At 41.2% G+C, this 144,179-nt stretch overlaps 3 protein-coding genes across 11 annotated transcripts; 1 reads left to right on the forward strand and 2 right to left on the reverse strand.

Annotated features, from left to right (window-relative positions):
* Positions 1–4,006: 4,006 nt before the first annotated feature.
* RNF144A (ring finger protein 144A) lies at positions 4,007–72,408 on the reverse strand. 9 transcript variants are annotated; one of them, XM_075049186.1, is made up of 11 exons: positions 72,277–72,395; positions 59,470–59,577; positions 55,465–55,554; positions 35,985–36,071; positions 33,461–33,606; positions 16,856–16,960; positions 16,577–16,637; positions 15,263–15,470; positions 13,259–13,406; positions 11,843–11,932; positions 4,007–8,764 (listed from the first exon to the last, which is right to left on the reverse strand). In XM_075049186.1, the coding sequence occupies exons 5-11, from the start codon at positions 33,593–33,595 to the stop codon at positions 8,633–8,635; spliced, it is 879 nt and encodes a 292-aa protein (XP_074905287.1). In that variant the 5' UTR covers positions 33,596–33,606; positions 35,985–36,071; positions 55,465–55,554; positions 59,470–59,577; positions 72,277–72,395; the 3' UTR covers positions 4,007–8,632. The 9 variants fall into 9 exon arrangements, with proteins under 9 accessions (XP_074905287.1, XP_074905288.1, XP_074905290.1 ...); XM_075049187.1 differs by having other exon boundaries at positions 35,932–36,071; XM_075049189.1 differs by lacking the exon at positions 59,470–59,577 and having other exon boundaries at positions 72,277–72,408.
* Positions 72,409–73,449: 1,041 nt separating this feature from the next.
* On the reverse strand, positions 73,450–82,360 carry RSAD2 (radical S-adenosyl methionine domain containing 2). The gene is made up of 6 exons (XM_075049196.1): positions 82,006–82,360; positions 81,646–81,807; positions 80,951–81,180; positions 79,501–79,650; positions 77,684–77,716; positions 73,450–77,135 (listed from the first exon to the last, which is right to left on the reverse strand). Exons 1-6 carry the CDS (start codon positions 82,358–82,360, stop codon positions 76,971–76,973), a joined length of 1,095 nt encoding a protein of 364 aa, XP_074905297.1. The 3' UTR covers positions 73,450–76,970.
* A 5,520-nt stretch (positions 82,361–87,880) lies between these two features.
* On the forward strand, positions 87,881–93,286 carry CMPK2 (cytidine/uridine monophosphate kinase 2). Its single transcript, XM_075049197.1, has 5 exons — positions 87,881–88,105; positions 88,236–88,350; positions 89,135–89,336; positions 90,501–90,734; positions 92,476–93,286. Exons 1-5 carry the CDS (start codon positions 88,007–88,009, stop codon positions 92,594–92,596), a joined length of 771 nt encoding a protein of 256 aa, XP_074905298.1. The 5' UTR covers positions 87,881–88,006; the 3' UTR covers positions 92,597–93,286.
* Positions 93,287–144,179: the final 50,893 nt, after the last annotated feature.

The following is a 144,179-nucleotide window of genomic DNA, read 5'->3' on the forward strand; positions in this document are numbered from 1 at the left end:
ACCTCTGGTTTGTTCCTCTCATTTTACATTTGCAGACTGAAGCAACTCTATGCATATATCAATTTTCTGAAAGTTCAAATACTCAGGCTTTTTCACTTTCAGAAAATGTTTATATACTCTCAGAGAACAGGAGCAATAATGTATGTTAAAGACTAGAACAGCCCCAGCAGTGTGCAGGCCCATCATAACATCGTTATTTTTAGCCATGATATCATTACAATTAACTCTGTGGAGGTTTTGAAACACAGACTTTAAAAGCTTGGGATAGAAATCTTGTTCATACGAATTCCTCAAAGAAAGCCCGTCCTTCTTGCCTGCACTGGCGTTCAGAGACTGCACCCTGCTGGCTCCCAGCTGCACCGCTTACAGCAAGGGCTTAAAATGCCCTTTCCCTGGGCTTTTCTAATGCATCAAGAAAAGGTTATCCATATTCCGACTCGGCTATCCCTCACTCAACCTATAGCCATCACAGAAGTTACGTGAGACTTCAACAAAATGAGTACACTAATAATCACTGAGGCGTGAAAATAAAGAAATGCTGCATTATGCTTGTCTGCCAAGGCAATTTTAAAATGGAATTCTGTACAATCTCATGCATTTCTCCTGTGGCTAATCCCACAAAATGACAGTGTCGTTCTCAAAATATAATGACACCTCAGGATTTTGAGGCAGCTCAAGCATTTCTGCCACCCACCAAAACCCAAAACATCATCTCAAGGGAGCAAAGAGAAAAAATAAAGTGTGTGCTTGTTTGTAATCATTCTCAAGAATAAAACACAGCAGTATAGATTCTCAGGAATGGCTGAGCCCGCAGACTTTTATTTAGACTGGTATGAGCAGGTCAGGCCTACAGAACCTGCTAAATTAGCACATTATGTTCACTCTCCTTTAATGATATATAACTTTTTTCTCTTATAGTCCACAGCAAAATCAGTCTCTCTTATTCTGTCACACAAACCAGATCATGACAATTGAAGCAAATCACTAGCAGAGAAAACCCTGTCAGAAAAACACAGTTCTCTGTCACAGGTGCTCTCTTATGTAGCAAGATGAGCTCATTGCTCACCTAAAATGAAAATCCAAACTCACTAAATAGTAATGGAAAGACTAATCTTTTTTAATGGGCTCTCAGCATCCAATTCATAGCATACATGGGGTCCCACTTACTCAAGTTTATAGGCATTTGTTTTTACTTTTCCAGCTATTTGGGTAAAAAAAGGGCAGTGTTTTGAAGGAGGAAGTGATTTAATTCTATTCCTAATACACTTTATCTCATGTAAAGCTATGAAAAAATACTCCAGAACCTTTATCGGTCTATTTAATATGGGCAATCTGCATTGCACCAGGATCAGATTTCTTGCTCTACAAAATTACACGGTAGAATTTTGTCTTCCTATAGACATATATAAGCTACACTGACTAGAAGCCACATTTGACATCTAAGGACATGCTGTGCATAAAAATAAAGTTCCACACATCAGCTAGACACACATATTTACATTCAGATTTTAGAAAATGGCATTGAGTTAGGACACCTAGAATTTACTTCCAGAGGCTCTCTTCTTTGGGACCTAGGTTTAAATTTAGCATTTATATACTGATTATAGTGTTCATTTTTGGCTTTAAAAAAAAAAAAGTGACCAAGGAACACCAGGAATAAATTACCGGTTAGCACATACAGCTTGACACTGTTCTCTCCTGTGCACGCACCACAAAAGAACTGGACTATTTAGTCTTTCAAGTGCATTTCTATTGCTTGCATATGTAAGTTGGTTTGCATGATTTACAGCATCTAAACATTTTGCATATGTGCAACATATGTGTTAAGTTATAGTCATCACACACACACACACACATTCATGTGGAAACACCATATGGGAGCAGAGTAACCTGGTTCTAATTTGCACCAACAAGTTCTGTCCTGGTATCTGAAAGCAGTCCTTGTGATAAGGCACTCTATGACTGTTTTACTCAGTTTTAGCCATGTAAAAGTTACGTGCCTGGACAAAGACAATTACCTAGACTTCTGCCATCAAAGTGGGTGGGGAAAAAACCCACACCAGAAAAGCATCTTGAGAGGCTAAGCTAATTAAGTTGTCTAGACAACTATCTTAGTAAGCAGCATAGGATGGGAAGGGAAATGTCCCAAAGACCCAGGAGATGTGTCTCTGCACTCTCTACCATCAGTTAAGGCCAGACACCTGAATGTTAAGACAAACCTCATACTTGAGTGGTGTCAGATTCAAGGCTGAATCTTGGTTCTGAGAGTGCGGATTCTGGGTAGCAAAGGCTTCCTGGTACAAAACAGTCTTTTCTCTCTTATTTTCAAAAATCAACAAAAGTTCCATCAGTTTCTGTATATCATGCATAAAATAAAACTCTTGGTATAGGTGCACTGCTAATGGGCAAGTACCCACAGCACAAAACGTCCTATGAGAAACATCCTAGATGATCTCCAAGGGAAAAGAGAAAAAAAAAGAAAAAAAAAGATTCTTTGAGGATGTTGTGCATGCACTGTGCTTACAGGTTGGCAGTGGCAGTCTCTGGCACCCCCCATACATATCTGTGTACATCATTCAATTTCTATAGTCACATCTGTATCAGTACCATTACAACTAGCAGAATGTCAGAACTAGCACAATGTTTTTGTGCTGTGGGGTTCAGTTGTCTCAATCATTCCGTTCTTACAGGCCAGTTACTGGCATGATTTTGATCTGAACTCTCTCATCCAATGCTCAGGTACAGTTCAGAAGTTATTCTGGGGCTGGGGCCCCTCCTAGCAGAACTTTTTACTATGGATGTGGGTCACCTCTGGTGACTGCATGATCTTGGACACTGTTTACTAGAACATACATGGGCTAGAAGTTTGCCATTTAAAAATTCAACATAAATGCTCTAATTTTAGACGGTTGAGACCCTGAAGTCTATTACTCCACTTAAGAATTTCTGCAGTGCTTGATTCTCTGACTACAGACTTGTGCAGAAACCCAGTCACACAGCTGAAGGCATGGGTAAGAAAATCCTTCTATGGCAACATAAGCTGAACCTGGCAGAGAGACTGAGGAAATGCCCAGGCGCTAAACATTACTAAACTACATGATAATTGCAAGTGACTGAGAAATAATCCTCCTCTCTGAAGGAAAACTGCAAAGCAAAACATATCCTAATTGGAAGCAACAGACTGTGGGAGCAGAGGAAGAAAGCAGAAAGATTGCTTTGTTAATAATACCTGCTCCTAAAATAGGTCAAAACCCCTTGTGGCATTTATAGACTATTTTCTGCCCAATTAATTGAACAAAATATCTAAACTGATCTTTCCCTTATGGAGAAAAATCATTATGCTCCATGAAAATGAAAGAAGGAGTGACCGAGTAGCAGCTATTATGTGGGCTTGATTTTTTTTAAATTGTCAGGTACAAAGCACATACATGCATATCAGTTATGCACACCGTTTTTTTGAAGATGTCGTACCTGCGCTCTTTTTATGGGTATAGATTGTATCCTAACAAGTGAGAAAGAAACGATGGGGACTGAAGGAAAGACTGCATCTTCAACTGCAGTTCAGGCAAAATGCAAAGGGCCTGTTGATGGACTCAGGATCACGAGAGTCAACTCCCACTGTCAAAGAGAGTTAAGTATGCTCTGTTGTTCAGGACACTGGACTTTGCCTTTAAAAGTTTCACCTCCGAGGGAAATACAAACTAGCCACAGCCACCTCCACCAGACCTAAACCTGTGGTGCAAGAACATACAGGCATCTCAGAGCAATCCTCAGAGCAGCACATTCACCTGGCTAGAGCGTACATCAGTGGACTGCAACAGGAGCTGGACCAAAGACCCAACTATGGGTCAAATGAGCTCTAAAGATACCCAGATTCACTCTTTCAGCTAAGCTGGGAGGCGATGAGTCAGAAACCACAGTTACACCAAGAAGTGAGGCAGGAGGTCTCTTTAGTGAACGTATAGCACTGAAAAGTCCCTATGAAGAATCACAGGAGACACATTCATTTAAAATATCTATTGAAATTACAAATTAAACTCTTCAATATGATTCAAAGTACAAAACACAACATTAAAAGGCATTCAACAGCTCTTTTATACATCACAGTGTTAGTGGCACAAAATGTACTTACATTTCAAATACATCAACAGAACTATTTTTACACTGGTCAAATACATTATTTATACATATGCATGACTCCTTCATGCTTATCCCTATACAGGTTTAAAATACATCCATGATAAAATTATCAAGAAAGGTTCAGTTATGTACCACGTACCTGTACCTAATGTTCCTGGAATTCTTATAAGAGAGGTACACAAATCAAAGCAATAATGAAGACCGCAGGGCTCTAAACACAAACAGCATGCCTTACTTAGTATAAGTGCATTAGCAATTAAGCACTGATGCAGGCTTTTTTGATGTCTTTTATATCACTGTCATCAACAACAGTATTCTACCTGTTTTCCTCAGGATTTTAGCTTATGTATGTGAAACGTACAAACTTTGGTTTTAAAAAAGCAAACCTGCACAAAGCTTTATGGCATGCTGCACCTCACTGGGATGGAAACGGCCTGTATTAAATATGTTTATTCCTATACAGTAAAAGGCCTACAGATGAAATGCACGAAACTTACATTTTTATTTTCCTGCCCACAACAATTTTAAATGAAAAGCACTTCATCTTCTTCTGATCCATGACTGTTTTATCCTGTCAGGTCCATAAACAAGAGAGCTTTTTTTGATTGTGTTTCCTGCATGTCAGGAGATCAGCTGTAAGCTGAGAGTTGATCCAGTCAGCTCTTATTTGGGATTTTGCCTAATTCATAAACTGGAATATTTGAGGAAAGATCATGCTGCTTGGTATGTGGGGGAAAGCATCCCAAATTCTTGGCATGCTAAAGTCAGTAGTAGGAGGTTTCAGGATGAATGCCAACATGAATAAAATTGAAATATTAACATAAAACTACAGTAAGCATATATATATAAGCTTTCATCACAGAATCTTGAATACCCTCAAAACCAATGAATTTGCCCTCACAGCCCTCCTGTGAGGTAGGTAAACATTGGTCATCCATTTAAAAGATGGTTAAATTGAGATAAAAGGAGATAAGTGACTTGTCCAATGTCACATGGGGAAACCCCAGTGCTACCAGCACTGAAGTCGGTGCAGGCTGTGCTACTAATCTCTCTCAGGACTGACTTCAGCCCAACTAATGAATGGCAAGTCTAGGGAGATGCAAAGCCTCTGGAGTCTGGACTCCACACTCGCTCACTAGACATGACACCACCCCAACAGAACACGCAAATGATGTACTGTTACAAACTCCATTAAAAAAAGCATTTGAGACAATGCAAAAAACCTAAATAATAGCATAACCATAAAAACCCAACAGAAATCATGCAGTGAATCTTATTTTTCTGGTGAAAAACCTAAAAAGCCAAAGCTGTTGTAACAGAATTTCATCTGAAAAGTAGCAGAGACAAACATTCACTTTTCCATGGCAGGGGGTTTAAATGTCAGAGTTTAAAATAATGTATTTACAATTCAATTTCAGGGTATTATATGTCACACTATCAACATAAGTTGTAACATAAAAATGCCCTGAACTCAATACATCACCACCAGAAGTTGCTACTTTGGAAACAAATCAGCATTAAAAAATTTAAAAAAAAACAAAACCAAAAAAATCCCCTAGAAGAATACAGATGGAATGACATTTAGCAAGCCTGATAAAATTAGGTATTTGGTAAATATATGTAGGCATATAATCTCTCCCAAAAGCCAGGATGTGAAATGAGATATGTCATAAAAATCTCCAGTAGCAATTCAAGTATGTTGAGATCAGAGACAGAGATATACTGACAGAAGTACAGTTTTCTCATTATATATAATGTTACCTGTGAGCATTGATCATAAACTATTATTTTAAAAGTGTCTGTATTTGTAAAAGACAACTTCTTTCATTTTTCTTTTAAATCTGATAATGCATTAATTTTGACTTTGATTATTAACTGGCCACACAGTACCATGGAAAACTAAAGTTTTGCCACATAAAGACTGTCTCTAAGAAAGGCACAGAGAAAATACACCTCATACCAGGACACTCTAGCACTGTTACCAGGCCACTGCACCTCTGCTGTTTACTATCATCCCAGTAGTAGAATCGGTTATTAGAGCCACTGCCACATACAGCAAAATGCCTTAGTGCTCCCAATTAGAAAATTAACAGCTCACGAAAACTTTATGTCCCGTTGTCCAGTTTTGGGTTTTTTTCTCCAGTTAAACAGAATTGCAGGGCCAAGTATGGAAGGCCATAGTTAAAGCTTACCTGCAGGAAGCTGTTCTTCGCAGAAGGGTTTCCATTACTTCTGCACGCTGAAGCTATGACTCAGGACAGCCCAGGTGCTTGGCTTAGGGTAGGTACCTCTGGGGAGATGGACTGAGCTGCTGCCAGAGCCGGAGTGAGATAACCACTTCGCTGTCCGCTGAACTCAGCAGTGCTTCACACACCCCTCGGGGGCTCGCAAACAGCGACCGAATGCACTACCCAGACTTCCCTACAGATATTTTTGAACAACTAAGCAATTTTGAGTAACAAAGGCAGCTAAAATTCTAAAAATACTCTGATAACAAAAGATCTGAACTGTGCATTGCCATAAACAATCTGAAGATGTCACAAGGAGTTCAGACTTGCTGGAAACCAACTATCCTTTTTCTTCATGTTACAATGGCTGAATTCATTAAAATCAAGCCAAATAAGCAAACTGCAGATAACCTCCAGCTCCCAGAACTAAAATCTGTGGTTAGACACAGTTTGAATTTGCATACCATTAAACTTGGAAGAAGAGGGAGGAGAAGAAATTCAAGAGTAGTTCTATAAAAAGACAGTGGCCCTTTTCAAAATTGTACCCTACAGTCTTTTTATTTACAGATAGACGGTATAAAACAAAAGATAATAAAGAAAGGAGTCATTTCCTTATGCTTGATCTATGAAAACGTATTCCCAGCCTGTGACAGCAGCCAGAAGCAGTTGCATTTAAGGGTCTTAATACATTTTCAGTGCAAAGTTATCCTGGCTTCAATATATTCATCCATCTCAGTATGTAGATAATGCACAGAAATAAATGATGATGAAAAAAACCGCAGTCAAACTTCAGTCCATGAGCCATTCAGAAGAATGTTTTCCTTCAGTACTACACACAGACATACACATTGTTTCAGGTGCTTCATATTTCATGGCAAGAAGTTATTAGTCAAATTCTTGTAGGCTTTAAAATCAGAGCAAAATAGTTTTCATCAAAATATTTCTAAAGAGAAACTACAATGATTAATAGTATGTTGACTAGCACACTTTACTGGGAACACAGCACTGTGAATTCTGCAAAACTATCAAATCAAGTGATTATTTTTTAAATAAAAACTTGTTTCGTCACAGTATTGTTATTATCAGCATATACCATACATCATATGATATTAACTCTAAAAATGGGCTAAGTAGTTTAAATGTAAAGTACAACTTCCACAAATATCCCAGGCATTTTTATTATTAACTACAGTGAAAACCCTGATGTATTTTTATACTTAAAAGGAAAGATTCATTGATAACCCAAGAGTCAGCTAAATAGTAAAGTTAGTCCTGTTTTTTTTAATAATTGCCCTAAGGACAGAAGCAATGTAACTTGAACTTCCAAAATATTTCAATAGCGCAGCTATTTACACATTTGGTTTAAATAGGATTATATATATATATCTATATAAAAAGATTAAGATACCTGGATTAGAAGTTACATAGCCCTGTAAGTGTAGCAGAACCCTAAACAATAGCAAAAAATAAAAATTCAGAAGAACACTAGTGGTCCAGCAGTAATCAATACCATTGATGCATTTTTAAAAGAACCTTGATTAGATAGCAGGTTTGTGTTACCACTCAACCTTACAGCTCCATCAAGTCATTTTTAAAACGTAGCTTTCAATCAACAAATTTCTTATAAGATTTCAGAAAATTCCTGGAAGGCAACAGGACCAACTTTGTCCCTGTAACCCTCCCCAAATTTCAAGAAAGGCATAGGATGGCCTGTATGCACCTTATTGATTTTGTTATACTTGGAAAAATAGGTATTAAAAAGGACATTGTGATGGCTTTAACAAAAACAGATGTGTAATAAACAAGGTAAAGTCACACTAAGTTGACTATCTGATTTAAATGATAGGCAACTGAAATATATACAGGAATAAGACACCAAATTTGGAAGTGAACAGATAGGCAGAAGTTTAGATTTGTATGCATTTTCAGCTTGTTTTGCTGATGGCATTCAGTACAGTTCCCAGTCCACCAGCAGGGCAGCAGAAACTTTTTGCATTATTTTTAGCAGTATCACCTCTTCATTTCAGATAGCTACCCAGGTCTGTGGTCTCCCTTTAGCACCAGACTTGCCTTCCATTACCCTCCTTGTCTATTATCAATTGAGCAATGCAACAGTAGTAACCACAGTTCCTGAAACCAAGACTGTGTGTCAATGAAAAGCAGAATGGGGCAAGTAAGGCTACAGCAATGTAAGTGCAAGAGGGAAACATCAACAGCGACAATAAAATCAAAACACATGTTGTGATGAGTCTAGTCTTCTCAGTCTAGGTAGGTAGTGGGTCATCGTCTCCTTTATTACATTTGCACTTGCAGCACAGAACAAATGGTGTAGCAAGTAGAAGGAAAGGGGAGGCCACCAAAAGTAGAAGACCAAAACCTGCAAAAATTCCTACCACCTGCAAGAGAAAAGGAATAGCATTTTGTTAGGGACAGCAATTGCCTAGATTCTGCTGACACCAGTGCATCATCAAAGTCCTTCAAAAGGATGTCGGCAAATACCATTGACCTTACCAGAGCCAGGACTCACCCTCAAAGCGTATGCTACAGTCAGCTCCTGCGATCAGTAAACGTGAGTGAAATCGGAGAGTAAACACTCATGTTTCATTGCTCCAGTCAGAACCGTGCCACACAACTCAGTACCACCACACAAAGTGATGCAGGTGGTTATTTGCCTTTTTGAGTTTTGCTATATCTCAAACGACTAATGAAGCAACTGACTAGATACTTTTTTCTTGACCAAATCTAAATATTAAATATCAGGATCAAGACTACAAGACACTTAGAGACTCCCACTTTCAGGTGCTCCCCTTTTTGCTGGAGAAGGCTCCAAAAAGAATCTGTGAAGGTTTTGGTGTTCACTGAGAATCTGGGAAGACTCCCACAAACTTTCCACCAGCAGGATCACAAGCTTGGGAATCTCAGCCACAGATTACAAACACTGTGGACTATAGGAGGACTTTGCATATGCAATGGCTTTTTGCAGTCAGACCTGAGCTCATCCTGCTGGTTCAGGGGACACGAACTTATCTAAAAGCATTTTTTTAATTGACGTTTATTGATCACCCTCTTCCCAGCATGGGCAGAGGGCAACAGACCTACCCATCCTGTCACTGTGCCAAACCCTATGAGTTTCTACAGAGTTTAAATTTGGAAAATTACTGAAAAAAACATTCAAGTGGAAGTTCATTGCCTGAGGAAGTTTCTTTCCCATTTGCCATAGGCAACAGTTAAAAGTAATGCTGCAACAATATGCCTGCAAATTATTTGAGAAAATAATTTAGATTTATTCACACGAGAGTGTCTGTGAATAATTTTGAATAATTAGGGCAGAATTGGAATGCTAATCTGCTAGCAAAACCTCACAACAGAAGGCAAAATGAAATTAGAGTGCAGTACTCATTAAGAATTCTTCTAGCCAGGGCTAGAAATGCCACTTCAATTTGCTGGCAAATATTTAATTAGTCATGGTATAGATAGGATGATTTACTAGCACTTTTGTCAGCCACAGACAATTTCTCGTTCCAATTTTGCAATTCCAGTATCCAGGGGTTTTCGAAGGGGGCGCTGAGAGGCAAGGCTGGTTGCAGGAGATGGCGCTGTGGGACAGCAGTCACCCCCCTCAGGCTGCCTCCTACCACACCACATTCTTTCAGTCTTGGTTTTTGGCTGTCCAGGGATAAGGAGCTCAAACTTCCTTGCCCTAACAATTTTATTTCTTGCCAAGAGCAATTCATTTTCAGCTTCAGAGGTGTGCACATTTCATTGCTCATTCTTTTTTTGGAGGTGCTGACAACCTGACACAACTTCCATTTACTAATCTTTGCATTTATTTGCTACAGATATAAACCAAAGCTAAAGTCTCACATCCTTTAAAAAATGTGAGCCGCAACTATTGCCATACCGCTCTTTGGAGACAGCATGCCCTTGCCTAGCTCTTTGCAGCCCAGGCTAAGAATGCACTGGTCAGACAGAGCCAAGCGGGAAGTTAGCAATTCAGTAGACCAGATTGACTACTAGTAATTTTTATGAGGTATCTATTTACACCTTCCTTTCAGCCTCAATATGTCATCAAAGAATTCATTAATTTTCATTTTGTCTGTTGTGGGGGGGTTTTTTGTTTATTTTGGTTTTTTTGTGTGTGTGTTTTTGTTTGTTTGTTTGTTTTTTCAACAAAACTGCCTGCTGAGTATTACTTACTCATTTTCTACTTGGTTCTGTTGCTTCTGAAGAAGTGGCTGCCCTACTCAACATCAAGCCATTCCCTCTGCTCAAAACAAATATTTTTTTTAAATCCACAAACAACAAACCAATGGCTCGCCTCAATTTGCCTTGCATAAATACTCAAAGAAACTTAACATAAGGAAACAATTGCAATGTTGATTTGGCTTTAGTGGGTTTAGCAGAAGTATATCCCGACCAGTAAAGAATTATCACTTTCTTTCTCGACAATGACCAGAATATCAAACATACTTGCACTAACTGCCGTGGTTAAGAACAGATTCTAAATACCAGATTAATCACCTCATATTACAGTATATCAAGAAAGCTTACAGACCCACACACTTCCTAAGACACTATTGGCTAAGCCAAGCAAAACCCAGTCCATAGCTCAGGCACCCACGGGAATATGCGGAGGGAGAGGGGTGCAATCCTTCTCTTTATTTCCATTTAGCAATTTGTCCAGACTTGGGGTTTATTCTCTAGACTTGGGGTTTATGGTCAAATGGAAAGAAACCTGTACTTCAAGAAAAGCACTTCATCTCAAGCTAAGGTAGCTTTTTACTGGCACACAGTTAATTTAGGAAGAGATGACTCAGATACTCAGATGTCCCTGTTACCTCTAAAGTGACCTTAAAGGCAGTAGATTGGACCAAGTCACACATTGGAATTTACACTTCATGCATCAAAGTAGTGCAGAGAGCTCTTTCATTACCAGCATTCACGTTGGGTCCAGCAACACTGGATCTAGGTTACAAGAGGTACCCCCACACTCCTTGTAATTGTCAATTTGAATATGTGTTTGAAACTACGGATAAGCTCATGGGGTTACTTTCTATGCAACCTACATGAATGAATCAACTGGAGTCCACAGCAAGATACTGAGCATACTCAGGTTTATTCCTTTCCAGTTCTGGATCTGGAGCTAAAGATCCCTTGCAGGATGAGCTTCCCTGTTAGTAGTATGGATGGTGGCAACCTAGTTCATCCTCCAAGTTTACTGAGAGAATATCTGGATTGGCACTTAACTGGCTCTGCAAATGTACCCTTTCTAGTTCTCAGGGGCTTTTGGCCAAGGAGCATCCTCTCTGGGAGAGGTAACTTCCTTCCCAAGCTACTGTCCTCTTCAATCTGCTATGAAAATCAGTTACCATTTGTCACAGAACTTCACCCTAAGGTGTTAAAATGAGTAAGGTAAAGGAAGGCACTATGACAGTAGTAGACCTGTACAGTGCTTTTAAAGATCTGAGCTTTACCTGTGTTCTGTGCCAGATAACAGAAGCTCTGGAGTGTCCCAGCTTGTTTCGACAAGGTCCTTTGTCATAATGTATAAGGAGAAAATCATCCTACAAAAAATTAAATGAAAAGGTAGGCAATAACCAGAAGTACAAACTGTTCTTCAAGTTATAAAATACTATCTCCGGAGAACTTATAACCAGGAATTGTACAGGAAGATAAAAGCTTAGTGAAGTGGATATGGCCAGGTCCAACCTTTCCAAAGTGCTTTGTTTACAGTTAAGCATCTTCACAAACAGGTTTGTTCAGCAAGTGTTAGATATCTATAATGAATACTTCTCCCAAAGGCTCTCGAGCTGCATATTTAAATGCTAGGATGGAATTTACAAGAGGATCCAAGAAGATAAGCTGACCATTGCATGTATTTTACACACATACAGAAAGAGCAAAGTAAAACGAATACTTGTACTGCAGACTTCCCAAAGTTGGTTCCTTTTACTAGTTGAAGAATAAAAGCACAACACAGATTTTTAAGAAATGATGTCCCTATCTGCCCTGCCATCCTTTCACAAGCCAGCCAAGATAGCAGGCCTAGTACCGAGGGAATACTGCTTTTTAACTGAGCTCGTGAGAAGCCTGTGACTTAAGGACTGTTAGTAAAGAATTCAAATGGGCCAACCACAGGATTTGAATAGTCAGAGTAACTTTTGGGAACCTAAAACATTTCCTTTGCTATTGTTAACAATGCTATAAAGTAAAACAGATGACATGGAAACAGATGTTGTGTATTGTATATACTCTGATCCTTGGGCACGATAACAGGCTGATTTAAAGAAAACATAAACATATGACAGCAGCAGCTTGAAGACAGACAAATTCCTGGTGTTAGGAGAACACTGTATTCTTTTTCATATGTCAGATCTATTTCTTGTCCCACAGAATACAATGAATGGTAAACAAATCTGACTGCTAGTCTCCTGCATGGTGACACACCAATTCTAGAGTTATTATACTTCCACAGACTCAGAACATTGCTATACTCATCCTGTAACTCCTTTAAGAAGGGGAACGCGGAAAAGTCAGTACTAAATGAAGAATTACTAAAAAAAAAAAAAAAAAAAAAAAAAGGCAGCACTGCCCCTCCTCCAGGTAAGTTGCCACGTAAAGATTGCAAACAGAATATTTTCATAAGATTTTACTTTTTAATACTTATTTACTGCCTCACATAGGCAAAATGTTAAGATCACACAGGTCAGATAAGTAAAACAGAGCATACAAATCCTGTCAAATTACCAGCGTCAGCTCTGGTGGGTTGCAGTCCACCAAGTTGGGCAGAAGCTAGTGAGCTACTTATTTAACTGATTAATGTGACAGCTGGATGGCAAAGCAATGAACTTCTAAGCTTCTGAGAACCAGACTGCATGGCATGTACTTACATCAAGAGATTCCAGACAGTACCAGCAAAAGGCATGTTTGCAGTTCTTACACATCATTTGGGCACAACCTTCATCTCGTTCAATGTAAACTTTACACTTTGGACAGCGTTTGATTGGAGCATCATCTTCTTCCATTTTAAAAACTGAACTGTGGGAGAGAGTGAGGAATTAGTAAGATGTGTGGCCATGTCCGTTTAGAGAAGAACATCTAAGAACTGTGCTAAGAAGGTAAGCCTATTTTTTCATTTTAAAAAAATAAAAAGAGAAATTACTAGAGAACCAGATATTCAACTGGGTTTTATTATTCAGATATTTTGGCTACACTCTATTTTTCAAACATATCTCTAGAAAAATTGTTTAATGACTACAGTGTGTAAAGGTCAGGACACTTTCTTTACCACATATTTTACCAACTGTTTTTGTTATCTAGTGATACTAACAGATACTATGCAGTTTTCTCCTGCAATATATCAGATGAGCAGCAGCTAGTTCACACCTAAATACTTTGCACGTCTAGGTTATTTTCCTTTTTCCTCCCTTCTTCTTTCTCAGAAAAGGAAGCAATCCCTTGATGGCACAACAAGCCCAGACCATATTCCTTCGGACTGGGGCACCAGGGACAGAGTGCTTGTCTCTGCCCTCCTTGGGGATCCTCCCTAGGAATTTCCCTCCAAATCAGGAACCATGAGGTTTTTGGGGCATGCTGTTCTTTCAGAGTTGATCTCTTTGTCTCTAACACGGTCCTAACGAGTCACTGTTCATGAGTTAGCATCAGCACTGCCTTTTCTTGTCTTGCATGACTGTGCAAAACCATAGGATGTCCCCTCATATAGTGGGCACAACACAGAGGAATGTGGAAACTCTGGAAGAGCATTTATTTCTCTTGAGTAGCTGTCTACCATACACAGGTTTTATGCACACTAACAACTAAAATGTACCTTAACAAATGACACTTCCTGCAGCCACTGCCAGTGGGAGATACAAGAACGACTGATGGGGAATCAACAGTTTGCTGGAAAACAGGACTGACCCTTGATTGATTGATTGATTGATTTGCCCAACGGCAGGATAAAAGGACACACACTCATTAGTAACACTAGGGGCAACTGTATTGCAGAAAAATGCTTTGAATCCATAAACTGTATAGGAAACTCCAAATGCATGGTAGCACAGACTGCTACTGGCACATTATGCTCCAAAACAATGAAAAAACACACCTCAAGGGAGTAAAAAATGAAGCATGAAATAAAAACTAAAAGCGACCAAAACACTAAGGAAAATAGATAAAGGTTTTTACCTTGCTATGAAATTTAGTGAGCTTCAGTTCTGCTCAAGCACACACAAAAATCATGTGCAAAAGTTACTATATTTGACCAGGAACTCATCATGACAACATCCTAGCTAGTCATCTGTTACAGCAAAGCTTGAAAGAAGACAAGTTAGGAATAGCTAACTCCAAGGCTGGCCAGGGCTTTAATGATACCTTGAATTGTTATGCAATCTTTCAAAAAGCCCAAACATTAAGTGGAACACATGCACAACGGTCTTTCTTATTCACTGGCTGCAGTATGCCACTGGAAACAGCTTGAAACAGAACTTATTGGCCAAATGTGCAGCAGTTACAGTGATTGACAGGGTATCCTAAAAATCACTGGCATGATGTTACCAACCCTCACGCTGTCCAGAATAGCAGCAGCAACAAGATCTTCTCTGAAGAGAAGCTCATGAGCTGCTTGGACATCGTATTTTTCCCACTGGGGCAAAAGGGTTGCTGATGGAGGCTCAAGCAGCTCCTTTGTGCTTTGCTGGGAATGGTGGCAAGGAGTGAGGTTGCCAAGAGCAATCCAGTTTTGGAATACAGCATTAAAAGAACAGGAGTGACTACGTGAAGGAAATAGGTTTAAAACAAAATATCAGGAAAATGTCTCTTTACTATTCACACTCCAGTTTGTTCAAAGATTGAGCATTTTGTTTCTCAATACTTGATCTTTTGCAATACTTTACCTTGTTTCTCCTGGAAGAAAAGAGATTGGCATGTTCTCTTGACAGCCTTGACCTGGATGCCAATTAGATTTGCAAGCAGAGCAGAACTCAATGTCGCAGGCTTTGCACTGGACCAGCTGGGGGTCCTGTGGGCTTGATTCCTGGAGCTGGCAAACAGCCTGGCAAGTAGAGGATGGACACCAAGTCCGACATGGATCCAAAAGCACTTCTGCAAAGGGAAATAAAAGAACAAAATTCAAAGGCGGTTACAAGACCAGCCTTCTACAACAATGTATTCCAGCTGAGGTTGACTGGCAGGGCATTTGAAGACACACATTTTCAAAAGAAGCCTTTTAATTTATGCTACACACTTAGACATAAATCTGGCCTGCTTTGCAAAGAGACACCAAACTAAAGTGAGTTTCCTGAGTTTGAATTAACTGCCCAGTTTCATTCACTGAACTAAACGTGTTCTGAGAATGAGATGTTTTATTTTTCTTCAGTTGTACTTGAAGTTAGATAAACCATATATAGTATGCAGGTATAACCCATCAGAAAATGTTTTTACAGTGCCCAGCAGGACTCTCTTTCAAGTTTGCCTCTGCCCTAATGTAACCACATGATTAACAATAGCTTAAGACTGTTATATATTTTCATCCCTTTCTTGGAGGCTGCTTACTGGTAAGTTATTTCATGTTTCAAAGCCCACTGAAGTCCATAAAAACCTACCAATGACTTCAGTGGTTTCTAGGCTGAGTCCTGCCCTAAGCAAAACACTACTGTAAGCTCTCTATGGCCACACAGTTCAACATCCCCATAGGCACCCAGTCAGCTTATATCCTCATAAAAATTAACAAGGTTCATGTTATCGTTACACACAGAACTACCTAGTAATTCTGCACCAGATATCGTCATGGGAGATAATGTTGGCTCCATAAAAGGGGTCAGTCTACCTCCCCAGTCCCTAGAACACTGGTAGTACTCTACTCAAACAGCAAAGCTCGAAATAGAAGTCACTCCCTCCCTTAGTTATAGAGCAATATAATACATAGCAATTTTCTTTCCTTAGTTTATTCCCAGAATGCTGCAATTCTGGGAATCACACAGGCAAGAACAGAAACAATGTTTCTCTTTTTTTTGTTTTGGTTTTTTTTTGTTTGTTTGTTTGTTTGTTTTTTGGGTTTTTTTGTTTTGGTTTTTTTTTTGGTGAGGACCAAACAATTAATGCACAAGGCTATTGCATGAACATGTGCAGAGCCAGATTCTGATTTACGGGATCGCTCTGGAGTGATATCATTCCCACAGCCTTCCAATGGGTAGTGTTACATGTGTTACCTCTTTCAAACTGTAGCTTCTTATACCTTTGCATGATTTCTGATGCAACCATGCACTCAATCTGTTGAAGGAAGGAAAAGGAAAAGACAAATTTCCAATTAGGAACAGCAATAATCTAAGGCATTTTCAACAAATTAAGACAAAATATTTGACCTTTAGAGAATTATTAAAAAAGTATGTTGGCAACAATAGCAGCTGTAACATACAGAGCAAGCCACATTTAAACATCCTGGAAAGAAAAGGAAAAAAAACCCCCAACTATTTGCAGTAAAAGCGTACCTCATTTTCTTGCAGATGACCTCGCTTTGGGCAGGCAGCATCAGGGCAGCTGATAGCTGTTTCTAGACCTTCTTTGATCAAAAGTTCCACGTACTGTTTTAGGCACTGTAAGAGAGCCAAAGACTGAGTTAACTATCCCACCAAGAACAAACCACTTAGTATTTTAACAGCTTTACTCTGAAAATCTGAAGAACTCAAACTTCTCTGAAAAAACAGACACTACCATGACCCTTCTACAGCCATGGGCCATGCTCCCAGCTTTTGCCACAGTTATACTTTTAAACAGAAAATAGCAGGTTCATTTTCCCATCAAATAACTCTTCCTCAATTTAAAATACGCAGCAAATTAAAAAATAACACTAATGGGGAAAAGGACAAATCAAACAGGGAGTTAGGAAGGGGGAAAAAAATAATAAACCACCACTAAGATAAAATTAGATTAACCACACTCCAAACATCTTTATATGACTGGAAACCACAACACAGCTTAGTAAGCAGTAACAACCCATAGACAGACATCTGTCAAGCACACCAGAGAGCAAAAGGGAGTGGTGTATCTTGCCTTCTATTTCTAGAAAATAACTATTCGAACTTCATGGTTAAAGACATATCTTTTCCACAGAAAGGAAAAATGTGAGAATTAGGACTCCCAGAAGAACTACAGTTTCCATGGGGACCAAATAATAAATATTGGTAATACTAATACTTTTCTCCCCTAGCAACTGCAGCATTTTACACAAGTCATAACTGAAAACGTAGCATCTAACCAAAACAGAGAAGAAAAGTGGATATTTTAGACTAAGGGCAAATTAAGACCAAACTTTGTTGTTCTTGAAGAGCAACCACCCCCCTCCAGCTCCATGCTTCCCACATCAGGGTGAGAGCTACTGCATAGGTGTCTGCTGGGGAGGCAAGGAGAGCGATGGAGGGGGAGAGAGAGATCCTTCTCTCCAACTTCTACCAGCCTGACGCTACACAGAAAGAGTAAATGAGGGTCTGCTGCTTTCCAGTGTATGGGTCCTGCTTGCGAGCTCAGCTGGCAGTAGCAAACTGGAGACAATTACAGAAAGTAGGCCCCTAACTCTCCATTACCAGATATGTGAATAAGGAGTGAGGCTAGACCAAAAGCAGAGTGCAATGAAGATACAAAACAAGCTCAGCATACAGCTGGGTGGGACGTGAGAAAGATTACACACTGCAGCAAGCTGGCAAAACAGGGACTTCAGTTACCATTTCCAGACAGAACTTGTAAAAGGTATGCAGCTGCTGACTCACCATCAGCCTGGGAAGGCAAAGGGCTGCATCAACCTTGCAGAGTCCAGTGTGCCTAACTGCAGGTCAGAGCGCAAACCCGCTTCTTGCTTCCAACCACACCATCAAACAGGCCCACCAACGACCATGTTTCCAGCTTAAACCTTCACATGTGGCTTGTAGCTGCTAAGGTTCAGACTTTGAGTCTACTCATTCAGCCTCTTCTCTTCCTGTTGAGCATCTCGGTATGTCTATTCAGCTCCTTTCAGAGACCCTATCACCTATATTAACATTTTATTCTAGATTTCACCTCTTGCAGCTTGATTGCAGGAAAAACTTCACTTCCTGCCCACACAATTTCTGCTGCTCTGGTACACAGCTTTTTGGGTGGCAACGTGCCACCACCTTGAGGGCACAACAATTCATTTCTGTCAGAGTCCCCTTCCCTGTATCTCCTATGCAACAGAGACAACAGGTCTATTTCTTGGAAAAGAAAAACAAAGACTGGATAATTGATAACTTTAAAAGTTTTACATGTGTAAAAAATCCACTTGTGACAGATTATGGTCTATGCCTTCCTCTTTATCAGTAGGGATTTAATGAAGCCAACTGTTCACTTGGTAGATGTTTGACTTGCAGAAGGTTTCCAAGCTTTCACTTATGAGCTCTGCAGGGAAGGTGGTGAAGCAGCTCAAGAGAACCACTAGCAGTGACCACAGCAGGCTGAGCTCTGCAAGAACTAGATCCTAGGTTGCATGCCCTGGCAAACTGTGATTTCAGCTGTAGTGAGGTATTAGTGTTGCTATAATGACACTGTTGGCTCTTCCCTTTCCCCTCCATTTGCAGATGCCAAGTGTGGATTAAAATGAAAATGCATACATTTTTAATGCCAGCACTTAGCACTCATAGAAAGTACGTTTCAATCTGAAGGAGCTTTGCCATCATTAATCATTAATGTGGTTAATTCTCCTCCTCAACCTGCCTGGCACCATTGCCAAAGCCTGTTCGATTTGTTTCCCTTTCCTCACATCTTCCAAGGAATGACACAGTTCATCCCTGCCTCAAGCAGTGTCCAAGGCCTTCCCCTTCCCCTGATGTGGTACTGGCCCCTTCCTCCTCAAAAACAGCACAGCCAAAGTGCACTTCTTATGCTACATCTTCTGGGAACGCAGATGCTGTCTTGAGGCCATGAAATATCACTGTAAATCAGGCAGAGGATAAAACACCCTGTCTGCTCAAGACTTCTTCATTGCAGAAATTTCTTGGGTGGACAAGCAGTAACCCAAAGTGGTTGCAAGAGAATTTGAAGCACAGGGTACCTGTGGCTTCTCTTGAGAGCGGACACAAGTTCCCACTTGTGTCAGAAAATTTTCTAGTGGCTACAGTACTAGAAATGCACCAGCATGCAAGCAAAACAACGCAGTAGGATTAGCTACTCAGTTATATACTATGAAAAATTCATTACAAAACAACTGCAAAAAGATGACAACTAAATTGTTGCTCATTTTCTATGCAGCTTGTAGTTGATCCCATGCTGGAAGAAAATATCTTCATAGCATTTCCATTAAGGTAATAAAGTACTGCACAGGATGAATGAAAAACTTGGGAAAGTAAGTCACCCCGAACAACCTTCAAAATGTACTGTATTACATAATTTTTCTCAGAGAAACAGGAGCTAAAATTAGGTACCTAAGGGCTGAGGTTGGAATAAGGTCACATGATATCCTTCTTGTTGTACATTGACCCTTATAAAACCAATATGCTGAGAAGTATCTTTATTCTTTCTTTACTGGACAAGCGTCAATGGAAATTTACTTTTATTTGAAGCAATACTTCTGCTAAATTCCACTTGTTTCTTTCTTTAAAAAAAACCTTCATCATATTTCAGTAATTAAATAACTAAATATTATTTAAGTAAGTCACACTTGGGGGTACGCTAAACCTATCAAAAACTGATGGTGGTTATTCTGTACATTTCTACTCATGTGTATAGTCTGACATGATAAAGCCAGGGTACGACTTGGCATTTCACAAAAAATAACTCTTTACTGAATTAAGTAGGTCATAAGTTTCCTTTGCATTTTTTTGTACTTAGTTTTTGTACTCTGACAATCTTCACCTGGAATAATGAAGACCTGACTAGCCAGCAAGAGAGGACCAAGTGTGTAAGTTTTTAGTCATTAGACCAGCTACAGTAACAAACCATGTGTTTGCTCCTACCCCTTCCCAATCCCGAACTACACCATGTCAGTTTATAACAATCTTTAGGCAAGTTACTCTGGTTTACGTTGCAGTTGCAACAAGTGAACAGGTAATCATAGCAGCTTAGATTTCTCTCTGCCATGCACACTTTCAGCATACCAAATGACTCAGGGGAGGAAAATAACAATTATTATATGATGGCACCCTAGGACACTACTAAGGTTGTTTGGGTTCCATAACTGTAATATCTATACCTTAATGTTCATTTTACAACTTCATATATTTTTAAATTAAAAGGAGATTGCAATATGCTACCATATATGAATGTTAGACAGGGAACCCCATGAAAACTGCCATATAACTTTTGTAATTTCCTAAGACAAAGGAAAGCAAAGCACTGCACAACATATGTGTTATATATAACCTATATATAGCATATATAAACTATATTTAAAACTTTATATAAGGTTTTATAAACTGCAGGTCAAGGTGCATCACCTGCCCCAATTGCTGCTAAGATCAGTCGGAAGAGACCAGTTAGCTCCCTTGAGCATTACACCTGTATTTTTCCCTGTGTATGCACACTCCTTGTGCATCCCTGCTCTGTCCTCTTTCTGCATATCACTGTTGTCCTTTCTGGTGTCCGGATGACTTTTTCTTTCCTCCTGTCGTTTGCTGTCCCCATAACAAAGGGCAGGAGCACACCCACTTTGAGGAGTTCTGGCCCAGATCCATTCTCTCACAAAGATCAACTCAGAGTCCAACTCAGCAGCAGTTTTACTATCAGCTGCCTATATAAATTAGAAACACTGTTTTTGGTGGGGTTTTTTTCCCTCAGCCTCAGAGATAGATGTCTAATAAAGGAACAACTTCCTTTCTGAAGCTGCCAAGCATAGCCTAATATTTAAAGTTCTGCAAGAGGAGTTGTACTTCTAAACTTTCTACATCAAGGATTGTGCCACACAGAAAGGTATATTCAGTGAGTGTTGATGTGCTGTTGCTTTAGAGCTGCACACCATTTTGTCTAACATTATAAAGATCAAAATACCCTATGAGAATCAAAAATGATTATTTTTTGCCTACTTTCCAAACCGTAACACAAAATTCTACTCTGCTGCATTTAACTCTAAGAAACCTCCACAGGCCACAGCAAAATCTCAATATAAAGAATTAAAATGTCTGGCTTTTAATTTTCTTTTAGGAGTATTCCAGCAACATTATGCCTGTTTCTGATGACGGTGCTTTGACTCATTTCTCCTGATACTCAAAATCAAATAAAAACATCAGAATTCATAAGAAGGAATCTGACTTTCATTGTTTCCGTGTGAGGCAACATTTATCCACCATCTACTTTTACAGAAAAAAATGTGTTCAACTGATGCCTAAGGTAATTTTACAATACAAAATGCACGCAATTAAAAACACTCAAAGATATTTTTGGTGAACACCTTCATTTTTTAAAGTAGAAGAGCAAACCTTTTTGAAAAGTTACAACAAATTTACTTTTAAGAACATGTTATTGCTACTATTGCAGGAGACAAGGAATGGCTTTTCAAGATGTCACCTTTTATTTGAGAGTTAGGCAGCAAAAAGATGATCCTGTAATATTTTCTTAACAGCTGGTAGGTGGATTTTGTCAAAATGCAGACTTCTCACTACACTAATGCTGTAGATGCAAGTGCAGAGTCACATGGGAAATTTTATAAATAAGTCAATGGATTTGGAAAGGCCAAAAAAGCATGACAGGATTGCAGAGCCAAGTATATCATCACTAGATATTCTGATTTATTTCTTGAAACTTCTAATGTATTTTAGTGCTGGCACTAGGCCACAGCCATCCAAAAACAAAATGTGCACTACACGCAAAGTCATCACATGCTGGTATTGGTAAAACATTTTAAAAACCCCAAACACCTACTGATAAAATTGAAAGGGAAAAAAGAAGAAATAAAAGGAAAGAAATCTAGCATTTATCAAGTTCTAAAAAAGAAAGGGAATGAATTTTTTAGAATGCATTTGTTAAAGGTGAATATTAAAGGTAGAGGAAGGCAGTTGCTATTGTGCACAAATATTAACTAGGTAAGTAACCCTTCACCTTCTGCAATCACTGAGTTTTGCACCACACTTCAGGAATGCAAAGAAGGGCTGACGTGCTTTTTCATCAAGGGAGCTTTTTTCTTTTTTTTTTAACAACAAAATCTGATTCTTAAATTAGTGGCCCTAAGTTTCAATGCAAAGAGGGGAAATGGAAAATAATACTGGGAAGAAAGCTCAAACGGAACAAGAAAATGTTTCCAAGTAAGATGATTATTAACACGTATACCAAATTGCTGAAGTCTTGCAAATTCTATATCATCTGCAAACCAGGAGTAGAATAACTTCTAAAAATATTCATGCATATATACACACACACACATATTTATATAAACTTGCATTCAACCACATGAAGAGTCAGGAAACGCTGGTTGGTATTTTATGATCCACATTACAAATGACATCAGGCTACATGAATATAAAGAACCCTTTTGGCTTTACATTCTAGGAAATAACATGAAGAATATGAAAGGATATTGAGTGAGCAGCACTTATTTAGCACTGTTTTGTAATTACAAATCTACAGTTTGGTCTATGTGCTAAAAGGATTTTGTGCTAAAAGGATACTACGCCAAAGCTCAAAAATCATGCAATGAGACTACACAGATGAACAAAACTACTGCAACTACTTTTGATCGTGTTTTGTGTGATTCTTGTGATTCTTGTGTTCCGCATATAGGTATTTTTCTTTACATTACTTAAAAAGGAATACTGAGAAGGCGATATCTTTTCTTGCCGTAAGACATTGTAATACCAAGGTTACTCCACTGCTCTGTGCTAATTCTGCAGTCAGTCTGGTGAATAGGTACTTATACTGGTAGACACATTGTCCATAAGTCTTCTGGGTAATGTGATGTAATGCTCATTTTTAGCTTCAGATTAGAATACTACACAGTGAAGCAGTGTGCAATACTCACTGGGGCAGGGGGAGAAAATGTGCATGAGTGAGTGAACGTCTCTCTCAAATCAGAGAGATGAATTTTAGTGTCCACATCTCAGATAGAGGCTAATAGTCTTGGAATAATAGCTCCCCTCCCATTTGTCCAAAAAGCAAATTCACTCTGGACTAGAGAGATTTTTCCTGAAGAAAACATCACTTTTTCTAGAAAGACTTCCCATTTAGATAAAGCTGAACAATCCCAAGAAGAAAGACTCCCCTAAAATAAGCAGCCTACAGCTGGGGTGTTCTCTGAAGAGGAGGGAAGAATGAGAGAGTAAGGTTTGAGCCTGAGTCTTCCTTATTCCTGAAAACCAAGGATGCCTGTAGCTATATATAACTGTCATATGCTACCTTTTTTTTAATATTTTGGTAGATACTTCTAAAAGCAATAGGAATGCTCATCTGGTAATAAGACAAATTCACTTTTAATCTTAGTGTTTCATAGAAAAAGAAAACTACTTTCTGCCAAATTTCTGTGATACACTTAGAGCATGCAAGAAAACACGTGAGAGAAAAGAAAAAAATGGTAGGTTCCTTGGAGAACTTTTAAGCTTCTTTCAAACTTACTACATGGCCCTTTTGTGTAAAGTAGTAGCTATAATCCTACTCAAATCTATTCTTATTTAATCACAGGCTCAACTTTTAAATACTCTTTCATTGCTGCTCCAGTATGCACAATTCTCTACAGCAGATCTACAATCTGGCTTTTTAGTATCACCCTAATCCTACTTGGTTGACAAGTGACTTACTGGAAAATATCTATGCACACTTAATCAGAGAGATCTGTTTGAGGCATACACATGACCATGGGAGTGATCTTTTTTTCCTTTTATTAGATATACTGTCAGCTACACTGACCAAATCCAAGAACACAAGCTATATTCAACCTCACAAACCACCTAGATGTGAGACAGGTGTTTAACGTTTGTGATACTACTTTGAACTTTAATAGAAAATTTCCACTTCTATAGACATCTTCTCAGAGACATTAATCTACTTGCAAAGAAATCTTCACTATCAAAATTCCAATTTTTATTAACCCTGCAGCTGATTCATCATCCTTAAGAATAAATCACAGGAGGAAACAGTCACTTATCTTGACATGCAGTACTTCAAATCTACAAATGTGAAAGCAGTAATAGAGAATAGTCTTACGTGTTTGCTATTTATATCCTTTGTTTTGTTGCAGAGACAAAATTCACGATACACAAGCATACAAAACCTTGAGTCTAAAACAAGCACCTGCAAGACTCTCCAGAGCTCTGCAACAGGGAAATATCTAGTGCCCAAATTTGTCCCCCTGGGCTGTGAACAAGGTGGTACACAACAAGAGAGCGACCTCAGCCAGGACCGGAGATGGATAACGTCACAGGTGATAAACATTTTCCCCAAAGCGGCAAGGAATTTGAAAAAGCTTTGTTTGACAGCCTTCCTGCCTCCACCTGCCCAGCACTTGGCCTCTTTTTAAAGACACATTTTGTTCAAAATTGCCAAGGGTAAATGCTTTTTCCTCATCCCACACTCAGTTTTTAAAGACTGCACCAGCTGTTCTGCAGCCCTGCTACAGCCTATATTGTCAGCCTAAATCCAGTCACATCATCTCACCTGTAGATGATGACCGAATAGCATCTTGGCTAGGGAAGACAAAACACAACTCACATGCTTCCACATCTCAGGACAAACCATCTGAGCATCCTTTCTTAAGCTATAAAAATTGGTCTTGTCCAAAAGTCCTTGTGCTCCCAGCCGCTGGTGGAATCTCAGGATGGGAAATGGCCAGCAGCCTGCCAGGAGCAGGGACTTGCCACCCATTGCAAATGCCCCTGTGGTTAGTGTAAAAGACAACTGTTGATTTATACTGTGGACAACAGTGGAGATTGTGCTGCTTTAGCTCTACCTCTGTCCAACTACTTTCTGACATTACACCCAAATATCACAGGAGTCCCTGACACACCCTTCTTAACTCATGCAAACAACTTGCAGACAAGATATTGGTCAATGGCATCCTGGCCTGCATCAGAAATAGCGTGGCCAGCAGGACTAGGGCAGTGATTGTCCCCCTGTACTTGGCATTGGCAAGGCCACACCTCGAGTCCTGTGTTCAGTTTTGGGCCCCTCACTACAGGAAAGACATTGAGGTGCCGGAGCATGTCTGGAGAAGGGCAACAAAACTGGTGAAGGGTCTTATGAGGAGCAGCTGAAGGAATTGGGGTTGTTTAGTCTAGAGAAAAGGAGGCCAAGGGGAGAAGTTATTGCTCTCTACAACAACCTGAAAGGAGGTTGTAGCAAAGTGGGGGTCGGTCTCTTCTCCCAAGTAAGAAGCAATAGGACAAAAGGAAACAGCCTCAAGTTGGACCAGTGGAGGTTTAGATTGGATATTAGGAAAAACTTCTTTACTGAAAGGGTTGTCAGGTATTGGAAGAGGCTGCCCAGGGAAGTGTTTGAGTCACCATCCCTGGAAGCATTCAAAAAGCACATACACAAGGCACTTCAGGACATGGTTTAATGGGCATAGTTGATGGTTGGACTCGATGTTAAAGGTCTTTTCCAACCTAAATGATTCTATATTCACATTAGGGATGAGGCATAGCACCCCTCTGCTTGAGTGCAGCCTCCAACCCCTCTGCATCAGAGTAACTGTGCCAGTTCGAGTACAGGGACATGCCAACATCAGGCCATCAGTCAACAAATGATGAAGGTGAGGCAAGAAGAAATGTATGTATCATCAAGGAGGCAGAAAGAGGAGCCCTGCTGACTTCTTCAGCTTGAGAAATATTAGAATACAGCAACTATCCTTTGAGACACAGCAATCAATAGCTGTGTAAATCACAAGCAGAACCAAGCAACAGGAACTAAGTGAACCTGAAAAACAAGTGTCTCTTTCCAGTAAAATGTCTTAACAGAGAAAGGGAAAGCAATGAAAAGTTACAGCTGCCTAGCCTTTGAAATGGTGGGTGGCTGTTTTTTGGTTTTTGGGGTGGGGTTTTTTTTGAGGCAGTTTATGTACACATTTGTACATGAGTGTGTACTGTAAAATGTATAGAAAGTGAACAGTTTTTCTTAAGAGAAATCTTTCACATCAGTAGACAGTCAACAGAAAATGGCCAAATGAGACAAGGATAATATCTTGTGGTTCATGCATATCTTCATCTTAGAACAGATATTGGATGTACACGTAAACATTTTTCATGTTGGATTTTTACCCCTCTGCTTGCATAAGCCGCTTGTTCTCACTCATTCGATGCTCCAACTGGTAGAAAGACATAGGGTAAACTTTACAAAAAGAAAGTTGTTTTCAAATGCCAACATATGCAGGATGAAACACAAATATTCAAAAGGCAAAATTCAATCTTCCCTTATATGGTGATTTGAGAAAAGTTTATTCTATTTCAGAACAGAATGAATATTTCTGAGTGGGAGGACAATATACCTGCAGCAAACAAAGGACCTTTCACTTTCACATGCAAAACACTATGCAAACAAAAATGAACTAGTTTTCCCAACACCCAGATGAAGACAGATAATGTTAATCTCATTTAGTAACATCACACAGGAGAGGAGAAAGCTGAAGGCTCTGGATCAAGTTTAGTTTTCACTCAGGGTTCTGCAGCTCCCAACTGTACATTACTTCGTAAATATGCGAGTTTATTAAAGCAGGGAGTTTTGTCATCACAGCACCTACCAGATAAGTCAGAACCCAAACAGCCATGTGAATTGCTATGCAAACACATAGTGACCTCTAACCATCAAGCCTCTACTGACACATCACATCAAGATTATTATCAGTTCTCTGCTAAGGTTTGTGGGAAGTGAGCACAAGCAGCAAGCTCTAAGCTTTGCCTGCAGCTGGTGGGAAACAGGAAAACATTAGAGCTGCTAATAAGTGCCCAGAGCTCTATAAAACCTCACAAGCCATTATGTTTCCCCCTCCCTCCTGCTTAAAAGCAAGCTGGGCATCTCCTCATGGTAGATGTAGGGGACAGCCTGGCCTCAGCCCAGTGCTGCCCTGCTAAGGCAGGTTTCCCTTGGCAAGCAGGGACAAACCACACTGGATAGGGAAGGCAGCCAAGCCTACCTGCTCCCATCCACACTGCTCTTGGTGGCTGCCTTGTCCTGGGGGAAGGAGCAGCTCACACTGCCTCTGCCTCATATGGAGTGAGGGATAACACTCCATATTAAGTAAATTAAGTAAATCGTGCTTTTTTCTGTCATTCAGAGGCCAGCAAAGCTCTGTGTGCTTCCAGTCAAGCATGACAACAAGAAAAAAAGATGCCTGCTGCCAGTTACAGGCAGGATTATGATATTTGCCTTGCTGATCATAGAGTCTTCCTTTCAGGTCTTCAGCCTATGAAGAAGCTCAGTTAAGGGAATGACTAGAATTAAGTAGACATGTATGAACAGTCACGATTAGGCAAATGCAGTAATCCTGGTTAAAGAGGGCTAGTGACAGCAGGAGAGTCTATCACTATCCCATTATCATGCTACTTGAGATAGAACACACTTCGATATAGACTTAAATCACAGTTCTAGCAAACTCAGAGGAACAGCAAAAAGGTCTAGGGAAGATTAACCAGTTGTTTCAAGGGCTTAAGGTAGAGCCTAGGGGTAAGAATCAAAGAGTAAGAATCAAAGTACAAGTATCTACTAAACAGATATAAAATTCACATAGCAGCATTAGGCTCAAATACCACAAAGTTGATCTACATGGCCACAGCTGGCCAACAAGAAATCACAAACAAGCAGTGGAAGGTTGGTCTTAACATTAGTTTTGTTATTTTCTTTCTGATTGTAGGACCTCCCTCTCTCACATATCTGAATGACAGTCTTTCCTTCCATCAGTAGCAAGGTGGATTGCAGATGAGTAATCAAAATAAATTTCTCCATTAAAGACAAGTTCTCTTTCAGGCTTGATATTTCTTCTAGGTATTTGCTTGCCTGGACTGCCTACTTGACTGAGTTTCTTTTTAAATTTGAGAAAGGTAAGCAACAAATCTTTTGGTACCAGAATGATCAGCACTGCATAACATCTTGAAGGGAACTGAACAATCTAAAGTCAAGAAGAGCTTAGCCTGTCTTGAGTAATAGTAGCATCACTGTACTTGCAACACATCATTTGACATATATAAATATTAAAAAATTATGTAATATATATGTACACACATATACATGCACTCCTGAATCATAACAGATTTAAGCAACTAACTGGTTGACTTCCATGCAAGAATATCAATTGGAACAAAACCTATTGTAACTTTAGTTCATATAGAATTGGTAACACATCAAGGGAACGTCCTATCCTTTAAGACACAGGAGAATTTAATCATAGATTATAAAATGGTCAGAATTTCAGGCAAGAACTGGACTAAAATTGCTCCCTCCCTATCTCCCCTCACCCCCAAAAAAAGCAAAGGCTAAATAATAAATGAAACATTTTCATGCAGTAACCAATACAAAACAAATTAAACAAAAAGAAAAAAGTGATGCTCTGTGCTTTACTCTCCCTTTCTTTCTGTAAGGAGATAAGTGTCATAAGGAAAGCTTTCTGAAGAAAACATGCAAAATCATTTACTTTTGCTGGGGCAAGCAACTGCTACGGGACTATCTTGAAATTTAAGGTTACTAGCTATGTACTGTGTGGTCTTTAAGTAGGAAAAAGTGCTTTAATAAAAAGGACATGTAAGCATTTTGGTCCAAAATTTGAGGAGTACACTTAAGATTGGTCCTATTGCTGACATGATTCCAGAAGAAAAGAGATACGAGTTTGCCCCTTGACAATACTCAGGAAAACAAACAAACAAAGAGCCAACAGCAAAGATAGCTTGTTTTCCTTTCTACTCTCTAGACTTTTGTTCCTCTCGTACCTCAAGCAATGCAACAACAGATACATTCCTAATGGATGAGATACACAAAACTTCAGAGCTCACAGCATTGTGTGTGCATTAACGATCATCATTATAAAAACCATAATGGCGTATTGTACTAATAGCCACAACTGGCAAAATAATATGACGGGAAATTGTAGCGTCTATGCCTTATCAGCAGAGGAGCAGCAGTCTGCTCTATTCAATCCATGCATAGCTCTGCCAGGGAGCAAAAGGAAACAGTGTCCCCATTCCATCTTTCTGAATAGCAATGTTGTGTTATTGTATGAGTGTCAGGAAGAGACAATCCTTCATGAGATCTTTACCACAGCACTTCTATGGTTATAAAGACTTGCAGATGGAAATATTATGGGATTGAGAAATCTGCATGTTGATCTAAATTCTGCCAACGTACCAGTAGCACTGCACTTGAAAGATCTCTTTGTAATACATACTCGCTCTGTCTCAGCTTGCTGCGATTTAGACAGAAGGGCTAGAGGTAGGAGCAAGAGCTGCAGAAAAAATGGTTTTCACACTTGTAACAGACATCCCTTTTTCTTTTTTGCTCATAGCACCGCAGAGGCCATCAGTTACCTCAGATCATTTACATAAAAGCAAGAAGCCAGAACAAAATTATATCTTGATCTCTCAGAAGAAAACAGAGACAGTCAAATATTTCTCCAATTGTATTTCCACTTATCCCAGTATAATGTACTGTATCTACTGTACGTAGACTCCATCCAAAGTCTTGAGTCAAAAGGATAATTTTTTTTTCCTTTTGGTTTTCAATAACTTTAATTTGGCTGTTTACAAAACAGTTCATACTGAGGACAGCAATGATGATTCCCAGAAACACCAAGTTTCTGGAAATCATCATGGGAGGAACACCAATGAAGGAACCAGTGCGTAGTTGTCATGCTCTTCCTTAACCATTGCCAATGGGCTAAACAGTCTTGCATGACTCATCATGAGGGTATTTTCTTAGGCAATTTATTAACCTGCAGGCTGTCCACAAGGTAGAGATGGAGTCCTTGGGTTTCAGTCATGCTGAATTCCTGGGCTGTAATAGGTTTATAACTATTGCCTCTTGCAATTATTTGGATTAATTCTTATTTCTTTGCCCACTGTCATCGATGAACACAAGGGTAATATTATCTCATATTAATTGACAAGAAAACTTTAGGGTAATTATTTTTTTTCACGGCACTCAAATGTCACTGTAGTGAAGCTCATACAAATGGCAGACAAGAGGCAGACAAGGTACACTGATTTGCTTAAACAGGACAAAGGTGAATGAACTATTAAAGACAAATACAAGTGGTAAAAATGGACTGATGATTGCATCTGAATAGAGTTCAACACAAGAATCCAATGTCACCACACTAAGTTTACTTATGCCAGGTCCTAAGAACAGGTTATCGGCAAAGATTATATCTTTAATATCTATAACATGGTATATCTTTTGAAATAGCAGTAGGAGTCAGTAACCGTATTCTACCAAGAGGAAATGGAAGATCAGTGATGGCAGCAAATGTCAGAAGGAACAAGGTGGAGAGGAAAAGACCTATCTGGTAACCCAGCCTTTCTGCTGCCACTTAAATGTTACTGAAAAATGAAATGAAAATATTCTCTGCATTGAGGCAACAGTGAGAAACACAGAAAACTCAGCTGTAAACACTAGAACAGTAGAGAACAGTTTTCATGAAGCCTACTATTCTGTTTTTCACAAAGCCTATTATTTTATATACTTTTGCACACTTGAGCAAACACTCCTTTCAAAGTGCATAATGAAGCAATACTTATTTTTTAATTGGACAGGCAGTGTTTGCAACAGACCGTATCTGTTTATCTGCCTCTGTGCTCACTTTCTCTTTCCCAAGGAACATCAACATTAAAGTTGGTTGCAACAACTTGGAGTTTTTAGAATATTACATGTGTTAGAAACTGAGCTGTTCGCATTGCTGCTTTTTTGCTGTTTTCTCTAAGCAACAGAAAGGAGCTGCCTGTTCTATTGGCAACCCCCTATATCATCTCAATAGCTATCAGAAAAATGTTTTTTTCCATTAAAAAAAAGATTGAAAAGACTGCTTAAAATAATCCTTGCTCTTCAACATTAAAGAAACCACCAAAAAACTGACATTGTTGAAAAGTACTTTCAAATTTAAAAAAATCACCAGATCCCATGTCTGAACCTATAATTTCTCAAGAGTTTATGACATGGTATTAAAGTCTTTGAGCACCATGTATCCCAGAACTTATATTCTTACTGATGTTACTGTAACTTTTCCACTGCTGAACCATCGTTAAAAGATTTTTGGTGTACCTGCACCCGCTGCAAAATTAAAGGTTCTAACATTTTCATTCCAAATCATTATTAGGGATGGAAAACTACTACTGCTGCTACTTTTCTTTCTCTGTTCATAAACTAGCAATACCCACTTACTGTGATGATGATCTTTACTACGTACTACACTTATATTCACCAAACAGTGTTTTGTAGTTAACTGACAAGATTCTTGTTATTCCAGGCATGCATTTGTACAATATGGTAATGAAAACCTGTTATGTGATTGTAATTATGATAGTGAAATTAGAATCTGTAATACATTAAATACTTTTCTAGTTACAAGTGTGTGCATGGCTGTACTGGGTACTCGTGAAAGGCATTTAAAGAATAATGCAATCATCAGGCAACATAGGTTCACAAAGGGAAAGTCCTCTTTAACTAATTTGATATCCTTCTATGATAAGGTCACCTGTCTAGCAGATGAAGGGAAAGCAGTGGATGTAGTTTTTCTGGATTTTAGTAAGGTTTTTGATACTGTCCCTCACTGGGACAGTATCAAAACTGGGGGATGAACAGGTTCACAGTGCAGTGGGTGAAGAAGTGGCTGAAGGGCAGGGCTCAAAGGGTTGTAGTCAATGGGGCTACATCTGGCTGGCAATCAGTCACCAGCAGTGTTCCTCAGGGCTCAATTCTAGGGCCAGTTCTGTTCAATATATTTATCAATGATCTGTATGCAGGAGTTGAATGCACCATTAGCAAGTTTGCTTATGACATCAAACTGGGAGGTGCTGTTGACTCTCTTGAGGGACAAGACACCTTGCAGAAGGATCTAAATAGATTGGACCATTGGGCAATGATTAATGGGATGAAAATTAACAAGTTGAAATGCCAGATTCTGTACCTGGGATAGAGTAATGTCAAGCACAAGTATAAACTGGGAGAGGGGTGGCTGGAGAGCAGCCCTGCAGAAAGGGATCTGGGGGTGCTGGTTGACAGCAGGCTCAAAACGAGTCACCAGTGTGCCCTGGCAGCCAAAAGAGCAAACCCCAGTCTGGGGGGCATTAAACACAGAATCACCAGCCGGTCAAGAGAGGGGATTATCCCGCTGTACTCAGTGTTGGTGTGGCCTCACCTTTTATATTGCGTGCAGTTCCAGGCCCCACAATTTAAGAAGGATGTTAAGGTACCCAAATGTTTCCAGAGGAGGGCAACAAAGCTGGTGAAAGGGCTGGAAGGAACATCCTGTGAGGAGCAGCTAAGGACTTTGGGCTTGTCTAGTTTGGAGAAGAGGAGGCTGAGGGGTGACCTCATTGCTCTCTACAGGTTCCTGAGGAGGGCAAGCGGAGAGAGAGGTGCTGAGCTCTTCTCCCTGGGATCCAGTGATAGGACACGTGGGAATGGTTCAAAGCTGTGCCAGGGGAAGTTCAGACTAGACATTAGGAAGTATTTCTCTACCAAGAGGGTGGTCAACACTGGAACAGGCTTCCTAGAGAGGTGGTCGATGCCCCAGGGCTGTCAGTGTTTAAGAGGCATTTGGACCATGCCCTTAACATGCTTTAACTTTTGTTCAGCCCTGAAGTGGTCAGGCAGTTGGACTAGATGGTCATTGTAGGTCCCTTCCAACTGAAAGATTCTAGTCTAGTCTAAAGTTAAAAAAACAGCAACAAAACAAACAAAACCAAAAGAAAACCAAATCCCAGCCACTGATAGATAAAAGGGAAAGTGTAAATAACGTTGCTAAGGAGGTAACTGTATATAGCAGTATACTGAAGTGCTAAGTAAAAACTTTTTTTTAACAGGAAAACAGAAAAGCTTACTCACTAGCATTTTTGTCAAGTTTGCAGCAACAGTATTTATTTCCACTGCAGCATCAATACTTCAGGGTGAAATCCACTCAGCACAAACACACATGATTTCTGCAGTTAAAATAGTGCATCGTTTTTTATGCCCAAGAGAAAAAGTAAACTCACCAAGGTACAGAAGATGCATTGGCATTGTGCTATGGTTGTCATCTGCTCCACAGGATATTCACCAAGGCAGAGCTTGCAGGACACTAATGGGTCAAGTACCAAGTCCCAGGTAGGCCTATATCTTGCTGTAGTCATTGCAGAGCAGTCTGAAAAACAGCATGAAAGTAAAGATACTCCATCATTTCCTTACATTGATACTTGGTAGGTTTCTGCCACTGAAAATCTCATTGTCAGCTGCTGCCTGTTACCTTTTCAAAAAAAAAAAACAACCAAAAACCAAACTATAAACAGTGATGGCTAATTTGACAGTGTCAGCACTTGCAGTAGGCTATACTTCCCCTGCCTGATAGAACATGCATATAGCAAGCAGAAGGAAAAAACAACCAACACGTAATACACTGACAAAATATAAGAGCAAGCAGGAAATATCCTTAGGTCACAGACTTTTGTCTGACATTATACATGCAAAAAAATCTCATTCCCAATTCCTGTCATTTTCATCACTAGTTACAAGCTTTCTCTCACCAACATTGGTTACCCATCACTTAAAACACATTCCTTATCACTTAAAATACATTCCTTATCCCTCACAACTCCAGCTACCCAGGTGAGACTCACAAGGTCTTTCCCGAACCAAGCATCTATTATGCCCCTTTTCCAGCCTGATGATATTGCAACTCAGACACAGATATTTTTGTTCCTAAGAGCATAACAGATTGATCAGTTTGCTAAGTTAATTTTAGAAAGAATGGTGAATATTCTTAGTACGTTTAGAGTCTTTGCCTGCATTTTTCTCCCAACCCTTGCAATATGCCAAGAGCACAACTTTGTTGCAGCAACAACCAACTGGGGCCAATAAGAACACAAAGCAAGCTATAAAAAAGAGGCTACAATACCTATATATCACCCTCAAGACAGCAATGGGATAGGACCATGCAGACCATCTTTATCCTAGACTTCAGGGCCCAGATGGAGAGTTGTCAACTGACTAACCAGAAAGAAAATAATCTCACACAACAAATGTATTCCCACAAAGAGGAAAGCTAATTTACAAGTTACACACATAGGGGAAAAAAACAAAACAAAAAACCTGCACATTCTCCCAAAATCTAGGGTAATTTATGTAGTATATCCAATCTTAACAGCATAGTTACTAGTACTGTTTTGTTACCATGACATTGATCTTCCTAGTGTCGAAAATTCACATCCCAAGCCTGCTGGGAGGTCCACATTTCTCACTATCCCCCAACCCCACCCACCCCCCCCTTCCAAAATTAGCTGGCTCCTTACCTTTCCCACACTGGCAGTTGCACTACTCTAACCATGGTTACCTTTTTTTTGGTTTTGGTGGTGCTGTGAGTTTTTTTTTGTTTGGCTTGGGTTTTTTCTTCATTAGCACTTGCAGGAACTACTTATATCTAAGTCATATTATCTTGAACTTCCCGAAACCTCTAGAACTGCAAAAAATGACTTCAATGCTTATTCGACTAGGTTTAGGCAGATGTTCAAGCAAAATATGCTTTTTTGCCCCCAAAGAAATCTCATGGAGAGTTCAAAGAAGTGTTTGTGAAGTCTAAGTCTTTGATATTCAATTAGTTGTGGACATGACTCAGCCAAGGTCTCTAAATTGTCTAAAAAAGTGAAGATTTTACATTAGCCCCCCATTCAGTCTAACTCATTAGAAGATGCCCTTTAAGAGGTACATAAAGACACCAAAAGCACAGAGCCTAATCATACTTATTTCTAGCACAGCCATCAGGGAGGAAAGGGGGAGAGAAGAAAGATTAAACAACCCCATTTCCAGGGATGGTCTGTATCACTTTCTCCAAAAGCCCACACACAAGTTCCACACTGTTTCAAAGGAAACCAATGAAATTGTCCTGCAAAACAACACATGCATAACGGCTCTATGTCACAAAATAGGACTTGGGCCATGCAGTCTTTCCTGAGACTTTAACAGGGAAGTCTGACATGGTGATATGAATGAAAACCCAAGACTTTTAAGGCTATTAGACTGCTTCTTTACTGTCAATTGCTACTACTTTTTATTTAACACAAAATATCAGCAAAACCAATTTCCTTCTTCCAGACTTTGGTTTATGTGACATTTGCAGATACATTCATGAAGTGTTTGAGAATCAGTGATCAAACACACCTGAACTAACTCTGTTTGCTATTAGTTTGAGTGTCCTTTGCTTGTCCTGCCCAGTTTATTGCACATCTGTTGCTTATGGCATCAAGCAGATGAGACTAGCAGATCAACAATGAACTGGGATAAATTTAAGTTAAGGGTGGACTTGCATACATCAGGTAGACCAAAATCCTAGCAAGCTTTATGGTCAAGATGTAAAATCTGACAATTCAGACTAAAAGCTCACCAAATATATTGACACAATTCAATCCAGACAAAAAATAAATTCATATGCATTCAGTGTGGGTCAGTAAGTGATGATAAAGGGGAAAATATTAACCTTTCAGCTCCAAGGCTTACACTTGTTCCCTAGGACATTCAACAGAGGCTTACTGGTATCACTGTAGTAATTCCTCTTCTGCAGCACAACTCTACTACAGTAACACCTCACGGGGAAATATTTATCCTCTTTGTCTTCTCCTGCAAAGCAAAAGTGAATCAAAGTGAAACTTCTTTCAAGCTGGTATCCAGCAGGCCAGCAGAAATTGGCTGCCCAATACAGCTGGCATGTAATCCATGACAAACTCAACCATGGTGACAACAGAAAGCAAAACCTGAATGCAGCCTCAAATGGTAGCAGAGCCATTCCTGCTCACCCCTCCTTGCTAAACACCTTTTAATAATGAAATCTTACATTCACTATGGGGTGGGGGTGGGGGGGAAATATCTGTTGTCACTGGTGGCATTAAAGCAAGGATCAAGAAATTTGCCACCTAGCCTTGGAAAACATGTACAAAAAGCTACCACATCCCAGTGGAGCATCTCTGCTGGGTGTCCCTGTAAAGGAACATAGAGGATGAAGCTTTCCAAAGCACAGACTAGATCTTGCTTCATGATCATCTGGCAAAATGTTGCAACTAAATAATAAGCTTCTGTGTTTACATCATGATGCTTAAGAAAGCTTTAAAAAACAGCCAACCAAAAAAACCCAGCCCCAAACCAAACAACAAACTCACATGAGAAGAGCAGAGAAAAAAACCACCTTCTGTCAAAAACAGATTTAAGACTCCTACTGTTCCATGGTTGTGGTCTCTTACAGTTTCAGAGTATATTCTCATGCTTTCTAGTGATATGCAATGCTTCAAGGAGAATGTAAAGTAACAGCAAGAAGAAAGAGAAGGCAACTGAGAGGAGCTCTAGAGAAACAAAATCTTAAAAAATAGGTACTGGTGTGCCCTCATGCGGAAGACCACTAGTTAGAGCACAAGAAAATTTTGCCTCGTGGTTTGGCTATCTGCTAGGAGGCCCTAAGAAATACAGCTAGTAAAGGTATAGAACTATAGCCCAATCCACCTACTGAACAGATCTTAGCCCAATAAATATTTAGTTCATTAGACATTTTGTACTGAGTTTGGTAATCAACACTAACATCAATACTTCACAGGCCCTGATAACAGATGCACCAAATCAGACAGAGAGACACAGAAAACCAGAAGAGAAGTTGGTCATCAGTTCGTTCAGACTCCAAACTCTACTGCAGTCAAGGTCAGTCTCATTTACATACTTTTGCAGGCTGTGGTGCACATCTGGTAATATTGAATTTGTAAGAAATATGGTAATGCATCACATCATTTTCTAGAACAGCATCCCAAAGCAAGCTCAGAGTAGGAAGCACAGGAAACAGCTTGAGTAATAGTTTGTTCAGAGCAGTCTTTTTATAAGTAATCACAACCTGACTAATGACTATTTAATTCTGCAACCATGTGCATGTCCACACAAGAACGGAACCACTGCATAAAGAGACAGAAGTGACTGAATTCTTGTTGCTGTAACAACATGTTAATATATTTAAAACGTGACTGTTATGCGTTCTGGGAGATGGGTATGGAGAGGAAAGGAATCTTTCATTATTTCTGCACAATTAATGAATTAAGTGAATACAAACTGGATTTCTGAACAGTAATCCTTTAGTTTCTGGTCCACCTACACAGACTACATTTTCAAGTGAGAACAACTGGCTGACTTGATCTCTGGTAAGTCAAGAATAGAACAATTCTTTCTTTCCAGGCTTCAAGAAGTTGCAGAAAACAGCAAAACAGAAATACTCTGAAAACTTCTGTAAAAAACTGTCAAAGCAGGAAATAATGCAACTTTCTTCCATGCAAGTCATTCAAGAAATCATAAAACAGTATGATTTTTCTTAGTGTACTCTAGCCAAGTATTTCATGGCACTGTACAGTCAAACTGCAGTTATATCGGCAACACTTCACAAATAAATGACCAGCTATGTGAGAAAAATGACTAGAAAATATGGTTGAATAAAAGTCATATATAGCACGCTTTAACTGGTGGGTCTTTTTCACCAAGCAAGACTTAAAACAGAGCTTTCAACAGAATCTAAATTTTAGCTTTAGATCAGGCATGGGTTTAATTTCTAAATTAAGGGCTTCAGTCCCCTCTCCTACCAGACAGCTAATCAGGTACACTTACGTCATCTGCCTTAAGGAGTTATCTTAATCTGAATGTACTGACATGATGGAAAACAGTTCTTTTACAAGTTGAAGGAAGGGATTTAAATGGGATTTACAGTTGGTTCTCATCCCTGTTGTCCCTTTGTCAAAATAACTCTAGTTAAAATAATCCAGGCTACTAGATGAAATCAAACACATCTGCTATAGTACAGTTTTAGTTTTGTATATAGATATATTTATATCTATAAATAAGTATATGTGTGTATATATATAAACCAGGCTACACTTCATATAGGAAGAAGTCAAACACATCTGTCACAGTACAATTTTATATATTTATTATATAAAGTATTTTTATAGATAATATTTATACATTTAATGTTTATAAATATATAAAAATATAAATCTATAAAAATTTGTCCCGATTTTTTTACTTATGTGGAAAAAAATGCACATTTCTGAAGCAGAGTCATCTGCAAAAAGGCTACAAAAAGCTACTACACTGCAGTCCAGAATGGGCACTGCCTGCCACATCTATTAGGTGAATATTTTGACTCTGACTTAAACAATTCCGTTCCCTCCTATGTAGCCACAGCTGTAGATCACTGCACATGATTCAATAGCCATCTCCAAGACCCCCAAGTCAGCAGGGAATAGCTTATATGAGCAAGGTTGGTGGCTGAGGGTGTTCAGCGGCAGTCCTGCAACTTGGATTATGTTACCCCTCTGTCAGAATTTGAACTCAATGCCATTTTTCCCTGTTCCCAGGCTCTTCCAATGATCCTCAGAAGGATTATATGGCTAGGGAAATATGGAAGAAGGCTGCATGACATAACTGGCCAATTAGCAATTATTTTTTGTTGGTTTTGCCAGTTTTTATTATGCAACTGTACCATAGACTGATAAGGCCATAGAAATCCCTCTATAAAACAAGTTAATGAATAAATTCACCCACTAGGTAGATTTTACGGTTATAAAAGTTGACAGGCAGACTTAGCATCTCTCACTTAGTTACTGGCATCTATCACTGCGTATGTTTAGGTGTTTTGGGATGACTAAATTACAGGGATTTGGTGCCTGACTTCCTTAGGGTCTTAAATCCTGCCAAATGCCTACCTAACTCTTAAGGCTTCCTCATAAATCTGATCCATAATCAACTGCACAAGTCCAGTAGATATCAGTGGTCCTTTGAATTCCAGACAACCCCAACCAGTAAAGCCATGTTCTGTCTTCCAGTAAAACAGGCTGCTGTTTTCACGCATAACTTTTCAACACATAAGAAACTTCAGCTTGTACAGAATACTGCAGAAAGTCATGTCAACACATAGTCTACTGTGAACTCATCAGATCTCACCTTGAAGTCCTTAGAGCTAATCATCAACTCCAAGCTCACCATCTCTGTTCTTATCTTCAAGCTATTCTAGGGCCCCAGCCCAGAAGAGATAAAAGACCATGTAAAAGCTTAAAGGACTGTCAGCAACTTCAATCTCCTGGCCCATATAGCCTGTGGGAAACAGGCTCTTCCTTGAGTTGAAACAATTATTCCAGGGACTTAAGTCCACCCCATGATTAGCCACTATGTTTCTTTGCTTTACCTTCCTGACTGATAAAAACCACGTATTTTAAATATATATAAATATCTAATATATGCACACGCATATATAATATAAAAATATATACATGTATAAAGATTACATCCAAACATTCCAATGCCCAAGAAAAAAGAGAGAAAGCACAGCTGGTTTCTCACTAATAAAAAGGTACCTGAACAATAGCATCAAGAGGTGCAAAAAAAAAATCTACTGGACTGCTTCTGGGACAAGTCACTGTTAGGGGAAGTTAGAAAAATTTCTTTGCTAAATACCTGGTTAATGATTTTTCTTGTTTCTTTTCCTGATAAATCAGAGTATCATGTAAGACAGGAAAAAAAGAAAATTTACACAGCTTGGTTTGATTGCAGCAGACCACAAAAGATTTTAAATATTAGAAAAGTAATGGACAGCTTCTAGATCTATGAATGTCTATTTAACATACTGGCTATCAAATGCATGGGTGGGTAGAGAAGAAAAGATATTATGGAGACAAACACAGAAAAACAGATTTTTAAAGCTCCAACTTCTAAAGAATACTACAAATAAACATGTCACAAGCTCATCTTCTGTCCAGAAGTGCCTCAGAGGGCAAGATCCTTTCACGTATCCCCCAAAATACAGCCACCAAATAATGCAAGAGCCAAAGACATTTTTGACCTTGCATTTTCCTGTGTTTGTCACCAGCTCTGGTGCCACTGTGGCTTCTCAAAGTACCACCAAACAGCAGCACCCTGAAATAAACTGGGTGTGGCTGTTATTCAGACCCTGGTGAAACATTTCAAATTAAAAAATAAATCATTGTACTCCATCTGAAAGAAACTGCAGTCAGACAGAAGGGAAAGAACTGGAAGATTCAAAGGTATGGAAAAAAATCCCACTAGTTTAATAAAAAGAATAAAGGGGTGAGAAGGAAGACAGTAGAGAACACAAGAAAAACAGGGGAGAAATGAGAAGAAAATAGGAGAAAAAGATCTTTTTCCTGGCTGTTCCCAGAAGAAGTATATTTTGCTGTACAGAGTACAGTAACAACTGAAGGGGAATTCCACTGCATTATGCCCCAAACATTCAATATCCCCAGAAGATGACATGAACAAAAGGACAGAGATGAACTAAGATTAAGGAACATTGCTCAGAATTCATGTGTCTAATCCATGTTTGCTATCCAAGAGATTATAGGAGTCCTGGAGCAGCAGAGCACCTCAGGTGAGAGCTGGCAAGCCCTTGCACCGTCTTATTTCCCAGCACTGGAGTCCCAGACCCTCGGCACACCTCAGGGCACTCTCAGCAGCCACAGAGGCAAGGCATCAACATAATTTGCAACAGCTAGGCCAAGATATTATGCATTTAAAAAGCATCCTCCTCCATGCTGAGCAGGGAATTCCACCCTGCATCATACTGGAGAAAAGCCTAGACACTATAGCACAGGTGTCTGGATCTGAAACTGGCATGAATGCAACACATTTTGGTCAGGAGAGAATGAGCCTGCCCATCACATTTGCTTGCTTTAAGAGTCATGAACCCATTAGATCCTCATTAAAAACTCCCATGAACTTTACTGCAACGAACCACTCTTTGAATACTAGGGCCAAGACCAAGGTACCAACTATGAATTACTGTGGCAACCACTAAGCCCATGCAAAAGTGTGGAAGATGACAGGTTAAATCATTAACAGTTAAAATGTTTAAGCTCTGTGAGTACTTTAGAGACAGGGAAATCAGCTGCACACAGAATCTAGAAAATAAGAAAGATTTTCTCCATATGAAGTGACACCCTCCACTCCATTGCTCCTCTTCTCTCCAAGTTTCAACAAACCAGAACCAAGACTACATGACTGAAATAGTAGCAAGACTCTGAGATCAAGCACAGATTAAAACAACCTATTGGCATCATGACCAAAGAAACAAGAATTCAGGTTAAAAAAAAAACAAAAACAAACCTTCCCTCTCCACTGAGAGTTGACTACAACAAAAACAGCATAATCTCTCTTGAAAGGAGTTGTGATATGAATAAACATTTCAGCAGATGCCAGCAGCAACCAGGAGACTCTTCGGAGTGAAAGAACAACATCCTGTTGACTTGGCTTTTTTGGTTAACAGGAGACAAAATCAGAAACAAACTTATTTTCCTGGATGAATGTTTTCAGATGGAAGAAAGCTGATGGTTACTAAATTTTCAGATTTACAGAGTATTCTGCACCTTTTAGCCACCACCATTAGCAGAATTCATGCTCAAAACCATGGGTACACCAAGGGCTATGCAGCTAGCGTTCATCAGCTGAGGCAGGCAGCTCAGAACACAGTTAAGCCCTACTCCAAATTAACATGGCTAAGATACTGTCATGCTTTCCAGCTACAAGCTACAAGCCCCCATTATAGTCATGGGCTGTAGGTGCCTACTGTAGGGTGTACTGATTATTTGGGCAGTTCTGCTGGCCATACCAACTAGAGCTCTACTACTGGCTACAGGTAACTACCTTAAACCTTAGGCTGATTTCCACCCATATGCCTTGCCCTCTTGCTGGTCCTAACTCTCCCACAGTGAAAGGAGCCCAGGGCGAATCTGACAGACTTCAACACCTCTAAGAGGTCTTAAAGTGCAGTAAAATGAAGCCAACCTAAAAGAGACTGGTCTTAACCAAAGCCAGTTGTAACCTGAGCATGCAACTCACAGCTGCAGCAACCCCTCAACGCTATCTGGCAGTGAAAAGTCACTCATATCTGAATTATGTTCTAGCTTGTGAAGGCCACAGTAATAACAAGGGCACAGACAACTTCACTGCTCTCTAGGGTAACATCTTATTTTATTATTTTCCAGAAACTTGTAAACCACCCAATCAGAAACAACTGCTTTGTTATGCCTTTCCTCCCATCCCTTATATTTTTCCATGTTTTTATTTTCTCTTCCCCAACCCTTTCCCCCTCCACCCCTTCCCAGGCTTCCTCCTATTCTTTCCCTCCTCTCTGCTTACAAGGAACTAATGAATTAGGGCACTCTGAGCTCTCTCCACAATAACAATAAATCAGTAAGGAGCAGTTTGAAACTTTAACATACCACAACGTTTTTCCTTCTCCACAGTTGAATCTCTCAAAGCAGGAGCTATGTTTACACAATGTCTAAATAACACCAAGCTTGAGCTCTGTGAGTATTTTCTTTGTTGGGGGGGAAGAGAAAAGCCTTAGAAGCTTAAAGCTAGAAGCCACATTTAAAGCTATGCAAAATTACTGAGAAAATTCAGATGAGCAATGTGATAAATTTATTTTATATGTATTTGTTAATCAAACCGGTTCTGTAGGCCTTGCATAGTGTGTTCGTTTTGCAGGGCAGTGTTAGCCCTTGCAGACAGGTGCGATTGGAAACATTCTAACTACAGATGATATGTACATAGTTCGGTCTCTTTTTGCCAACCCAAAACCGGTTTTGTTGTTAACTATCCTGGAGGATGTGTGTTTGGCCTCAGGGATTGCAGTGCTTGGGATCTTGATGGGCCATTTGTTGTATGCATTCGTTGAGGGGGAGGTGTACAGCCTTCATCCCTCGACTCCTCCAGCAACAGGGCGCGCAATCGCAGAAACAAGCCCACGTGAGCCCGGACCCTAGACTTTAACCTGGCAACAAAAAAAACTATAAAAAGGGAACTCTGAGGGAGGGGGGCGCGCGCCGTTGGTAGAGCGGAGACTCCCCGGCCGCCCAGCGCTGTTTTGCCTGTTTGTCACTTGCTTTAATAAACTTTGATTGGATTTTCCGTGGGCTGGCATACAATTTTTCGTCGCCCCTTATAACAAGCAAGGGGCATGGAGCCCTAGTTATGAGACACTTGGAGAGACCACCTGAGCAATTCTCTCATTTCCACCAGTCAAAAGGAAATTAAAATTGTCTTTTTCCTTGCAACTATGGCAAAATGCATGCTTGGTGCACTGCCCAGTGCTGTACTTCCATTATGCTTTACAAGTCTCAGGTGAAGGAACAAAGTACATGGGACTGAAAGAACCACAAATCCTCTTCCTGTCACTTGTATACTAACAGTGGAGCTCAGGTTTTAACAAGAGCTCACATCTTAGCTGTAAGACAACACATACACAAATACCATCCCTTCATATGCTACACTTGAAATGCAATGCAGATATGCTGGGAGCTGAAAACAGCATTCAGAGTAGGGTGAAGTCTGGTTAACTTACCCACAGCTCTCTGGTCCTGTGACTCAACCACCACCAAATTCCAGGCAGATATTTGTAAGAGACAGTGTTTTTCACAGCTCCCAGTGTGGACAGCGAGTTCCCAGTCTCATGCCCCAGATCTGCCCCTCAGAGATCAGCATGAAGCTCTCCCTTGTTCTGAAGGGTTATCTTCCACTAACAATGTTAAGAGGGAGAACCACCAACAAAGCACATATAGTCAATAGGACTAGGAAGAAAATATTGCCAAAGCACAAGAGAAAGACTCTTCATAGAAAGAGTAAAACTTCATAGAAATGTTTTGTGCAGTAATTACAGCCATCTGGAAAATTGCTTCTACTTTTTCCAAAACCATGCCTAAAAACAGCAACTCCTAGCTAGAAGCTGGACAGCTTCTCTGCAGAAGTAACAGCTTCTATTATACCTTATCACACTGTGCATCAGATATGACCCAGAACTGCCTCTCTAGTCTTCAGAGGACAAAAATAGTACAGTGGATTTGAATTAGATGTCATGGTATACAAACTCATTCACCATGTTGGTGTGACACACCACACTAAGCATAAGGAGAAACTTAGGATGGGATTTAGACTACCTCAGATAGACACCCTATTGTTGGTGCCTAAAGAAGCATATTTTCTAAGGTAACAGCCTACATTACCTATTAAGTGAGAGGAAGGAAAGTGATTTTAAAGGCCTTCAGAGGGAGATTGTGCCTCTAATACCTCAGCCAAAGGGAAAAAAAACCCACCCAAACAGAAAAAAACCAAACCAAAACTAAACACACACAACACCACATCTTTCTGGGAGAATTCAGTCTCCTGACAATAAATCCAATGGCTTGGGCTGTGCAATGGGCTAAATTATAGATCAGTAAGGTCATTGGTTTTTTTCTTTTCTCTCTCAAACACTGAGAAAACTCTGATACAGCTTGCTTGATACATCCTGCAAACAGGATCTAGCCTGATCAACAGTACTAGCTACTCACTGTTTCTCTTAATAGCAGTACCACATTTAAAAATGGATAACGTAAGACGACTTGCAAATTCCTGCATCTCTCAAAGTCAACCCTTCATATCACATGATGCTTCACATGATAAAAATTACACCTATCAGCTAGGACATTTCACAATAAACTTCTGGCCTGACAAACTTGATGACTCTGGATTCAAATCTCTCTGCACAATGTTCAAATCCAATTGATTATTTCCCTGCATCCTCCTACAAGTTTTTTCTTCTTTGTCCTTTTACCTCCTTTCCCATACATAACACTGTTGCTCTAATTTCCTCCTGCTTGAAGCAGCCTGCCCTCTTCCCATCACATCTTCTGCATCACAATCCAGTTCTTCAGTTTCACCTCCACTGCAGTGTATCCAAGGGAGGATAGCCCAGGTCAGCCAAACAGGAGAGGTCAGGGTGTCCTACTAGGAAACCGGCTTGGAACAAGTTTTCCTCTTCTGCCTGGGAGAGGAGCAGTTTGCCTTTAAGCACAATGTTACAAAGCTTTATTATATTATGGTCTATGTTAACATCTCAGCCAAGCTAGCTTGAAGTGCTGTTTGTTCCCAAGTTTCCTTTTGCACATTACAGAATTACACATTTCAACAACATCTCTCTGTGTCCTGATGTGACATTCAACCAGCACACACCTAGGCACAGACCTGTCACTCACATGGGCCAGGGAACTTACAGACAGATTCTTATTAGGTAATAACACTTTGATTAGGGGCAGATGTTTAATTTGGTCTGCTTTCTTCCTCCCTTCTTATTGATGGGCTAGTCAAGTCATTTAGCACAGGCCTTGGAAGACCTTCCACAAACACAAGAGAAAGTTCTTATGTCAATGAGAACCACTAAGATTGCATACACCAAGAGAAGGATGATCTAGTGATTAGAGCATCACCTGAGTTATAAAAAACTACAGATAACCTCTTCTGCCTCAAACTTAGCGCATAACTGAGCAGCTCACACAGTTTAGTCATGCCTCAGGCAGACACATCGGCTGGTACCTACCACATCACACAGGCTGCTGGGTGGATGAGCAGTGCATTAGCTGCCTGTGTGCATGTTTTCCTTCCCTTCCCCCTCTACAGAGTGAGAATCAGCATTTGTAGTATTTTCAGAGGTGTAATGTATTAGCCTCAACATCAGCCCCGTCTCTGCTCTTTCACAGTAACATTACTGTTGCATATTCATACTTCCTGCTTTGCTGGTGGTGGGGGTGGGTTTTTCCCATCTTCCCACATTTAACGACATTTGCAGCATAACATGCATATACAACGCACATACCTTACCACAGAAAGCAGCAGCACCATAGGACCCCATCGGCATGTGGCAGAGACCATGCATAACGCCTCTGCACCAGCAAAGGCGGAAGGACCAAAGCCAAAAGCTGAAGCGCTAAGGTATGTGGAGACAGCAGCAAGCATAAGGGGAAGAAAGGAAAGAGCGCAGGTTGACCACAGTGGAAACACTCCCTTCAGGGTTACCCACACTACAGTTGTCTAAATAACAAGTACCAATAAGTTACAGATCTTTGATTTCGGGAACACATGCAGAGGAATGCTATTGGGATTTTCTCCATACTGCTTTGTACACTTTAGCACAGCTCTTAAAAATCAATAGGTGTTGGGCCTTGGTTTATTACTTCTCATTGCCATTTAGTTTTCTCCTCTTACTCATTGATTACTTGTAGTAAATTAAGATGCTTTTGGAGCTTGAACTATAGTTCTTCTTTCCTCATTTATAACAAAACCTTAAGAACAAACTACTGGCAGTTCTACAGTTGTAAATGGCTTTCCCTGCCAATTAATTCATTTAGTAAGGACAGTATGGAGCTGATGAGGACTTTTTGGTTTTTAACCTTTAATGTTATGGAAAAGACTTTGCTTTTAAGTTACCCAAACAGAACAGATGTTGAAAATTACTAAAGGAAAATATCAACTCAGTATAGAATAAGGTATTAAAAAAATAATTTAAATACAGCTTTTCTAATATATCAGCATTGTTGATTTGAACTGCAGTAAAAATATAAATAAAATAATAAAAAAGCATGTTGCCTTTCATATCACTGCATTGTTAGAAAGAGGAAACTGCAGGTACTTAAGTCAGTCCCTTACACCTTCTACATACCACATAATTCATCCTGCTAAAGAGGGAACACCTCAGAAAACAACGAAGCAATGCAAAAACACCCAGTGTGATCAGAGTATTTGCCTTTGCTACAGATTTGATATGTAGTGAAAGTGACAGCCTACCCACAAGACAGGAATCACCTGCTAACATTTTGTATTGCCTCTTAGCACTCCTAGACCATATTAACTCCTTCCCCAAACTAACATACACATTACAACAGGTACTCAATTCTGGTGGGTTGGGTATATCCCACGCTGCACATTCAGAAAAGGAGTTTTGGTTTGTGGCTTTGCATGTATGACCTGCGTTCTGCTCAATCCATAACTCCTACCTGCTCATGAGTGTGGGCAGAAGGATACTGAAACGCAGCCCTCACTGCACACTTCTTGTGGGTCGCAGTGCTGACCTGCTTACTAGCAGAGAGCATGCTGGGCACAGGGATAGAAAATATGTACTTATTCTTCACAGTTTCCCAGCAGAGAGACCTGGCATGCAGCATAAAGTGAGGGAAATTTGCACAGACTTATTCTAGCAAGGGAGAAAACATTTCTAGGGCAGCTTAAGTTTGTGGTCATCATTCTAGGGGTTTATAAAGAAGAACTTTAGAAACAAAACAGTCAAAGAACTTTCTTCAGTGAGTCTTGATGGTTTTTAAAGGAAGCTAACATTATCAGAATTAAGGCATTTTATTCCCTAAAGGAGGAAACAAAATAAAGCAGCAACACATATTTAAAGCACCAATACACAGCATATAATCCCTAAGCCACTTTATAAAACTAGCCCCTTCCACAAGTCCAAGTGATCAGCTCATTATCTAAAAGGTGACTAAAGTTTGCCCCATAAAAACAATAGCCAGCAAACAGCCAATAGCTCTTTGAAGACATGCTTCTCCCTACATAAAACATTTATGTCAAGCTTCTCACCTTGGATATCAGTTGTGCCTGAAAAAACCTTTTCAGGATCTTAACAGATACTCAGATGGTTGCTCTGCACTGTCACAACCAGTTTATTAACAGGAATCAAACAAACTACCTTAAACACTAGAGATCAGGTCTTGCTCCATACTGTAAGATACCCAGAATAGGGTCAGTATCACCCTCAGACTGCAAAACTCCTCTGTGGAAAAAAAGATTTTACTTTTTCTTTTGTTTCCATAGTGCATGCTACAGTGGAACACAGGTTTCAGAAGTTAACAGCAGTATGAAGCTGTAAAACAATTCAACTAAGATTAATGGCCTTGGTACTAAATTCTCTGCCTCAGAAAACAGATGAGTAGCTGAACTGAGTGGACAGCCATTTTCTCTAGGCCCATTTGGGTGTCAGGAAGTATCTTGAAACCATATTTGTCTGAGCAGTTCTGACTCCTGTAGCTTCGTCCCTTCCCTTTTGTAGGCAGCCTAAAAAAGCAGAAGCAGTCACATCAACCATTTAACTTTACTTCAATGTTACAAACTAAAGCAGAAAAGCCTTAGTAAAACAAAGTTTTACTGGAAAAAGTTATTATTAAAAAGGCTGAATTAAAAAACAGTAGTTAAAGATATTCTACGCTTTCTAGAGGCCACGTGTTGAACATTTTAGATAGTAGGAATCTTTCCAAGTTCAACTCACACTTTCCCAAACCAAACAAGACATAAACCACAGAAGCCTGCCCTCTTTTCAGCTTCTGGGAAGATCACAGATGAGGTCGTTCATTATGGTCCCAGCCAAGTAACATGGTACACACACATACACACACCACCCACCCAGCTCTTGAGACATACCCTCCTATTTAAAGGGAATCCACTGTACTAAGAAATGAATTTTTTTTTGTAAGTTCTGTAATTGTTACTTTTTCCTATTTACTTTAATGGTCACCATAGTGTTTTATGTTAAGGACACCGTGAAAGACCAGCCACAGTGGTCTGACATACCAGTTTAAAATAGAGATGTTTGGAAAGGAATTGCTCCAGAGGTTCTAAACTAAACAACATGGATTGCAACCCACTGCTTAAAATTAGCTTGTGGTTTGTTTTTAGATATTCCTAGTAACAAACTCAATCCGACTGCTCTCTCTTGGTTGACTTTATTGCATCTAGCAATCTAGGAGGCCAATAATAGAAATTTCATTTAAAATATGGCTATTAATGTTCCTAAAGATAGTCTATCACATGAGTAAGCTGTGTCACAGGCCTGAAGTCATTCTCTAGGTTGGGGTTTTTTTTGGCAAAAGACAATAAGTACTTGGCTAGAAGTTAAGAGCTCTACATGGTTTTAGGATTAAATAGTTTGTCAATATTAAAACTAGACAGGAAGAAAACTTTCAGAGGGAAGGAACTGAACTCTGGAATGTCTTTGAATTTCTATTCCAGATTTAACAAAAAGAACCCCCTGCCAAAGAACAAGTGTTTAACCATCAAAGGTACCCCACATTTCTTTCTGAAATCCTTGGTTAACCTACATTGTCTGCTAATACAGTCTTTTGCCCTAGTTAATTGGCAAAGGCAGCCCTTTAGTTTCTTTCCAGCAGAACACCAATTAAATAGATTCAAGAGCAAAGCAGTGCTACTTTAAAAACAGACAAGAGGGAGGGAGGAGCACAGTAGCTGGCTGCTGCTTCTCTAAAAGAGCTGGATCAAGCCATTTGTTTAAAAATTGGAGACACAAAGGCAGTGCATCTCCTTTACATCGGTCAGCACAAGTAGGAGCAAGAGCATCGCAACTTGAACAAAGGGTGCCTGGTGGGCTTCAGAACTCATTTAGGTGGGAAAGGCCAGAGCAGAGCAGCGTAGGAAGAACCCCACAATGCAACAGAAGATGGGAAATTCAGGCTTTCTTTCATCCATACCAAACTCTGTTCTAAATGGAGAATAGGGAGGTTTTTGCCCCAGACACACTGTACCAGCTGTAAGCCAAGGCAATGCTACATAAGCTTTAAGCATCTGAAGTCTAACAGCTGAAGTCACACAGTTGAGTTAATGGGGAGTTTGGGAATATGACTGACAAAGCAACTAGGTCAGTAACTACCAGCACATCTGTAGTCTGTCCATACTTTAAAAGAACAAAAACCCCAAACCCTACTAATGAAGGTCTACAGAAGACAGTGAAAATGAGAAGGACGTGCAGACCAGAAAACATCCAAATACAAGATTTAAAAGCATATAAGGCATAAGCTGACCACATGGGGCTTCTAACTATGTGGTTGTTAGCAAATGAATAAAACTAGCCATTTGTAAAAATGCCTGATAAAGGTGACCAAAAAAAACAGTAGAAAAAAATAATCACAAAGCAATAGAAAAGGAACCAATTACAGTCACAGAAAAATGGCACTAGACCAAGAATTCAGGCTGCTGGGCAGAGACCTCTTGCCCCAGGTGCTGGTCAGCAATACAGGCTCTTGCACTTGGGCACAAAACCAATACAAGGTGACAAACTGGGCTTAACTTCTAACCATAGATTTGTATCACCTGAGCTGGGTTGAGGAGGATGCACCAATACCTGCTAGCAATCCGAAATAACCAGGAGGCCTGGGCTCCTGCAATGCCAGCAGTGGTCAGATATTCAGCAGATGGAAAAAGCAGGCAAAGTGGTATGTAGCACATAAGGCAATATAATTATCCTGTGTCACAGACAGTTTGTACTCCCTCCTGCTTTCTCTACTAATACTCAAAATGAAATGTTTTCTTCTGGGGATACTGGATTTGCATTTTGGTTGAAGAAAGCATGGTTGAAAAGTAGGTGTTGTGCTTGGAACAGCAAGAGGTGAGGTTTGAGAGGGCTCCAAGTTCCTGGAGAAGTTCCTTCCACAGCCCCTGAGAAAACTACTTTGCTTGTGCAGCTCATGTTGTGCCTGTGACAGACCAGCCACCAACCAGCTTCCTCCTCAGCCCTGGGCTCTAGTCCTTACAGAAATGGGAACCAGCACCTCAAAATTATGAGGGAGACGTTAAAAGGACTGCTGATTAATATGGCAAGCTGTAAATCAGCCTTTTACCACGGTGGCAGAGGAAAGGGATGAATCTGACAGGGCCCCTCTCAGATGCCAAGCTCTTTGGCAGCTTCATTCCCCCTGGCAGTTCTTATCCTGCAGGATGGTTTCAAGCCAACCTGCAAATTTTATAGGAAAGGGAAACTGGATTGAAACATGCAGAAAGCACGCCAGAATTAAAGAAAAAAGGAGGAAGAGCTGAATTTCTAGCTATTGGGAATGGAAGGAAGATTCAGTAATGCCGAGATGATGGCAAACAGAGATATATCAATCCCTGTTGGGATCAACATACTAACAGGAGAATGAAAAACTGATAAAATTAGAGGCCCCACTGTAAAGTCTGAATCTCAGAAGGGTCAAGAAAGTTTCTCAAGTACTGCTGTACTGAATTTCATTAAGTTGCATTCAAAAGAAGTAGAAAAATTTCTGCTTGTGAAAGCTCAGGAACTGACTTTGTTATGCAGCAACAAGACCCTTTTGCACAAGACAGGCAATTGCTACAAGGACTGGTATGCAGTGGTTGCCTAACTCTTCTCTATGAAGGTCAAAATACACAACAGCAGACAAGTGTCTTGACTTGTGCCTCTTTCCCTACTTTGCACATTGCCAGTACATTCCAGCACATTTAAGTACTGCAATACTACTGGTTTTCCCTGTGGCTTTGTGCATCTGCAGTAGTCACTGTCCTCTACTCCATTCTCACTCGCTGAACAGGAGTAAAATAAAAACTGTCCCCAACTCCACTAACTCTTGCAATCCCCTCTTAACAGAAAAGTGGCCAGTTATACAGAACCTGGAACAAACTATTCAGAAAGCCAATTTCACATATACATAGAATCTGTTCAAAAAGTAAACATTTGCAGCCAGGTTTCAGTTCTACAGACTGCAAATGAAGGAGAGAAATAACTCCCATTTGGGTTTTGGCATATGCTACAATCCCAAAACATCTTATTCGATCTGAACTTACTAGAAACTAATGCTAGGCTTAAAAAAAAACCAAACAAAAACCAACCCAGCAACAACAAAACAAACAAAAAAAGAAAAAACCTCCAGTATGTGAAATAAAGCCTCAGAAATGCAACCTACAGCTATTTATTTCAATAGGATGCTAAGTTCTTCTGTAGTAATAGTGAGACATTCAGAACTAAGAATTAAAGACCTTGAAGACTGAGAAGCCCTTGCCTGGTTAGAACCACTCAATGTTGCTCTGAGCAAGCCACAGACCTGCATGTATAAACAACCAGGCAAACAAAGGAATGCAGATGGCTCTAGAATTAGCTGATATAATTTACTTCAAAAAATTTGCTTACTAAAAAGTAATTTCCCACCTTCAAACCTTTCTTTGCTATTAAGGGAGATTTTTTGTGGACTAAAGCCAATAAATAGGTTTAATTTTACATCCTGTTTCATGAACTATAATTAAAAACACACCTTATTTGTGGCTGTCACCACAGAATGAGTTCATCACCTCTGCAGTACAGTTCTTCCTCCTCGCACAGGCTGAGAAAATACTACTCAACTTTTGTAGGCAGATTATATTTACATCTTTACTAAATTTCATTTTAGCTATCGAAGTTTTCTATGGAGTGAGTCAAGCTGTGCCTTTGGCTACTGCTACAAGAAATAACATAATAATAATAATGCAAATTACAAATGTGTCACTGGAGCTAGATCATCCACACTGCACACTTGTCACTAAATTCTGGTACACTGACTCAGTTATAGAGGTCTCAGCTGCCATTAGGGTTACAGACAGCTACTTAAAAAAACATTATCTTTATCTGAAGCAGAGCCAAAATATTTTGATTGCTTCCTTCCACAGCAAAATGAAGGATTTTTACTATTTTAAGGTTGTAAACAATGAGATAGAAATGAACTCCATAAGAAAGCCCTGAAGTTTCAAGCCAACACTAGATCATTAAAGAAGAATTTTGCCTTTTACTGGCAAACTCTGACCTTCCCCATCTGCTCTCTTCTCTCCCTGCTAATGAGCAGGAGCAAGCTATGTCTGTGAAAGCATCTCTAAAGATGACAAGCCGCACGAGAGCTTCTCTAGATGGTCAGGAAAGATCAGTGAGTTCTACCACGATGGTCACTATCACACCGACAGGCATGGTGGGCTCTTGCCTGCCAGATGAGCAAAATCAGAGGGCAACACTCTGCTTTTTATTAATAGTCTGAGCTATGCATGGTATGTTCTTGTTCATTACAAAAATGCCTCATGATCATCCATATGCCACAAATATTTTCCAATACAGACCTCTGCCAGGATATGCTCCATTTCAGTAATCCTTCAGAGCCATTTCAGGGACATAGGGTTGGCAGGCAGCAGAAAAATTCAAAAACTCAAGGCACATCTCAGCTATGTATGTGCACACTATGTCAGAGCTGCTATCACACCAATCACAGAAGTCCGCAAAAGATTGTAGAAGTCCACAGTTGTTTCACATTTGCCAGAATAATGACACTAAACTGAGGTTTCTACTTCAAGAAGACCGACCAGCTCCGCATGCTTCTCCGAAAGACTGGACAAGGGTCCCGAGAGCACTTTACACACACTCTTCCCCTTGTGTTTCAGAAAATGGGAGGTGGTGCCTGGAGAGGTTTGAGGATCTTTAGAAACACCTCAGCAGAAAACTAAAACAGGGACGCGAGAACAAGCTGCACTGCTGGTAAGAACAACATGGTGGGGAACGGGTGCAGAGGCAGACCGCTATGCCTGAAGGCATGGGAGAGGGATGGAGAGCTGATCTCAGGAAAGGAGGCTAACAGACCCGGGCTTATTTAGCTTCACACATGGAGATCAAGAAGAGATATAGTCATTCCCTGAATACACACAATGCAGGGTAATGTACATCACACAATGGGAGAGGTATTATTTCAGCTAAAAAAGACACATCATTAACCACGTGGACAGACATGTACAAACTTGCCATTGTCCATTTATTATAGAAACTTTCTTCAAGTTTCTAAGTATCAGAGATGCATTACATGTTTCTATCACAGCTTTCCAAAAGTAGGGGGGAGCAGAAATACTGATTACCTGTAAACTAAAAGTTTGCAAAAGGAATCATACTATCTACAGGCCACACTGTGAGAGACCCAAGAAATCCTTTCCAATTCTCTATATTTAAGTTTTAAATCATCTAGTTAAAATAAAAAGAAAGCAATGAAACTGTATAATTGTTTTTTGAACCTCAGCTTGCTTTTTAAGCAAGAGATATGGAAAACAATATCAGACATTTTGGTTTTAAATTAAATTTAAGCTCTCTTCATTTTTTCCCAATTTTGTTTTTCTGCTAGTACAAAAAGCTGTGACAAAATATTTTTTTACTTAGTACTAAAAATGTGAGCAGAAGAAAATCTCAGGTGAAAAGTATTTCAACAAGCTTTACAATTAAACAGTACTTCTTTACACTAAGACATGTACTTCAAGCTGAGTGTACAGCTTGTTACATTAAAACCTCAATACTTAAATTCAAGCCGATGAGGGCATGATTATGTTTTCTTCACCATGGGTTTCTCCTGTGATCAGAAAAAGTCAAACAAGTACATTGTTACACTTTGATAATTAAGCCAAGAACATGAGTTTCAAAGGAAAAGAGAAAAAATTGAAAGTCTGCCAGTCTGTAACTATATGACTTTTCAATACTGTGTCCAGAAGATGCATGCACACAAAAGCAGCTTTGCTTGGGAAAATGGAAAGCTACCAACAGCAAATCACAAGCTCAGGCAAATGAAAAATCTAAAAACATCACTATTTCTGCATATAGACATGCATTAGAGTAAGCACAATGCAGCACTTCCAGCTCTGGTGAGATCTACAGGATGATCTTTTCCAAACAGAGAAATTGATAGACTTCAATTATTTAAACAGAGATTTTACTGCCTTCTAGAAAACAAGATGATGAATGTGCTACTTTTTTCAATTCACTATGGAGTACATTTAGATCTGTAGCTATCTCGAAAAGGAAATCACTTTATCATCTCACTTCCTTATTTGCAGTATGGATTTAGTGCTGTTTAAAATGTAGTATTGTGGGACATTACACTATTAAATCAAGGACCAAATAAGAAAGCAAAACAGGCTCTGTTATAAAGATTGATATTATATATATATCTCAGAGAGAGATAAAAGCATAGTGAACCCATTTTAGGTAGTACCATAAAACTGCACCAAAACAAGTCTCTCTCTCTGCTCCTTGGACTTTGCTAGGAAGTTAACTAGAACACAGATTCTGTTGTTTTCCTACATTTAATTGCTAAATGAACCAACCTTTTTCATTCTAAAGCTCCATAATTAAAAGCAAACTTTGACAAATTCCCTCCTCTGTAGTAGCTTGGGCTAAGTGGTTTTGATTTTTATGGGGGAACACAACAGCAATTCCAAGGACTATAAAACCCATCTCTCAGGCACTTCCCCCCCCGCCCCCAGCTCCTCTTGGCATAAGAGTCCTATGAAAGAGCGGCTGCATTGGAAACAGCATCTGTCTGTGCCCAGGCCAAGTGTTGTCAAGACAGTCAAGGCAAACGCCTACCACAACAATCTCTCCTTTGTCAGTCACAGGGATCCCATGAGAAAGCACCAACCAGTCTAGGAATTTGGCTCAAGGTAGCGTTAGACAAGCCTGAAAGACAAAAAAATAAGGGTCAGACTTTATTTAGATTGACTGTATAAAACCGGAACTAACAGCTTCATTCTGCCAACAAGCTTTTAAAATTGTGTGGTGGTACAAGTGGTCTTAGTGAAGACAGACAAAATTCACCTCTTAACCCTTTCTACTCTCTGCACTTACTGGCTCAGTTTGTAGTTAGCTTGGGAAGATTAATTCCATCACACAAGAGATTTTTTAATTTTTGTAAGTGCAATGGATTTCTGAGCCTGAAGAAAAAAATATACATTTTACTATCATCTTTCATCGCTGCAGCTGCCTTGATCCAGAACTTCAGGAAAGCCTACTCTTAAGGATCAAAAATTGTACCCAGCACTAGGTTCAAGGGACTTCTTATATAAAAACCAACAGTGAACTACAACAGTTTTCCACGCACTTAGCAAACAGTTCTAGAAACTGTACCAGGAAAGCATACATACAAAACCACATGCAAAGCCCACTACTTTGAGCAAAATCAGTCTGTAGGCAGAGCATTTTAATAAATGTGATGAGATGCCAAGGAGGAAAAGAAATTCAGAACACAGCAATTGGCAGGAGTCCTACTTGCACTTCAAGCTCTTTCCCACTTTCAGATTTATCCAACAGTGTTATTTCTGGGAGAGAAATCATCGGCTCAGTTCCTAATGAATACTCAGAAAACCTGTATCCTCAAACTGCCTATATAGAGTTTTAACTTAAAACCTGTCCTTCATTACCAAATCCAAAAAATGCAGCTTGAAATTAATTTATAGCCAAACACACATGATTCTGGTCTTCTTTATTAATCTTCAGTTTTAAACAACATGCTCTTTAAAAATACTTGTAATTAGTGAAGCATGCATTAACCTTTGGAACTTCTAAAAATGAGCATTTCATTCCTGCAACATTCTCATCCTCCCCTCTCTGATTTCCATTTAGAGAAAGATACCATATGGAAAAAATATCTACCATACTTTTAGAAAAAAAGCAAAAAACAGTAGCTAATGGAATGGCCTGGCAGCTCAGGCAACCTTTACTTGAACAAGCTTAGATACGTATGCACTGTAACATTCTAGGCTACTGATCAGTTATTCAACGAAGCTATGTCACCAAAAAGAGGTTCTCTCCTCCCTTGCACATCCTCCTCACGTTAAGCTCCCCCTCCTGCTTGCTGCTTTGCCACAAATCCTGCTTGAAAATTAGAAAATCTGACAAGTTTGTGTTATTGCCCTCTTCCCACATTCTCTTGACATTTTAGGAGGAAAAAAGTGACAAACAAAATCTATTTTCATTATGGTGCATCTGGCTGCAAAATGAGAAAACAGCTTCCTGGAGCTTAGGGTCAGAAGGACCATTGGATGCATTAGCTCGTTAACCCAAACACCACACATTATTACCCATTTCCCAAGTACCCTGAAAGCAAGACAAGTAACTTGTACATGGCTAACAAATACTGCCTGGGCACATGACCTGCCTTGGGCTGGACACCTCAAGAGATCCACCACTTTCTCTAATGGTACAAAGGGCAATTTACTGATTTGAAGAGCTGCAGCCATTCACCTTATTTCCATTTAGATCTTCATCCAGTGGTTCTAGTTATGCCTCTCACTCTCTAAATGGGAGGAGGAAGAAAATAAAAAATAAAAAAGGAAAGTAAAAGAAAGTTAGTACAAGATACTTTCTTGTCAAGCCAGCTAAGATGCTCAGTCTCTTCTCATACTGTTGAGGTATGGTTAGCATTTAAGCTGCCTGCAAACTCCTTTCCTACAGCTCTACCACAGATGTTCTCCAGCTCTTCTACCAGCCCTTCTTCCTTAGCACAAAACCTGTCCTGGCCTGCAATGACTCTCTGTCATTGCATCAGCTTCATCCGGCTCAGGCGTCTCCTGACCTCGTTCTTCCTCTTAAAATCTTGCCCTTGCCAGCACCTCACTCAGCACTTCACTAACCACTCCTCCAGCACTGTCTTCGCTGGGGCCCTCTCTCCCACTCCTATCTTTCAAAGGCAGAAGGTATCCTGAGGAAACAATTCCCTTTTTATCAGCAGCATTTGCCTCTCTTCCTGTTTGCTCCTGGGCAATCTCTTCCAGCCACAAAAATGCCTTTATCCTCTCTACAGAGGGACCTCACAGATTTGCCTCCTATTCCAGGACACTCTCTCCTCATCCAAACTGGAAATTTCAGTCCTCCTCTCTGACATTTCCTTGGAGATATCCAGCTACTAGGTTAAGCTCTACACAGAGCCAGACAAACCTCTTATCTCCCCTCCCACACAAGGCTTTCCCAAGAGGCTCTTCCTTGATTAGCCAGCATCCTGCCAGTCCTCCAGCCTGCAGGCTGATCATTATGTTCAACAAGAACCTGTACATCTAAATCCTGTACAAAGAACATGCATAATATACAGAAAATGCAGTCTTTTCCTTCTGATCTGTTAGACAACTAAAATGCTTATCCAGGCACTCAAGATCTTCCTCCTTTTCTTGGGCTTCAACCAAGACAATTTGACTTTGAGAAGTATTTCTGAAGGGACATAAGCAATGGCATCTCCCCCACATGCTGCCTTGCCATTTTTACCCTTGTTTGCTATTTAATTCATGTAAAAAACCTAAACTCCTTCCCCATAATTTTAATAACCTTCTCAGCCTGTTTTAGCTTCATCATTTTTTACCAGGGTTTAAGAGTCGGCTGCCTACTCCTGATCAGCCAGTGACATTGTCCTCCACCACCAACAGAGCAATTTGTCTCAGAGATGGTCCTGACAGTTCAATCCATCTGACCAATTTTAGACATTTGTCTTCAGATGAGATGAAGTCTGTCCTAAAATTATCTGGACAGGGATCCAATAATTACAAATAAGACAAGTGCAGAAAAAAACAAAGCAAGCTGCTCACACCCCACCCTTTCCACGTTTAATCACTACCAGGAATTTCTTCACCACTAAATTCTTGTAACTCTTTTTCTATACCTCCTGCAGGTTTTCAAAAGACCTTTTAAAGTTGTGAAAACTAGGACCAGATGCAGAATTTGAGTATGACTATCATTAATGCCATGCAAAGAAAAAATGTTTCTTTTATAAATCCCATCAGCCACAGATTAAATCAGCCCCCTCTCCTCTCCCTGCAACAGTGCACTGGTAACTTAAAGTTCTGTATCCAGCCTGATCCCTAATACTTTTGCAGGGTTGCTGATTTCCTGGATTCAGTCTCCCTTGCTATGGATGTCCAGAAAACTCATCACTGAGAAATCTGACTGCATTCAGCCACACCCTGCATACCTACCTTTGATTTTACTCATCAAAAAGAAAGAAATCATTCTTTGTGACTGCTTACTTATCATTAAAATCCGGGAATGATAGACTGGTAAACAGCATAATAGGCTTTTTTTTTTTTAAGCTTCTGCCACACTAATGAAACTGTTAAATGGTGTCTGGTCTAGGCCCAGTCCTGGAGCATCTTGATTCCCAGTTTATTTCCCACAGACATCTACTTGTTTATATTTTGCAGTCAGCTGCTGCTCCGTTCAGCCAGTGTGCTTTTGCTGATGTGCTGTAATGGTTTTCCCAAGAAGAAAGCTCTATTGTACAGAGCCACAAGCTGACAGGCAGAATTAGGAAACCTATGTCAGGCTCAGCACAGGACCAGTGACAGACGCTGAAAGAAAGGCTGTGGGATCTGCTCTATATTTGTGTGACAGCCCATGGCTCATCAGTTTTTTCTGTCAGCCAAGAGTAGCTAGGAGGCATGAATGGTCATGAAACTCATCTCCCCCCACTTCATCCTGTCAGAGCTGATGCTGCAGCTCACAGCCCAGCAGCCACAGGGTCCAAGGACAAAAGCTAAAGGACACACAGGAGAGAGGATGAAGTTTGACAGGTTATATGCACAGGAAGGAATTTCAGCTTTGGATTCTCACCTTTACTTAAGGTGGTGACAACATGTGATTATGCAAAATGCAATGTCCTCACCAGCCTCCTTAGCCTTGTCAGGAGACTGCACTTCACACAGTCCCACGCTGTCACCCCTACAGAAAGAGGGAAGAACCACAGGCTGAAAGATGAGATCCCACAGCAGCCGGGGACACAACGCGCTCCTCAAAGGGCAGTGCCGCTGTGCAAGGTGTTCACACACCACAGCCAAAGCCCTGCGATCCCTGTGCCGGGGGATTACACAGAGTTACATCTTGAAACATTTAAGCAGAACTCAACTGTAGGGTTTAGTGAAGGGAGAAAGCGCATACGAGCTTCGGGTAAGGCTCCTTGCTGTTCAGTGCCAGCCTAACTCCACTGCCATTCACAGCAGAAGGTGAAATTCCCATGGACTCCCTGGAGCAGAGTGCGAAGTTTCCACCTGCCACAGTCCTTCCCCTCCTTCCCTCGGGCTTCCATATCCCACATCATTTTCTCTTGGCAAGTGTTACTCAGGTTACCACAGCTGAACAGCTATTCCTCTGGCTGGCTCATGGCAATAAGATGCTTTTTATTAGATCAGATGTAGAAAGCCTTTAAAGAGCTTCCCACATAAAGCAGCTACATGATTTCATGAAGACAGAAAAGCTCAAAGCATAGTGATAAAAGGTATTTTAATAGATCCATTCATACTAACGCAGGAGATACTGTGTGCTGAAAACAGGAAAATATATTACATTTCTAACATGATAGGCCAGAAGATTTAATTACTAGCTTTGCTTTGAACCAGACAGTTATTACTACTCTACTAACTCCTGGAGGCACTTGCAAAAGAAGCCTTGTCATTTTAGATTTCTAAGAAAAGGTGGTCTTAACTTGGCTTTAACTACCAGGTTTACTATAATATGTGCAATAGAAAAGCACACACAATTAAGCCTTCATGAGAAGACAACTTCCCACACACACACCTGCTGATTAAAAAGTTGGAATGGAAAATGTCTTCCCTATACTGATTTCTCCCCTCCAATGAAGAACAAATAATCAAAACCTACTGTTAACATAATGAAATCAGCATTTCATATTTATCTTACTGGAGAAGGTTTTATAATCCTTCCAGATGACCTTCAAATGCAGTAAAGTTGATGAAATATTGTATGGATTCCTACAAAAAGGGATGTAGGCATATCATCACTTTGAATAGTCTTAATATTGTGTAGGGAAAAAAATGCTTTTTCCACATGGCTTGCTAGTCTAGTTTAAGGAAGAATATTAAAATAGTTTTGACTATGATTCTGATGGCAGTGCCAAGTAGTGTAAAAAAGTCTGAATTTTGGAAAACTTCTATCCATCCCTCAGACATGTACAAGAACATAAATCCATTTTTTAATTCCTCCATTTGCAAATAATTTTTAAAGCTATTGTTCACTTGAAGTACTAGAGAGAAATTAAACAGGAGTCTCAGGGCAGGTTCAGCCTGACCTAGAATCCCACACAGATTTAACTTGACCTCATTTTGACAGTCAGTCACAAAGGGACCAGAAAATTTGCTGCTCATCTCAGATCCTCTGAAACAAGTATTTGACTGGAAAAAAGGGTTTGGTTTGTTTTTTTATGAAGGAAATTTTCATTTTAAATGCCTTAGATTCATATTCCTGCAGTCCTGAAGCACCTATATTCATTCCCCCTTGAAACTTGAGCACACAAGAGATTGACTGGGTGAAGAGAAACACACAGGGCAACTCCTTCCAGGCCACAAAATGTCTGCCCAACACATGACAGAGGTACAGAGGTTAACAGAGGTATGACTGCATTTTGTATAGTATACAGCCAGGTGGACAAGATTTGGCAATAGTTTGATCACTGATGACTGGCAGTGAGCTATACAGTCAAAACAAAGGCAAAATAGGAGGCAAGAAGAAATTGGTAGAATGGCCTTACCCCAAAGCATTACAATCCCTGTATCCCCAGAACTTCGTGGGGGTACTCTCCCTACACCTGTTGGATTAGAGCTGTACAGTGACTGTCAGTGCTCTTCCCCTGTACCTTATGTCATATCAGCATATTTACCAAAGGTGCTGTATCAGTTAATAGAGGACTATGGTCCATTGACAGAAAAGGGCATTAAATATGCAATTTATCTTCAGCTTTCTGCCTCAAGTTTCCCATGTACCTCAAAACCAAGCCAACCAACCAACACACCCCTACACACACAGAAGAACACAGGGAGAGGGAATGAAAGAAGATGGGAATGTTCTGAACAAGAACTGTCAGGAAGAAAAATGCAGCTCTGTATACAGGGTACACAGCCCTTTCTCTGTGTACTCATTTATAGCATGGCATGCAATGCTGTCATTCGTAACACCACAGTAGTCAAAGGCCCCCATTCAGCCTGGCTGCCTCCATGGCCAACACCAGACAGTCCTCCGAGAAGGTTCTGAAATAACTCACGTCTTCCCTGTCATACTGTACTGCTCACTCATTTACAGACACACCAAGTCACCAGACATGCAAGACCCCCTCAGAGTTCATACACTTTTAAGATGTACCATCAAATGCCCAATGCTCTTGTTCATTTTGAGCCAGATCGCCCTCAAGCCACCCTCTTTGCATTTGCGTGCTTTGCATATGCGGTACTTCCCCAGAACAGAGGACATCTGCCAAAGTACACTGCATTGAGAGGAAAACCACTATATTCACATTATTCTTTTCTGAGGAACTCATATCTTGTTTTCTTTGACAGTTCCATTATATTACTTAACTGTTAACATACATAGGAAATGTCAACATTCAACAACAGCAAGTATTTTTGGAAGTAATTTATGCAAAGTATCCCTATTTCAAAATATCCTCATTTCCTTGTTTCAGTGTACTGAATGGCTGCTGAGTAAGAAGAAAAAAAATTAAACTGAAGGAGGTTTTTTTGTATTATTATGAAAAGTAACTTTGGTTTTAGAGAAATATGAGAACAGTATATACAGAAAAAAGTTCAGGCAAATCAGGGAATCTCTTTTGAGCCCTGCAGACTTCCTGTCTCTGTAGGTATATATTAGCTTTAAATGGCAGGAGCCATCTCAGAGAAAGTCAGTTTGGCACTTAGACTCCCTGATCATATAATGATGCAATCACAGAGATACTGTATCGGAAGCCCTCTTGACCATTTATAAATGCATCAAAACATGATGTGCTTCTATCTGACGGATGTATTCAAAAACAAGATGCCCATATCAAATAGGAACATAAGTCTTTTAAATTATTTCTTATTGTCATGTTACAACATCTACCATTTTCAAGTACTACAGTTCTGCATATTTTGACTGAATGGAAATAATCAAAGCTCTGATGAATGTCTGGCAGGGATCTCATTGAGAAACCTCTGATTTTTTCCCACTCAAGCACTGGAACATTTGGACAGTGGACACAAAGACTTTGGCTAACATGAAACACCTAAACTCAGGTCTACAGCTTCTACAAAGAGCATTTCCCACACGTTTCTTGGAAGACCTACTTGCTGATGGTCAGATACTAACCTTCTGCAGCCTTTCAGCAACTTTCAAGAGCACAGATACCTCCCACCTTCCCAATCACCACCTCCAAATACCTGTTTAGCGGCAGACTGTCCACTTTTAGCTTTGTGTAGTTCTCAGCATGTCCTTTAAGCTGTTCTCTTCCATCAGAGAGACACTGACCTCACAACCTTATTCTGTATGTGCTGGTTTTCCCTTTCCCCCTTCCCCTCCCAGAGGGCACGTGAGCAGCCTGCTGCATAAAGGCATGGGCCATTTTGATTTCCCAGCAGTTTTACACTGGCCTTGCAGTAATGCAGGCACATACACAGGGAAAACATAGGGCTGCTGTTTCTGAAGCAATTAAGTTGTACTTTACTTAAAGGTTGTTTTCTTTATTTGCTTCAGACTCCCCCCCTCCCCCCGAGATTAACAACTTTTTAGTATAATTGGCAAACATTAAAGAAACAAAACCCAGAGTCCATAAAATATTTATCAGAAATCTTTAAACTAGAAAAAAGATGTAGCCCTTGCTGTAACCTGACAGATTTCTTCTTTCATTTAAGCCTACTTCCCTTAAGTTTCTTTGACTGTAAAGATTATTTTTTTCTTTTTTGAGGAGAAAAATAATTTCTTCTCTTTCATATCAAACTCCAGATCCTGTGAATTCTTCAAAACCTCCATAACCAGTAGGGATGGACAATTCCCATGTCACCCATGTTAAGGGAATCATAGGAAAGGTCCCTTGGTATTGAGAAGACAAGTGGATTTTCATGTTAGTTGAGGTGACTTTGATATGACATCCTGATGTGCACATCTACATATTGTTTTACCCTGGCACTCTCCAAGCTGTAATTTTACTAACACCCTGTCCAGGGTGGCACAGAAACTGTTTTGTTGGGTGGGGTGTTTTTGCGGTGGTTGTTTGTTTTGGGGTTGTTGGGTTCCCCCCCCCCCCAAAAAAAAAGCACCATCTTCACCCTTCTTCCACAGTTCAAGATTAGAATTAGTTGATATCAAGAAATATGCAGTTATTTCAGTGACAAAACAATGGTTCAGTCTCAAGGGGTGAGAAATGAAGCTGTATGAGAAAAGACACTAAGGTGAGAGTAAAAAGAGGAGATCCTGAATGACCTTGCTGCCCTTCCAGTGATCCCTCCTGAAGCTGCCACCAGCAGCAGCATTGCCTGCCAGAAAAATGGTACATGGCTATTATTAGCATAATGAGGGGACATGATGGTTTGACTCTTCCTTACATTGGCAGCTATGTTGAATCATCCCATCCAAAAGCAATGATTCCCATTAACGAAAGTAACAAGGACAGGCCTGCCTTGGTCTGGAGAACTGGACAAGTACAGTAGAATCGTGGAGGAGATGAAAACAAAACCAAACCAAAGAAACCCCCCAAAACCCAGGCAGACCTTTCAGACAAGAGCAAGCAAAACAGTGATCTTCCCAAGAAAGAGCAGCCCCTGAAAACACATTTACCTGTAACTATAATAAAGCTTCACAGCAGTGGTCTAAATTGAAAGGCAGGGAACACAGCCATAAGCATTATATTTAATTCAAATCTGTGAACTTCAGCTGTTTAAGGAGCTAATAGAAATGTGAAGTGACTGGTGAAAATATTTAGCACTAACTGACAGTTTGCTAAAAAGACTATCACACTCTTTGGATTTATGAGTCGTCTAAGGATTTGTCATAACTTGATTTTAAGCTAAATATCTAATGTGAACTGAAGCTAGAACTACATTGCTGCTCCCTCTGAAGTGAGATTTGTGAAAGAATGTCAACCTGGAACAAAAGATGACAGAAGTGGGTTATCAACTTACTAATGTCTCTTTGCACATGCAAAGGGGACAGCAAAACAAGCCAGAACTATGTTTCACCTCTAGAACAGTCACTGGTAAAATATTTGAGAACGGATTTTCAGACCTATATCTATGCAAAGTACGTGGCTCATGCTGCTGCTCCACGGGACACCACATCACAGAAGAAAGGAGATAAATATGGCAAGTTACATACTCTGAACACCACCACAGCTGATGCCCAGCGACAGCAGCAATTCGACACAAGCCAAGCTCTGGCAACGTTTGCTCAGGCAAGCAGCAGAGGTGAGAAACCACAGCAGAGAGGAGGATGATCTCACTCTGTGGAGAACAGCTCCCTTGGAGCTACACGGCTCCGAAGTACAGGGCACAACCGGACAGATGTACTGGAGCCAACAACAGCATGGACAGGTGCCAGGGTCAGCAGCACTGTTTAGTGCAAGCCTCACACAGCACAAATGTTCCTAGCATAACCTTTCCCAAGGCCAGGGACTGTCACATCACAAGATAAACAAACTAGCTTGGAGCCTTGAGATAAACTTACACCCTGCAGGCGAATATGAATGGATGAAAATCCATGAACTTAGAAGGCTTTTAACTGTTTACCATCAGAGCTGCAGATGAGGGACCACACGCTGTACCCTTCAGAAGTGGGCAGCATCAACATGTAGCAACCACAAAGTTCACCACCATGTTGTGCTTAACAGCCTTTACAGATTTCACCTCTCAGTAATTAATAGGAAGAGTTGCCTGGTCTGTTTTACCTGGAGCTTACCTGAAGCACAAAGGCTATGACCCCAGCTTGGTCTTAGGAGTAAGCCAGAGCCCAGCAGGCTCCAAGTCTGGTCCTGAGGATCAGCTGAGACCAAACCTCAGGATGCAATGGGCATCAACAGCTTGTCTGAGCTGGCACATGCATCCTGAAGCTGTGATCATAGTTATCATACGTCTTCCAGTTTTCCAGCTGCAGCTAGTGAAACATAGTGGATATCATCACTACATCTTTGCTAGAAAGCTACACACACAACGAGGACACAATGATTGACACAAGCATAACCTAGTAATTTGAAGTAGAGGTAAGTGTTATCCGCAAACCTTTCAAAATCCAAGATGTCAACAAATACCAGAAGTACAAAGAGCATCAGGAGAAAAATTGGAAAGCTTTATTAAAAGTTGTGGGGTTTTTTGTTTATTTGTTTTTTTAATTTAAATATGGACTGCCTTTCCACAAATCTAACACATCTTGCACATATCCTCAACACATACATTTGGCCAGCACTTTTCCCACAAAAGTAAGAGCAGACAGTACACAAAGGTAAAAGTAATGCATAATTAATGTAAAAAAAGTAGATGTAGGTGTTTTCTCCTCTAGGCTCCAAATGCATGACAAGAAATACATTACACATGAAGGAAGATGACAGTACAACATTAATCAAATCAGCATGAAGAAACAAACAGAAGACTGTAAGATGTATTCAACAGATATCAGCGTGCAGAAGTAATCAGCTAATTGAAAGGGTCACACAGGGTATGTTTATGCAAAACAAACAGAGGAGAAATACAGAAATAAGATGGAACTGTTTCGGTTTGTGTCCTATCAAGTAACATGCTCCATTCAGGGAACAATCTTTATACAAGACAACTACAAGGATCCTAAAAGTTTGTGGGCACCTAAAGAATTGCTATTACAAGACAAAATAAATAAAAGAAAAAAGAGAGTAAAAATAAATATTTTAACAAAAGGAAATGCACATAAGCAGAACATTATTATAACATATGAAGAACGGTGTTTGAATATAATGTTTAAAAAACCAAAGAGCCTTTCCTTTCTCATCATTCACTTTCTGCAGTATTGTAAAGCTGTTTGGGGCTAAAGACTAAACACTTGCTCATCCTCCATATTCAAAATTGTGACAAAAATATCCAAAGAGGAAGTAACAGTCTAATTTGAGATAGGGTCAAAAAATAGGAGCACAATATATGTTGATTCCTAAGCAACTGAGCCAGTAAAATCCAGTTTGCTAGGAATGTGTGTCAAAGTTGTAGGAAGAGTTCAGACTGCCATCTCTCCTTAGCAGGCATCTTTCCATCTGCCTAGGCTGCCTACTGCCAGAACACTTGTGGGTTTATTGGAAATAAGCTTCTACCCCTTTCACAAATGCAACTGGAATTGGTCAAAAGGTTTAAAAGTTATTAAGAGCAAGAGTGAAAGACAGACCTTCACAGAGTGTTGCATGTAATCTCTATTTTCTCAGAAAAACAGGCTAAAAATATACATACACTGACTGCAAATAGCTTGGTCCTGAATTTGCAGTCACTGTTACAAGATTGCACTGGAGACATAAGCCTGACCACATTAAGTCACAGAGCATCACTCTCATTCCATCTGGACGGATGTATTTCTTAATACAGGTATAGAAAGCTGAAGGAAAAACAGTTTCCTTAAGTAGCAATAGAAGGAAAACATGCATTAAATAACATGCATTTTCCTCCTAAGAGGATATAAATGTTGTCTGAAGCATCAGGCCCAGAAAAATACAATTGCCTTAAGCAATATGCCATGACCCCTCCTGTCACCCCAGGGAGGAGGCATTTGGCCAGGGCTCTGCACATCCACACCACCACAGCTACCCTGCCTGGTCACTGTGGGCAGGCAGACCTGCCTGAAAACAGGGTGTGAATTCCTCCTGGGAGGGCCTGATGCCATGTAACACCCGAGTACATGGCAACAGCTGGGCATTGCCCAAAAGTCCTTCAAGCAAGAGCATCGGGCCATACCGCAGGCTCAGGGCCGCAGCAGATCCACCACCCTGAGTTACTCCGGGGATCACACCGCACGTGTAGCTTCAGCAGCCATCTAGCAGGCTCATCTACAGTAAGAACAGAAAGACTGATCTGCCAGAAAGATCCTTTTAAATACCAGAAAAAAAGAGAAACAGCCCCAGGTTCCTCATCATTGGAAGTGTTCAAGGCCAAGTTGGATGGGGCTTTGAGCAACCTGGTCTAGTGGAATGGGTCCCTGCCCGTGGCAGGGGGCTTGGAACTAGATCATCTTTAAGGTTCCTTCCAAGCCAAACCATTCTATGATTCTGTGATCAGTGGATCATAAGCTGGCTTCCTCACCACTTCTGCTACCCCAGCAGGAACAGGCTGCACAGGTCTGCCACAGCTTGTGCAGACCAGCTACCTGCAACAGGAGGCTACTCCGAGTCTGCATTGCTCAACAAAATGAAAGCTTCATTATCAGCATACCCAAATCTGGAGAGGATGCTCAAGGGCAATGTGCTGAGGAAAAAGACAGGCACCAGAAGTCATAATAATGAGTGCTTCAGGAAAGCCAGTGTGGGTGGGACAGCATGCGATCCCTTTTGACAATTCTGCCAGATCTGCCCCCTACCAGACATTGTTTATAATTCAAGGGTAAAAAAATACTTTTTATATAACATAACATTTTATAATTTACAAAATATTATGTATAACATTTTATATATATGCATACACATATATAACATATATAAAAGGAGATTAATATCTGTGAGATGAAGAAATCCACACATAGTTCCCTCTTTATGGATCCTCACCAGCAATAAAACATGAAGCAGACTGTCTAGTAAACAGCAACAGCAGAAATAAGCAGACGAAGCAGCTGATCATGTAACAGATTATGGTGGGCCAATAATGAATTGTTGCCTTAATATATTTTCCTAAATTCATCTTCATATTCCTCATTAACTAAGTATAAGAGTCCTCCACAAGGGCTGGATGTGTACAACAGTTGTCAGGTATTATCCAATTCTTACACAGTCTATGACCTATTTCCTAAAGGCCAGAGTTGAGATGAAGGCAGGTCAGCTGAAACTTTCTCCAAGAACCACAGTGATAGATTTCACAGATTGCAGTTCATAGTGGAGTTTTATCATAACAGGAAATAACCCCAATACTCCAGAAACAGAACAGTCAGTAAAATTGCCAAGTGAAAGTCAAGAGTAAATACAAAGACTCCAAAACTTTGGAACCTAGCTGCTCGCAAGCAAAGTAGTGATCAGGGCAAACAAAGCTAAGCATTTGTATGTAGTGAAAAAAAGTATTACTGAACCTGGTAAGTTAGAATCTGTTATTTTCCAGACAACCTGCAAGACCCATCTTCCCTCACAATTATTTCAGGTGATCCTTTGGATACCACATGGTAGAAAAAGGTTATATTAAGTAAGCTTTAGTCCATTTCTTCAATCATAAGTTGTTTCCATTCAGTACAAACAGGATGCAGTTGTATTAAACTGTGATACTGGTACCTGGAGGATAACAGCAAAGTATTTTAATGCAACAAGCTACCACTCACTTGCTATTCTGTGAATGAAAAGATGGAAATGATGCTATAAGAAGGAAATAACATTGTCTTGCCAAGACTAGAATCATCCAATGAGAATTTCTTCCCTCATACTAAATAAAACTACCAGACATATTGGTTCACTTTCTCTGTTCCTCATTTTCTTCAGCCTTTTTGAGGAAGGACACTTATGGTGTCACCCCCATAAATGGCACCATCAGCAAACAATCAAGCTATTTGAAAACCCATTTTGTACTAGCACTTCCAGCTCCAGTATTCACTGACTGCATACACAAAAAAAACCTGTAAGCATTTCTGATCTGATTTGATTATGAAATAGAAAAAAATCATTCCCATCACTTTGCAGCAGGCAGGCAGAAGAGCAAGTGTATTTTCAACAGCTTCTCCTAGCCATCAGAAGTGAAAAATAGAAATTATCATTATGATCTTTTTGTCTGATCTCCTTCAAAAGGTCAGGGAAAGATGAATATTATGAGCTCATTTCTGCAAAGCAGAATAGAAAAGGATCCTGTCTTATAAAAAGAACAGCTGACCACAGCTTAAGTTAGACACAGCAGAATTGCTAAACCATTCAAACTGCATGGTGGGCTGGTTTGTAATTGTTTTCCATTTCCTTTTTGTAACTGAAGACACAAAAAGGAATACAGTTAAAAGCAAATCTCCTAATCAAACCATAGACTACCAACTCAAGTCCTTAGCTATTAAGGCTACTCCACAGGAAACATGGTGAGAAATATAACAGGTTCCAATTCCCCTGCTACATCAGGTCTCTAGGAGAGAAAGGGTCTACGTGCGCAGATCAAGCTGTGGGATGATCAGAGTTGTTATTTTTCCCTGAATCAGCACTGGGAGGGCAAACAACAGTTTTCTGCCAGCCTATGAGAGCATTCTTGTAAATATAGCAGATACACTGAAGCCATTCATACCCCCAGTATGGCACTGCAGCCAAAACTCATGGTTAAGACAGCAGCCTTGTCCTTTGGCTTAACTGAAAGGAAAGTTGTCAGAAGTTATAAAAAAACCCAAACAACACAGAAAATGTGACAAAGACTTGGAATGTAGTACTGGAAAAAACATTAGAAACAAAAGCAGTTAAGCAAATGTACAGTCTTTTTTTCCCTAAAAATTATTGCCTTAAAATACTGAAATATGCAAAATCCAGATTCTAAACAGGTAAATTATAATACTGTGCTTCAAGGGCAAAAATCTACAACAACTGCTTGCAGACAATAAACATATGATTTGGTCTAGCAGCTCCTAGAATAGGAATCAGGGCGATTTAGAAAGGAGGGGAAGTCAACCCTTTGTTTTATCTGAAGGATGCTTCATTCAGAGTAGTCGTTTCAGATTGAAACATTCGTCATTGTGTTTCACTCACAGATGGTTTCTCCCCCTCACGAACAATATACAGATTGCACAAGAAGAGAATGAGACATGATGGCCGGGGAAAGGAGGGGTAAAGGAATAAAACTTCATCCCGGAAAAAGAAACAAAAATAAAGAATCCTGTCTTTTTCAAGTAGCTCTTGAGCAAAAGCAAAGATTTTCCCCACCTCTACCACTCTTTTCTCACTTGACCTTGCTCCTGTTGGGTATTTAACAAACTTCAAGTCAGGTCACTTTGACTCATGCCCTAACATTACCAGGAGACAGTCATTTAAATCTCCCACAGTGTAAAGTCCCATCTAAGTATAAACAGAGCAGTTTCTTTAAAGGCATAGATCTGCCCCTCAGCACACCACATCCCTGCACACCCTTCTCCCCTTCACCCCACCCCTTCACTGCATCTCATGTCCATAAGAGAAGCAACAACAAGCCAACAGAAAGGCCAGCAACAAGGAGTTTAAATTACCGATGTAATCTCTCCAGTAGCACTCTGCCCAAGAACATTGTAACTTCAGCTGTAGCCACTCCTGGGTCAGGACCGATAAGCTAATGGAGAATGAAGCAATCCATTTCACAATGTAAACAGTTGTTTGGCTACAGGGGGAACAATATAAACAAATGGATCTATTCATAAATCATCATTCAGACTTGTTGTAGAACAAAGAATAATATGTTCCAGGCCAGAAATGACAGTATTTCCAAGAAGACGGTAGAAATTCAAACAGCTTCTATCTTCTTCCACCAGTCTGCCCCACTGACACTCCCTGTTCAGTTCTACAGAAGCAATTGAAAGGGCCTGATTTTTCAGGAACAAGATACTCTAGATGTAAAAGGACATTGGTGATCGTGGCAGGGGGCAACCTCGTTATCATACATATGCTTTTCTCCAGCACCTCAAAAAAGCCAACGGTAGCATCTCTGCAGCACAGCGAGGGAAGCAAAATATATATTAAAAAAAATACAAACACGAAACCCCCGAGTCCTACTCCTACTTTTTCCACCCCTGCAACCCAAACCAACCAATTTCTCCCCCAACCGCACACTTCACTTGTGTCGGAGAACACTGCCTGTGGGTGTCAATCCACAGCCCCCCTTAGTTATTATTCGCACCACCTCGAAGAGCGGCTGCTGCCCTCCAAGGCGCTGAACAGCTTCAAGACGCCTCAGCTCATTTATGGAAACCACGGGACTGAAAACACGCGAGTGGCTGTGGCCGCTTTCACGACGTGCCCGACAAGACCCGCTGGAAGCCGCACCGCCGGCAGCACCCTTGCCCCGCAGGCAGCCCGCCCACTGCCATCCCTCCTCACAGCCGGGTACCCCTCCCAAAACCGAGCGCAAGCCCCCCCCGCCCCCGAAACACCACCTTGCCGTCAAAGGGGCACCCACCGGCGCGGCTCGGAGCCGGGTGCCAGGGCCAGCCCCCCCCTCGGGGGGGGGCAGAGAGCCACGGGCGGCAGAAATCCCGTGGTTTCTGCCCCGGGGGAGGCCCCGCAGCCCGCGCGGGAAGCGGCGGGCAGAGCCCTTTACGTAAGGGCATGTGGGTGCCCGGTGCGGCTCGGCGCCGCCTCCCGCCGCCCCACCGCCGTGGCGGTGGGGAGCGGGGACACCCCCTAAGCCCCCCGCACCCCCGCCGGGCCTCGGCGGGGCCGGCGGAGGTACCCCCCCCACACACACACACCCCTCACCTCCCGGCCGCACCCCTCCTGCTGCGCCCGGCTCCCCCCGCCCGCTGCCCGGGACGCCTTACCCTGCCGCTCCAGCCTCTGCCAGCACGCGGCGGCCCGCGGAAGGTGCGCGGACCCCCGCGTTATCCCGCCGAGCCGCGGTCGGCCGCCGCCATGGCCTCCGCCCCCCGCGGCGCCGTCAGCCGCGGAGCCGGAGTGTGCGCAGCGGGCGCCGCTCCCGGGCTTTTCTCCGGCGGGGGCGGGGGCGGGGGGGGCGGGGGCGGGCGCGCCCGCAGCTGGGCGGGCGCGCCCGCAGCTGGGCGGGCGCCATTAACGGCCGCGCTGCCGCTGCCGCCGCCGCCCGCTTTGAAGCGGCCGCCCCGCTCCGCCGGGCACGGCGGCGCCCCCTGGCGGCGGCGGCGGCGGCGGGAGGCGCCTCCCGGCCCGGCGGGCGCGGGGATCCCGGGATTTCCCGCTTGGCAGCGCCGGGCGTGTTCCCTGGCCGGGCAGGGCCGCGCCGCGCCGCCGGTTTTCCCGTTCTTTTTCATCTCGTTGGAGGGTTCGCATCCCGGGGGGCCCTGCCGTGACGGCCCCCGGCCCGGCAGGTCATTCAGCGGCAGGAGAGAAACAGCCGGGGATGGATGTTACAAAGGAGGGCGGAAGGGTTTGCCTCGCTTGCGAGGCGGGGAAGAAGGGAAACGCGAGGGAACCATGATGGGCACGGCTGTTTGGCAAGCACCGTTCAGCAAAACCGGCTGCTTTCCCGTTGTTGGTTTAGGTATGGAGCAACGACCGGCTCGCTTCCGCAACACGCGGAGGCGCAAAAGGGAAAACGCCGAGCTGGGAAGAGGGATGGGAGCCGTCAGGCTGATGTGTTCGAAGGCACCTTACGCCCTCGCCCGAGGCGGAGCAGGGCTGACAGGACACAGTAGCCCCTGGGGGCACCTTGCGGAGGCCGTGGGGCCGGGAAGGTGTGAAGCATCTTGCTGCAGCTCCGCTCCTGGGCCCCTTTGCTCCAAGAGAATGTGCAGGGAAAAAAAAAGGCTGGCAAGGGCAAGGGGGGGGAAAAGCTAAGCCTCCCACCACACCCAACCGATTACTGTGAAAAGCCCAGTTGCAGGCTGTCTAGTGCAGGAGTTTACACGGCAGCCTGAAGACAGGAGAAGAGCTTGAGAAGCCACCTGTCTACTCCTCCGAACTGACGAGCTTTTCTCTCTTATTTCCCATCACTGAAGATAATCTTTTCTTCTCCTCAGATATTTATGGATAGTTGTGTCTTTCGTAATGGCTGTCATCTGAACAACACAAGGTATTTTAGCTGTCTCCTCCTGGCACAGCCCAGTCCACTCAAGCTACTAACAGATGCTTTTCATCTCAAGGAGAATCACCACGACTGTTCTCCATTTGGGCCTAGATGCTGCCCTTGGCACCGCACAAGCAGCCCCTCGTGCTAAATACAGACTGCATCCAGAATGACAGACCTCTTGTGAATGCAGTCACACCTTCTGCTAGTACAGTTCTGGGTTATATTGAAAAAAAAAAAAAAAGAAGAAATTACAGGCAAACTAAAGAAAATAGAAACATTTATTGAAATGTGCAACATACTCGTGAAATATTTAGCACTACTTACATGACAGTCTCATTTAAAAATTCACCTTTTGTAACATTCAAATAGATCAGCATCCTTCACACTGAGAAAGAGGGCTTCTTACATTGCATCTTCAATGACAGTTTTACTCATTACCCAAGGTACATTCACACTTTTAACTGAAGTAATTCTCCCAAATGCTCATTCTCTACAAATTTTACAAATAGCAACAGTTGCATAACGCTAGTAGACTACAGTGTAAGTTCCTTCCCAATTCAGCATCTTTAGCAAGTGCTTAGCTACAGTCCTCTGAGATTACACGTGAAAATACAGTTAAGCATATCTGTGTTCACAGGACTTAAATTTAAATCCTGACTCTTCAGGGCCACAATGTACCTGTAATCTCTAAGCCTGGTAGTAGCCCTGTTGAATTCGGGATTATTTTTCTAGTCCCATGCTGAAAAGTTCAGCCTAACTACAGAATGAAAGCCTGAAGTCCATCTGTGGTCTGTGAACTGAGAACTGTGTTTATAGATTTAAAAAAAAACAAAAACAAACAGGTTAATCAAACTGTAGCCAAAAAAATTGTTGAGATTTTACACAAAAATTAATTTTGCATATAAAAATACCAATAGCTACTCATTAACTTCAGTGATTGTCTGTCAAACTTCATTATGACAAATTCTTCATTTCCAATGTACACAACTGGCATGTCCTTTGGAAAAGAGTATCACACGGAGCAGAAACTTTTTCTTAATTACGTATGGTAGCAAGAAGCGATGTAAAATGCTTAAGATTGTAAGAAGATAAGAGCTAAGGACCTTCATAAAAGCCATTTTCAATGTCTTTGCATTATTTACTGGATTTTCACATTTTCAGCTCCAGTTCGTTTATCCTGCAGCTTCCTCCGTAGGCACAGAGGATCTCTTGCAGCAAAAGAATAGCCATTTACAGAGTAAAACGCAAAGCACAGAACGGCAGCATTTCTGGATCTGAATGGGAGTTTGTGTACCTCACATCTGCGTGCTGTGATACAGCTGGCATTTTCTGCAGAAGCAGCAAGCTGGTAGATGTACTGGTACATTGATGCACTAAATCTTTCCCCATGCTGGGACTGAGCCAGCAGCAAAGGCAAATGCTTCCTTTCTATCACGCAGCAGAGATACTGAGGAAGAGGCTAGATTTAACGTTTGAGCAATGGGAACACAGAGGAAGTCAAACCCCACAGTTACATAAATTTGTGCTGCCCATAGTTGCTACTCAGGCAGAACTCCAACTGAGGTCAGCGAAAGAGCTGCCAAAAGACTGTGGGGTTCATGTGTGTGGGCCACATTTTAAATGTCACTTCATATTAATAAAAGAAAAAAAAATACTGAAATGTAAGTGTCTAGGAAGTGTTGTGATTGCAAAATGCAAAATATAAAGAGACAAAAGAGCACCACTGAGACAGTATACCTACAGTTAGGATAGTAAAAGTAGAAACTGAAGGAATTACGAATGGAAACATTTTCACAGGGTATTCAGAGATGCACCTTCCTTTATTCAGAAGTAGCAGCTCCTACTTAAGCGCTTTCCCCTTCAACTTTGAAGATGTATTAGGTGAAAGCAAAACGTTTCTCTCAAAAGTCTTAAAAAAAAAAAGCAACTAGCATTATCAGAAAAATGAAAGAAGGCGTAATTTTCTCTACATGGTACATTTAGCGCATGCTGGCTCCCAACTGCTGCAAATATTTAAACGTGTGAGACAGTCCAGGCATTGAGTTCAATGGACAGGATGAATGAGTAGTGCCAGCTCACTTCTGCTTTGTACAATGCTTATCCCTATGCCTTTCATACAGAGCTTTGCAGGGGGTGGGGAGCGGGGATGGGACTAGCTAAATTTGGAAAACTGCCATTATAAAGCCATAACAATTGCCAGAAAACCAAGAATGAGGGCAGTATATTAGATTACTGTTTTTGCAGGGGGGGTTGACACCTCTCTATTTTATGTTGATGCTGCCAGCTCTTAAAATCAAAGGCAGCTGTCAAAAAACCCGATTAGTTTCACTTAATACTTGCATGTTTGTAACCAGCAAGCAAGAACGATTACTGAGCCAAGCAACCTTTAAAACAAGGATACATGATATATGAACTTTGTTGTTTGTAATTTCATGGCTTAGCAAAATAAAAAGTATGTGAATAACAGCCAGTATGCAACAGAATGTACGTGTTAGGTGTGCTACGTAGTATTAATTAATTTCAGAAGGAATACTCATCAGAATTGTATGTACAGGGAGAGAAAAACATGTTAAAAATAATAAATCAATATTTGCAGATAAAAGGAAAATTGAGGAAGATATTAATAAAATGCAAACATCGTTTTCACTCTAAATATTTGTTAGAACTAACACCATTGCCAATGTGAAGTAGGAAGTTGCTCGTCACTGGCTAAAACTCACTTTTATGTTTTAGGACAAATATTATCTTCTTTCATGACTAAAAATGCATTTTCACAGAAAATTACATCCCCCAACATATTTGCAAATATCCCGTGTATATGGAGGAGAGGGAGAACAACAACAGGCGGTTTTACGGTTAAGTCTTAAAGAATGAAAATTGCCTATTTTTTCATCTTGATTTCCTTTTAAATACATGATTACAGATAACGATTCCTAGATTCTGACCCTCTACTACCCCTGAAAAAGGCAGGGGCTGCTTCCAGAGGACTGCCAGCTGGCCCTCTGGTGATCTAGTGAGGAACTGCAACCCACCTTTCCATATGAACAAGGCAGAACACGTTCTCCAGTAAGAGTTTCCACTTATCCATCGATACAAATGTTTATAATGAATTAGAGATTGGGCTGGGTTTTGGTTTGTTTTCTGGCATGCACACTTATGTATCATTTTAAAATCTTTTCCCGTGTGACATTATATTAACAGTTTGCCCCTAAGTCCTTCATATAATGGTCTAGAAAGTTGATTTCAGAGATCTATTTATATGAAAGCTCTGAAGGGACTTGGTAATGTTCAACCAAACAATAGATAAGAACATAACCTACATTCTAAAAACATTTAACACATTTATATATAGAACATCACTCCATATAATATACCAAGTGTAGATAAAAGCATTAGATACATATATACATGCACATATATACAAACCCATTTTCTTTACATAATGCACGTGCCCTAACTCAGTATATTGAGCTACCAGTCCAGTTTCATGTCTGCTTTACTCCACACATACTTTCCTCCTCTGTTTAGGAACATCTTCTCATCAAATCCGCTGAATTTTATAGCTGCTTCTACGCCAACATCTAGGATGGACTTGGAAGGCTCTTTCCGTCCATTTCTACAGTTCAGAAAACGCATCTGGAACATCAATAGATAAGACATTAGAAAGTCAATTTGTAAAAGATTAATTCTTCTACAGAATTAAACAAGTTGCACTGCAATCCCACAAAAGCCTATATAAGTGCATGAACAGTTTCACTGTAGCCCTTAGAAGGCTCAGAAGCTCATGGTTAGACACATTGACACATCTTAGCAGCAACAAAGCCATACCATAATTCCTGAACATTAAATGTTTGCTCTTCCGTTACATGTAACTAAGTTGGCTCTTTGAAATTGAACTTTCAGGACAAGTTTTGTATTTTTAAATTAGAGAAAAACAGCAAAGATACACATCTATACTTTAAGATTCATGATGCGATGATTATACGTGCAACCTGATGGCAACTTCTCCTTAGGTCCTACTTATATTCAAGTTCTCAGTATGTTTGATGGGAAGAAATTATATCTATTCCTTGTACTACATGGTAATATTCTTTTATAGAATGCACAGTAAATTGAATTGGTTATCACTGTTGTATACATACATATATTAGCATACAAATACGAAGTAACGAACAAGGACTTACGTATTCATCCAGAATGAGGTATGAATCCCTCATCTGTAATAGATCAAAAGAAAAAAACAAATTAATATATAAACCAAAATTCCATTCCAGTGAAATATCAAGGACAAAACAAACAACTATTCATTCAAAGCCTGACCCAAATCTTTGAAACAGGTAGTGTCTTACCACTATTTCAGTGAGCTTGAATCAAATTTATAGACCTCTCAAGCGTCTCATTGAAATGTGGGTGCCCAACTGGATAAAGGTGTTTTAAATAATACCCAAGTTTTCTATTAACTTCTACACCAGCAGAACTTACACTGTTTTGCATACTAGAATGATTATGTCATTTTCCAAACAAATGACATGCCCATTTAAGCTGGGGTGTTTAATTATCACCCCAACAGACAAAGGTGTTCTCCCAGCTCAAAGGTAACTTACCAGCTCAAAAAGCTCTCAGGTCTGCACCAGAAAAGAGGCCAACAGCTGAAATAAGACATTTTTGCTCAGCTAACTGCGCATCTCCTACATGATCGTGCCTAAAATTCTCTGGGTAGCTGTAGCTCGCTTCTGTGTAGAACGGGAAATCTCTTTGATCAATTTGGTGTCCATCTTTCACCCAGGTTTAACAGAAATCAGAGGCAGTCTTCTAGAACCAAACCTACTGAGGGAAGTCTATGCTTTTTTCCTAGGACTTCTTACATGGAAAAAATTGGAGAAGCAGTTCTGGGTTCTCATCTAAACACCTTTTTTGATGAGTGCTCTCTCCCACCAAATGCCTTAAATGCTACACTGCACAGTCCCACTTTTGTGTCTTTCACAGTAAAGGCAACCCAGTCTGCTCACTTGAGCTCTCTATACATTAAGAAGTAAACTGTAAATGGAGAGTCTTCATCTGTGGAGAGGAAAAGGAACATGAGATGGGAGATTTAATGCACTCCTGAACTTGGTTGAACTTAGTATCTCCTCACTCAGTTCTTAACAGTGAGTCTTCTAACTCTCCTCATGCCATGTATAGGGTCTGTAGGCATCTTACAAAATGTCCTCAGCTCCACCCTTAGGCACTAAAGTCCTCTACTGCAGCTAATGTAAGCTGGATGGCAGCTCATCAAGTTAACTGCTGGGCTCTGCAGTAGCACAAGGAGTCTCCTGGTGAATAAAGAGCCCGAAAATGCAGTCCAAAGGAGTTCAGACAATGTTAAAAATGCGACTTTATTGTGGCAGGGAGTACCCAGTAAGGTATGTCAGGCAAAAATACTAGTTCCTGTTCCTCAACACCCAACATAACGCTGACTGGGATATCTTACTTTGCGTAGGTTGATGACACTGCCATAGCATAACATCATGGTGAAACTCTATTAGGAAGCTATGCTTAGAGTATGAAGTGTGCTTACATTAATATTCAACATTTTCAGGATCTTGTGCCCTGGTGGGGAAGAGCTGTTCAATTCCAAACGGCTTAATTATTGTTTAGAGTTCACCATTCAGCTGTGGAAAACTCAGTTTCTCCAGTTTCTGTGCTTATCCTTTATACATCCATCTCACTGAGCAGAGGCCCACATGACGCTGTGAGAGAACTCCCGCTGTTTTCCACAGGACTGGGATCAATCAGTCTTTACTATTCTGTTAATAACTTTGTGCTCAATAACGAGCCTTAAAGAAAATTTAAAACCTTGGTTTCCGCCATCATAAAACCAGTTGCTGACGAAGTCGTACTGTACCTCTTCTAAGCCAATACTAAAGGGGAAACTGTTAATTGCCATGAAAGCCTCTAGTTCTTTTCCATCTTTGCAACTTTATTTGAAAATAAAGTTGCAAAAGGACAGTTTCAATCTTACCTTCTGATTAGACTCAGGTACCAAACAGGAGACACCTTTGTGGCGATCCAGGAATTGTTCAAAGTCTTCATCGCTGATAACAAATTTCTCTGCTTCTCTCAGGGCATCCTCACCAGTGTTCTCCCCTTCGATGAGCAGGCACTGGAATACCTGAAGACAGAAAGCACCTGGTTAAGATTTTATGTTTTCACTTGCCTTGAGGAGAAGCAACTGTCACCATGACAAAAACCTTCAGTTGTCTCAGTAGCAATGTCTTTAATTTTTCTTTCAGTGGAGCCACACTGACGCAAATTGTCATAAGTGAATACTACACGAAGGGCATGGTACAGATTTATTTTTAGCAAATTAATATTACAGTGTTCTAAATGTAATTATACAGTCATGCTTCCTGATCAGGTTTCCACAGAAATCTTAACTGCTCTGGCCTTAATAAGGGCACAGATAATCAAAGCTCAAATAAACTTTTGATTGAACCTCAATTGGTAAGTCTGTATCATAAATGCCAGTAAGTACTATGTACAATGCAGACTATCAAGTCAATCTTTATTCTTAAAGATTTTAACCTGATTCGTGACTGTAAGTTTAACTGGCTTCAGATGGTCACAGAAAAGATAGGGACGACTCCCCGGGAACAAAATGTAATAGTTTGTCTACTTAACAGCCTTCTTCTAAAGGCCAAGTCCTCAAATACATTCAGAATAGACCTTGGGAGAAAAAAAGGTGCCTTTGCCATCAACATGCTCTGTAACACCAGTAAGAAAGTAGGCCAGGAAACTTGATGAAATATTAAAATGTCGTATTTTCCTTACACTCCTTTAGTAGGACCAAGATTTCACTTACAGTGATATTTTTTCCTAGGAAATCATGTGTGTATACCAATTTCCATGAAGCAAATAACGAGAATTATTCCACAAGTTCTCCCATATTTATGTCACATTATCGCTACCCATTTTCAGACTGGTATTTAACACACTTCTAGTAGAAAATATCGTATGTGCACATTAACCACTAATACTCTATAACAGAACATTAATGTCTAATGTACACTACTATATATTGCTAATGATATATTAACTCTAATGTATCATTGTACACTAGCTTTTCCTCTTTTTCTCTACATCATGACACATTTTCAAATGTTAAAGGTCTTCTACCTTATTCTTAATATCATAAAAAACCTAGATCTACATACGCTGAAATAGTATTTTCCTGTAAATGCCACAACAAAAAAAGATTCTTGACATATTGGGCTCCATTTAAGTGCAGAAAGAGACAGAACCTGTCTCAACACCATGTAACACTGACAAGAAGTCTGCTACCACCAGCCCAAGCTGGAGCTGGAGCTGGAGATCTGACTGAGGTCATGAGGGTCTCAGACAACTCCTGGACTTCACTTCATTATTACTTTTCTCTGAACAGGAAACTATGATATACAACACTACTTTCTTACCTTCCAGCGCACGGGGTTGAGTGCCTTGATCTGCTCATTCATATCTTCCTCAACATTAAACCTGTTGATCACTGAATTTATTTTGAAAGCAACACCATACCCTCGGCACCACTGTCTCAGTTTATGCAGATTCTCCACATGGTTCTTCTTTCCTTGACCACGGCCAATTAAAACGTTGACATCCTCATCAAAACTATCACATGAAATTGCCAGAATGTCTAAATATTCACCTGAAAACAAGTTTTAAAAATGTATTAATATTCAGTCCCTCAGTTAAAAGCTGTCAGGAGACTGCCCACTTTCACTTCCTTGTGATCTGTCACCAAATGCCATGTAAATACAGTTCTGTGGAGTCCTCACATGAACCACAAAAGCCACAGCGGCAGCAGCAGCAAAACATGTTTTTGGGTTGTTCTTTTTTGTGTGTGTGTGTTTGTGTCCCCAGCATTATGCAGACAGTCTGAGCTATTATTTTATTATCTTATTATACCAAAGAGGCAACAGTACAAACTGCTTATGTTCATAACGTGTAATTAGCAGTATTTCACCGGTACTTACGTTTGGTTTGCGTTGACTGTAAATGAACCACTAACAAACCACCTCCCACTTGCACCAAAACCCATCTTTTGGTGAGGCTGCCCCGAGGAGGCTCCCAAACCCCGCCGGTGCTTCTGCGCACTGTCGTTTCTCCTTACCGTACTTCTTGAACCACCGTTCTCTAATTAGGCTGCCGTTGCTAACAATGCTGACGCTTGGTAGCTTCAACTCCTGCTTGCAAAACTGGACCAGTTTGCCCACATATTCGCCTCTGTCCTGAAGAAACGGTTCTCCTCCCGAGAAATTGATTTTCTCCATTCCTAGGAAAGGACCAAAGGAAGATGCTGCGAACCTCTGCCTGCCTATCGCCTGCTCCTTCCACACGACTGCAGCCGTAGGAAGAGGGACACAGGGACACCCACCCCCCGCGATAACTTCTTCGACGCCACTTGCTCCTGCCGGAACGCGGCCCCCCGCCCCCGCTCCCACCGGGGGAACCCCCCACCCCCCGGACTCACCCGCCTCCTTGAGCATCGCCAGCCCCCGCTTGGCCTCCTCCAGGGGCAGCACGAAGGAGGTCTTGGCCGTGTGGAAGCAGAAGCCGCACTTGTAGTTGCACTGCCGGGTGAAGTGGTAATTGACGCTGGTGGGCGTCGGGGGCGCGTCGTCCCACTCCCGCTCCCGCTGCCGCCGGGGGCCCGCGGGGGCGGCGGGGCTGGGGGCCGAGACCCGGCGCCAGCCGGGCAGGGGCAGGGAGAGGGGCAAGGAGAGGGGCGACAGGCTCCAGCACAGCGCGCCCAGCCGCCCGCGCAGCGCTGCCAGCACCGCCCGCGCCACCGCCAGCGGCAGGCGGCCCAGCACGCCCAGCTGCATGGCTCGGCTCGGCTCGGCTCGGCTCGGCTCGGCTCGGCACGGCTCGGCTCGGAGGTTCACTGGGACTCGGCGGGACGGGCTGCGGTTCAGGTGGACCCGCCTGGGCTCGGTTCGGCTCGGCTCGATCCGGCCGGGCTTGGTTCGACTGGGCTCGACTCGACTCGACCCGGCTTGGCTTGGCTTGCCTTGGCTCGGCTGGGCTCAGCTCGGCTCGCAAGCTGCTGCCAGACGCCCGACGCTCCGCGCTTAAGAGCGCGGCGGCCCCCCTCCCCTCCCCTCTCCTCCCCTCCCGCCCCGCCGTGCGCCGGAGCGCGGGGAAGCGCTCGGTTTCGTTTTCCTTTCTCGCAGAAGGGAAACTTGGCACCGAGCCGCGGGCGGCGGCTCGCTGTTTTCTTTCTTCCCCCCCACCCCGACCCGCTTCTCGGCCCCGCAGGGCCATCACGAAGCCCGCCGGCTGCCCGGGGCTGGCAGCGGGTTTAAGCGCCTCTGAGTTTGAGCCCGTCGAGCACCTTGTCGTGGTTTAAGCCCAGCCGGCAACAAAGCACCACCAAGCTCCTCGCTCACTCCTGCCCCCCGGCCCCAGGGGGATGTGGAGGAGAAAACATAAAAAAACCCACTTGTGGGTCTAGACAAGGACAGGGAGGGATCACTCACCACTTATGGTCATGGACAAAAGACAGACTCGACTTGGGGAAAAAACAAAATCTATTTAATATAGTACCAATCAAAACAAAACAGGATAATGAGAAGTAAAACCAAACCTTAAAACACCCTCCCCCCCCCCTCTTCCCAGCTCATCTTTACTCCCAATTTTCTGCCCCTCCTCCCCCCCCAGCGGCACAGGTGGACGGGGAATGGGGGCTGGGGTCAGTCCATCACACGTTGTCTCTGCTGCTCCTTCCTCCTCAGGGGCAGGACTCCTCACTCTTCCCCAGCTCCAGCATGGGGTCCCTCCCACGGGAGACAGTCTTCCATAAACTTCTCCAATGTGGGTCCTTCCCATGGGCTGCAGTTCTTCATAAACTGCTCCAGTGTGGGTCTTTCCATGGGTTGCAGTCCTTCAGGCACAGACTGCTCCAGCACGGGCTTCCCATGGGGTCACAGCCCCCTTTGGGCATCCCCCTGCTCTGGTGTGGACCTCCATGGGCTGCAGGGGGACAGCCTGCCTCACCATGGTCTTTACCAAGGGCTGCAGGGGAATCTCTGCTCCAGTGCCTGGAGCACCTACTCCCCCTCCTTCACTGACCTGGGGGTCTGCACAGGGTTTTTTCCTCACATTCCAATTTCCTCCCCCACTGCAGGCTTCCCTTCTTAAATCTGTTCTCCCAGAGGCACTACCACCATCGCTGACGGGCTTGGCCTTGGCCAGCAGCGGGTCCGACTTGGAGCCAAGAAAACTTCTATCAGCTTCTCACAGGAGCTGGCCCTGCAACCCCTCCCCGGTACCAAAACCCCACCACACAAACCCAAAATACACCTGAGGACCCCTTTTGATGTGTGTGGGCTCAGTGACTTCAGTTCTTCTGGTCAAAAACGGTGTGACTTGTGAAGTAGGGGGAAAGCTGAGCTTCTACAACTGTGCTGCATCCTCAGAAACAGCCATGAGCTCTTGCAGGTTTAAACAGGTTTGCATTGCGGAGCACTCCAGGTTAGGGAGCCTGATGACTTCAGATTCATGACAAGAAAATACTTGAAGGTTCTTTAATTCTTGGTCTCCAGTACTGCCTACAGCACCTCAAGCAAAGCTACTGCACCAATTTGAATATAGGGTTAGCCTTAACAGCAGGAAATGTTGGCAGCTGCCTGAGGTGACACATTGGTGGGGCAGATGGCTGCCGCCCCCTCCCATGGAGACACCAGGGGAGACTGGGACCAACCTGCCAATTCCCATCTTCCTCAGTTCCTCGGTGGCACAGCAGCTATTGCTGGAGACACCTCCCTCATAGCACCAGTTGCCATCAGCAGTCCTCCAGTGTGCCTAGACACACCACGAGGTCCTCTGTGACCTTATGCTGCCTTCAGTCAGTCTGTCCTCATTCTTGCATGGGCACTTTACTGTTGCCACTGCTGCCAAAGTATGGAGCCATACTCAAATCTCAACACCTAGCAACTGCATGGCGGCCATGGCAGGCTTCAGTTGGAGCTTCCCTCACTTCCACTGAACTGCCAGAACTGCTAATGTAGCAGGACAGTCTTTCCCTCATGTTCACTTCTTTTTTTTTTTTTTTTTTTTTGAAAAAGGGGTAGGAGAACTAGCTTCATCCTGTTTGCAAATTTTAATGGGAAACAAAACCTGCTTGTGAATAAAAAGTGTTGCCATTATGTTAATTAGTACTGTCATTTGCTATCCTTAAACTCCATCACCTTCCCTTCACTTTCCTGGAGATAATCTACTGGCTCAGTAATGTCTGGATCGGTGAATAATGGGGCTTCAGGTTTTCTCCTTCAGCCAGTTTTTTTGTTATTTCTATCAGCTTTTTCTTGCTGGAACAGATTCATGCCAGTAGGGCAGGATGGGACACTTCTTGCTGTGTCTAGCCCCAGTAATGCCACCTCACAAATGTATTCCTGCAGCAGGATGGGAAACATCTCAGTTCCCAAGGCTTTCCAAAAGTGTCTCAGAGCTTACCAGCAGAGACTATTTCAGTGAGTTACCATAGGAGGAATTATCCATGTGCCCTTCTAGTTCCTTGAGGTTTACGTTAAGACAGAAGCTTAAGGATGAAAGCAGGATTTTCTAATAAAGTAAAGGGTTTGATGGTGACAAACTTGAAAATGGAATTGCAAAAGGAGGAAGACAAGACAATGCAAGTTTAGACTGAAACCTGATATTGAAGTTGCTCCTTGGTTGTTTCAGTGTTTCAATTAATTTGGAGAGGTCTGGTACGCTCTGTTTCCCCATCACTCCATACATCCCTTCTGTTCCATGTTAGGAACTCTATCCCATGTCACATCTTCTCTGGTCCCAGTTCGAATTCCTTTCTCACCTCATTCCTATCTTTTGTTCAGGTCAAGTTGGGCTAATGCAGACACAGGGAGTACAGCCTTTCTCCCTCCTTTGAGGTAGAAAACTTGTACTAAGAATACTTGTGGTAAGCATGAGATCTTAAAGATAATCGCAAGTCTTCAAATTGTTCATCTCAAGAAATCTCAGAAGGACAGACATCACATGCCTATTATAAATGATCTCATAAGCACATTATAAGTGATCTATATTACAAATGAGGAAGGAAGCACCACCAACTTGGCTCAGGAATGCTTTTAATCAAGGTTACATCAAGGAGAGGAAAAGGAAAAATGAAAGTAAGCTCTTTCACTTTAGTCAGCAGGGAGGGAAAAAGCAACAGTGGCATCAGGAAAAGAGGAAAACAGGAGAGCAAGGAGCCAGACAGGTCAGTGAGGAATACGGCTAGCTTTTCAAGTGCTTTGAAATCAAAACTTGGCTGCAAGTCAATTGGACCTCATAAAAATGAATGAATAGAAAAGTGGCAGATAAGCCTTAGCGTGCATAAAGGTAAGGCAATGCTTGTAGGAAAGAATAATTGAAACCTTGTGTACCTGATGCTGAGCTCAGTAGTGGCAATTACATCTCAGGAAAGAGATCTCAGAGTCACTGTTGCTACCCCTCTGAAATCAATGGCTCTGTGGGAGGCAGCAGCAAAAAACTATCATGCAGAAAGGTATTGAGAACAAGGCAGATGGTGTTATTCTGCTGCTTTGTGAAACCTCGGTACGTGTAGCCGTACCTTGACTAGCAGTACACTTCACATCTCCACGTCTTGGCAGGACCTCACGGCATTAAAGAAGTTATCCCTGCATCTAAATTATCAAGGGGATGAAGCATCTGCCCTACAAGAGATGGGGGGTCTCATTTCTGTCATGACAAAGCTGAGTGAGCTTTAAAAACCCATGAGAGTGATAAATATGCCAAATGTTGAACTGTTATTCACCAAAGTCAGTAATATTATTAGAAGGGACACTTGTTGCAACAAGTTGAATATGAGTTTGAAACGTATGGAAGAAAATTGTTTTTACATAACAGGTTGTGCCTTGCTGGAAGTTGAGACTACAGGGGTTTGTGGAGGCAGACTGTATCATGGAGTCAAAAAGGGATGTATGAGCAAGGGTCCATAAATAGGTGCTAAAAGGAAGAGATGCAGATGTGCTGTCTAACATTTCTAATTTGGTGGCTGTAGAAGCTGGAGGAGCATGAGGACGAGGAGAAGGGACCATGGAAAAGCCAGGCTTTTGCACAGCTTGTCATTCTGCCAGACAAAATACTGGGCAAGAAGAACCACTAGTCTGACTCAGTAGTGCCTATTACTATGTTCTTAAAATAACCATCTATTGGCTTCTTGTATAAGGAACCATGTTTTACCCTGTGTCTTCTGGCACCCTAACCCAGCTGCCATAGCCATGTGTTTGAGTGATGTGGAACGACGCAGGAGTTCTCAGGTTTGAAAAAGGGCATGTTTTGCTTTAAAGAAAGCTAGTTTGGGTACCTGCTGCTGAGACTGTATTGAAGAGCCTCCAAGGCTGTGTTCCCAGTTCCTGCTCTGGCCCAGCCTTCCACCAGCTTCTTTACCATGGGCAGTTTCCAACTGGTATAGGTGATCTCTAGCTAACGGATACTGCCTACCAGCTGCTTCCTTCTCCCTGCAGGTATGCTGAGCAAAAGATATTTGTGCAGCATGTTTGAGCTGACCAGAGGAAGACATCAAGTTCCTGAGGAATTTCTTGTAGAGTGTACTCGCTTGTAGAGTATATTCTTCCAGAAGGTGCATCAGAAGTTTAACTATAGATATCTCTAAGTGGCAGTTTTCCAACTATTGAAAGGGAGAGATAGGATTCTGCAGAGGTGCAGTTTCTCCTACATTTCCAGTTACATATTTTGAAAACTCAAACATTTTGGGCAACATTAGTCACAGCAGCTGACATGAACCTAACTGTTGCCACTATTTCCAGTGCTTCTGGTTCCTGCCCCTGAGCTGACGAAGGCTGAAACTGGCCATCATGAAGTTCTGAAAGCACTGCAGGCTAGTAAAAGTCCATATTACTTCCAAAATTACCCGAGGCCGTTGGTCTTGTTGTCAAGGCACTGGGTAACAGGACAATGGGGTTAAGTTACCGGACAGCTCGGTGCTACTTGGGCACTGCGACACAGCAAACCAGTCACCCCAGTATTGGCTTCTGGCTTGCTTGCCGCTTTGGGCCGGCCCGAAGCAGCAGAGCACATTTGCGCTTCTTCTTTTCTTTTTTTTGTGTTTCGTTCTTTTGAGCCCACCAGGATCGCCCCACGGCAGTCCGTGGGAACGGGACCCTTTTTTGCGGGAGGGGGCGGATCCCGAGGCTAAGACCGGACTGTTTCGCTTTCACCTCCCGCCCGTCCACGCGCGGAGCCATCGCCCGCGGGGGCCAAGCCCGTTCGCTCCAGCGCCGCTGAAGCGGGGGCGGGGAGCCGGGAGCCGGGAGCCGGGCGGGGCGGGGGGGGGAGGCAGCAAACCCGCCCGCCCGGCCGGCCGCAGCCCTTGCCCGCCGCCCCTTTCCGCGCAGCCAGCCGCTTCCCCGCCCGCCGGGCTCAGTTTCGTTTCCCGGCGCCGCCCGCCCCGCTCCCCTGCGCTCCGCCGGCCCCGGCTCCGGGCGGCGATGCTGCGGCGCTGTCCCCCGGGGCCGCCGGGCCCCCAGCCCCTCCGCCGGGCCCTGCCGCCCGCCGCCGCCGCCGCCGTCCGCCGCCGCCTGCGGGAGGTGAGCGCCCGCCGGGGCTTGCGGGGGGGCGCGGGGGCCGGGGGCCGGGGCCGCGGTTTGGGTCTGGCGGCCTCGGAGGCGGGCAGGCGGTGCGGCGGGCGGGCGGGAAGGGTCACGTCTCTGCTTGCAGTGCGCGGCGCGGATCCCGGAGGCCGGAGCGGTCCTCGACCTGCTGGAGCAATGTCCCGAGCACCAGAGGAAGGGAAGTTTCCCTGTCGTCGTTTTCGAGGGGCTGGATGCCACAGGTAAGGGCAGTGCATGGTTGGAGAGCCGCAGGCGAGAAGCGGTTGGGAAGAGCAACCGGGAACGGGTCTCAGCCAGGCGGTAAGGCTTACGGATTCAAAGCTTCCTGGGAAAGTGTGCCGGGTCTGCAAGAATTAGGAATACCAGCCTGTCTTCTCTTACTTGTAAAAGACCAAACAGCCCATGCTAATTTTCGTTCAGTGGGACGTTCAGTTTCGTTCCGTAAATTAAAGACTACGAAGAGCGGAGTGCTGGAAATTAAATTTCTCGTGCAGATGATGAAACACGCTTTTACCGGAGAGCCTTCAAATAAACGAACTAGAGTAGTGGTAGTCTGGGAAACTGGCAGCAGTTTGTCTCAGAGAGAAATATTAGTTGCCTCCAAATAACTTTGTTTTCTGACTTTTCAGTTAAAGGGAATTGAAAATCCCCTCTAAAAAGAAAGGATTGGGTGACAGCATGGCAGCATCCACACGAACTGTGACCTAGAAAAACGTTGTAAATGGATATATAGAGAAATTGCCATGCATTTAAGGGAGTGAAGACTGAAAGCTGGCAAGAGGGAAGGGTGGAAGGCCCTGAGAGTAGGAAGTGGAGTAACAATTCCTGCAACCAGGCTCGTAATCATTTCCCACTGAAAACCTTATCATGACACACTCAGGTCACATAGTCACGTGTCAGAACATGGGCTCCAAGTGAACAGATAGGAGCATTTTTCAGTTTTTAAAACTCAGTTTTATCTGACATGTAATATAACAAATGTTTCCTTCTGTAAATGAAATGCAGGCAAAACCACTGTAACCCAGTCTGTTAAGGACACCCTGAATGGCGTTCTGCTAAGGTCCCCACCAGCTTGCATCAGCCAGTGGAGGACAATATTTGATGATGAGCCAGCACCCATTAAGAGAGCATTTTATGCTGCGGGCAACTACATTCTTGCTTCAGAAATAGCGAAAGCATCCACTCAGGCACCTGTGATCATTGACAGGTTTGTATATTTAAGAATTCCTCTTATATCAGTGCCGTCATACAGTTGTTCAGTGTTACAAGCAGAAGTTGTCAATGATAGTCTCTGGGTTTCTTCTTTTTTCTGTTTTTTTTAAGTGCTACCTCACAGATAGTCAGATGAATGTTAAATCAATATTAAATCTTTTAAAGAATAATACATATGATAACAATAAGATGAGGGACTTCCACCAGTGTAATACTCATAACTGGCTTTAGGACACGTGAAAAGTGTTACATCTTCAGTGAGAAATAGTGGAGGCGTGGACTGTGCAGCCTGAGCCAAACCAGGGATCTGCGACAAACCTGAGGAGAACAAGGGCTGCTGATCATGGCTATCTCTAAGATGCATCTGAGATATGGGTGGATTAGAATGACCGAGTTTTAGGCAGACTTACTCTTTGAAGATGGAAAACCAGAAATATGCATCCCACTTTTGGGGGTTTGTTTATGTCACTTCTTGTTTTGACTAACTGTGTAGGCAGCTTTCAGTATTACTCTTAAGAAAGTCTAGATGCACTTTGAAACCCCTGGCTTGTTTCAGTAGATGTACTGTAGCCTCCCCCCCACAACACACATATGCAGAAGTTGTTTGTATGGGTGGGAGTGCTATTTTTAACCAGCCGCAAAACCATTGAAATCTATAAAATACAGTGCCTCATAGTGGTGGGACCATTAAATGCAAGTGAAATGCGTAACCATTAATGATCTCTGTCTTCATTCCCTTGAGGTTGAAGACTGCATGTTCTCTACCAAATCTGTTGCCTGTAGTAGGAAGGGAACCACAAAAAGGGGACTCAGAGTACTGGGTTTTGACATATAATGTAACTCTTCTTTTGACCTTACTCATTATATGAGAAGACCTTCTCTTGATAGGAGTATCTGGAACACTCTTTGCATAATGTGTAGCTTCTACCATATGTCTTAATTAATAATTCACAGCAATTCTGGATATTGCATTGAGTATTATCACTCTGTTAAGAAATAATGGATGGCACAGAACTATTCTTTACATTTCTCTTCAAAATCAGTGTCACCTACCTCGTCATTATTGCACTTGTCGTTACAGTGACACCTGTCTTCTATATTACTGAAGAATTAGTGTCCTCTTTAAAATTTCTCTCTCCATTCTATATTTCCTTGACAGATACTGGCACAGCACAGCTGCCTACGCAATTGCCACTGAAGTAAATGGGAAAGTCGAGGATCTTCCACCAGCTCACGATGAGGTGTACCAGTGGCCTGAAGATCTGCTTAAACCCGACCTTGTTCTTCTCCTTACTGTTGACCCTGAGGAGCGAATCCAAAGACTTCAGCGTCGGGGGCTGGAGAAGACAAAGGAGGAAGCTGAGCTGGAAGCTAACACCTTGTTTCGCCAAAGGTACACTTTTTTTGTGGAATAAGAGGATGGAGGCAATCTTGGCTCCTGTGGGATCAGTAGCAAATGTCCCACTCACATTACTGGGACAAGGAATTCCTATGTCTAAGCTTTTGGGTTGGGTTGTTTTTGGAAAGGATTAATGGCTGACAAGGAGGGTAAATTCTGTCACTTCTGATTGAAAGTGTTTGCAGATGAAGAACTTCATTCTCCTGCGAAGGAGCTTCGAGTTAAACTACTTGTATCTTGCTACTTGCTGCTTTTATTGTAGCACCTTTCTTACTGAGATCATGAAGAAGAGAAACCTAAAAATTCCAGACCTAGGAGGCAAGAAGTTGAAACACATAGCTTCTCCAGAAAAGTCTGGAATTGATCTCCAGATGAAGAGAATAAAATTTAGATCTCCTCTTGTAGATGTCTTTAGTCGTGCTAAGTGGCTCAGGTGCCAATATAGTCAATACCTTCAATGGAGCCTTTGAAGTGATTCAGTTCACCACCTGCTTGTTGCTCAGTGATCTAAGCATAAGTATCTAGAGCCATCTGATACTATCTGAGACATCTGCATGAGGCTGGCAAATGTGATGAAGAACCTGTGGACACTTTCTGGACCAGCAACTGCAAGCTAAATGAGATGGTCCAGAGCATCTCAAACAGTACTAGACACATTTGCTTAAGCAACTGAATTGCACCCTAGCTATCCTACTTCAGGGTGTGCTGAATTGCTGTCTAGGCTCTGCCAAATGTATTGATCAGATCACCATCATCTACGGTGGACACTTAAATACCTAGTGCTTGTGTAGATACCTCAGTCTAGACACCTGAATGTTTGGTGTCTGTATCTACAAACGCAAAGCTGAAATCTACCTCTAGGGTTTTAACATTTCTGGTGATGATATACCTTAAAAATATCCATTGCTTAATTCTGACAGAAACTCTGTGCGAACACATGGTTCATATAGTGGGACCTGCAGAGGGGTGGGTGAGCTAGGGAACATGATGCCATTTAAGAATCTTTTGTGTTCTCATTCTGTTACTTCGTAGTCCCATCAGAAAGCTTTTGGTTATTTCCACTTATTATGTCAACCTAGATGTGAGAACATCCAGAATCTTGCTCGATTCCTCTCATGACTTGTGGCCTGAATGTTTGGCATTATTAACTGTGGGACTGTAGAAAATGATATTCACATCCTCACAGGCTAAATGTGGGAGAGCTCTGCATTATGAGAAGGCTTATAGTCTAAGCGAGGAGTTTTTCCTCCTGTATTTCATTCCAGTATTCATCTGGTTAGCAAAGTTGATCAGAGGAAAGGGTTGAATGACGTGTCAATTCTGTAATCTAGTCAGTGAGCACACCTACACAATGCCATGCCATATAGTTCAGGGACACCTTAGCAGGCTCCAAATAACTTAATTCAGGTGTTAGAAGCAGGCTGTCCACTGTACTGCTATACCAGACGTTACCCAGTGCCAAGCTGTAAAGAAGGAAATACTTTAATGCCATGCCATGTGAATATGGATAGAGCTCTGGGAAGCAGTGTCAAGGAAACTATGCATTCTGGGGCTCGCATTGTAATAGTTACTAATGGTTTATTGATCTTTGCAGTAGATTTAATTCTTAACTTCATATTAGATTTTTTTTCCTTTGTCTCTGTAGTGTGAACACTTTCTTCTGAGACTGATGACTAATGCCATTTCATATCCCTGCAATTTGAAGTTTCATTTCTCTTGTTTTGTTTTTAAACAGGGTTGAAGAGTCATACAGGAGGATGGTGAATCCTGCATGCCAAGTGGTTGATGCCAGCCCCTCCAAGGAAGAGGTTCTCCAGACAGTGCTACAACTAATTAAGAAACACTGTGCTTTGTGAAAGCAACTTCTGTGTAACAGCACTTCAAAGATACTTTTTAGTGCACTTAAAAGACACTCTTTATTGCCCCTCTGGGTTTGGTACCTGAAAATGCACTGTGATGGGTTTTGTCCCACAGGAGGATCTTCTCTTTCTTCTGTCAACAGTTATCTGTGCAGGTAATCTGTTTCACTGCTGTCTACTGTTCTTTTCTGTGTAAAGCAAAATACTACTCACGTTATTCAGCATTCTTAGTAAAGCCACAAACATACCACGGTCTATTGGGTCTGGCTGAGACAGAGCTGATTTTCCCCGTAGGAGCCCTCCCAGTGCTGTGCTTTGCATTGGTACCTAGAAAGGTGTCGGTTACACCCCAGTGCTCTGGCTACTGCTGAGCAGTGCTCGCACAGCATCAAGGCTGTCTCTCCAACATTCCCCCTCACCAGTAGTCTGGGGGGTGGGCAAGTTCCTGGGAGGGGACACAGCCGGGACAGCTGACCCAAACTGACCAAAGGGATGTTCCACACCATATGATGTCTTCTCAGCAATAAAAGCTAAGAGAAGGGAGGAGGAAGTGAGGGCATTCGTTACTTACATTGGTCTTCTGGAACAACCGCTACGAGTACTGAAGTCCCGCTTCCCGAGAAGTGGCCAGACATTGCCTGCTGATGGGAAGTAGAGAATAAAATCTTTTGTTTTCCTTTGCTTTCACATGCGACCTTTGCTTTTGCTTTATTAAGCTGTCCTTATCTCGACCCACAAGCCTTTCATTATATTTTCTCTCCCCTGTCCAGCTGAGGAGGAGGAATGATAGAGGAGTTTTGGTGGGCATCTGGCATCCAGCCAGGCTCAACCCACCACATACGGTCATGTACGAGGTACCTCAGAGTGCTCTCTGACACTATGACATTTCAAGATGCTATCGTGTTGCACCTTCATCACCAGGAGAACCTATTCCTGCATCCATTGTGTACCAGAATTCACTGGACTGCAGCAGGAGCATGAGATGCCCAAGGAGAGGCTGGAATGTCATCCAGCAGTAAAACAATAAAATGATCCTAACATTTAGGCACAGGCAATCCAGTGGCCCAGTGTTGCTGGAATAGAGGATGAGCAACTGCTGCTGTGATTGGCATCCTGGGAAAAATGTGTCATAAGTGAGGGCCAGTAAGCACCTAGGCCACTAAGTAATCAAGTCCAAGCCTGTCAGCATATGCAACTGAAATATCAATTCATTTCAGAGGGAAACAGGAGAATGCTGGCATATTAGAAACAGAGACCTGAGAAGAACCTGAAATTAAAAACATTTTACAAATGATTGCTAAAATATTTTTCTACAAAACATTTTCTCTATCCTATTAGTGTTTGTTAATGTGAATTTGTGTTCTTTTGAGAGAATATGAAATGGGAAACTGCAGAGAATCTGGGCAATGGGAATTATTGTACCTTTTCACTTCACCTTTTCTTTCTTGTTTTTGCACGTTGAATGTGGAAGCAGGCTACCATCGAGTTTTCAGCTCTGCAAAGGCTTATTTTTATGTACATTAGTTTCACTGTTGTTACTCCTAAGTGTAAAACTAAACATATGAATAAGCCTTCGTGGGGTCAGAAATGGCCTGCAGATCCAGAAGGAACATAACTGAAAGGTAAATTTGATTTAAAACACTGTTTTTACTTCCTTTCCTGTGTTAAGCAAGTGCAATTATCAATCAATCTGTCCTGTAAACAAAAATGTCCTCAGTGCTGCAGTTCCTATATACAATCTATATATGCAAGGTGATAGAAAGGAAAACTTCAAAAATACATTTTATTCATGCACTGTTTAATGTTTGTGAGTATATGCTATTAATATCACACCTTTATACATACTAGTAATATATGCTGTTGTATTTGGTGTATTATTTGTATAACAGTAGCCTTGGGATTTGCCGTACATGCAGACTGAAAATACATAGTTGTAGGTGCTCCACTTTAGAAATTATGAAGCATTCAGGTATTCAGTCCTGGATATAGGAAGTTCACATATAGAGGGCATCACTGCACATGGACGTTTAGGGTACAAATAGTGTGCCTGCCCTGAACATTGTGTAGCCTTAGCTTTTCCGGGTAAGAGATCACATGGCCTGAGAAACACCACTAAGTGCCTTTTCTCCTTATGCAAGCTTGCACATGAAGCCAGACTGCTTGGGTTTTGATGCTGAGTTCTTAAAGGTGTAGGTTTGTATTTAAAAGAGTGCTGATAATACATATGCGAGTGATGTCAGACACTATTAATTACACACATGCAGTGCATATTCATAGTCCACGTTTGTCTTTAACCCAAAGCTCCTTAGGCAGACTAACAGAACAGCAGAGCAAGATAGACCAAACCCACATTCCCTTTCTCAGGTCTTTGTTAGAATTAAAGGTCTGCAAGAGGTGGTGTGCCACATGCAGTATGTTAATGTGCATGATCGCTCCCATACTTCCCATTTCTGTGGCATTTCTGCCACATTTTTGTCCACAGTGTCTAAAAAGACTGCACTATTACTTTAATTTACATTTATAACAACTGTAGAGGTTTGTCACTGGCTGCTGAAACGCAGGCAGGTCTGGGAGAGGAGCAGCAGGAATACACAAATACTGGCCATCGCGCACCCAGCAAGAGCATGATCTGCTTCGTGTGTCAGAAACTGTTTTGCTGGGCTGTTTGATGGCCACAAGAGGTCAGGATTTTGGTTTCAGTGCCTAACAGACCTGAAGCTCGGACTATTTCCATGCAGATTCAGAAAGTTAGGCTATTTCTTGGTAGATAAAGCTGGGTTTTTTTGCAGCTTTGGAGTGTGATCGTTGTGTAAGAGTGGGAGGTTAGCCTGTGACACAGGGCTGGCCTGTGGCCATCAGCTTCTGCCATACAGTGCCAAGCGTGGTCAGCCCCTGGAGCATCCCTGCTCACCTGCAGCCAGCCCATTCTGGAGGCCTGGCGCTAGCTAGCACAGACGAAGGCTGCTCTCTGTCAGTCATCCTCAGGGCAGAGGACATGCCAAAGCCTGTTTCTTTTATTACTCTCCCAGGAAATTCAGTAATTTGAGAATTTACTGATTTACTAGTACAGATCTAGCTTTAGGACATGATCCTGCAAAGGTCCTGATACTACAGCCCTCAGAGCATCTGGGGTGTTAGACCAGTAAGGTGCACACAGAGGGACTTAATTTCAAGCTTCTCAATAGTTCTGTTAAAGTCAGTGAATGCAGCCTTTACTGAACAATAAATGTTATTTATAAATCTCAAGTGTTTCTTGAAGTACAAAACAATACTTTTTTTTGGCCCAAATTAAGCTTTGTGTACTTTTTAGTTATTAAAAATGCCTCCAAGAGTTTTAGATGAGAGAATTTTGCAAGGAATTTTATTTTATTTTATAGAATTCACCATAGTATTTCAAGCACCTTTTTTTCTCAATTTTAATCTCATTTGCTTCCATTTTTTTGGTCTAGAGGGGAATAGATACTTAAATAAAATGGTATTCAGTTGCCTAAACATAGACATCCACAGACAGTTAGTCTCCCTAAGGTATCTGAGATGTCTGCCTGGGGCTGCCAGATATGACACGAGACATTTGGTTGAGCTGTTGATCTGCAGAGTGGCAGCTGGAGGCCTGCAGGGATACCATATGGTGCCTAAAATGGCACTATTCACCCATTTAAACAGTGAGAGGGTTAGAAAGCAGCAGTGCAGCCTCTTTGGGCTGTGCCTGTATTAGCAGGTGGCCTGGAACAAGTAGGGCAGATCTGTAGCACAGAGGAGCTGGCGCAGAGGACCCAGCGTGTGCCCTCGATATATTTCAGAGATTTATTTCAGACCAGCTCTAATCTGGTCACATTGACTGGTCTCGTGTTAGCGGCTGTAGCGCAGTAAGTGTGCTCCTACACCAGATCTTTTGGTTTGGGTTTGTCTGGATGGAGTCCAGTTCACAGATGCCAGGAGTCTTCCACGACGTGAAGCAAAGCGTGGTGAGGAGGGGCGGTCAGGAGGAATGCTTCAGAAGTGCATTCCTGATCCAAGCTGAAATGCTAACGTGGATGTATTATGTAGATGTAATGTAGAAGCAACATGTATCTCTTGGAAAGGTTTCCTTGGAACCAAACCAGACTTTGGGTCCGGTTTCTTCAGTGTCCTGACTGAGGGCTAACCTGGAACATGCTACAGCTCCTTTTGGTCCCTGGTCCCAGGTCCTCTGCAGGGGGTAACCACAGGACGAGAAGAGGGAAGGGTGGATTTTGGTACATGCTTGGCCTCATCCTGCTGTAGCATGGGATGTAGCCATGGTGCTCACCCAGTGTTGGGAGTAGTAAGTGCTGCTGTAAGCAACCACTTCTAAGCAAATACCAAACTTCAGCAGTGAAAGGTAAGGCTGGTGTTCAACCATTCCTCTCCCAAAGAAAAAAGTTTGCAAGACCAAGACTAATTCCCTGAAGTCAGATGCTAGGAGGTGACACACAGGCTCTTTCAGAAGACATGAAATATCTATCTCCATTACAGATACAGTTTCATAGTCACGATTTTTACCATTATTTTCTGTAGAGGTAACAAGCAACTTTATATACAAAGTGATGTTTTATCAAGTAAAAGTTCACTGTGCTTAGTGCCTGGAACTAAGGCGTAATAGCTAGAGAGGCCAGTTCTTCACCAGATTTTCTTCACTGTTCCATATTTTGTGTCTTTTCCCCATAACATTACCAGCTTCTAGAAATTTGCCTAAAAACGTGCATGCTCTCTCCGCTATCAATTCCTGAAAGTTTCAGAGGCAGGAGAGTCAGGACACTCCATGGGACTTTGATGGAAGGAAAAAGGTCTCTCTTCAAGCCCAGGATAAACAAAGGCCCCAAAGAGTTTTTATTTTTATTTTCCCTTTTTTTTTTTTTTTTTAAGGAATGAGTAATTGGTAGTTGTCTGTTAAAATTCATTAGCTTTTTCAGTCCCAGTTCCCCTATTTTCTTAATTTGAATATTTGAAGAAACACATAAGACTGAATTGTTGCTGCAGGGGGCCGCACTGACTTTGATCTTTTAAATGGAAAGCTATGTTCAATAAAATTAAATCAGCTCTTTTGTAAAGACAAAGATCATCACCCTCTGGCTTAATTTAACTAAACAGATGTAGGGTTTATGTAAATATGCAATCATTGTAATGTGAAACAAAAGCTAGAATACCCTGCCATTAGGGTAAAAATGCATTCTGTGTTACCAGCTGGTCAGTCATGACCTTTTATTCAGCCATAGAGACAGTGCATGTCATGTACTCCAAAGCAGGGGAAATACGATGAAAAATGCCATGTCCATAAACTCATTGCTTATGAAAAAAGCCAGACAGATAAAGCCCCATTTTAAGCACGCGGCAGGTACAGAATGAGCTCCAGTGGGGTAATTTACTTTTTCTGCTGCTCTCCCTCTCCCTGGCACCAGCTCTACAGGTGAAAGGTTAGTGCAGTCTGCATATTTCCTTGGGCTTTCAGTTTTCTTTTGTGAAAGATACTGTAATCAAGTGGACACATGTTTTTTTGAGAGGACAAAAGACAGAACTTCTGCAGAGGATCTAGACCACCTCCCACAGCTGTAAGTCTCCTGGACCAGTGACTCTGAGGCTTTGGTGGGTGATATGGACACTCTGATAGTGGACCATTTCCAAATAAGCCTTCCTTGACTCTAGTGGTATTAATCAGACTTGCACGAGGTTGGAACGGTAAGTAATGATGCACCACGCTAATGAGTCTCACCTACTGATGCAAGCAGATTTTGGTGTATTGACACACAGAAGACACTTTACTGCCACTGTCTCTGAAATTTGGTCTGTATCCATAGCTGCATGTACTCCTTGTTCCCAGCCTGTAAGCTTTCGGGGTGAATGCTCCATTTCATGACTGCAGCTCCCAGAAACTTCCCTTTCCTACCTGTATTCCAAAGTGCTGGCAATACAGAGCTTCAGACATCCCTGACACCTATCTTGTTCCTCCAAAAAAGAAATCCTCAAACATCTTAAGACTATTTTTAGTTTTCACTCCAAAATGGGATGCAATTCTTCTGTGTCAGGTTGGCAAAAATGTCTCTGTGCTAATATTTTCATTTGAGCTTTCTCACTCTACAACAATATTTTACTGGAGCTGATTACCTAAGTGTGTCTGTTCTCAAATGAGATATAGAGACATTCCTTAATAATGTAGTTCATGTATTATTTTTGTCTACTACGTATGTGTAGTGCCCCCAAAAATATCAGTTTTGCTCTGCTTTTCCATTTTCCACATGAGATTTGTTTGGTAAATGGAATATAGGCTATTTTAGTAAAGGGAAAGCACTTACAGTCAGCTTTTATTTAGCAGTTCCCAGCTTCTGAACTGCCGTTGGGTTTAACTGTGGTATTTGGGATCAGGAGCTTTTAACTGGATCTGACTCTGCCTCCCCGTAGCAGCACAGCTCCTCAGCTACCAGCAGCATTCCCATATGACCCTTGTAACACAGCAAAGAGTTCAGCTCTAGAGTTCACCTACTTTAAAATTACAGTTGCCTCCCTTGGAGGATGCATCATCTGTGCAAGAAACTGCTCTCAAAGTGCTGTAAAAAGCCTCTCCTTTTTCTGTGTGGGAGTTTCACTGAGCAGGCAGCTAGGAAATGATCTGAATGTGGGCTCTGCATAGGAAATTAAAACTTACTTATCTGCAGCTGCAATTCAAAGGAAGCACCTATATGTAGCATTGCCAGCAATTGCCAAAAATAGATTCACTTTCTCAACATGTTTGATCTTAGGAAGAAATTGCTTGGCATTTTACAAAGGTTTTCCTATAAATCTGAATCTGTTGGGACAAAACCTGTTGCTCACATAAGTGTCCAGAGACACTGGATCTACAGGGTGGTTTTTCAGGATGATTTCACAATATTCAGAAGGCACAGGGGTTGCTACCCTCATCTTCTTTTCCAAAGAAGTTCTTTGGGCAGTTCTTTTCAGGGCAAAACAAAAGAGCAGCTGCAGAACTGTCCTGGAGAAGGGGAGCAGAATGGTCTGCAGCCACTTGTACAGGCAAATTCACCGGCCAGAACGGTCCCTGATGTCCACCCTGATCACAGAGCCCTGGAACACTGCCCATGCCTCAGAAACCTGATCAAACAAAATTGCAGGAGGCTGCAGAAAGCCCCTCAAGGAGGACAAAGGAAAACAGGAAAAGTCTTCCAACACAGACAAAACAGCTTGGGAGCTGCTCCGGGTTTGCAGCCCACCAGGCAGAGGGGAGATCTGAGTCAGAGGGGAATCAATGAGGGCTGTGCTCAGCCCATGTCATCATAAAGAATGAGACAGGAAAAACAAGGCATATTTAAACAAAAGGCAGGCTCACAGGAACACACATTTCCCCCCTGAAAGGTCATGCCACAAAAACCACAGTAAATATTCCATACAAAATCATCAATGGAAAAAAAATGAAGAAAATGCAAAGGGTAGAGGCATTTCTGTTTCAAAAACTCTTCACCTGTGATAGAATCGCACTGATGCAAGAATGCAAGATTGCAAGGATGCTGGACTGGATGCACACCATCATGAACTGTACATATGTGTATGTGTGCACATGTGTGCTGGGGGAAGGCATAGGGAATTAAATCTGTCACTGAATACATAGTTTAGCTATACGTCAGGAATTTTTTTTTCAAATGCCTCCTGACTGGAAGTTTAATGTCTGCCCCTAAGGAATGGCAGCTGTGGGTCAGTGGATCCCAGAAATTCACCCAGGCTGCTTGTATAGCTCACCAGTGGGGAGAAACGACCCATGCATAACCTGATCCATGCAAGGGACAACTCCAGTGGATGCAATGCTCCACATATGTTGTTTTGCCTCCCAAGATGTGAATGCCATTTAGCCTGCTTCTAAAACCACTGCATATGTTACTCACTCTGCACTGTGATCCCTTAGTAGACCGTGACTTCCCTCACATAGGAAAGACAAAGGTGGTGATTTCCTAATCTTTTCCCCACAGGGCTACAAGAGCAAGACTGCTCTTATTCCCAAGGCAATTTTAGCCTGACTCTTACCAGAGAAAAGAGACAAGGGATTGAACCTCTGAAGGCAGAGTAAGGATCTGACCTGTGAATGAGTCTTCCTGGAGCGCATTTTATCAGTCTGTTGTAAAATGGAAGAACATTTCTGTCCCTGTGTGCTCAAGGTCAGTGGGTGAGGCCTGGCCAGTCTTTTCACTGGAAGTGCGCCACCAAGGTGAGGTTGCAGTCCTGGACAGATGTGAGTAATGCATCTGATAAGGAGGAGGATTTAATATGCACCTTCTGCTCAGTCTTTCCTCTTTGGTACTTTTGGAGACCTTTAAGCTGTGCGTAATTGCTGTAAGGAGTTCTTTGCTCAAAGTCTACGCTCTGCATGTAAAATGCAGGTACATCATTCAGACTTCTGACTTCATCTTTGGCAGACAGATAGCAAAAAAATGGTATCTTGATCAAGTTTTAAAAAACATCAACAATAGGTGTAGGAGGAGTGTTTTGGACATGGTTAAAACTCTTAAACCAAACCTAGCAGCCCAAGAAACTGCTCAAGAAGCTTCTGAAGCTCAACTTCTCTCATACATATACCTCTCCCTGCCTTCACCCAGGACTATAAATGCTGAAGCAATGAGAACTCCTGTTTTCAGAGGGGTCTGTATCAATAAAACCACAGCAGGCTTGAAAGCTTTGCAGGAGGCTTGTTCTCACCATTGTTTCACCTCTTTGAGGGTTTGTTTTTGTTTTGTTCTCTTCCTCAGCAGCTGTACTTACTGAGAGAGAAAAGAATATATTGTAGATGGTGTTGGTTCATATCCCAGAGGAAAAATTGTAGAGGTAAGTGATTTTTGCATTTCCCATTGCCAGGTTAAGGAGCAGAAAATAGCAGAAGAATTGGAGGTATTGACGTAAGATGGGGTGAAAAGATGACCAGTGGGAAGGAGGGGTTGAAAGATTTCTGTAATCAAGTTCTTTGTTCTAGTTCCCACCCTACAGAGAAACAGCTTTTTGGTAAATATCAAACCTTGCTTTACCTTGGTTTACAGTATTGCAGAGAAAATAGGCAGGAACATACTAGCACACTGCAGGAGAAAAGCAAATAATGTCCTTTGCTTCCAGCCATGCCAGTGGTATGGCCAGTGGTGATAGGGAAAGCCCTGAATCCAGTTTCAGTAAATCCAGCATGGCTGGGGCATCAACAAGTCTGTGGTTTGCTTTTGTCTCCCGGGATTGGGATTGCATTAATGTTACATGCACAGCCTGTGGAGCTGGGGTAAGTCACAGAAGTCGGATATGGGTCTGAACTCCTTCAGAGGTCATGGCTGCTTCGGCTGGGGATTTTGGGTTAGGTCCATTACAGATTATCACTCTGAGCTCTGATATTCTTTGTCAGTGTGGAATTAACAGGATCCACATGGTGGATTTGGAATCTAATATCCAGATGTGGAGAGCCCCGGGCACTAAGCCCCCGGCCTTTAACAGGAGCTGTGCACATGCTGAGGCTCAGGCTAGCAGGTCCTGTGTGTTGGTCAGCAGTGAGAAAGCGTCTCACCCTGTTTCAGGCAGTGGAAGAGGTTTACAGCCTCAAGATATACTCAAGTGCTTCAATAAGAAGAATCAAATATTTGAAGCAATGGAGTTGTATGGGAAATACTCAAAAGAATTTCAAAAGACCACTCTGTCCTCATAATCTGTTCTATAGCATAAAAGGGCATGGAAGGAACAGCATTTCTTTTAGACAAATATCTCATTTCTTTTGCCAAATGTTTTCTTTTGTAAGGGTTCTCTGCCCATCCCAGACAGAAGTAGGGGTCTCCAATTGCATGCTTTTTCCATCACCAACTGTCTGCCTGCACGCATGACCTAGTGATGTCCCTGGTGATCTGTGCAGAGACTCGTACAGAAAGGAGCACTGTCTCTTGACATTAAGATCCTCTTTTTTTGACCTCTGGAAAATGACTTTTAGTGTGAATTTGGGGAGTGAATTTTGCCTGAGGCAGGCTCCTGTACCGTGAAATCCTCCCGTTGCAGGACCACAGGGGCCTGAAGGGAGATGCAGGGAGCTGGGTTCCCCTCCATGAAGCCTGGGAGGGAGGACAGAGCCCCAGCGACCCAAGGGAGGTGACTCTGGGTTTTGGCAGGCTCCATCAAAGGTCTACAGGCCCTGGGGCTTTATCCGCAGGGTGGCCAACATCTGACAAAACAATCTGCTGGAAGCCTCATTGAGGGAAACTCGCAGACTTTCCTGCCGCTTGCCCAGATTTCCCCACACAGGGAGTGGATCTGGCACGGGCGATGCAAGCAGTCTGATTCCAAATGCACTGTGCCATGAATTGCATCAAAGGGGGAAGCGCTGCAGATGAGACGGCAGGCTCTGACCCACTGGCCTCGCTCCATTTACGTGCCTAAATCTGTTGGGATGCCAGTTCCCTTCCTTTTAAGTTTCTCTTTACTCCTTCTATTAATCCAGTGCATCAAGCACGCTTGTGCATAAAGGGAAATCTGCACTCTGAAGTTGGTTGCAGTTCCGCAAGCCGTCCTTTAGAGTCGGTGTATAGATAACACAGAGCCACGAGAGGGAGCGAGAGTTCTAAATAAGGCAGTTGGGATTTAAGAGGGGGTTATACCTCTGGATAAGCACAGTCCGCTTTAGAGTGAGAGAAACACATAAAACATAAAGAGCTGGAAGAACGGGGGTGTGCTTGTGCTCAGAAAGCATGTGGTTGTATTAAAAGGTGGAAAACCAAAAGATAGTTTAAAGCCATTTTGATACATGTGGTAGGCGTTGGTTTGGGGTTTTTTTGATTCTTGACTTCTTTTTATAGAGGACACTGGCTAAGCTGCCTAAGCTGCCAAATGGCATAAAGGTGTAGCTTTTACAAGTACCTTTATACCATCCCTCTAAGAGAAAGGGAAAAGGGGAATATTAAATAAGGTGATTAATATGACCCTCAGTTGCACAGAATTTAAACACAATACTTTATCTTTACAACAGCACTGCTGAAGCAAGGTTTGCCTTTTATGTCACTGTTGTCATGTGTCGCTGTGACCAAATCACCCAAACTCATATCCTCAGGGATAATTAGGTAACTAATATTCAGAAAAACTGCAGAACTGAAGTACCTAAATAATACTGTAGTCCTATTTCCCCTTTGCCCCATTTGCTGTATATGTCTGAAATGAATGCGTTACCACTTCTTCCACTCACAGAGAAACTGAACATGCTCAATAACACTAAAGAGCGTAAGAAGATTATATGTTGCAGGTACCTGGGGCTCAGGGGCTTTCATTGTTACAACTAGCATAAAATAACTGGATTTTTTTTTCACTATGCTATTTTTTGTTCAAGTGCATCCTGGGCTAGTTTTCCATCAGCCATGCAGAAGGCATGCCACTGAGGCTACAAGCCAGGTATTCTGATTAAAAAGTCAAGATCCCCAGAGCTCTGCAGCAAGGCACACACGGCATTGATCTGGATTCCTATTACAGACCTGTCTTTTGTGTCTCCCAAGTTTTATCAGTTTGCTTTATTGTAATGGGTTCATTCAGGCTGCAATAATTAAGGGCGTGTCAGATTTTTCCATAATACGATCTTATTTTTCAATGAGCTATAAAATTTCACTCTTGGCTGCAACTTGACATATGTAGTTGAGAACCTGCTGCTTTTAAAGCATTTTTGAATGCCTTGAAGCATTCTTTGAACCAAATTGGGCCATTATGAAAAAGCGGACTGCACTCCATAATATGCTAGTTCTAAAAACCTCTTTCAAGTCAGTAGGAATTCCTCCCCCTCCTTCTCCTGATATCTTTCAGGCCACAAATAATGGCAGGAGTCATATGAATTACTGGTGTTAAAGATATTACAAAATTTCATTGTGCTATCATGTTAGCTCCATGTTTAAGGTTGTATTGAGTTTTGATATTAAAGCAGGTGAAAAATTTAATGTTGAAAAATTAGTTGCGGTGCCTCAAAAATTACATGTACTGTGTAAGTCCATGCCTCTTCTAAATGGTGTAAGTACTGGTATTTATGGTGAAAGGTGCCTGAAACATGTTCTTTTAAGACCTCATTTTTAGTTTCTCATAACTTTGCCAATCTTTCTGAGTTGAAATATCCCCTGCAGCGTGCTTGCCCCAGGGTGAATGCTTTTGGAAAAGGGTTAGTAAAACATCGAGGAAAAACATTGCAAAAATGGTGCACTCATTCCCCAGCATGGCACGCAGGAAAAGATGAGTTACTTCACCCATTTTAGAAAGTTTCAGCCACCGTTTTGTTGAAGGACTCTAGCATCAATGTGGTTTGCACCATATCTGAAAGCTGACTTGTGAGCTACTTCTGACTGGGTGTCAGAAACGTGCTTGTAGTGGTCACCAAAAAAAGGTCTCAACATCTGGCCAAGTCATAAGCCTCTGCAGCCTTTCAATTCACTGCAGTTCAGAGGAGGCTTGTTAAAAAGCCCCAATGCTCCTGTTGGTAAGCACAGGCTGACGGGGCTGAGCAGAACTTGCCCCTCACCCTCAGCACCCGCATCCAGCATTGGGCATCGGACAAGATGGCACAGGGCTGCCTCTGCCCACTCTCCCAGCTCACTGCTGGGGCTGCTGGGCAGTTAGAAGAAGAGCTCTGTGATATCAGCCTAAGGATCCAAAAAAATGGGAATGAGCCAGAAGCAAGGAGCTACATACTCGAATGTGCACAACGGAGGACCACTCTCCATATGGAGCCAAGGGGCAGAGCTCATCATCATTTGAGGCTCAAGCCGCTGGTGAATGAGACGGGACTCACCAGGTTCAGTCTGACAAAATATTTTCTTCTGTATCCTCACCTCGCACACTGCATGAGATGGATGGGATTCAGGAAATGGATCAAGATGGGGATTTTGCAAAGCCTCGTTAGGAAGGACCCTCGTCTCACTAGAGACATAGAAAGCAGTGAATGGCTTGCAGCTACTGGAAGCCTGGGCAGGTTGTTAAAGCAGATAGTGATACCCAGTCCTGCCCTCTGACTGTGAAGCCCTATGCAGTCCTTGGTGGGGGATAACGATTTTTCTCCCGAGCCTCTCCAAAGAAACAATGTGACAGCAGATCCAATGTGGGGCCGATTTTTTCAAGTAGATATCAAATTCAGAGCAATCTGTCTGGACAACATTCGGTCCCCAGAGCTGTCCCCTGAGGAGCCACCTCCTTCTTGCAACACATGGCTTGTCCCCGGCTGGTGACCTCCATCCTTCCCTTTGCGCAGGCAGATGAGCCAAGGCTGGGGCAGGTCCAGCCGAGCCCCAGGGCTCTTGCAGGGTCAGGTCACCCTACATCCCTGGGTAAGCGGCATGAATAATTTTTTTATTCACAGGTGGTAACTAAGTGTGTGTGTTCCTCATTGTAGTGCCTACCAGGGGACATCTGGTGTCTGGTCTGCAGCAACACTGAGCTTTCAGGGTGACAACTGGAGTCAGTGGGGATTATGCTCGGAGTAAATAAAGTGCCCTGCGATAAATAAAGTCCTGTAAAACAACATCAGCTGAAAAATCTGGGCGTTGGCATTTCAAATCAGGATTTAACAAATGAGGAGAAGGTTTTGGTGTGAATATTTCTGCCTTTTTCCTCATCCATAGCAGGAGAAGGGTGAGAACTATTCATGTCATAAGGATGTTATCAGGACAAATCCATTTGGGAAGCATTTGCTTACTATCCTGATGGAGCCATAGACAAATTCGTCATGAAATGAATAATCTGTTTCCCATGACTGAAGCTTTCTGCAGGGTTATTCCATTGAAGTTTCATTTTGAAAAAGGACAATAAAAGGAAAAGTTTCCCAATATTTTTCAGCACAAAATATACACAGTTTTTGCTACAAAGTGAAAAAAAAAATAATTGTTTTAATTTGTTCAAAAACGGCAAGTTGGCTTTACCCAGGATTTTTTTCCTCGGAATTAATTAAAAAAAAAAAAATTAATATGTTTTTGCTTCTCTTTGAGTGGTAACAGTTTGAAATGTCAGAAGCTTTGCCTAATTGGAAAAAACCAAACCAAAACAAACAACCAAGTAATTCTTTTAAGAGCTCTATTATTCTGAGAAATGTCTAGAAGCTCTTTTTGTCAATGGTTACCTTCAGATGACTTCAGTGGTGTTAGAATTTTCTTCTTTGATCTTGGAAATGCATCCATGGCATCAAAGTGTATGAGGACCTTAGTAACAGCATTTCGGCTTTCAGATTTGCATAAATCCAGGAAAGAGCGTAGTGTTAGAGCTCAGTGTCAGAGATTAACAAGGTACCATGTTTAAGCAAAGTGTGATTATTGCTGACCAAAGTGGATAAAGGAATATATGCAAATAAATCAAAGGAATATAAATATTAATAGTGATAAAAATAATAATAATAAAGCATAATTCTGACAGCTTCTGAGGAATGAGGATCTGTGATTCTGCTTGAGATGAAAATCAGGATTAAGTCAAATAAATTATAATGGTATAGATGACAAGGGCATCAGACCCAGGTTTTTCCAGACAGGCAAGAAGCAGCTTGTAGCAGGTTACATTTCAGTCAGTACTTCAAAATGGTGCAACAAATTTGAGTAAATTCTTATATGAAACATAAACATAAATCTAGGCAGCAAAAATGAAAACACAGTTTAGAATGGACAGTAGTTTGGACAGGGTGATTTTCTTCAGCTATCTTGCTCTGGCATATGTTGTTGTTTTATTCAAAGGAATACACATGGTTTGAAGTCATTGCATCTTTCATTGAAGACAGATCAGGCAAAATTCCTTATAAAAATATTTCATATATTTTCTAAATGTTTTACTGCTGCCAGAATCGGCAAGGGTACATTATCTAGAGTGCAATCAAATGTCATGCTAGAAAAGCACTAAAGCCTTTTTAATTAAAAACGTCATAAAGGCTTAAGTAAAATTATAACTGCTGGTTACTGTAATCTTCTCAGAGGGGTACTCGCGTGTGTAGATGTGTGCTCGTGCCTGTGCGAGCAGGGGTATGCGAGTGTGCTGGTGTGCAGTGGAAACTGAACCCTGTACAAACAGTGAAGAACAATGTCTGCAAGGGTTCATCTGAACTTGCAGCTGCGCATATGGTCCAGCTCGATTCTTAACCCTTTCCCGCTCCCACATGAATGCCACACAGCTTCTCAGGCTGATGTGCACAGCCAATGCTGTGAGCATGGTAAGCACAGCCCTTAAACAAGATGTGAATTTTGCAATGAACATATGATTTAAAAACTCACAAGTGGCCATTCCCATTAGCACCGTGCTACATACGCAATGTGCCTTTGTCCCTCTTGCTGCCGGGGCTGGCAGATGAAAAGGAAGAGGTGGCACTCCAAAGTCAGTGGAGCTCCAGCTGTTTGTGACAGCCAAAATCTGAGACAGGACATCTCCAAATTGCTAAAGGCAGGGTCAGAGCAGGCAGCTGCCCTGAGACAGGCTATTCCACCTTATATACTCCCCAGCTCCAACCTACACACAGGAGTATAAGGGATGGTTACTACTTCAAGGCATGAACTGCTCCCACTCAGATAAAATTGCTGCCCCTATTCTCATCCCAGCAGTAGCAGGAAAGGAAAACATTTCCATCTATAGCTCTCTGCTGCTTTTCCTTTCTGCCACACTTTTTCCTTCAACACCCTCTCACCTAAGCTCCCGTCATTGAGACTTTTGCCCCCTTCAACCTTCCTGTCCCTTTTTCCACTCCCCCACCCCCCAACTCCAACACAGACTCTGCCAACACTCTGCCACCAACAGCGACACTGAATTTTGCCTTGAAAAACTATGTCGTTACAAATATCCTGCTGCAAAATTCAGAATTCCCACTTTACACGTGCTTGGCCATTATATTAACCAGCAACACCATGTAACTTCCAAACCTAACCGTTGGCACGTTAACGCTGACAATTCGGGTGTAATATAGCGATGGAGGTTTATCCTTTAAAAGACAAACTGTGGCTTTGCTGTAAGAGCCATGCAAAGGGCTGGATAATGTTATGTTGCCCCAGCAGCAGACTGCAAGGCAAGCTGAATCACCAAGCCCCCTGCTCTAGCAGCGACTCACAGTGCAATATTTTGTGGGGTGTCTGAGCCCTGTTGTTCCCTTGTGCAGCTCTGGAAGTTGCACCACAATTTGGCCCCAAGAAAGTTTACGTATTTTAAGAAACAAATTGCTGGAGTGTTCTGTCCTTTTGTTACAAATTCACTGAAACAAACAGTTTGATGTCTCAGTACACAACTAAGCAAACAGAACCTGGTACTCTCTGGTGTGTGTGTGTTCTGGAAACAGTGAGGTAGAAAAAGTGCACCTTATCATCCTTCTGCTCTTGCACTTACTTTTATAACTTTTTAATTCTCTCATTTTAAAAAAAATGTTGGCCAGGTTGACTTCATCCAGGTGCCTTACTGGGCAGGCTCCCCTCAATGCATGCTCTGGCTGCATTATCAGATGTTCAATGTAGAAGATTTGAATTTAAACAAAACAAAACAAAACAGGTCTTTTCACAACTGTACATTCTCTGTTGTTCCACCACAAAAACAACTGATTGCCAAAATGTGTGAATGAGGCAAAAACACGCGAATGATTGCCAAAATGTGTGAATTTGCCTACTACTATGAGGCAAATACTGTTTCTTAAGTGGTGGTATCTTTCCTTCTACAGTCAACCAGTTCTTGTTGTGCCACCAAAGTAATTTTAAATAATTTTGATTTGTTAAGGTGAGAATATAATGGACATAAAAACTCCTTGGCACTTATGTTTGGGTTCCTTACCTGTTACAGGTCTGTTTATTTGCAATTCATGAATTTAAAATTATGAACTCCTTGTACTAAACACTTGCAATGAAACTCTTGCTTCATTTTTTCTTGTCTTATGAAGGTAAGCGCAAGATGCTATCATGCTTGGGTTCAGTGCATGGACTAGCAACATCTGAATAGTTCTTACAGGGCAATATAGTGCTAGGATTTGTAGTCAAACTAGGAGAATTGTTTGTGCCTTGATAAGCAGGAGATTCAGCAGCATTTCTCCAGGAGAAGCTGCACAAGAAGATTTGTGATGTCCCAGCTGATTCAGCCCAGCTTGCAGAGAACATGCACAGCTGTTGGAGAAACTGAGGCAGAGACTCCATCCGGCTGTTGCAGTGTTTGAAAGATCTGTCTATGGCTTGTACGATTTCAAATAAACAGTCACAGTTTAGGAACCTTTGCAAAGCCCCTGACTTGTGGATTGAAAATATCAAATATTGGTTTCTGGAGTGGTAAATGGTGACTGATAACAGCCAGAAGGTGAGGTCTCTACAGCTTCTTGAGTCATTCACTCTCGTCATGGAAACAGAGACGTCTGTGTTAGTTCATTAAACATTCTCAGGACTGTGCTAACAATTTAACAGTATAGGTGAGCCAGCACCAGTGGTCAGGTGAACATGCAGATGTAGCTGAGACCTGTAGCCTATTCTGGGGTAGCAGTCTCTGCCCAAGGTGTCTTCCCAAGAGGCCAATGAAAAAGATCTGAATTCAGCATTTTGGGACCCAAAGCCTCTGCCAGTCAAACTAAGAATGTGCTTTGGATTATCCCAAGTAATCTAAATTACCTAATTTAAAATCCAGGTTTATAAATCTCACATCAGTGTCAGGTCTTTCAATTAATGAAAGCACCCTTGAATTTTGTAGGAAATGGAGTTGGGACTAGAATGAAAACCTGTAAATTTTTCTGTACATGATTAAATCGAAACATCTATGTGGTCTCTGTCATCAGAGCTATCTGACCACTTCCTAGTCACTGCAGCATTGAGAGCCAGCCCCATTCCACAGACTGGAAGTGAATGTCTTGTGTAGATTCAGTTACCTCCTTTAAGAATTATTTTAAGGAATAGCAATACTTAAAGTCTTCATCTTAATAAATGAAGATGATTTCTGCTTTCTGCTCCAGTGAGACTACAGCCCATATTGCACCGTTTCATTACAGTAAGCCATCACAGCATCATAAATAAAACAACAGATCTTCAGCATATGGAAAACACTTCTCAGTTTGATAGGACTGCAACAACTTCATTGTTGCAGGTAGTTGTCCCCCAGAGACGAAGACCATCCTCAGGCTGCTTTGGCTGATGCGTGCAGAAGGGCAGCTTCGACGTCTCTGAGCCTCCGTGGGCTGATGGACTTCCTCACTTGCCAGCTGTCTCCTTGGAAATCTCATGGCAGCAGGTGAAGCTCACATGCTGGTTGTCGACTAGACATTGCCCGAGCATCTGAACCATTTCCAAAACAGTTTACCTAGACCTTGGATTTCTGCCGACAGTGGCCGATCCAACACAGACACCCAGCTTGGCACAAGTTTTGTGCATTTTTTTAAAGTCTTTTCTGGTGCAAGTTTGGGTTTTGTAGTACAAAGGCTTTTGAGGACCTACCTCAGCAGAACCATGCAGTAGTAAATACAAGTGTGACATTTGGTACCTGCTGTTGAAATGGAGGCACAAACATATGATAAAGGGGCTGGCTGATAGATAAGGACATGTTGGGTGAACTACAGTGTTAAATTGTTTTCCTGTTATGCCTAGGAGACAGAAGAGATGCACATACGGCATACTGGCATACTGTCACTTCTGTATTTCCAACATAATAGAAATCTGTGAATCTAACAACTCTTCTTAATTGATTACACCACTGCTGGTCAATATTAAAATGACAAAAAGAAATAATGCCTTTGCTCTCCATTATCAGTGATTTTTAGACAGGGCCTGGTTTCATACAGTGTCTCTTTGTACCAACTTAGAACTTTCTAGTCACCGATAACTCAGAATGACTTTCTAGACATTATACATAATGAAAACACATACCTGATTAGAAATTGGTACTGCAGAGAACCTGCAGGCAAATGCAACGACCATTTTATAAAAAGAATCTGTAAATTTGAGGTTTACCTATGCTGAAAAAGTAAAATGCCCTTCTATCTTACATCAAGCAGGTATCAACATTCAAGGTTATGAGGTAGGCAGGAATGCTTTTGACTGCCTCTAACTTCACACCCTGAATCACAATGTAGCATTGGGTTAGTCTTTAATGTGAGACTCAGAATATACTGTATCATCATTACCTTCTCCTCTGTGCCATTAAGGAATATTAATAATATTCCTTTTTATATGATAATTCAGCACAGAGCATGGATGATTTTCTGTATAAGTAATTATATGTTCAGAAGCTGCTTTCTAGTTACATGATTAGACTATAACCAGTATTGCTATCTATACTTAATCAATATCCCAGATACTGTCTGATTGTGGAACAAATACCAGCGATGCTCAAAGTAAAAAACAATGTCGCTGCCTCTCTGCTCAGTGCTGACTCATCAACCAAGATGTATTATTACTCCTGTACCATAACTCACCTTTCTGCTTTACACTACTGATCAAAAAGCTCTGGTTCTTCATATACTTTCTGAATGAAATAATAATGCTTTTTCTTTCCTCTCCCCTCTTATACATTCCAGTGCAGTATCAATGAGGCAGAAATATTTAGCATATTTCCGGCACTAGGCTGTAATTTTAATTTTTGTGCAGCATGCACAGTGCTAGACAGGTGTTTTGAAATGTAAATAAAAAGCAGTGTAGTGTGGGGCACCGTACACAAACTACTGCAGAAGACTCCAGCACAATGAGAAGCTCAACATCTATCTGTTTAATAGGGCAGCAGGCTTGTGTAATGAGCAGAAACCGCTCATTTAAAATCTGTACTACAGCTCTCCAACTAAAATATAAAACACATTCCGAGAAGGCAGGAGGTGGAATAGCAGAGCTCCAGCATAATGTGGAGGGTAGCACACAACAGCTCAGTAAATACCCCTCCGTAATGTATATATGAAGGGTACGACAGGCCTCTTAAGGAAGGCAGGAGCCAGCAAGTAGCAGCGGGCAGTGTCTGCTCTAACAGGCGTGATGCCGAGCAGCCAAAAGGCCGTGTATGTGTCTTAAATGCGTGTGCTCTGAGCAGGTTTCTAAGCAAGTTATCCATTTCCAACATTATGTGACTGTGGTTAAAGGGATTAGCCGGTGGTAATCCAGTTCTGGAGGAGATTAACTTTCAAAAATAAGAGAAAGCTTCTGCAGCGGACACATTTTTGGCTCTGCTGACTTGGGTGGAGTGTTAGACTGGGGGGGGGCGGGGGGAGAAGGATGAATAACCTCCACCCTCTGTTTATCTCCCCACTAGAGGCCTCTACACAACTGTCAAAAAAAGCTTTTATTGTCAGCATATTTTTAGGCCACTTAAAATGACAAAGTGCAGAAACTAGTTAGGCAGCCTCGTATGGAAGGTGAAGCCCTGTGTGAACAGAGCTTCAGGCACAAAACTGCCCCTTAGGTAATGAGGGTTTCCACTATTGTCCAGTAGCTGTCCTAGAATTAGAAATATATTTATATTTAAAGCTTGATCCTGACTTCACATCAGATGGGTTTATGCAACGTGATCCCACTGCCTTCAGTGATGCTATTTTAGTGGATACTGGTGCAAGCAAGGTGAAAAGCAAGGAGAAAAGCAAGGAGGTACCATGTTATAACAAATAACGTAAACAGCACATTTGATTTCTCTGTATATTGATATATCTTTCAGCTACAGTTGTCTTGAAAGCTACATCTGAGCTATGCTGTGTGAGCTCTTTAGCTTCCCATTAAAACGTTATTTCAAATAGCTCTTACTTTTAGAAGCTGCTTTTCAGTGCTTCAGCCTTTTCAGGCAGAGCCAGCTCTGATGCTAATGACATCAGCATCGATGTCTATCCCACAGACCATAGCAGGTCTCTAATTCCATCAAGAAAAAGACTTAAGGGGTTGGTTAATGTCACCAGAAACCCTCAATGGAATTACAGCCACAATTGTGAGGGTCTGGAGTATTTCACTTGCTGCAGTATGGGGCAGGAGTACTACCACTCTGCCGCCTCTCTGCTGTTCTCTGAAGCACAGCCTGACCGAACTGTCCTGAGCAGCGTGGAGAGATTAGGGAGAGGGTACGTCTGTTCCCCATCTGTGTCAGTGGAGGTGTCTCCTTGGGTTTTGTAAGCCCAAGTGAATTAGGGGATGTCCACCCCGCCAGCCTGCAGCCAGGGTGAGGGGTGGTTTGGTTGTGAAGGACTGACTTCAAACAATGGCAGAGAGAGTCATGTTGAAAGGAGCTTTGCTTTAGGAACAGGAGGTTAAATTCATTGTATTGCCTGGGATGTTGAGTTTCACCCTGTATGTGTCCACATTTATACTGTCCAGATACTGCCAATATTTTTTAACATTTCTTGCAGCTGAGGTCGCTTTTTTGCCTCTCAGCCTTTCACTCTGTGAATGAACTTACTTTTTCTCTCCCCATCTCATAACCTGAACTTTCTATGCACTACTGTTTGGATGGCTGCAGACTTTACTGCATGAAGTCACCGGCAGCCTTCTCCTGCTTCTTTCTTCTTGGAGGCTGGAAAACTTACTTTGTATGAAACCAGAACATATGTGTGTGTACACATGCTTTGCCATGTGACAGCTGCAGCTATACGCACCTGTGCAAGCCTTGCAAAAAACATAAGGAAACAAAAAAACCCCAAACCCAGTAACAAAAAAAACCCAAACAAACCAACCAAACAGTAGGTTAAAAAAAAAAAAAAAGACGACATCAGTGTTATATAGTTTCATTAAAATCAGAATACAAAGACATATGGGCAGCACCTGTGTCTGTAGCTGTGATCCCACTTCCCGCCCCAGGAACATACAGCTTTCTCTTCTTGCTGTAGGCAGAGGTCAGTGATAATATTCTGTTTACGTGTTTCTGAAGGTCACCTTCATATAAAACCTGCCTTCTTCCTCCAGATTCTCAACACACATTCCCCAAAACTTTCTTAGCAATGTTACCTTTTGAGGAGCGTTATAATACCTCCTCTGGCCTCCTCCCACTTCCCCCCAGCACCCAGTTCCAGTTAGACTGGCAGAGATGCTATCGCACATGCTCTCCTCTTCTTTCATTGTATGCTCTTGCAGAAATTACTCTTCAAGCTGAGTTATGCTTCCAGGCTCCTTAAAATATCATAGATTTTCAGCACAAACTGAAACCTAATAACACTAATGAACAGAGAGCTTTTATCTTGCTTTTTTGCCAAGTTCAAGTATTATGGCTCAAACCTTCATAATTACCCCATCATTTTATCTGTGATTGCTTAGCGTGATGATTTCATGAGCTTTGCTGGGGAAGAGGTAATCTAGCCAAGGAACATTTTCAGGCTATCTGGCAGCCTTTCTTTTCAAAAGATGTATTGTTCCTATTGGAGTTTACTCTACTATTTCATCCAATTCGTCTTGACATTTTCTGCTTGCATGGTGAGCTCTTAAGGAAAAAGGTGGTTTAGTCTTTGTCCTCTTTATCTCTACCCTCATCTTGTTTGTTGTTAGCCTTGAAAGCAGAAGCAGTGGCTATCTATATGCCAAAAGAAAAGACGACTGACTTCCTTCTAGGTTTATCTGGCCTGCTTCAAACTAATTTAAAGAAGTAGTCCTGGCAGGCCATATAAATGAGGATATAAATGGTCATAACCTGTCTAGGGAGACTTTTAAATGCACCTAGCAGATTTAAGAACATGTATTTAATTGTGCCTGAATTGCTTATGTTCTTTTATAAAATTCCTTATCTCCAGTGATCTCCTGCAGTAAAATAGAGAGGCTGCATGGACAAAAGGAGAGAGAGGGGTCTTGGACTCTAAGACCGTTGAATTTCTTTTAAAGGTTCCATTCAAGGGAAAGGAAAATTAAGCCTTGAAAAAGGATGGTATCTTTCACAACGAAAAAAAATTCTTTAGTCATAAGGATGGCCTCTCCTAGGCTGTCCTTTAGTTTTTTTTTTTTCCGGCAGCATCTTTTTCTTGCAAACAAAACATAAATCTTGAGATTAATATATCTTTTCCAAAGTGATCATATGCACTCCTTTAACAAAATATATGGAAAGCATTATATTCCCATGAGGAGCTGCATCATTTCCCATCTGGAAAACTCTTGCAATTAGCCTTGAGAAGATAGAACTGTTTTCCCATGGAATTTTTTTTTGAACCACCTTATGCCAAACTAAAATGGAAATTTTGAATTTTATGACAGACTGGATCTTTTTTTTTAATTATGTCCCTAAGTTTGGAAACATCAGAGCATTTATTGCATTTTATTTTGAAAATGTCAGAAAGCTGCAGTTCAGTAATATTAAAGGATTTCATTTAGACCATGGCAAATCACAGTATAAAATATTAAATACTGTAGATACGTTATATAGAGAGTAACATTAATATTTAATACTTAGGTCAGATGAAAATGCATGAAAACAATAAAGCCAAATCAATTATTTTAATACTAGTGAAGATCTTTACATTATTTAAATGAAACAAAACTGTATTATTAATTTTGTCTTTCTTTTATTGAAAGTGAAAGTAAGTTCCAGCTTTGACAAAAATGTCATCTTCAGTCTTGACTGTTATCTGCAGTCATGTCTCTCTGTCTCAAAAAGGATATTGTAGCGTTGGTAACGGCACAGAGAAGGTCAAAGAAGCTCAAAGATGTGGAGTGGCTGCTGCGATCAAGTACAGTCTGGCAGTTGGAAAGAGGTGGATGAGGGGAGATCTGGCACTGTGATGGCCTAGAAAAAGTGCATCGGGATAGATGATTCATTTCCTTTTCCAGCGTAAGAAGGAGAAAGGACCAGTGGCGGAGTCAGAACAGACGAGAGAGGCTGTTTTCCTGCACAGGTACATACAAGCCATGAAGCTCCCTGCATGTGGAAGGATCAAAGTTTTATCGAGCAACTGGACAAACTACAGGGTGAAAATCTATGACAGGCGGCTGAACACGGAGGTGCTGCCTCTGGTTTAGGAAGCCCCTGGGCTGCAAATGTCAGAGGCTGAGGAAGGTTAGCAAAGCTGGAGGGCCTTCTCCCCTCGCCCTCCTTGGGCTAGCTAGACTTCTGGGCAGTCTTCTTACAGGGCCTGCCAGGGTCAAATCCTAAAAGGATCCGTTGAAATGGCCTTGACTACAACTTTCTAAGAGCTGCAAATTCTCCTTGCTTGCATCAGCCCGAACCAAAACAGTTGCTCATTGCACCTCGTCCCCAAAAGGCTGACAGGTTCCTCGTGGAACCTGTTGTCCTTCCCCTGGCGTTGACGCTGCAGAAAGCCATTCTATTACCTGAAATATTGCTTAAAGATGTGATGCAGAGAGCAAGATGTTCATGCCAGCTCATTTTCAAACTGTCATCTCTCAAGCAATGCAGCAAGCTTGGGTTGCCCGCTTTGGAAAATCTGGAAGAAAATTGTGTGGTTAGCCAACTAACCACTGGATGACACTGTTGTTCCACCCAGCTACAACTGAAAGGCTTCATCTGGCAATGAAAATGTGCCTTGTAAAAGAAAAGTGCAGATGTGGGGTTTTAAGTGTTTAGTGTATTCTGTGTCTTAGTGCAAGGGGCAAATTCATTGCATTTGCCTTTGTGTATGTCCTCACAATTAAATGCTGGCTTTCATTCCTTGGTGTTTAAGTTAAACAGCCTGATTCAATCTGGGTTTAGCCACTACTGCCTGAGTTCTCCAGATCCACAGCAATGAAGAAAATAGTAACTTCATATGTCACACAGGGCGGCTTTACTTACAACATCACTTAGAAGATTAAAAATAAATTGAAGCATATGTCACTTCAAAGGGGGCAAAAAAAGGACATCTGCATTATTTAATGCATTAATTAGAAAGTTCTGCCGAGTCTTGATTTGAACTGTATGGGAAATGATGCGATTGGTAAGCTTGCAAGTTAAACGTATTTCAAATGAAATTGTTTCTGAAATTTGTATTCAAGCTAGGTTAAGGGATGCTTGCGTTTTATACTTCGCCTTCTGACATCTTGTTCGTAAATTGAGCTTTACCCTTTTAACTTGAGGAGTTTACAATAAAAAAAAATCAAAGCAATTTAGCTACAGATATCTAAGGCTGCAGTTCAGTAGAATAAGCAAGAACAGCTCTCCTGCCTGAGGCAAATCTTATCATCCATGACCATCTGTGCAGCTACAAACTAACTACCTCCGGCACTGCATGATTCTGTAGACATTGGGCTATGGACTAGCAAACTAACATCCATCCATCCGGATTCCCACTCCCAGCTCCAAATACTCCGCCCTGGTATCCTCAATTCCTTTTAAACAGAAAAGAAGCATCTTTGTTTTACTTATGTGTCAAATATCCCCCAAAAGTGGAGGACCAGATCATTTTTACCTTTACCATCTTCACCATGGGGATGAGAATAAGTAAAGGTCAGTAACGTAAGGCTGGATGTTAGAGATGCATGGGCAGAAACACTCATGAAAAATTCACGAGGAACAATATGAGTTTCTCCACACCATCTTGGTGCTTCTGGTTTGTACAGCTCGACTGAGGAAGGCTTCTTTCCTTCTGAAGGAAATACGACTTCCAGGAGGCTAATGTTCTGTGTTTAATGCATTAGCTTTTCCCCTTGGGGCTCAGTTACAAATGCAGCTCAGGCCAAATTGATGAAATATCAGTTAATATGCGAGTCTGACAGCTTGGAAAGGACACAGCTGCAGAAAGCTAGGACAGTCTTGGGGTGATAGAGAAAAATCTAAATATATGAAGGCCAGTATTTGCATATGTGGATCTTTTAGAGCAAGACACCAACAACTTATTAATGAAACTGAGTATAATCAGTCTATTTTTCCAGAGATAATTTCTCTGGTGTTCATCCTACAGGGGAATTTGGCATAGTACAAAAAAACAGGCCTAAACCATAATCCATTTGTTTTATTATTAGTATGACATTTGTGCTGCATAAAGACTTCAAATATGTCAACTTTTTCGGTGTATGTGTATCATGACTTTGTGAAAAATTGGAGCCTGGAGACTTGCCAGAGCTTAAATAAAATGCCTTCCATTTGGTTTACCCTGAAGCCATAGGGATTGTTCCAGCAGAATGGAAGAAGGTCCAGTTTCAGATCATTTCCCACATAGCTACGTTCACAAACATATTTTAAACTCATGTCAAGAAGCCAACAAAAATTTGTCTTTATGTATGGAATAGCCAATGCAGGTGGCTAAGTAACATATGCAATCACGTAAAAACATTTCCAAACGTTGTTCTTAAAAATGCATTTGGGTAAAGCTATGCACCTTTAATCGGCTGACGTTGTGGATCTCCATGAGATCCTAGGCCAAGTCCTCCCATCAGCCCATGAAATGGTGGCAGGAGCACAGACTGGTCATGTGTGTTATACTGGTGCCCTTCTGGTGCAGTTTATTGGCATGGTCATTTGCTGCAGTCTCCACGTGGCTCCTTCGGTGCTGCAGCGTGACTTGGAATTAGGATTCGGCTAGCTGTGCTTGGACTCGGGGCCCCCGGGGGAGGCTGTGACTGTGTGGACATCCCACCCATGAGAAGAGCCTGGCGCTGAAAGGAGCCCTGCTAAAAGCCCGCTGTGTCAGCGACTGCTGTGCCCACATATGCCACGAGAGGCAAGGTACGGATGCGTATTCCTCACTGATAACCCACTGTGCTCGTATATGTCTCTATCAAGTTATGTGTTGGCTCAGAAAAGAGCTGAGAGGTCTATAACGTAACTTGAGGTTACACCCTGCAGATGGAAGCATTTAGCTCTTTGTAGCCTGAATATGCACTATAGGGACTAAGAGAAGCCAGGAAGAGAAAATCCCTCAGACCTGGAAACTGCCTGTGTCCCTTTGGAGAGGCAAGAAAATCAGAATTGTGCTCTCTCCTGTCAGAGTTTCACAGTTATTATATAATGGTATATGAATTAGTTAATGAAGTATTGAAGACAATTTGAATGCACTCAGGTTCCAGAGTAGATCTTCCAAAAGTTAGCTTTTTTCATATGAGGATGCGATGGAATGAAGCCAGAATAGGTGGGAAAAGAGAGGATGGAATGAGGCTTAAAAAGAGATTTAAACATATTCCTTCTTTCAGGTAAATGGAGAAGGGCAAGAAAAAGTCCATCAGTAAACTTCTAAAATAAACTTCGTGCTTACAAATACCTGGGCATTTTAGTTACTGATTTATGTCTGAAATAATTTACATGGTTTTAACATTTTTAGATTCAAACCTCTTGCTAAACAATTTTTCCCCTGATTTACCCAAAGTTGACAGATACTTTAAAATGACTGGATAAATTGTCAGCAGTAAAGAACCCCTGCTCTTTATAAACTGTCCCAAACAACTATCAGAAATTGCAAGCAAGATGGCACAGGTGAGATGAAAGAAAATGAAGTATTTATAGAACAAGTCATCTGATGAGAAGAAAATTAAAACATGAGCCCAAACAATAGTATTTATAAAGTCAGGCTAATTGTGTTTAACTTTACTAAAGCCCTATTTAGAGCAGTTCAGAATTATTTGATGAAAAAACCTTCTCTGACTGCCTCTGTCTTTCAAAAATAAATGTTTTGAAGGCAAGATTTCCATAAAAAGTCTTCAAACAAAGGGATTTGTAAGGTCAGAGTTGCTAGAAAACACAGGCCAGGCCTTCAGTCAATGTAAATGGGTATCATGTGAAGCCAGTGAGGAGTGCATTTTATACTAGCTGAGGAGCTTACACAAGGTAAAGCAAGAACAGCGGACCTGCTCTCTTTAATACAGTAACACGTTTTCCTTTCTTACCTCCAGGTTTTGGTTGTTCATTTCCCTTTAAAAGTTTAAGCTTCTGCCTGAAAGCTGTCTGATTAGAGTATTAATAAGAAGGAAAATAGTTGCTTGAGATTGGGTCGTGCTTTCAGAACAACCAGTAAGTGTGCAAGAATTTGTTTTCTCTGCGATCCTGTAAAAGAAATCTTGTTTCTCCATTGTATACATGGAAATACTGAAAACCAGGGTCAGGTGGCTTTTCCATGGCCAGTAAACAAATCACTGTTAAAATCACTCCGGTCCTCAGGAGACAATTGGTGTTTGCCTCAGTTGGTGATTTCAAGTAAGATTAAAGCAGAAGCCTACACTTAAGAAATGAGAGTTTGCTTTTTAATCCCCTTTTGCAGAGACATAAATCATTGCTGTAGATTATATATTCCATTCCATTTGCCTTGAAATAGAAGAAATTAGTTTCTCCTATTACAACACAGAACCACATTTGAGCAGTGGGTACATATTTACCTGTGTCAAAAGAGAAGCCCAGTGCCAATATTTTGAATTATCTCCCTATTTAGTTATTTCATGTCCCCATTTTAGTTTGTACTCAGAAAGAAGGAGAATGAGAGTTACTTTGTGCTTTTGCTAGATGGTGCCAGAGTACACTCCTGTTCTGCCCAGTTCACAGAACTGGCTGGAGCAAAAATCTAGCCGTTTATTAGAAAATCCTGCACTAAGGTGTAAGTTATATGGTACTGCTGATCTGCACTGGTCACTGGGCATAGCAAAAGGCAAAAGCTTAATTGTGTATAGAAGAGAGACTGGTTTCTGTTAGTAAGTTGAGTGACTAAGTAGAACTACTTTTCTATGTTTGCAATCTGAATGAAAAAACATGTACTAGATAATTTTGATCCATTAGTTAATGTTATGAAACTAGCAATCTAACCAAGCAAATATTTTTAAAAACAATGCAAGCAACATCTACGTATCTGTAAATTGATATACATATAGTGCACTACTAATGTTGTTAAGTCATTTCCATCAGGGACTCATAAATTGACAGGGTTGTTTTACCTTCTCCCCTCTCTCTCCTTTTTTTCCTTCTATTGCCTTTTCCACAGGTCTGCAAGCAATTAGCATGGGTGAAGAATTGCCAGAATACAGTTTTTTCTTGATGTGCATATGTCACTGCCATAATATTACTGGAAATGTAATAATTTAAATGGTGAAACTAATTGCCTAGAAAGTGACAGTGCTGAATGTGCTCTTTCATGGATGGTTCATTGTTGACAGTGGCCCATTAGATATGATATTTTGTCAGTTATAGTGGCTCTACAAGAGAAACAGTATCATTATTACTGCTCTGTATTATGAAAAATCATTCCTTGCAGCTGTGAGTGCTGAACCTGTTTTTGAAAGGTAAGTGCAGTGGACAAAATACGGATCTCAGTTATAAAGTGGTAGGTACATTGCTGTACTGACACACATTTGCATTGATGAAGCAGAATGAAACATTTTTTTGTTCAAATGAAAATAACCAAAGAGGAAAGCCTGTTCTGAAAATACTATTCTTCTGGACCAGCACCTTTTTTTTGAAGAGTGCTTGACACAGTTTGGAAACAGAATACAAAAAAACTTTTATGGGATTGGTTTTTTTTGTACACTGTGAAGGTGCTTCCAAGATTTTCAAAGCAATTGGAGAAAGTACCTTCTTTCTCATGGTCTTGTCAACCTCGGAGGGAGAGGATAGAGCTGGAAGGATTAAGTTCTCCTAAACGCCATAACAAAATCCACAAGGAGGAAGATGACCCCTGCATTCTCAGATACTCTGTGCATGATTTACATGGAGAGATGGATGAAGAGTCAACACAACACACCTTGGAACTGAAGCCTGTATTAAAACAGTTAATGAACGGCACAAAGGGAAGCAAACCAGGCAGGCACTGTGTACAGGGCTAGTACATTCTTACTGCATTATAAATATTTGTATTTATGAAGATTAATGGACTGTAATATTTTAGAATGAAGTCCGTTGTTTATCCATGAGCTGCAAACACGAGAGATAGCTGCAGTGTGAGTTTCCCCACACCGTCCTGTTAATGACCTCAACTCTGACCTTGGAAGTCCTCTTGAGGGAAAAGGGGAAATTTAGTCCAGATCATTTATGGCCGTTTCCTGTGTAGAGCCATGCAAGACACTCACTGCTGACATTGCAGTGTGAACTACTAGCAAATGCACGATCACAGATTTCTTAGTGCTTGAAACCTTAGATGTACTAGGAACTGTAAAGTTAAAAGCCCAGAAGTTTTCAAACTAAATGCTAATCCTTGCACCAATACAAACACTGGATTACCCTTAATGATCTGAAAAATACGCTATGTAGCTTAACCCGAACTGAAATAATGTTTGACTGTACCTGTATGCGTAACTGTGCTGCAGTGATTTGATTCCTTGTCTTAAACATTCTGTCAAGAATCCCTGCTAAGGTGTAGTCCAAATCAAGATGTATAGTTTAGGGAGAGGAAGAGCAATGGGAGAAGGTTATGTCTAGTCTGCTGCAGGGAGATGCCAAAGAAGGGGTTTAGTTATTGATTATAGTTTGTGACTTGTAGTTTGTCCACAGGGGAAGACTGAATACAAACAAACGCAATCAATACTTTTCATTGCTATCTGAATATGTGTGAAATCCCAGCCTGCCTCACTCAGAAATGAAATGCGTCTACTTTATCCCCTTCATGGCTTATTTTTTTAATTGTGGTAAACATAGTCAGGTACCCTGACTTGGCCAACAAGCAACAGTTCATTAAGTGGTGGTAATTTAATTGATTTTCCTCACTAATGCATATCTTAAGATAGACTATCATTACAGGAAGGGTTCAGGAGGTGGTTGATCCCCATTAAAACCATGTGATTATGCTCCCAGTTTCATAGTTTTACAGCATGACCCCAGCCACTGCTGGATTCAGTCGTGGTGAACCAGTGTACGTTATGCAAACAAAGAGGCAAGATGAGATGGAGAAATATTTGTAGGAATTCCCAGAGGGTGGTGGGACTAAGGAACATAAAAGTTGGAAGGAAATCAAGAACATATAAAGATATAAGGAGTTCTCGCTATGGTCCTCAACACTGTAATATCCAAATTTACACAGCTGTTAATAGATTTGTACTTCCTACATCCCTTTGGGAGAGGCAATAATTTTTCATGTTTTTGAGATAAGGAACTATGGCACAGGGTGGATTAACTCATGTTTCCAGTGTCTTCTTTGATTGACCCAGGAATTCAGCCTACATATATGCAACCTGCCTAACGAACTCTAATGACAAGATAGATCCATGTTTTGTCCTGTCTGGATAGAAGCTATCTCAGGACCAGAAATTTTGTAGCTGGAGTGTTTATAACATACACTCTATTGCTCTGTTGTGACTTTAATTTTATGATTTATAGAGTGTAAAGCACTAATGAAAGAAGACTGTGTATTTGTATGAATCATTTTAATTTAAATAATATCCAAAGTACAAAAATAGTACTGTAGCTGCAACTATGCATGAACGCATAATTGCAATTTATTTAATAACTTTCAAGACAATTGGATATTTCAACAGAGACAAGTTTTCAAGCAGAGTTTCATATATAACTAGGTTTTGCTCTCTGAGTAAATGTAACCACAGAGAGAGTACACACAGACACATGTCTGGTAATGGTGACTGATGCTGTCTTGGTGGGCAGAGGGGAATGGGGCACAGTTGCAGAGATACGTCCGTTGCAGCCTTCCTGTGTACTCTCTCTAACCAGAGTGATTTTTTTTCCTGTTAATCCTGCAAAGGCAGTCCTGGTACATCTTGATTTACCTGATCTTATTTGACAGGATAAAGGTAAACCACATTACCTGCAGATATTTAGCATCTGCATTTGACTCTTGAAATGTCAAGGCAGGAAATACATTCTGTAAAGAAGCAGTTCCTTGGTTTCCTCCTTCTCACTAGAAGATGCATGATGGCTACAAGGTCATTGCACCAATAAGAGAGGGGTTTCATGTCAGGACCAATAAATGGACACAAAGAAATTATTAATCTCACAATGATTTTTAGGGCATGGTCAAATATAACAGTAAACCCAGTATATTTTATTATTAAAACAATAGAATCAGGCAGCAAAACAACTACTTCCTCATCAATCTTTTAGCCTTGAGCTTGATCAAATGAAATGTTGAATGCTTTGGAGGGACAGCAATGAGGGTAGACCAGGTTAGGGAAAAAGGATTGCCATTTTCTAATTCTTTTGAATTTCAATATTTAGGGAGTATTTTTAAAATATTTCTTCTTGGTATATGAATGAAACAAAGGGTAAAAAAAAAAAAAAAAAAGAAAAAAATAGGAGACTTTCCTCCTCTTGCCACAAAACATCCTTCCTGACTCTGAAAAAATAAGTGTTTATAGAGCCAGAAAAATGAAGAGGAGGCAGAAAGGAAATGAGAGGGGGGGAAAAAAAAAAAGGAATGAAAATCATCAGTGAATATTTCTTTGGGCGGGTTTGGTGGGGGGGCGTTGATACTTACTTCTACCTCCTTGTTTTCCTGAATAAGAGGGTGAATTTATTAGATGCATGTCTGGATCTCTGAAAAATGTGTTTTAATGTTAAGTTAAAGCAGGTTTTCAGGTCTTTAATATTTACACATGTAGCAAATAACATACCCTCCTATTTCAGTGCCACAAAATTGTTCTGCACTGTGGATTTGACAATACCAGATTTCCTAACCTCTTCAATAAAGCATGGCCTTTTGTATAAAAAGAAGAAGAATCCCATGGTATTTAAAATATCTTTCTTCTGACCTTTCTTAAGGGTACATCCGATTTGCAGTACTGTATAATGTGTTAGCAGCAGGCAAGACTACATCTTGAAAATCGTTCAGAATTGATAACGTGTCCCTGTGCACATGATCCTCATACACAATTTCTCTTTTCAAAGGAACCTGCTAGGAATCTGAGTTTGCCATTTTAAAACTGACAATAGTGGTGCTGTTTGTGCTTTTTATTTTGTTCTGGGGCTTTTTAAAGATTTCAGTGCTCCAAGTATTTATAAAATAACAAATTAAGAAGATAATACCGCTGTAGGCTACACAGAACAATGCAGGGACCAATGCTACCAAAGCATAAAAGATTCCCTAATCTGTATATCTGAGCCTACTGCCTCCGTGACTATATCTGATAGGCAATATACACTGCCTTTCCTTTTCCTTTCTTTTTTAAAGAATTTCAATAGTCTCTTAAGCTTTCATATGAAAAACACAGAAGAAAGGCATATATCAAGATGAAAGGATATGGTAGAAAGAGACACCTTTCCATTTTTATTGCTAGCATTTCTTTTTTCCTTTGTAAACTTTCTCTGTCACAGGCAGTTACATGAATATACTGGCGCAGTCCAGTTCTTTTCAACAGCGTTCATTTGAACTGATCCATGATAGATTTATATGGTCATAGATTCTTCATGCTGAATTTATTCTTTATATTTCTATAAATTAATGCCATTGCTATCAGAGATGGCTCCTAACAATAGGCTTCCCTGTTCAAGACCAGCATTTAACGTTTTGTGTGTACTAGTGAATTCCCCATAAAAGAACTCCACTCTATACAATATAAGAGCTCAATCCAATACTGAGTTTTCCTCTTCAAAAAAAAAAATCACTAGAAGGAACAATTCATGAAAGAAAAATGGCTAGCTCGACAGCACATAAGATTGTTTTATGAAAACATTTTAGCACTGATAACCACATCTTAGATGCAATCCACAGCTGATGGCAAGCCATCCTTGTATCTGTTCCCACTGCATGTAATTAGCTTCTAACACATATCCACATCACGCGTTTTAAATCTTCCTTTCATCTTTCTACTGGAGTACTGATGTCTCCAACAACGGATTCCTAAGCAAGCATTTTATGACAGATGCTCTACATAGTCATTTTATATATGTGGCATCAATAAAGCAATAAAACTTAATTGGTTACTTCAGCACAAAGCAGCTTATTTCTGACACCTTGAAGCTGCAGACTGACAGGCAGGTTTGCTGAGGGGGAGAGGAGGGAAGAGAGGGTGGGTCAAAGCCAATATCACTTTATGAATTGCTTCTTAGGGTGCTGGCTTGGCAATCGCTCTGCTGCTAGATGAATCTTAGCTCACTTAGTTTGGTGGTGGTGGCATACCTGTGATGTGGCCAGCCAGACCAGCACAGCTGAGCACAGCTAGTGCAGAGGTTCAGAGGTTTAGGTTCTGGTTCTCTCTGGCCAGTCAGAGTCCCAGCAAAACAGTTAAGCACTAAAGCACATTAAAAAAACTTGTTAATATAGATGACTCAGCAGGACTTCTGTCCTAAAGTGCAGTGTTCTGTAGGTGATGGTAAGCAGCAGATTAATTTAATGGTTGGTCCTAAAGCCCCCAAACCCCTTGGTTCTCTTTTTTGATGAAGCTAAGAGCCTTCCACAGCTCTCTAAAAAGGGCTGTGTTCCTTCACGTAATGCTCATGTTGATACAGAAGAGCAGTCCTGGCTGTTCAAACAAATATAAGGAAGATGGTTATATGCAAAAACAGCATTCAAAGGCAGGCTCTGAACTCCTCCAGACTGCAGAATGCAGCATTGTTGTTTATATGTCTGTCACACTTGAAAAAGCTTTCTTCCATAATTCTTAAAAGGGCAGTACAGGTGTCTTCTACATGATATTAAAGTAAAAGTCTTGCTATAATTTTGCAAATATCCATAGCATGGTCTCTTACTGAAACCATACCAAAGCAGACCAAAGCAAACCAAACCCAGGAAATTTATTTTCTGAATCATGGAAGGAAATGAGTCTTTCGATGAATGTATATCATCCCATCCTCAACTTTTGTTCTTACGTTAATAAATTACCAGGATTTTATTATTTCCTGTTCATTTCTTGAGAAAGAAGATGAAAAAGAAAATGTGGACAGAACCAAGCTGATTTAGAGATAGTGGTTGGAAAGTTCAATACACATTGACTTATGACTAGATTTTATGGCTATTTCTTGTCTCCATTAATCTGTTAATTTAAGTCACATATTATGCAGCACTGTTACTCGGGTTATGATGGGGCTTCTGCAAAGGTTGAGGTTGGAGGTAGGATTTTTCACACTAAGTTAACACATATCACACTGCTGCTGAATACAGATTTTTTCTTGGCAAACTCTGCAGCTGGGAAAATTGCTCACATAGTCCTGGAATTCTGTGACACTTAATCCATAACTGACCTCAAGTGTCATCTGTTTTCATGACCTTCTCACTACTTTTGTTTATTGATGGGTGCATTCAGTGCACTTGAGCAGTGCCAGAGCGACTGAGCTCTGGGCAAGAAGACCCAAAAGGAAACGACTGTCCTCTCTACCCTGACAGCTAAGCATGGGCTGGAAGTGCAATAACTCACTACTCTGCTGCTTGCATGGGCCACTGGAGCTACAGGGGGAGACCAAACACTCGAGCCCAACGACCATGGTGGCCAACCTGATTGTCTTCCTCACTCATTTCCTTCACATCTCTCCCTAGCCCTTCCTCCCACCAGCCCAGGCTATCACCTTCTCTGCAATAGGGCGTCAGATGATAAAGCAGACCCTCAGCCACTGCTGGAGCTGCTGCAAGCCCATGGCTCTCCTGGAGGTCCCAGAAGTTCAGCAGATGTTGCCAGCACCATGGGCTTTCTACAGCCCCTGGATGGGAATGGATGGCAGCACTTGGCTTAATGCCCATTCTTAATGGCAAGGACTTAAGGCTCTTTGCACTGGCTAGCTTTTTTGTGCATTCCCACGCAATGCTTAGTGAAATGACACTGATAGAATTGTGTCTATTTCTCTATAAACATCTGAAAAGAAATAGTTTTGCGAGGCTTGCTGGTGGAAAAGGCACATACATGAGAAAGTTTTAAAAAGTATGTAGATCTTTTAATTAGAAATACAGAAATGTTTTGGTCAATAGCTTGCAATGGTCAGTGCTGTTATCCCGCTCCTCAACACTCCAAAACAGGTGTTCTCTTCAGCTGTGCAGTCCTCCCAAAGCAAAACCTTTAAAATCAGAAAGCACAGGCCAGGGCTTGATTTCATTACAGTGAACAGGACCAGGGGCTGTGATGTTATTCACCAACCATCTGAATAACTAGATAAAATTGATGGTTTCCTTACGGTTTGATTAGATTTTGTGTCAGTTCTTACAGTGACGGATTTAGAGAAAAGTAATAAAAAGACAATGTAATTTAAAAATCAATAATGTGGAGGGGAGGGAATGCAGACTGGGAAGTTTTGCATAGTGGGTAACATTGTATTGCGATGTTTAGTTTCTTCTTTTATCCTTTTTTATTTATTAACATTTAAACAGATTTCTAGGGATTTTTATCTTTTATAATGACTACAGCCCTTTTGCTGAGCTCATTTCCATTACACAATGTTATTTCAGCTGCTAGGCAAAGAGATAATGTGCCCTTCATTAAAAATAGCTAGGAAGAGGAGAGTAGCATACCCCCCCTTAACAAGCATTTCTTGTCCGTTATCTTTTTTTTCGCTCTCTTCCCCCCCTCCCTTTAACGTGCTACTCAGATCTTTTGTCTGTGGAGAAGTTTGATTATGCCTTAATCCAAATGGCCAGTTCAATCTATTTTAATCCAATTAACTGATGCAAACTATGTTGGGTGTCATAATCCATTTCTTAATCCAATTAGCTGTTGTCGTTCTGACTGTGGGTGAGGACTTTGCAGAGCAGAAGTTGTTTGTTTTCAATTTCAGAATGCAACATCATGTTGCAAGACAGTTTAGACCATTTCCCTGGTAGCCCAAACAACGAATGAAAGCAGAAGATGCCAGCAGTGTTTGCATCCTTCCTGGGTTTGATCTATTTTATCAATAATTAAAATTAGTAGGACTTGATTCTCATGATCAAATTGGATTTGTCTCTTTGATATCTTTTTTTTCATGAAACTGAATTTAAATATAACACTTGCCAGAGACTGGCAAAAATGACTTGTAAATTTAGCTGTTTTAGCTTGGGGTACTCAGCTTGAGACCGTTCAAGGCTTCTCTGTATTTTATGAAAATCAGGCCCCTTTTAAGGAAATGCATAGTGACTCTCTCAGTTCCATAATCGGTAGTGAAAATCTTGCCCTTTGTATTTTCCCTTTTCAAGCTAGTAGGCTGAGCAGTTCATCCAGGGAAATGCAAGCTTGGATCTCATTGAAACATTTCAATTACTTTCCTGTCTGACTGAGCCTGGAATATTTATGAACATATCTGGTAATTTCAGCATTATAATCAATTCTCAGTATTGAATACTAAGTTTCCAAGTTGTATTGTTTAATTTTTGCTTTTACCCAACATGGAAAAAATGCTGAGATTTTCAGAGTTCAGGTTTTATGAAACTCAGATAGATACTTGCTTTATTCTCTAATGCAAGTTTCTAGGAAGATTCTACTGACTCCATGATCTATAGTCAAAGATAACATAGTGGACACATGGTCTTTCCGGGGCTTCTTGCTTTGTTAAAATCATATTCACCTTTAAGGCAGCTGCAATTTCCAGTTTGGTTTTCCTTTAGACAAGTCATACAATCTGATCTAAAAAGGACTTGAAGTCCTTTTCTATGAAAAATCAGAGGAAGAGTTAAGCTGCTACTGGACTGTTAAAAACTCTTTTCCATAGACTGAATTTACAGTAGAAATCTATACTTGAAACATGAGTCAAAAACTGTGTGAAGTGTACACCTCAGCAATATATACTTCTTTTGCAAACATTTCCCTGATTCTGGCATCTAGGAATATATGCCTTAACTTTGCTACAGTGAGATTTTAAAAATAAATTTGAATCTTCTTTTTTTGCCCAGCATAAAGAAGCAATATTTTCTATATAAGTTATGTATACTTCAAAGTAAAAACCCAAACCAACCAGCCAACCAAAAACCGAATCAACAAAAAATCCTTTAGCAGAGAAAGGATTACTGTAAACAAGCAAACCAAAAATTTCCTCTCAGAACTTCAAAAGACAGACTGATTTTCTATCTTATTGTCATACTTTCTATAGATATGACATGGGTATTTTCTCATCATGAATCTAAGTCATGTAAAAGGGCTGGAGATGTGGAACATTTAATTACACAAAGCTGGCCATGAAACTGGTGAGATGTATCAACACAGGGGAAAACATTACATGAAATCATCAACTTGCAAATAAAAATATACTGTTTCATCAAAATGGTTTTGATGTTAATATAGAAATTATTTGGTGCTGGTGTCCAAATCAAGGTCTCTTCAAGGAGCTGAAGGCAGTAACATGCCAGGCACCTGCATGGATCCTGAACAGCCCTTATGTTTCTTGAGAATCATACCATTGGTCTGCAAGGATACTGGACACTTACCAGAGTGATAAAGGGTGGAGTTCACCTCCAGGTTAAGATTCATAAATTAGGTATCTGCATAGATATCTATGGGATATGGACCTGCATCTGCCTGTAGGCTGGTCTCAACACATGGCAGAGATGGTCACAAAGACTGGTCGATATAATCATTACATGCAAGTAAGACATTGAAGCCCACACAGGTAATGTGCCTTTTGGGCATTGCTTTGCAGTGATGTTTACATGGAGCTCCTCCATTTCCTTCAGATCATACAGTATCCTTCTGCACTGTTGAAGCTTCATAAACAAGTTATTTTCAAGAAGAATGTACAAGGACACAGTAATGGAGGTTAGCTGCAGCTATGAATTTTATGAACAGTTTGATGGAAACCACATTAAATGGCAACATCAGCCTACAAATCAGCTTTGCAATGCTCTTACTCCAATCTGGTGTTGAGGGTGATTCACTGTGAATTTGCTTTTCATGGCCACCATTTGATGCAGTGTCATTTATCAGCATACCAGCCACTTGTGCTGCAGAAAACTCTGGCATTATGTTTTAGCAGTGTTAACAACTAGCATTTTTACAATGCTGCTCATGTTAGCAAAGTAAGTACTGTAAATAACATCACAAAGCCTACAGTAATTGCCCTTTTTGTAATGTGCCCGTTCACTGTGCTATCACCCAAGTCATAAAGCTGTCACATCCTGACTCACCATGCACTATATCTTAGAATGGTAACACAATTTCTACTCAGACCAAAATGGGTCAAATGCAGCCTAAAGGTGATCCACAAGCAGAGGAAGAGCTGGATGGTACAAAGAAGAGAAGGAGTCCCCTCACTGAGGGGGGGAAAAAGTCCTCTCTTGAGAATTATGCTTGCAAGAGGTATATGAGGAAAAATAAAGATGTGGGTTGTTAGAATGTAAAATATTAACTATAATGAAACAGAGAGCTTTGTTTTTTTTCCTTATTTTGACAAAGTAGTGGTATCCCAGTATCCTGTGGCTCTTGCAGTTTGAATGAATGTAGTCCTTTTCAGGTCTCTGGCTGTCTCCTGGCTTGCAGTTGTCCCACTCGAAGGCTGGGTCTGAAATAGGGTTGGACCCTGTAGTTCCCTTTTCCCTGCAGCCATGCCAAGGTAATTTATGTGACCGATAGCCTTCTAGAAGTGTAATTTATTTAGGAGAAAAGCATCAAAGAAAACATGCTTTAAACCACTAAATGCAGCTTATACTCATGTGAAGCTTTTCCTTACAGCTTGTTACACCCTTGTTCTGGAAGGGCACCAATATCTTAGGTTCTTTCTATAGAATCTGTTTCTTTCTGCTGCTCCCTCTGCTTAACCCTTCAGCCTGTTTCCCCAGCCATATTCTGAGAAACATCATATTCTTTCTTCTCAGGAGACTTTTAACTACTCATTAGCCTTTACATTTTCAAATTCTGAGCTTGGAAAAGTAAACATATGTCTTATTAGCAGACAGGATGCCATGTCCTTGAGGTTAATAATTTTGCCCATTATCTTTGAAGAGCTGGCCTAAAGTATTTGTTCTGGGAAGCCAAGTGTTGCTTCCTAATTAGTTTTCTATGCATCCCACTGTAATTTAAATCAATATACTTACAAAGAAAAGTCCTGAACTCAGTACGACTTCACTGACCGGTCATATAAAGCATTCACTGTAATATTCTTAAAGTAGTCACATATTTTGTTTGATTCTATAAAATGAGATCAAAATAAGTGCACTTCAGCAGAAAACAGTGAACCTTTTTTTTAGCCTTTGAAGGCAGTATCGTATCCCTCTTTTGTGCAGAGAGAAGCTGATGACCTTGTCATAGCCCCTTGCTGTGGAATAGGGCCCCTTTGCACTGTCTCTAGAAATATGTGTGTTTGGATCCAGAGGTCCCACGTTTCGTTCTTACTGTTGGTAATTTATCTTTGCTTGCAGTGGTACAGCTTACTACTTCCATACCTCGAGATGAATGTGGGGAGAATCTTTTAAGTTTCAAAGCAAACAAAACTGAACAACATTTTTTTTAAAATCTTTAATTCTTATGAAAGCGGTAAAAAACACAGGAGATTTTTAGCAGAAGGGCAAAATCTATATGATAAGAATAGCCCTGGAAAGAACCACATACTTCACCAGTTCACGTATAGCAGCATACTAAATATCTAGGTTAGAAAAATCTACAAGACTAGGACATCACTACAGGATGTTTATTAGGTGTCTAGACTATGAAACTCCTCTCAAACTCAACACATTACCTAAATAGAAAGACCAAAACGCGTAACTGTAAAGTATCCAAGAAAAAGCGCAAAAGATAGGAGGAAAATATCTCAAATCAACAGATAAAATTATTTAATTCCTGGAATTTACATTCTTTATATAATTTTTAGAGAGTCTGAGGTTGGTGGAAAGAAGAAGCATTACAAGTAGTAATGCTGTTGTTTAATGAGTATTTTTAGCCAAAGCATTCTCCAGAAGAGATATATTCCTATATTACAACACTTTGAGCTTGATTAAGGTGCCTAAACATAAATGTCTAGGCTTTTTAAGAAGCCTTGGTATATAGAAGACATTTATGGGCACTGCAAATATGGCAGAAAACTAGAGTAAACCAGGAAACCTTTCTGAACTGGCAGCTAGGGGATATGTAGGACACCTCAAATGACATATAGTAGATATTAAGTTACATCTAGGTTATATATATCCTATATATATAGGATACTAGGTATAACTGAAAAATATAATTGAGTCCTTTATGTCCAGCTTTATGTTGGTAAAATAAGGGGAAAAAATATACAGAATATTAAGAATATATGTATATCCTTATAGACCTCTTGTTGGAACAAGTGGAATGACTTCCTCAGATTTCAAAAGGAACTAAGCCAGGCTCTAACATAGTTGAATAAATAATAGGTAGCATAAGTGATTCACTAGCCTTCTTGAGCCATGCACAATTTCCAGATCAGAACTGGTTTTCCACACTTGTTTCTGTTTAAAATTAAAAATTTTTATCATGCTTTTATTTAGCTAATTAAATATGCTTTTAGCATTGTCATTTTGTTGTGTGACACTGATGCTTGATATTCAGAATTCAGCCTGCTCTGTGACGTTGGTTAGTATGCTATGTTGGAAGATCAAGCAAGTATAGAAAAGTCAACTAAGCTATTAATCTTTCAGACAGAGTAAAGAGTGGAGAGAGTAAATGCAGCAGACTACAGAATTTGAGCAGCTTTTGCTTGCTGTGTCAGTGTGCTCAGAGACATGGTATTATGAATAGCTATGAATAGAAGGCTGCTACAGAAAATAGCATGTAGGTGCTCCCTAAGCAGTTACATCACCATTAAGTCTGAAAGAAGTTTCCAGGCAGTTTAGTTTAACTTTCTGAGGTCTATGGATGGGCTTGAGATAGTGTTTATTGCTGATACCTAAAAACCGAGCTGGCTCTTTTTCCTCCTTAGCAAGAAGACTACATGCATAAACCCAGTACGTGATATACTCTGTTAAAAGGGCTGTGGTTAGGAGGAAAAAAAAAAAAAAAAAAAAAAATGTCTGCATATTCCTGTCCTGATGGCTGCACTCTGGACCAGGTGGAACCCTCTGAAGGCGGGAAGAGGAGGTAAGTGCTTCAGGAAAAGAGCCCAAAGAAAGATCTGACAAAATCTTCTGAATCTAAAGTGTGGATACATGCTGAAGGTATGTCCCAAATAGCAAATTTTAGAGCATTGGGGCGATTCTTGGGAAATTGATTCAGTTTTGAATACAATGATAAGATGTTAGCACAGTCTCTGGCATGGTTTGTTAGTTAAGATGAGCCAGACACCATCCCCAATAAGTAGTTTGCATGTGGAGAGTTTGCATTTTAGAGACCAGCAGAAATGAACAGTGCTGGAGTAGATCATAAGAAATGCTGAGTTCAGTCAGACTGGGGATCCATCTTGGACAGTATACTGTCTCTTTTATATTGATTCAACAAAGACAAGTTGACAAGGGATAAAAATGGATAAAAAGCAAGTAGCTATCACACCTTTCACAGGATGTATGAGAGGTTGGGGTAGGGAGAGAAGAGTATATATGGTTATGTCTCTGCTTGTTTAATGAAAAATCCACAGAGTATAATAAACCTCATTTCCATGAAATTAGCATATGGGTAAGGCTTTGTAGGATCTAAGAAAGGCACTTTGTTTGAACACATAGGGTATCAAAATTCTCATTTGAAATCTTTAATTAACTTTTCCCCCTCTTCATTATCAATCACTTATTTCAACTATTCATAGCCTCAATAAGCTTTCTCTGGTGACTAAGAGATAAGACATTTAAGAAATAAAGAGTCTAAGTCAGTGTTGCATTTGTATTGTATTAGAATTTGACCAGAATGCTTTGGGTTTTTTTATCAAAGATTCAAGTGAACGGAGTACTAAAGCTGATTTGGCTATATACTTCCTGGGGATGAAGAATATGAATGTTCACATGTGGTCTCTGAATGAAAGCTTGATAAACATGCATAGACTGATATTTTAATGTCATATAATGCACATGAAATTTCTCTGGGTATTGTTTTAACAGATTCACATGAAATCTCTCAGGGTGTTCTATTAACAGATGCAACCTTGGAATGAAATTGAGGAAATGTAGGAAGTTATTGGCATATGACTATTGGTGAATCACAGTACCTGAAAAAACCCCCAATGTTTGTGTGAATTTTGGTAACTCTTGTGCACTCTCTTAGCAAGTAAATATGGTAATCTGCATGATCATTTTTGTATACATAACCCCCCTTGTTCACTGCATTATGTTGCCCATTTCCTTACTTGCTCTATATAGAGGATGGATCCATTACTATTTACAAGTCTGATTTACTAGCTTACAGTGGTTTGTGTGGCGGGGTTTTGGTAGCAGGGGAGGGACTGCAGGGCCGGCTCCTGTGAGAAGCTGCCAGAAGCTTCCCCGGCTCCAAGTTGGACCCGCCGCTGGCCCAGGCCGAGCCCATCAGTGACGGCGGTAGCGCCTCTGGGAGAACAGAGTTAAGAAGGGGAACCTGCAGTGAGTGGGGGGATTGGAATGTGAGAGGAACCCCTGTGCAGATCCTGAGGTCAGTGAGGAAGGAGGGGAGGAGGAGCAGGGGAGGAGGGGATGGCCCTGCAGCCCGTGGTGAGGCGGCAGGCTGTCCCCCCCACCCCACGGAGGGGAGAGGGGGAGCAGATGCCCACCTGCAGCCCGGGGAGAGAGGAGCCCACGCCAGAGCAGGGGGATGGATGCCCCCCAGGATGGCCGGGACTCTGTGGGAAAGCCCGCCCTGGAACAGGCTGTGACTGAAGGACTGCAGCCGGTGGAAGGGACCCATGCCAGAGAAGTTCGTGAAGGACTGTCTCCCATGGGAGGAAACCACACTGGGGCAGGGGAAGAGTGAGGAGTCCTCCCCTGAGGAGGAAGAAGCAGTAGAGACGTGTGAGGAACTGACCCCAACCCCCATTCCCCATCCCCCTGTGCTGCTGGCGGGGGAGGAGGGAGAGAAAACCAGGAGTGAAGATGAGCCAGGAAGAAGGGAAAGGTGGTGGGAAGGTGTTTTAAGATTTGGGTTTACTTCCCATTATCTTTGTTTTGATTTAATTGGTAGGAAATTCAATTGATTTTGTTTTTTCCCCAAGTTGAGCCTGTCTTTTGCCCATGACCATAAGTGGTGAGTGATGCCTCCCTGTCCTTATCTTGACCCACGAGCGTTTCTTTATGTTTTCTCCTCATCCCACTGGGGCCGGGGCAAGGAGGAGTGAGCAAGCAGCTTGGTGGTATTTTGTTGCCGACTGGGCTTAAACCATGACAGGTATAGAGATGTAATTATTTCAGTCTTGAAAATTCTGAAGACCCCTTGGAGAACTGAACAAAATTATAAATGTCACAGTTAGATAAGCCCAAATGGCTTGACTTGGCAAAAGCCTAGAAGATTACAGCAGTCAGAGGTACTTGCTGTACAGCAAGTACAGTAGCTGACCCCAGGGTGGCTGTGAACTATCAATGTGACACACTCATCAGGAAGGCAAACTGAGATACAGGATATGTTGTGAAAAGTGTTTCCAGGAGACACTGAGAAGTATTAGTACCACTGTAGCATTCATCATATGCTACAACTATGCAAATAAATTAAACAGGACCAAGACATGGGCCAATTAGTGATACATGATCATCCCTACTTTCAATTGCTAGTATATCCCTTGCATGTTTTTGGTTTAGTCCAATTAGCACTTTTCGAGGTGGTGCCTGGGCATGGCTCAGGGGCTAATGTAGGCTGGGAACCATTCTCTAGACAGCGCTGAAAACCAGGCGACTAAGCGCATTTACCTGCGTAGAAGTGAGCCATGCCACATCTATTAATCTCCTTTACATATGGTGTATTTACTGATACAGGTGTGGCCATCTCAGTGAAATGAATTCATTAATTTTAATGAAATGCTTATCATCCACAGTTAGGAAAGATGCATTCAGACAATCTACAGAGAATACATACTGGGATGACCAAAGAATTTGAAAATTTAGTTTACAACAGAGATTAGAGGAGCTTGGCTTGTTTAACTTCACAAGAAGTTTGTCTACAAATAGTACACATCAGAGAAGTAAAAGATATCTCTTCAGTGAAGAATAGCATTGGCATAAGAACAAATAAGTGAAAGTGGCCGTGAATGTAGTTTTCACACAAGGTGAGAATTATAAGAAGTTTTTTCTACTCTCTGCAGGAGTGAATGGTCATTTGAAGCAGATTTCTATTTGGAGTGGTGGACAGAAGGTAAACTTCAGGTTGAAAATGGTAAGATCATGGATGAGATTACATAGTTTAATTGGTACTTGCAATAAGTGTCTGGATGAAGTTAATTGAATGATTTCTTCCAGTTCTCAGCTCTGCGTTATTGGACATAAAAACAATTGGTCAGCATATGAATTTTTAAGGCTAATTTTTGAGGCAAAATGTTGAATAGACTTCTTCCATATTTAGACTCACAACTATCAGTTTGAAATTTGACTACTGTAAAATTCATAGTTCCTTGTAATAATTTTGAAAATGCAGTTACAGCTTCTGTAAATATGATTTTAAAATTCTGCTTCAGGATAAGTTATTTCCTTTTTTTACCAACTGCTGAAAATTCAGTGTTCACCAAGTAAAATACACCAGTATGTTCACAACTGGTAATTTCTCTACACACCACAAAAGTATCTTTCTAAAAAATCTCTTCTCTTTCAGTTCTGATTTTTGACCTACCATTAATTTTGATCTACAATGCAGTCAAATCCTGTGACCAGGGATTATGCATTAAAGAAATGGGATTAAAAGTAATTTTTAAAACAGAAGTCTTTACCATGGCTTTCTTTACCCTCAGGTTTTCAAACACTGTACATGACCAGGAAGTCCAATAATTTATTTATTTTTAAATAAATAAAGGAGTTTTTCAGCTAACCACTTTACTCTAGGGGCTTGAACCTTGGGATAAACACTACAGCACTATGAGATGTGCAACAAAATTGTTATGGCAGGCAGCCCGGTTGTCTTGCCGTCATCTGAATTAGCTATTGGTGGATCACATTTAGGCTTGGCAAATTCATTAGAACAGATGAATTTTCAGCTCAAACTCAGATCTAGGTCATAAGGTTCAAGAGAAACTCTTTGCCTTGGAGGAAACTTCAGCTTAATCTGTTTCTTATAGACCTGGTACTGGAATGGAGGGACAATTTTAGCAAAGGAATAAATGAGCGCAGTTTTAAATTTGGATGAACAACGTATACTTCTAGTCACAATTACCAAGCGTGCTTATTGTTAGAAAACAGAGAGTGAATAAATCTCTTGTTTATGGAAAATTGGCACATGCAGTGTATAGCTCATGACATAATTTATAGAGTTTTCTGTAGAGTCCTGGTAATTATTACTGAACTATTCATTATTGATCTCATTTGGAATGTTAATGAATTTAAATCCAGCTTGTTGAAATGTAAAAACAACCACAAAAAATCTATTGTTTTTGGGTAATTCTGCACTCACTGAAGCCAATGGAAATGTTCCACTAATGTCAAGAAATACTAGATCTATCTGATCCATATGACTGTGGCTCCATAGTTGTTTTTATGCCTGCTGAGTTACTGTTTAACTCCATGATGCCTTTAGTAGCTTATATGTGACACAGTCTATGGCAGCATCCCTAGGCCTACCTCATGTGAGGATATCAAAGCTTAAGTAAGTGAAAAGGAACAGCATGTTGAAATTTTTGGTCATGGTCAGAAGGGTCTCAGTCCAAGTGCTATGGGCAATGCAACTAGGATCTGGAGAATATCTCAATTTCCTAATCACCTGAAAAATTAAAAGTCTAGGACATTAGTCCTGGTGACTTCTACATCACAGTGAAGTTGGAGCATGTGAGTGAAAGTACTCTGTAGCCCCCCAAAGGGGCAGTGTACACACATGTTTTTCTGTGAACCTAGAGAACAGGACACCTCTAGCAGCACAGTGAGAGCTGATGGTCTTTTTTTTTCATAGCAAGAGTTAGTATCATCCTTGAATGAGGAAAGTTTTAAGTAAGTGTCAGGAGGTCGTGAAGTGTTAGGAACTAAGTAAAGTATTGATGAGTGTAATACCTTGCTGTTACATCCTGCTTTCATTTTGTTGCTGGAAGGAAAGTATGTTGAAAAAGAAACCATTTGTATTTTCAAGAAAAGACTTACAAAAATGGTTTGAGTACTAGAAAATATATTTTACAGTAGAAAAACCTCCACGTATTTAGCTTGCTCAGGAGGTATTTAAGAAGCAACTTAATTACAAAGTGCCTACACAAGGATAGGATATCTGTTAGTAGAAGACTCTTTGACCCTGCAGACACAGGCAGTAAAATGTATTCTCAACAGATGAAAATCAAAGGTAGAGCAATTTAGGTTGAAAATAATGTGCATATTTTTAAACCAAGAATGTGCTTAACTATCAGGGCAGATTGCCAGTGGACATGTAGATTTTTTTCTTTCTTCATGTTGTCAAGTAAGATGGCACATGTCCAAACATGCATGCTAATTCAAGTTGCATATGGCTGGCACTGAACATGGAAATTAAGGAATAAGGTTTTATGGGTTGTTATACACAGAATGGCAGATCCTGTTGTGCTTTTGCCCTTAATACTAACACTCTGAGAATAAGCTTTTTTCATAATCTGGATGATAATATTAGTCATATTTAGATCATTTGTCATAATGATTGTCATAGTCTGATAGCTTCATAATGACATAATTTCAGTTGCCAAACAGAAAAAAGGTAAGTAGCAAGAATTCTCTTCCCTTCTCGTTTTCTTTGTTATGCTAGGCTCAGCACTGAAGTATTTGTGTGTTTTCCAGTGCAGTGAAAAACATAGTTGTCAGCCTTTGAACATCTGTTCTGAGCAGTTTATTTTTATATTGTCTCCCCACCAGAAGAAGTGTGTTCAGTGTCTTGTTTTGTTAAGTAATTTTTTTTATTTTTTTTACTGGAAAGGGGGACAAGAGGAAGTTTCTTAGTGAGGAGTTCTTTTGAGGGCTTTTTGATTCTCTTTTAGCATTCATGTTGCTTAATACTGGTGTTAGGAATGGTTGGAGGCTTATGTTGCATTTGCTGAAGAAAGTAGTTGGGTTTATAAGAAGCTAGGTTTCGGCCTTAAATTCCATCATCTTGGATTGCTCCCTTCCCAAGAAAACTTGACTCTGCCACAGGATTGCCTACATAATAAATTGTGACCAGGTATGAGTGGGATACACTAGATCAGATGGGACATATTCAATCAATCAAAACAACTTTGCAGGAAAGGACCTAAAGACAAGAAGCTGTGTAGCACTCGCTACATATCAAGGTACCACGCTTAGACCACTGGTCGGCCCGGACCAGGGAAAGAGACAGATAACACACACAGTGTGAGCGCCAACTTCCCCCTTTTATTGCGCAGTTAATTCCTTTTATACTAACAAGGGGAGGCAGGATTACAGGTATGTCATAAGGCTGCTACTAACCCTCTGTCTTTCCGTGACAGCGCGAGATCTTCCAAATGCCAAACCCTACAAAGCTGAACATGTCAGGGGTGGGCACTGCAGAGCTGAAGGCTAACAGTGTATGGGACTGCACTAGAAAGAACACAGTCTGCCAGTCCAGGGAGGTGTTTATCTCTGTTGCCTATCCAGAATTCGTGAGGTTGCGTGTGGAGTACAATGTCCAGTTTGGGGCTGCCTATTACAAGAAAGATGTTGAAGGAGCAAAAAGCTGAGGAAGCTGGGTTTGACCCACTTAGAGAAGTGAAGGCTATGGGGAGAACCTAAAACTGCTGTGTTTAGCTAAACTAAGTGGGTGGTTACAGAGAAGATGGAGTCAAATTTCTCAGAGACGTTCATACAGTGAAAGAATGAGACTCAAAAGTTAAAAATTACAAAAAGGGCAATACTATCTAGTGATAAGAAAAAAAAAAATCACCATAAGGGTGGTCAAAGCCTCAGCTAGGTAGTTCAGAAGGGTTTTGGAATCTCTGTCCTTGAAGATATACAAAATCTGACTGGACAAAGGCTGAGCAACTGACCTAACCTTGGAGCTGGATGAGCTTTGACTTGAAGTTGCACTAGATATCTCCTGAAGTCTCTTCCAATTTAAATCATACTACAATTCTAAATAAAACAGTGTCCAAACATAATCATAAGGCTTTTGCATTACAAATGGCTGAAATCTTTACAGGGTTGGAGCATGTACAGAACCAGCTTGGTCTGGCCCATAAAATGCCATCTAGATATAGTTATGGGCAAAGAGTAAGGAGTCCATTTTATTGGAGCAAACTGTTAACAAGTTATCAAATTTGGTTTTCATCATAAAACATTATGTAGACCTTTTCATCCCTGACCTTCAGCTATGTTGTATCCTAAAAAAAGGAATCAAGACCTTGAACTTCTTTAGGTAGTCTATAGAAAGGTAAGGAAAAGCCTGGGGGACATATCTGATATGTTTCCAGTGGCCTGCACTGTTGAAATGAAATGTAGCATTCTTTTGTAGCTGAATTTCTGTAAGCACTGAAACAGTATGACCATTTATATTGAATGCTGAATCACTGCAGTCGAAATGAGAAATGACAAAAGCATGAATAACTGAGGCCAGGTCATTGCCTTCCAGGAAATACTCTTTTAGCCAGCTGGAAAGAAAGCTTTACTGGTGGATGCTGTTATGTAAGCCCTGAGCATCAGTGAATAATTTGACGTGTTTTCATAGATGTGAGGCCAGAGTGAGCCATCAGATCAAGTATTTTGAACTGCTATTGGCAGTTTCCTCACATAAGGTTTTTTTTTAGAATGGTATCTGATATTAATTTGAAAAATATTAGAAAATCTATCAAAATGGTCAGCTTGTTCCTGTAGTTAACCATTCTTATTTTTATAATCTACACTTCAACTTCAAATTTCAATTTGCCTAGCTTTAGCTTTACAACACTAGTTCTTTTATGCCTTTCTTTGTTACATTAAAGAGACTGATAGCATTCATAATTGTCTTCTTCTGAAGGTACTTTCTCAAGTCTTTTCTCAAACTTCTTTCTTTAAGTCTTTCAATAGATGACCGCTTCTACAGTTCTCAAACAATTCTGTAGCTCTTTTTTGAACACTCTTCAACTTTAAAATCCTTTGATTATGAATATGAGTTCATATCATCTGGTAGTTGTATCCCACTAGCAGTTTTGCTCCACATACTATCATGTGCTTGGAGAATTAAAATAGCTCCCTCACAGGAGTAAAGCATTTGATGTTTCCTTCTTTTCCCAACCAAGAATCATGTCATCCATTTATGATAACATTTTAGTGGGAACTTATGTTGGATTGTTTATCTCAATTATTTTCTGAGTCACTGGTTACCAGGTTAGAGCACCTCATTCTGCAAGTGCAGAGTTCTTTTCCCTGTTCCTTGGTGACACTGAATTCTATGAAAAGAAAAAATAAATATGAAGGCAGCTCCCCAGACAATTCGGCTAGCTCTGACTTCAGCATCCTGTCCATCACATTCACTGCCATTCCAAAAAATATATGGAAATTTTCAAGGTATTTTTATAACCAATTACTTCACAGTGACTTTGAGACCCTTACTGAAGAGGATGTTTAATGTCCTCCACACTCCGGATCCCGGTGGAACCCCACTAAAAACAAATCCCTTTGGTGGCTATTGCTCACTGGCAACTGTGTGCTGTGGCTTGTCAATCTTTACTGTTAAATGAATGAAGTGTTAATTCATTTAGCAGGTGTTACTGGTGGTGTATTGCATGATGCTAATGTTTTAAGAGAATGACATGCAGTCCAAAATTGTTACAAAAGTCTAATGCAGTGAGATGGGGTGAGGACCTCCTTAAACCAGCGCTGAACAAGCTGGATTCAGAAGAAAAAGCAGTATGGTACTGTACCTTGGCTAGTTAGTCCTTCTGAAAGGGAAGCCAATCAATATAGATGTGGAATTGTACAGATACATCTATACAACTCTGGTACTGGAGTGCCTTCAGATGATGCATTATCAACTCCTCTGGAATTAGGAATACGTAAGAATGTAATATCTGCACTTGATCTTTATCAATCAAAATTTTAGTACTATCAAAGTTAGATAAATTGGAAAGAGCTACTTTTTCACACAGCCACTTTAGCTGATTAAATCCTGAGACAGATTTTCTAGGATTTCTGCTGAGACTTGAGACTGACTGCCTAACCTGTTTTTAGCTGTGTCATTCTGCCTTACCATTTGATATATTGACATAATTTTAGCTATTTTGAGGCTTCCTGGCATTTTCTGAATGTATATATGTATGAATATACAACCTTTATTATAAATTAATATCAGTGAGCCACAGATTTCCTTAACCAGCATTTATATGACCCTCTGATGCAAGTTTTCTAGGCCTCCTGATTCAGAAATATTTATCCTAAGTAGATGTTGTCTAACTTCTTCCTGAGGTTTATTAATAGCCTAGAAATTGCTTCCCTGTCCTCATATGGTATGAATGCAGCACTCTGTTTCTTTCCAAATATAGAGACACAGTATTTATTAAAAACTTCTGTTCTTCCCATATCATCATTGACAATTTTACAATCTTCATTTGTAATGAGACTTTATATAATTTATTTTGTTCCCAAACCACTTTCAAATTTTTTTTAAAAATGTCTTTAGCTCTGCTAGTCTGTATATTCCACTCTTCCCCTAAGCTACTTTTGGCAATTCATAGCTCTTATGTTATTAACTATTTCACTTTTTTCCCACCAGTTATGCTTTCCTTAAAATTTTGTGTTCTTGTTTTTGCCAGTGAACGAAGGCAAACTTTTAGCTAAAGTTGTTTCCATTCTTAATGGTGGCACTGGGAAACCCTGGAGGTTTTTATTAATTTATTTTCCTGTCAGCATTTTTCTTTCTTATCAGTTTTTTCTTTAGTTTCTTTAGATTTTGAATATAAACTAGTTTGGAGCATTATGCATTTTCTTTATATATCAATGTTTAGGGCAGTGTTTGTTCTTATTGAATATCAGGTCATGATCCCCAGTTTCAAGGCAACCTTTAACTCCCGATACCATGATTATTCAGCTTTATCTGGCACAATGAAGTCC

Source organism: Buteo buteo, chromosome 17 (assembly GCF_964188355.1).
Source record: "Buteo buteo chromosome 17, bButBut1.hap1.1, whole genome shotgun sequence".
Lineage (NCBI taxonomy): Eukaryota > Metazoa > Chordata > Aves > Accipitriformes > Accipitridae > Buteo > Buteo buteo.

What these genes read in the sequence shown, in the direction of transcription:
- RNF144A (XM_075049193.1), bottom strand. Translation starts at nt 33,595, where the DNA reads ATGACTACAGCAAGATATAGGCCTACCTGGGACTTGGTACTTGACCCA. An exon ending in AATGCATCTTCTGTACCTTG is followed by an intron (nt 16,961 to 33,460) that starts GTGAGTTTACTT and finishes GCTCTCTTACAG; the next exon opens with TGCCTAAAACAGTACGTGGA. An exon ending in GTCATCTGCAAGAAAATGAG is followed by an intron (nt 16,638 to 16,855) that starts GTACGCTTTTAC and finishes TTCCTTCAACAG; the next exon opens with ATTGAGTGCATGGTTGCATC.
- RSAD2 (XM_075049196.1), bottom strand. Translation starts at nt 82,360, where the DNA reads ATGCAGCTGGGCGTGCTGGGCCGCCTGCCGCTGGCGGTGGCGCGGGCG. An exon ending in ACGGTGGTTCAAGAAGTACG is followed by an intron (nt 81,181 to 81,645) that starts GTAAGGAGAAAC and finishes ACTTGTTTTCAG; the next exon opens with GTGAATATTTAGACATTCTG. An exon ending in TACCTGAGTCTAATCAGAAG is followed by an intron (nt 77,717 to 79,500) that starts GTAAGATTGAAA and finishes GATCTATTACAG; the next exon opens with ATGAGGGATTCATACCTCAT.
- CMPK2 (XM_075049197.1), top strand. Translation starts at nt 88,007, where the DNA reads ATGCTGCGGCGCTGTCCCCCGGGGCCGCCGGGCCCCCAGCCCCTCCGC. An exon ending in TCCGCCGCCGCCTGCGGGAG is followed by an intron (nt 88,106 to 88,235) that starts GTGAGCGCCCGC and finishes CTCTGCTTGCAG; the next exon opens with TGCGCGGCGCGGATCCCGGA. An exon ending in GCACCTGTGATCATTGACAG is followed by an intron (nt 89,337 to 90,500) that starts GTTTGTATATTT and finishes TTTCCTTGACAG; the next exon opens with ATACTGGCACAGCACAGCTG.